The 144,179-nt window shown below is 42.4% G+C and overlaps 1 protein-coding gene across 1 annotated transcript; it reads left to right on the top strand.

The window, feature by feature from the left end:
* Positions 1 to 38,588: 38,588 nt before the first annotated feature.
* On the top strand, positions 38,589 to 96,398 carry LOC124776475. Its single transcript, XM_047251488.1, has 3 exons — positions 38,589 to 38,652; positions 47,019 to 47,181; positions 87,757 to 96,398. Exons 2-3 carry the CDS (start codon positions 47,108 to 47,110, stop codon positions 88,022 to 88,024), a joined length of 342 nt encoding a protein of 113 aa, XP_047107444.1. The 5' UTR covers positions 38,589 to 38,652; positions 47,019 to 47,107; the 3' UTR covers positions 88,025 to 96,398.
* The last annotated feature ends 47,781 nt before the right edge of the window (positions 96,399 to 144,179 follow it).

Here is a 144,179-nt window from a genome sequence, read left to right as displayed (position 1 = left end):
TCATTATCCCTATCACTCTTCTGTAAATCTGCCAAAGCTTGCTCGAGACCGTAGCCACTTGCAAGACGTGTATCACCATCCATGACGAATAAACTATAACACCACGTCTTCCTTCCACAAAACTCAACAGACTGTGAATCTGTTGTAAACATGCACCTGAATGTATTTTCTATTCATTGTTTACAACAATGTACAAATGAATGTCGGTTTAGAAGGTGCATCGATGCCAAGATTTATTTCCGTAAAAAAAACTTATGTATATAACACTGAAAATTACGTATTGCGTACCTGGGGTATTTTCTGACCCCATTGCAAAAATTTCAAATTGTTATACTACAAACTATGATAAAATCATAAATATTTTACCCAGTTACAAAAAAGTCCGTGAATAGCATATGTGGAGGATGAGTTTTGTAGTCAAACGAGCCTTGGGGTCTAAAAAGACACCATACATCACGCGATGGAACGGTATTGCCACCATTCCAGAAACCCAAATGGGTACAAAAATCAGCAGCACAAAACGATTAGGTCCAAAGCCATCAGACCATGATACCTTTGTCTTGTCCAGTGGATCAGACAATGACCAAACATCGACGTCTGCCTGAGGCAAGTGGTGAGTCCCTCAAGTATCCCCCCTTCCACTGTAGTCCCCAACCACGGAAGAACGACAGGGGGAAAGGCAGAGGAAAACTCACTATTATCATGACTTGATTGCTAACGTGGAACCTGAATGGGCTCAGGACACATGTGGAGGAACTACATCTATTAGGTCAGGGTAGACATGTGTGTCTGTCTTCAAGAGACATGTTTTAAATTCTGATGGCCCTGAGCTACGTGGCTACATTCTGCACAAGAACAACGACATTGGAGGAGATAGAGCTAAGCTACTAGAGGCCTACCACTCCTGAATTCTCTCCCTCGCAACCATCCTACATGCTGTTGCTGTATCAATGCATATACATCGCAGATTGACAGTATTTGTCCCTCCCTGTCCCCACATGAAATATTCGATAAAGAGGCTCTCAGTAAATTCTACAGCTCCCCCAACTCTTCCTCTCCTGAGGTGATTTTAACACAAATTGGCTTCAGGACTCTAAAACCACCTGCCCCAGTGGTAGAGCAATTGAGAGCCTTTCGTCCTCGTGTGCATATTTGTTGAACACATGCTTCAGCATTCCAACAGGGTTGTTCATGGCTGTCGATCTCTCGCAATGCTCTCCGGCTCTTTCAGCGGGAAGCGGTCGATGACTTGCACTCAAGTGATCACTTCCTGAATTGTATTCACCTGCCAGATAGAGTGGTGCCCAAAGGAACGGTGTCACCATGGGTGCTTAGTACGACAGACTAGACGCTTTCCAGCCAAGTTGCTGTGTTTGAACACCTTGACAGCTCCCAGGTGTGGGCTGATCATAGGATCAAATGGTGCATCAAGCTTCTGAAGCATCCATACTGGAGTCCTCAAGCCAGCTTAAAAAGCAGCCTGTCTCTTGGTGGTGTGATGAATGCCATTCTGCGATCAGGACTAGGCGAGCAATTTTGCTTATGTCCAAGGACACTGCAGCCTTTTGGGTAGCTAAGGTGAAAGTCGCCTAATTATAGAGACAACAAAAAGAGATTGTGTCAATAATTCCATTTCACTAAGAGTACGGTCGTACGGGAGACATCAGGAGGGTTTCTCAAAGAGGAGGTAGCTGTCCAGTGGCTGGTGTAAAGGAGAAAGAAAGTCTCCAGACCAACCCATATGACACTGACCAGACTATGGCCACTCCCAGGCAGGATTCAGCTTTCCGCCTCTATAGAATCATTGCTGAGAGTCGCAACTGTCCCTTCTCATGTTTGAGCTGGCTTTTGCGTTATCTACAGATCGTGAGATGTCACCGGGTCATGATAGGGTCAATTATAGAATGTTACGGCATCTCACAGGCCGGAGTGAAGAAATCATCCTCGGTTTAATGTCACTTGGGCGCCAGGAAACTTTCCCGACTCGTGGCGAGAGGCAATTTTATCTCTAAGTTTAGAATATGGGAGAACCACACATACCAGAGAAGTGAGCTTAGTGTTGTCCTTACTAGTTTCGCGGGAAAGACTTTGGAGTGAATGGTCAACTGTGGGCCCTTGTCTGGATCATAGAATCCAGCCAGCTCCGTAGTCGCTTTCAGTGTGGGTTCAGGAGATATTTCTCCCCTCCTTTGGTAACCTTGTCCTCCCAGAAATGACTGTACAACAGGTTTTCCTGCACTGGCATCACTTAATGGGTATATTTTTTTCCATCGAGAAACCCTACAATATTACTTGGAGGCATACTATGCATTTTCATGGTTCAAATGGCTCTAAGCACTATGGGACTTAACAGCTGAGGTCATCAGTCCCCTAGAACTTAGAACTACTTAAACCTAACTAATCTAAGGACATCACAAACATCCATGCCCGAGGCAGGATTCGAACCTGCGACCGTTGCTGTCGCGCGGTTCCAGACTGAAGCGCCTAGAACCGCTCGGCCACCCCAGCCGGCGCAGTTTCATGAATCGAGGACATCTTCCCATCTTTATACGGTCCTTCCTCTCACCACACTATTTTAGATAGCGAGTAGGTGACGTCTTCTGTGATCGCTATGAGCAGGAGAACGGCGTCCCTCAAGGTATTGTATTCAGTGTGACTGTCTTTGCCGCAGCTATTAATAGTATAACGTCGTGGTTTTAAACATCCTGTCCAGTGTTTATTGTCTGTTGACGACCTCTTGGTCTCTCATTCGTCTTTGAGCCTTGCAACGAATACTTTTCAGCTGCAACTGATTATTCGACGGCTGGAGGTATGGGAGGAGAAGACGGTTTTTAGTTTTTCCACCGAGAAGTCTGTGTGCGTTCTTTTTAACCGTTCACGTTCTGTTTTACACTTTCCCGAGTTAAGGAAGAGGGACGCTGTTTTTAATTTTAAAGACATTTTGAAGTTTCTGGGCCTAACATTTGACTAAACTTACTTGGTTACTACACCTTCTGGGTCTGAAGAGACGGTTCCTAAAAGCATTCAGTATTTTACAATGTCTTAGCCAAAGCTTATGGGGAGCAGACGGAACTCGTCTTTTTCAGTTTTACAGGAGCTTCATGCGATCTCGGCTTGATCATGGGTGCACGGTGTGTGGGTCTGCACGACCCTCTTACTTATAAATATTGGACGAGTGCAATGTGAAGTAATTCGTCTGGCCTCTGGGGCCTCTAGAGCCAGCTCCATACCGAGCCTTCGCACTGAGGCTAGTGAGCCGCCGCTTCACATCAGGCGAAAACTCCTCAAGCTGCGCCAAGCCTATAAGACACTGTCCACATCATTCACACTTGCGCACCATACTGTTCCTCGGCCAGCAATGGAAGAGCTTTTTAGGCCTATAATCTAGAACGGTGTCGAGGTACTACAGGATTCGCAAAAAGTATTGCTTTTCAGAGGCGGGTGTGGCTGGTTTTCAAGTTTTACACTAAGGTTGGAGCAGATCTTCACCTTGGCTCCCACAGAGGCCAAAAATTATCTTAGAATTAGGCACTGTAAGAAATCTGCACGCCATATTTCATTTGCGTTTCACTCTCTGTATTTTAACGTTTTATGTAGGCATATCAGTTTTACAATTATGTACACTGATTGAAGCCAACAAGGGAACTCACTTATCCAGTCAGTAATGTTGCTCAACGATGTCTTCAGGATTCGTCTTTCCTGTAAACATACTGTATTTATTGCGGAGCTCCACGTGATCCTGAAAATACTGGAACTCGAACAGATGAGTCGAACATTTTCTTGTCTGTTCCGATTCCATTAGTGACCTACAGTCGTCGCAGTACATGTACCCAGCAGAGAAAATGGTCCAGCTAATGCATGGCCAACTGCATTTCCTTAAAATGGGAGTGGGGGGGGTGTATCGTTTTGCTGGGTGTTGTGGCATGTGAGAATTTTGAAAAATGAACAGGCTGACCAAGCTACCAAGGACAGTTGCGGCGAGCAAGACGGGATAATAAGTGCCATTCCCCTGCGGTCTGTCACTTCGGTGGTGAGTCGGAGATCCATGTAGTTGTGGGAGGAGGAGGAATGGCTGGCAGTGCGGGACGAAAAGCTGCAGATGGTGAAGCCAACGATCCAGCCGTGGCATTGCTCATGTCGATCACCTCGACAGGGTGAAGTGACTCTGACCCGCCCCGGATTAGACACTGTCCCGTGATGAATGACTTTTTACTCCAGCGAGAACACCCACCAGTATGTGACAGTTGCAGCGTGCAAATCACTGTACGACAAATTTTAACAGAGTGCATTTTATAATATGATAAGTGGGAAGAAGCAAATTTAGCTGGAGATCTGCTCTCTATTTTGACTGATCATGAGACGATTTTGGTCAAGAGTTTAAAATTCTGTGACGTGTCTGGAGGAACTGAAACCTTTTAGGCGAATCTCTGTTTGGTTTCCGAAGTGGTAGGAGTACAGAATGAGCCATAGCAGAATTCGCAAAATAACAGCTGATGCTCTCTTAAAAGATGAATTGGTCACAGGCAAATTTTTAGATCTTTGTAAGACTTTTGATACTGTTACCATAAGATTCTAGTAAATAAGCGAGAAGCATTAGGAATGTGAGGTGTAGGGTAATGATTGGTTCATATTATACCTAAAGGACAGGGTACAAAGAGCAGAGATAACCCATATCTCAAAAAAGTCTAAATTTTTAGTAAAACACTTACGGTAACCAAAATACATTAGTATACGAGTTCCTGAGGGTAGCATATCAGGGAATATGCTGTTCCTGATGTACATCAATGACTTTCCCTACAGTATTAGGCATGGGGAACAGCAAATGAAACCCGCGAAGTAGTTTACAATTGGTCAAGCTGCAATAAAGTGACATTGAACATAAAGAAAACAGATGCTTTGAATTTCAGATTGAAAAGAGAAAATGACACTGTTAATTTAATTGTAGATGACACCCCTATAGACTGCTGACAATCACAAAATTTCTAGGAATGAATATTGATTCTCAGCTGAAGTTATGTGAACATACAAAGATACTTGTAAACAGAATGTCAGCAGTATTTCATGCCTTTAGATTCCTGTCATCAGGACGTAATAGATTGTGTGTTTCAGTTACATAGTATTCACATGCACACTCAATTGTCTGCTATAGAATTCGTTTCTGGGAAACAAATGCACAATATATAAAAACAGTTTTCAAACAATAATAATAAGAATAACAACTAAAAATGATAGTCGACCTCATTGTAAAGATATGCTCAAAACTCTGGGGATTTTTAGGTACACCATGTGAGTACATTTACCAATCAGTTATACACAACTCTGTTCACAACCGTGGAACAAGAACTACACTGTCTTCCCATTTGCCAAGAAAGAATAAACGCAAACGTTGAAACAGAATTTTCTACCAAGGCGTAAAACTCTATATCAGACTGTCCACGGAGATTACTAAAACGAACTTATTTCAGAAGGCTGTTGATAAGTACTTGCGAAGCAATACATTCTATGTAGCGAAGGTTTACTTAGAAAAGACAAAGTTGCGGATTTGGTAAATAAGTGAAACACACATAAATAACAATAACTATGGTAAAGCATATATTACTTCACGTAACAAGTTCACACACTGTTTTACTTCATTTCTTTTCTGGAAAAAACGTATTCCCAAAGCAATGTAATGCACAGTATTAATTTCTTGTCCTCTTTCTGAACTCAAGAAATCATTCGTTGTTGAGGGATGCTGACTCTGTTTTACGGGCTAGCAAACGGCAAGTTGGGGTACACAAAACAGAAACCAGGGATCATTGCTATAATCCAAAAATCAGTTGATAGTTTGTGTAGTGTTACGTTATGAAAACATGTGTGTAGTGTGTGCAGTGACTGGGATTGAGGAAAGAATGAACAACATAGGACTAGCCTTTTATATTATTAAATTATTTCTTTGTAAAACTGTGTTGTACACTAGGGATACACCGAGTGATGAGGCACTGTTTTAGACTGCCATTGTGTTTGGGAGGGTGGAGGCTCCAGTTTTCATCTGGCCATCCTCATTTAGTTTCTCCGTAGTTTCGCTAAATTAGTTTAGGTAAATGTCGCGATGGTTCCCACGGCCGACTACCTGTCCCATCTTTGTCTAACTAGACCTGTAAGTATGTCAATGCACGTGTATATTAATGTTTTTCTTGTTCTTAAATTGTAATACCAAGACATGTCGAGTATCCTAGTAAAAATACCTACAGGTGATTAACGCTACCACTGGTATTCCTACTACTACTACCACCACCACCACTACTACTACTACTACTACTACTACTACTAATACTACCACTTAGCGCGTGAAAATGACCTCATACAAGTGAACGCGACACTGTATTTTGACTGTGTTGTCATCCACAAGGCAACAATGGAATCCTGAAGAAGATACAAACAGAGGGATTGAAACGTCGACCAGTGGAGAAGTTTGAAGAGGAAAATGACGTAGCCTGACGATTCAGAAGATTTTATCATCAATCAGAACTGCCGTGACAGTCTTCTGGCTTACATAACACCTTCATCCCGTTCACACATCGGATCCAATATCCCGTAGGTGTGTGTTTTCTTTATTAGGCTGTCTGTACCCCAAGAAAGAAGGTATCAACCTGAGCTGCATACCGACAGCCTTTTGAAAATCGCGGGCAGGGCTTCCAGTATCCATGTTAGTTCTTATAGGGCAACTGTTCGGTCTCTGAAAAAAATTATATGTAGTAAAATTCATGTAGCATGAATGTAAAACCATTTAGTGTGAGGGATGCACATTTGTCCTTCGTCTCTTCCGAACAACTGCAACGACAATTAATAATTGCAACAGAAGGCCCGGTGCTCCAGGGAGAGAGGGATATTCTTACGCATAAATGGTGTAGAATCTAATTTGCTTGACCGTTTTCAGTGACCTTCTCTCTAAAGAAAGGTATCTCAAAACTTAGAATCGAGACTCGGTTCAAGCTAATGTACGGGATCACGCGTGGCCTTTCCAAAGGCCGGCCGTGGTAGCCGAGCGGTTCTAGGCGCCTCAGTCCGGAACCGCGCGTCTGCTACGGTTGCAGGTTCGAATCCTGCCTCGGGCATGGATGTGTGTGATGTCCTTAGGTTAGTTAGGCTTAAGTAGTTCTAAGTTCTAGGGGACTGATGACCTCAGATGTTAAGTCCCATAGTGCTCAGAGCCATTTGAACCGTTTGAGCCTTTCCAAAGGGATCATTCTGACCTCGTTACCATCTGACTTCTGTTAAATTTCTGTTCAACGATCACTTATTTCTGTAACATTTTATTTTGTTCAGGCGGAGATCGGAAAGAGAAACTTCAGCTTTTTTAAGTGAAAGAACTGTCGAATGTAGATTTCGTATTTTAGCGCCAATACATCGTGTTCTGTTTCAGTACCAGTACGATCAAACACACCTCGCTGTTTTTCAAGGCATGCATTCATGCAGTGCACACTGTATAGTAGGCTCCTAGTTTGTGCCATGATACTCTTACTTTTTTCTGGGCAGAGCTAGTTATCTCGAATAGAATAATTTTCATATTTTACATGTTGTGCTAACCTGTTTCTCTGTCCTTGTGATCACTAATTATGAATGGATGTGGGTGCTTGAAGTACACATATCCAGTTCCGATCAGCGAGTATGACCAAAGCAGATGTCCACTTCTCGCTTCTCCGACATCTGAATCAAATGGGACTGCAGTAGTTATTTGGTAAGAAAATATCTAAACGAATTTCACATATAGTCACGCGCTACCATGCCGGCTACTTTTGTCTACGTATTTCGTTAAGGAAATCCGAGAGGTGCTTGTGAAGATTACCGTAAACAGTTTCTAATATACAGAGTAAAAGATAACTTTGTAGTCGTAGGCGTAAGTTACAATTCACTTCACGTTTCTGTTTTCATTCATGTAGAAGACACAGTGCTGCAAAATCGGATGATCCTGTTTCAGATTCCCTACACAGTAATTAATTAAGCCGGTCACCACAGGCTTGTAAAACAATATTCGCTAATAAACAATACTCATATTTTTTAAATTCTGAATTAATTTGCCCGATGAAAAGCGAAACTTGTTAGAGGCCATTACCAGAATTGTATGAGAATTTAACTGTCAGTTCTTTCCACAAAGTCTCGGCTAACACACGTAGCGGGCTTTGTCTGTTTGATGAAATCACCGCGGTATCGAACACGGAAACGTTGACCCGAGGCGAAGCATCACTCGTCAACTCCTGAGAAGGCGTCTCCAAAACGGCACGGCTGGGTCTTGCGCGACATTCAGTCTCCGGTCATCATGGACGTCCCAGCACTCTTACGCCATTCACTGCTCCTTCCTAGCATCTAGGAGACACTTTCAGGGCGGGGAACTCTCCAACCGGGCCGTGCGTTTCTTGAAGGAGACTTCGAGTTTATGCGCGAATCATGTCTTCGCTTTATGTGAGCGAATCTGTAAAGTTTGTCCCGGCCTCTCGTGCTGTGGAATTCTCAAACACTTCATCCTACTTCCACTTTGGTGGTTGTTCGTCGTGTCCCGTAGCTGAGGAAGGAAACGGCCGTGGGTAAACAAGGTTAAGCACAATGTGCAAAAAAACGCATTAAGTGTTTCTCCAAGCACGTCCTTTTTTTACGTGGTGCGTATATCGCCGACCTAAAAATACAGTTTAAGTATCCATCACCCCACTATGTTATCAGATCACATCCATCTACGTCTGGAGCAACATCCAAAGACGTCGAATATCAATGTACTGTAATGTAATGTATTGCGAATACATAGAAAGAAGGATCTATTATTGTAAGATTATATGATAGCGGAACAAACACTGGTAGCAGTTACTTCTGTAAAATATCTGGGAGTATGCGTGCGGAACGATTTGAAGTGGAATGATCATATAAAATTAATTGTTGGTAAGGCGGGTACCAGGTTGAGATTCATTGGGAGAGTGCTTAGAAAATGTAGTCCATCAACAAAGGAGGTGGCTTACAAAACACTCGTTCGACCTATACTTGAGTATTGCTCATCAGTGTGGGATCCGTACCAGACCGGGTTGACGGAGGAGATAGAGAAGATCCAAAGAAGAGCGGCGCGTTTCGTCACAGGGTTATTTGGTAACCGTGATAGCGTTACGGAGATGTTTAGCAAACTCAAGTGGCAGACTCTGCAAGAGAGGCGCTCTGCATCGCGGTGTAGCTTGCTCGCCAGGTTTCGAGAGGGTGCGTTTCTGGATGAGGTATCGAATATATTGCTTCCCCCTACTTATACCTCCCGAGGAGATCACGAATGTAAAATTAGAGAGATTAGAGCGCGCACGGAGGCTTTCAGATAGTCGTTCTTCCCGCGAACCATACGCGACTGGAACAGGAAAGGGAGGTAATGACAGTGGCACGTAAAGTGCCCTCCGCCACACACCGTTGGGTGGCTCTGCGGAGTATAAATGTAGATGTAGATGTAGAATGTTTCGATCAGTCTCAGAATTCTTAAAAAAATCGAACTCCCGTTTAGTGAGCGATAATGTGTATTCTTTCCATTATTTTGTGGAGCTGTAGGCGAGATGAAGTTTAGAAAAGTTTTGAAATCACCTTTAAATTTTGTTGGAAGTCGCTAAGTTCTCCCGTTGTCAAACGCTGGGTGAATATACTTTCGGTAATTTGCACGCTGTGATCTACGCTGTCTAAAGACATATTCACGGTTTCTAACTTAAATAATTTTCTGGAATGGTGGTGAACATACTCTCAGTAAACTGCGTGCTGTGACTTACACTGCCTAAAGACATACGTACAGTTTCTAACTTCAATATTTGCATTTTATGTTGAACCTTTAACGCAATATTATGTCTCTTAATGAGTAGATTATAACAGTAATCCGTGAATAATTATGGCATACCGAAAATCAAATTTTCGTTTCCCTGGACACTGTTAGGTACGCATTCCGCATCTGATAGACGAGGTGACAATTTCAGCCGTTTATTAATATAGATACGTTGGCACACGTTTATTGTGTCCAAAATGGATTACTTTGGTGTACGTTTACTGTTACCCTACGGAAGATTAGATAAAATATCTTCCAGGGTGACTTTATGGAGTGGTCCTCTTCGATATTCCATATGCTTAAAACGTTCACTGCGGCTCACACTAGGTTCTCCGATCCGAGTGGCATATACTAGCAGTGGTTCACGCTCTACTCTACGACTTATGCTACCAGCAATACACCAACTTGTGATGTATTACCTATCTGGCAGGCGCAACCAACAACTGTGAATCAAATTTGTATGACATGTCAACGACAGCCTCTCTCTACCCCCTCTCTCGCTCTGAAAAAATGAGTTCAGATAATTTGGGATTAGTGTAAAATTAGTTTTGTGATAACTCGTTGTTTTAAAAGAATGGATTCACGCCACTTTCAAAACGAAGGCTCAGTATGTTGAAACAGTAACCCAGGATGTTTAAATACGACTGCCGTTCCACGGCGAGACACAGGGAGAGTAGCGCCTCCAGATGAACGGAAGCATGAATACGAGAGTCGTCAGACAGCGAGAAACAGAATTCCCAGCGCCAGCGTGAACGTATTAAAGGATTTGAAGCTCAATGTCCGGACATCAGTTTCCTAAAGCAGTGCGAGAAAATTATCAACAAAAATGACAAAAAATGGTCTTTGTAGATCATATTATTTGCGAACGCTGTTAAATACAAAACATTTCCAACTAATTAACATAATCACAATAGCTAAGTGTGAAAAAGAAGTTCGTTAAGTTGTAATGTCTTGTAATTGTAATATCAGTCGTCCGAATATGACTAGTACTAACGACTTTTTTATACTTTTATTTACAAATAGAAATGCTGTTAGAAATTATGAGCCAGAAAACGGTGCCTAATAAAAACAGTGAAAAAAGCAGGAGGGGCCAAGGAAACGGAACGAAACTCCACGAGTTTGGAGGTTATTTGATGTTATTTCAGTTATTACAAAATCGAGTGAAATTTGCAAAGAACTTGGGAGTATGAATCTACTTACCGGTATGATGTTGCAGTTCCTCTGGCCTGGATGTATGCATTGGTTCGGTTGGGAAGGGCGTCATAATGCCGTTGTATCCTCTCGTCAGCCAAGTCTGGCCCACAGCTCTTGTCACGGCTCATTGACGTCCTGGACACTGCCACTGGGACGGTGTTGACGCCTTAGCTAGTCACCCACATGTTCCGTCGGAAACCGATCTGGGAATTTTGCTGTGCACGGGACTACCTCAACATCATCGCAGGGAGTTCATAGACACGAGTGCCATGTTTGTGCGATCATTGTCCTGTCCGTGACGTACCGTTGTGCCCTCACAGTTTCCCTAGTCACAGCCAGCCATGACCCGAAGTCATACCCGATTGATAACCACAGCACGACGTTAGGAGTAACGCCGCGGAGCCTCTACGAAGTATTGGAAGAATGGGACCTCTCCCCAGGTCGGTGCCATACTCGACAAAGATGGTCATCGAGGGTAATGCAGAGCCATTATTTGTCGTTGAACGCAATGGGACGACATTCATCAGCAGTTTGTGCTTCCACACTCCAAATGCAGCCGTCTGTGTCAGCGTCTTAACGGCAGCCTACGAATGGGACGGTAATTCCCTAGTTCGGCTGCTACTGACCCCCACCAATGGTGCGGGATGGCACAGAATGTTGCAGAGAATCACTTGTTGTCGAAGGCAGGCACAGATGTGGTGGTGTTACGATGTGCCTGGTGCACAATTTGATTATCCTTTCTTATGGTTGTTAGACATGGACGACTGAAGCCTTTAGAGCAAGTATGCTTGCTACCATGTTCATATGCAGTCCAACATCGGGCCACTGTCACATCCGAATGCACCACATGTCTGCTGGTGGTGGTGGTGTGTATAGGGCGCTCAATAGCGAGATCATCAGCGCCATTACTCAACTAACTGGATGCAAATGTGGTTTTCTCTTGTGGAAAGGTAGAATGTAAAATGAAATCCACAGCCAGCCTGAGACGTTTAACACACCAACAACAGGACGAGACATCCTCTCCCTCGGATGGTACGGAGCATTAATGGACTTGCTCTGTAATCCCAGGTTTTAACTTTCTTTGACGACTAGTGCCTGTGACACGAGAACAACTGTTTAAAAGAATTCTCATCATCGTGTTTACTTCAACGCAGCAAGTGGGTCACTTTTAATATTTATTGCGGGCTAATTTCTCAACCGATATACTGAGTGTGATATGACCCGCCCGGATAGTCGACTGTGTTAACGCGCTTTTTCCGAGATTCGGGGAGACGTGCCTTTCACGAATCGAATGAGCCACGTGCATAAACTACAAAGACTGGGAGCCGGCCAGCCTATATGTTATTTTTAGGTGGTTTGCCACATCTAACTAGGTTAATTCCGTGCTGGTACCCACGTTCCCACGCAGGGCCACACTGCGCATAGATTTTGAAAACGTTCTCAAACTTCTATATGAGATTTACTCCGGATGCTAATAGGAAATACAAATTACGTCCGAAAGAGGGGGTTAGGGGGGAGATAGTGTCATAAGGAAGGCTGTGGCACTGTACAGAGATCGCATGGCCACATCAAAGTTCGGAATACCATAGGCGCTAGCGAAGGTGCACTGCAATCCTCAACAACGTATGGGAGGCGCTCCCGAAGGCCACGCCTCCTCTCTCAGCATAACAGCACCCTCATGCTGAGGTCAATATAGTGTCTAGCTAGCAAGAGCTCTGCCGCAGTCAGAGACATTAGCTACAGAACTCAACATCGTAGTAGAAGACAAACGATTGTAAAGTTTCAGATTAAATTGTAATCTTATACCGTGAATGTTGAACATGCCATTTCATGAAAAAAGTTTGTTACTTAGTGCATCAAGTGATGCTTTGCTAGTCCATGCCACCTGTAAATTAGCCAGTGCTTCTGGGGCAAAGAATTGTGTCAAAGTTAAGTAAACCTTTTATTCATTTTGTAGTAAGTTAAATAATATTTCATGTATTCCAGTGTCACCGAGCAATCAAAGAACCCACAATTGTGGCCAGAGGAAAGCAGCTTCGCTGTCGCCGACACAGCCAAAACACGCAACGCCGAGGGAAAAGAATAAGAATAAGAAGGAGAAGATACTCGGTGCGATTTGAAATAAAGTAACAGTAGATTACCGAATATGCTTAAGTCTTTCGTTGGCCTGTATAGTAAATAGTTAGTAGCGTTCTGGCAGAATGAGTTAGTGTTTTCAAATGTGTTTGTGCTTTGCCTTTTTTGCCAATAGCGTCCGTTCTCTGAACGTATCTCATTGCTGGCATACAGTGCAAAGAAGTTGACGAGGACGGAAGTAATTCTTTAGAAGTAAAACAGCTTTTCAGTGATGGGTTATAAGCATAAAAAGAATTGTCTCTAGAAACGTCAAGTATTGCTTTCTCATTACAAATACTTCGATGAAAACTGTGACACAACGTTTCGGCCACTTCAAAAGATGTCAGCCCAAAACAATAGAACAAAACTAGATATTCATGTGGACGCATGCAATAATCATTGTGATAAAACGTTCATAGCCCTGAATAAGACCGGCAATATCAGTTGAAGAATTCCCGGATATCTTGCGAAACTTATTTCCGGCGGCATATGGCTAATAAACGACGGCTACCTGATTAGTTCGGCTGGGAACTAATTTTAGCGCCGAATGACGTCAACTGCTACTGTGCTGGAGAGAGCCAATAATAATCTGTCTCTCCTTTTCCAAATGGCGCCACAAGCGATAAACCGACTGACATAAGTTTCCAATTGTGGGTCTTGAGGCTGTGCTAAGCCACGATTCAAGCCATATCCCAGTCCTTTAAAATACGCACCGAAAGCGTAGCAGACAATCTGCTAAGAGTGAAATCAACTGGGCGGTTGCCTGCTTTCGGTAAATATCCCAACGCCTACATTGCTTTCCAATGGAATTCAGCTATTGTTTATAAACTGTTTTATCTTACGCCATTACGAAGGAATTACAGGATAATATCAGTAAAACGTTTATTTAAGCAGGGGCCCCAAATTTTACAGTAAGAGTCAGTGTTGACAATTTCGGTTCTTAAAAATTATCATGAGTCCTATTTTCAGTGGGTCGGTAATTGAAGTTTTTTGAATTTTGTGCATAAAAGTAAAGCTCATAATATGATCAAGAGCACACAAATAATATACGGAAGCACGTTTAGCAGCAAGAAATATAAGTTAATAAATTACACCAGCTTGATCTAAATTTTATGAAATGTATACGGTGTTATCAAACCAATTTGGAACGCTCTTCATATACTTACGTGAACCTATATAGCAAACGTCTTCCTGGGATTTTATGAGGAACGGCATTGCTCATAATGAAAACAAGTTGTTCGCTTTATTCCAGAATCCACAGACAAAAAGTTATTAGGGTTACATCGAGCGGCCTTCACAGCCAATTCACAAGACTGTCGCGGTGGGTTTGCCTTTCAGTGAATCTTAAATCTATTTGCTGTGTTAACTGAGGCGCAGAATGAAAGGAGTTCGTCATACTGAAACAACGTTCGTAGTCTTGAGGTTAAAGGACTGTCTTACAGTAACAGTTGAAACTCAATCTACAGGAAAACTACCTACAGATCCAACTAACCGATTATCGATCATAGGATACTACGCATCTAAAAGTAAGCTATGTTAAAAAAATTCGTTCCTATAATTTTCGTTCTTCATAGTCAGTGATGACTGCATGGCTAACAAGATTTTCCATAAAGAATCACAGTAGTAAAATTATCAGTTATCAGTTACCAGTGACCGTAAGTAAAATTTCAATCATCGAACATCGATCACAGACGTGTTGCACCTGCAGATTATGAAAGGTACACAGACTATATTGATGTAATATTCGCCATTCTTGTGAATACCAACAGGTATCCGAGATCTTAGTATCGCTGTCTTAGGACTACGTTCTACCGAATAAAGAGTGATTCCTGCTTCACTGGCGTCTGCGTGTTCAATGGGAGCGTGTATCTCAATCAGGAACTTCTCGAAAGCCCCCCCCCCCCCCAAAAAAAAAAATTGAATCCAGTTACAATCTTGGGTTGTTTTTAGCAATTAAGTTCAGAAATCAAAGTTTTGTGATTAATGTTTTATGTGCAATATACCCTGCGCTGAAAGCACGACCAACATCAGATGATAACAAAACTGTTGCGAAGACGTCTGCAGTTAACGGCTTTCTCTACTGTTGCCATGTGATATCTCCGCCGACCGGAAGTAGTTGTAAGACGAGTAACGTAGACGGAGTCTTTCACAAATCCCCACAAATATAAAATCACATACCCTGAAATCAGGCGATCTTGGAGGACAATAGGGCAACGCAGAGATCCTACATCCATTATGGCCAATCCATCGTTCAGGCAGCTCATTATTAAGAAGTGTTCTTACAGTTACCAACACAATGGTGCTTCAAAATGATATTTTCCACGCGATCTCGCAATTGCAGGAAGACCTAGACGAAAAAACGGCTGACTTGAATGTAAACTTCTAATTTCGAGTCGTTGGTTAAAATTCACTGCAAGTTTCTATCTTTACTCATGTTGAAGATATAGTCTTGTGAAACCAATGAATTTTTTGAAGCACTCTGTTTCACTTAGCTATACGAAAGTATGCCATTTCTCTACATAACTGCTCTCTTTGCCCTTATGTCTGCAACTAAAATTGTTTTGGCCTCATCATTTTTCTCAAATCATCGTCAAATCAATGTTGGTCGCACGACCGAAATCAGACCCGTGTGTAATATTGCTTAATGAATCATTGTACGTCCTTTTTATTGATATGAGATAATGCTGAAATAAGTAGTCATTACTAATTACAGTTTCTTAAGTACCGTCACAATCTTCGACGAAAAGCAGCTTCTCCCCGTGAATTTAAAGGCATACACAGCAACTCGCAATCCATCAAGATGCAGTTACCGTAGAAAGAGACCGGCTTCGATTATGAAAACCACTCGTGAAAAAAGCCATGAAACTGCACACGTCTCAGTTCAACATAACGGTCTCTTGGCAACGAGACTGGACAGAGACTTTCCCTCCACATTGCCAGAACATGCCCTGCATGAGAAAGAAACCCTCTGCCCACGACTCATCGCGCAGGACATGGACAACGGTTAACAGAATTCTCGCCCCTCATGACAGAAACGCGGACTCTCTTCATGGATGGGGTAAGACTCCATCTGCGAAAATCTATTGTGGAACAGACAGGTAAGCCGTTCGCCACATTGTTACAGAACGTCCCAGCAGACCGTACCGTGGAACTCTCGACGATTTCCTCATGGCAATAAACTATGCAATTGATTGTATTAAAATATTTAAATATCTGTCTGTAAATTAGATGTGTTATTGGTCGTATTTTATTTAATATTGCGCTTAAAAAACCATACGATAAACACATAAGTAAATAAATGTTTTTAGCTAAATATTGCTGTCACACTTGTAAGCGCCTATATGGTAATACGGTTTGTTGCGTTATTCAATCGTACCAAACATTTTCAATCCATCAAGCCAAACTGTTTAGCCTATAATCGTATATACATATTACGAACTTAAAGAAGCGAGATGTGTTCATACGTTTGTTAATACCTACCTGTCATACAACACACTTATTTATTTTTTATTTACATGTCAAGTTCAAATGGTTCAAATGGCTCTGAGCACTATGGGACTCAACTGCTGAGGTCATTAGTCCCCTAGAACTTAGAACCAGTTAAACCTAACTAACCTAAGGACATCACAAACATCCATGCCCGAGGCAGGATTCGAACCTGCGACCGTAGCGGTCTTGCGGTTACAGACTGCAGCGCCTTTAACCGCACGGCCACTTTGGCCGGCATGTCAAGTTTCGTAGGGCCAAATTGAGGAGCAAATCTCCAAGGTCATGGAACGTGTCAGTACATGAACTTACAACATAAAAGTAATAACAGATAAAAATAAATGTTCATGAACCTGAAAGAAAATCAGTCCATAAGTTTAAGCAAACGCTATCAGCAATACAATGAGAATCAGCTTAATTTTTCAAGGAACTCCTTGACAGAATAGAAGGAGTGACCCATGAGGAAACTCTTCAGTTTCAATTTGAAAGCTCGTGGATTACTGCTAAGATTTTTGAATTCGAGTGGCAGCTTATTGAAAATGGATGCAGCAGTATACTGCACACCTTTTTGCACAAGATTTAAGGAAGTCCGATCCAAATGGAGGTTTGATTTCTGCCAAGTATTAACCAAGTGAAAGCTGCTTATTGTTGGAAATAAACTAATATTGGTAACAAGAAACGACAATAAGGAATATACATACTGAGAGGCCAATGTCAAAATACCCAGACTCGTGAACAGAGTTCAACAAGAGGTTCGTGAACTCACACCACTTATTGCCCGAACCGCCCGTTTCTGAGCCAAAAATATCCTTCTAGAATGGGAAGAGTTACCCCAAAACATAATACCATACGACATAAGTGAATGAAAATAAGCAAAGTAGACTAATTTACGTGTCGAAGTATCACTCACTTTCGATACCGTTCGAATAGTGAAAATGGCAGTATTAAGTCTTTGAACAAGATCCTGAACGTGGGCTTTCCACGACAGCTTACTATCTATCTGAACACCTAGGAATTCAATTGTTCAGTTTCACTAATCATATGCCCGTTCTGTGAGATTAAAACGTCAGGTTTTGTTGAATTGTGTGTTAGGAACTGTAAAAACCGAGTCTTACTGTGATTTAACGTTAGTTTATTTTCTACAAGCCATGAACTGAGGTCATGTACTGCACTACTTGAAACCGAGTCAATGTTGCACACAACATCCTTTACTACCAAGCTAGTGTCATCAGCAAACATAAGTATTTTAGAGTTACCCATAATACTAGAGGGCATATCATTTTTATAAATAAGGAACAGGAGCGGTCCCAACACTGATCCCTGGGGCACCCCCCACTTGACAGTACCCCACTCAGATCCCACATCGGAGCCGTTATCAACATTGTGAATAATGACCTTTTGCTGCCTGTTGCTAAAGTAAGAGGTGAACCAATTGTGAGCTACTCCCCTTATTCCGTAATGGTCCAACTTCTGGAGCAATATTGTGAGATCAACACAGTCAAATGCCTTTGTTAAATCAAAAAAATACGCCAAGCGTTCGAATCTTTTCGTTTAGCGCATCCAGTACCTCACAGAGAAAAGAGAATATAGCATTTTCAGTTGTCAAACGACTTTGATAGCAAATCGTGTGATATGAAATGATCCATTAACCTTACATACATAGCCTTTTCGATAACTTTTGCAAACACTGATGGCATAGAAATAGGTCTAAAATTATCTACATTATCCCTTTCTCCCTTTTTATAAAGCGGCTTTACTACTGAGTACCTTAATCGCTCGGGAAACTGACCATTCCTAAAGGAAAAATTACAAATATGGCTAAATACAGGGCTAACATGTGCAGCACAGTACTTAAATATTCTACTAGACACTCCATCATAACCATGAGAGTCCTTAGTCTTCAGTGATTTAATTACTGACTCAATCTCCCTCTTGTCTGTATCACAGAGGAGTATTTCAGACGTCAATCTCGGAAAGGCATTTGCTAAGAAATTTATGATTTCCTGTAGAAACTAAATTTTTATTTAATTCACCAGCAATGTTCAGAAAATGGTTGTTAAATACTGTACATATATCTGATTTATCAGTAACAGAAATATTATTACTGCAAACTTCCTTCACAACTGACCATATGGCTTTAATTTTATCCTGTGAATTAGCTATTCTATTTGCATACCACACACTTTTTGCCTTGCTAATAACATTTTTAAGCACCTTACAATACTGTTTGTAATGGGCTACTGTAGCTTGATTGTGATTACTTCTAACATTTTGATATAATTCCCGCATTGTTCTACATGATATCCTTATCCCACTAGTCAGCCAACCGGGCTGTCCATTACTGCTAGTACCCCGTTTAGAATGTTCTAATGGAAATCAACTCTCAAAGAGCATGAGAAATGTGTTATGGAAAGCATTGTATTGATCATCTATATTATCGGCACTATAAACATCTTGCCACTCTTGTTCCTTGACAAGTTTTGAAAAACTCTCTATTGCTGTTGGATTAATTTTCCTACGTAGTTTGTAATTAAATACGACATTGGTTTGAGTACAAAAACCTTTTAGTGTTAAAATTTGTGCATCATGGTTGAAACACGTATGTAACGCAGCAGCGATGGCGAGGCATTGCAGCGTCTCTGACCAGAGAGTATGCGCTTGACCGCGCGAGAGTTGCGAGCAGTTCGCTAGTTGTCGCTATGCAGAGCAGTACTCTGTCTGTAGTCGTGAAAGTCGGTAGCTCGGTTGAGTTGCGAGCGGTCGGTCAGGAGTAGCAGCCCAGTGCGGGTGTGTGATGTAGGCGGTCGGCAACACTGGTCAAGATGCTGAATGAGGTATACTGTTAATTAATATAATCATTAGATAATGTAAAATTTATTTATTGTAATTAATCTCCAACAAATCCCCCAATAATAATTTTGATTTCAAAAGCATTTTTTCAAAAATTTTATTTTTTATTGAACTAAAGATTTAATTGCACTTCCCATTTCATTCCACTTCTTTTAAAGAAAATTTTCAGTAAAATCACAGAAAAAAGGAATATTATTATTTGCAATGCAGTTCCTCCAAGCCGTGCGCAAAGATAAGAGCAGAAATTTGACATCCAGTTATACTGAGGTAAGAATTTAACTCTGATTGTTTTACACAGGGCCAAAGACCGATATTTCGGTTTAATTGAATTTTCTTATCACTGAATGGACTTTAATTGTTGTGAAGAATTTACATTTGAGTCAGATTGCGAATTTCACATTTTTGTTGCCATTGTCAGTACATTTCATTGTGGGCAGGTTACGCTTAGCGCAATGTCCATTAGGATTTCTAAATAATATTGTCATTTCATTTTAAAATAATTGTGGGCGAGGTTACACTCGGCTCCCATTTGTATTAAGTATTGTCATTTCCTTTTAAATTACGGTGGGGAGGTTACACTTGGCGACCCTGCCAGGATCGTATTTCGTTGAGAGTCTTTTGAACAACAGTCAGATATCTGCTCTTATTTGCTTAGATATAATTAGGATTTGGCGCTACGCTTTTATTAACTTATGACTTTCTTTCTACAGGTCAACGGCAATTCGTTGCTCTGTTGTATTTGTGTGTTGCTTTCGCATTGTGCTTATTTATTTTGTGAAAAATTGTGACTATTGTAAAAATGCCGCGAAAGACTGTGAATAGTGTATCGCGAAGTATTTTGAATGAAATTACCGACTTAAACAGCGTGACCGATAGTAATTGTGACACGCAGTGTAATGATGACAATCCTGCGTTCACTAACAATCAGTGCATTCCAACCACTAATGATGAATTTTATCTTAATGATGAACAAACGAACTCAATTGTCTCTTCTGTTAATTTGACGACAATTGATGACGCGGGACACGCTATTGTAATGAGCGCTCCCCAGCTTAACACACCCGGTTCGGAAAATTCAAGTGATGTACAGACAAATTTTTCTAATGAGAGTGATCAGGATACTCAAAGTAGGACGGATTTATTTAATTCCGAAATAGTGTCTGACAGTGTACATTTGACTGGCAAACCTTTTTCTAAAATGCAGAATGACCAAATGGTCGCACAAAACGTGACAATTGCACATATACCACCACACAGTACTGAGAATGCAACAGCTACTTTTGGGTGGGATCAAGTTATGGCATTTTTACGACAAATGGCTGAAAAACAGGATAATGATTCCAAACACTTAAATGAAAAACTTGACAATAATGACAAAAAACAAGACAAACTTAGTGAACAGGTCAAACAACAGAGTGTAGATAACAAACAAGATAACGAAAAACTCAAACAATACTTAAATGAAAAATTAGACGACAATTCCAGACAACTTAGTGAACAAATTAGAGCCGTTGCCGCGCAGTGTCATGACACTAAGGAACAGTTGCGCGTGGAAATTGAGGCTTGTTCACAAAAAAATAGCGAAGAAATTAAGTCTGTTGCGCAGGAATTAAGGGAAATGCAAACAGCCGCAACAGACACACTCAGAGACGAAATTAGCGGAGTCGCTAAACAATGTTCTGAAAAAGCTACACAATTACGGGACGAGTTTAAAGCAATGACGGTAGAACTTTCGCGCACTATGGACGCAAAGATAGACGCGAAATTCGAACAGCAGAACACTCAGATTAACGAGCGCTTTAATTAGCACATACAGAACAGTGATACGCGTTTCCGCAGATTTATTCAGGATCAAAACAAAGTAAAACGACAAGTCATGGAAACAATCACTGCACAAAGACAAGAGGACAAACGTAAAATATTCGCGAAAGCGAAGACGTATGTAGACAATAATATTACTACAGTGTCCGACAAAATTAATACCATAGAACAATTGAACGCGGAATTACGGGATGAAATTTCTGATCTTAAATCAAAAACAGATACACACACAGTAAATATTCAAACAGTGACAGATAGATTCGAACAATTAGATCTAACACAGGATTGCGATGTTATCAAAGCTGATGTTAAAAAACTGAGCGAAACTACGCGCAAGTTGCAAAAACAGATTAATGCGTCTGATTCTAAAACCGATGATCAGGTTAAAATACTGACTGAAAAATGTGATGAATTGGCCAGTCGTATGGATGTTATCGAAAATACTAATGACAATAAATCAGACGATACTGCACCGGTTTCATTTATCCAAACACCTGAATTTCAAAATTTACAGCAGACAATTAATGAGATCGATTCATCTAACAACACGTTACGTAGGAAGGTGTCAAATTTACAACAAGAAGTAACACAGATGAAAAACATTTCAGTTAATAACATACCACAACAGAAACCGCCACGTTGCGAGCATTTGTCAGAGTCACGCAGCGTGTATAATGTGAGCAATTTACAGCAACTACGCGATTTAAAATCTGAAAAGCCACGCGACTTAAAATCTGAAAAGCTACGCGACTTGAAGTATGAAATGACACAGACGAACAGATTCACTCACAAACCCGAACGTGTTTTCAAATTCAATGACGAGAACGTAGATTACGAGCAATTTTTATTCGCCAGAAAATGTAAAGAATTTAATAATGACAGAACACAGGTACACGCTTTGAGCTGTATACGACAATTTGTTTTTATGCTTTCACCGCTATTGCCTGTAATGCAAAAGCTAGCTTTGAACCAGATGCGACAATTTATTTTTGTATTTACAACAGCATTGCCTATAATGAAGAAACTAGAATTAGCATGCAGACAGCAATTTATTTCTGAATTTGTACCGCCGTTGCCTATAACACAAAAGCTAAAAATTATTTGCAGTGCGTAATTGACCTCAGGGGATTCATTACGCTTTAATGAATATGTGCCGTAGCGAGCATAGGGCCCCGAGCTGGAGTAGTGCTGTTTCATCTTTAGTTTTCTGCACTGCTGCCTTCTCTTCTACTATCCTTTATATCTATCAAAACTGCTCTTTAACTATTGCTCTATCTAGAATTAAGAATCATTGTAATGAAAAACCGATATGACAAATCTTTTACCGAATGTGACAATTTTCAGTAGGCACTCCCGTAATGACAACTACCGCCGTAACTTTAATAACAGATAAAATCGTAATCATCAGTATGTACAAAATTTTCGGCAGTCGCAACCACATTTTTGTAACAATAGATGTTTTTCACCACAATAGCATGAAAGTCAACCGCTTAGCATACCTAACCAACAATGCAGTCTACAAGGTCAACCAAACTTTAATGTTTCGCCGCGTGCACGTATAGTCCCAGCCCCAACAAATAGTAACGCATGGCAGCAAAGAAATAACTACGTACAGACAACACACCATTTCAATTCGTATCGCAATGTGCCGTATAGAAATTACTATCATGTCAGACGTAAAGATAACGAGCACAATTTTCAGCGTACATTTAATAACAGTCGATCTTATTAGCAGCAAGAACATCAGCAACAACACATTATGATGAATGAAACAGACAATAGGTGTCATCCATAGCGTAACACGTCAGTAAGAAATAACAGAGCAGTTCAAATAATCGAAATGCCACAGCATCCTCCCGTAAATAATAACACGTACGATAGATTTTAACCAGATACAGCACAGATTGCATATTACAGTAACGTAAGCAATAATTTTCACACGCAGAATCTTCTTCACGAAAATGTTATTAATTTTGACGACATCCGACACACGTTTGCATTAAGGACAGAATTACGACGTATGTAGACGATATTCTTATTGCAGAAGCTAACTGGTCTGAACACAATCTGATTCTTGAACAACTGTTACAAACTTTTCATGCACAAGGACTTACAGTTAATCTTAGTAAATCGCACTTTGGCAAAACTTCTATAAAATTTCTTGGACACGTAATTTCAGCAGAAGGCATTGCGCCTGATCCGGAAAAACTTCAAGCTCTACGTGACATTACTGTTCCTACGACGAAAAAGCAACTACGCAGTTTTTTGGGCTTAATTAACTTTTTTCGTAAATTTATTCATCACTCTGCATTAGACACGCCTAGATTATGCCAATTAACAGGTAAAAACAGTATTTGGTCTTGGGATAAGCAAGCACATTCTGAATTTGTGAACCTGAAACACGCTTTGTTGAATGCTCCACTTTTATCGCACCCAGATCTTACGAGAAATTTTTCCATTGCCACCGACAGTTCTAACACCGCTTTAGGCGTACACATTTTCCAGGAAATTGAAGAAGATGGTTCTATAGTAATTAAAAACATCGCATTTGCAAGTCGCATTTTGTCATCCGCTGAACGAAATTATTCCGTTACAGAACTGGAAACATTATGTGTTGTATGGGCTTTCACGAGATTTAGGCATTTTCTTTATGGCAGACATACCACCGTTTACACGGACCATAGAGCTATACAATTTTTGCTTTCAGCTAAATTTACTCACGACAGGTTAAGCAGATGGAAACTATATTTACAAGAATTTAATTTTACGATTGTCCACATTCCCGGCACACAAAATGTTATAGCAGACGCACTATCGCGTTCTCTCGGCAACAATCAGCAAGACGTAGCAACCAACTTCTGCAAAACAAATTTCAGTGTCATGTACATTCAGCAAGTTGCATTTGAAAACTTTATTTCATCGTCATTACAGGACATAGCAAAGGAGCAAAATAAAGACAATGTGTGGAAAGAAATTAAACACCTTTGGCAAGATAGAAAAAATGTTACGATTAGAAACCATTACACTGTACGCAATGACATTCTGTTTCGCCGCTCTCATCCTGACAGCAACAATTGGTTATTATGCATTCCTGACGAACTGGTCAACAAATTAATCTGGTACACTCATTTAAGCTACGCACATTACGGAGCACGAAAATGTTTTCTTATACTGAGACAGAACTGTTATTTCACCAACATGGAGAAACGTATACGACGAGTTTTAGCGTCTTGTAAAATTTGCCAGAAAGCTAAATCAGACACCACTTCACATATTCCTCCTTTATATCCCATTATACCTGTTAAATTAAGACATATGGCCGCTGTAGACATTTTTGGTCCGATTCCGAGAACTAACAGAGGTTTTTGCTACATCTTTGTCGCTGTTGAGCTCACTTCAAAATTTGTTACTTTCACTCCGTTACGCAAAGCTACTGCTAAAACTGTTTCGAAAGCATTTGTAAAACATTTTCTATTTCATGTAGGGCATGTGATGAGAGTAATTTCTGACAATGGATCTCAATTTCGTAGTGCCATATGGACACGTATGTTACGAGCTAGAAACATTTCTCCGATCTATATATCCAAGTACCATGCTGCTTCGAACCCCTGTGAAAGATTAATGAAAGAAATTGGTAAACTGTGTAGAATATACTGCCACAAAAGACATATTGATTGGGATACACACATACTCTCATTCCAAGATGTAATTAATTCCGTTCCAAATGAATCCACTATGCTATCTCCGTCTGTTATATTGAAAAACGTTGAACCACCAAACAAAATTAAAGAATTAGTAAACTTCCCTAAATGTCGTCGACTACGACACCATGAAATAATTGACATTGCGCTGAACAACATCAAACGTGCCGCAGAGCGCCGGAGAAGACAGCAAAAACAGGTTTGTACACGCCGCGACTTTCACGTTGGACAGAAGATATTAGTACGTACACACTATTTATCCAGCAAATCAAAAGGTAAGTGCAGTAAATTTGAACTTCTATACGCAGGTCCATATCGGATTCGCAGCATCCCTCACCCCAATGTTGTACACGTCGAAACTTTGAGAACTAGAAAATCGAAAGGCAATCACCATATCTCAAACATTAAACCGTTTATTGAATGAAGACACTTTATGATTCAACACACTATGATGCCATTTACTAATGCAATTGTATTCACCTGATTAATTACTGATGATTATCGTATTTTTTCTTGGCAAGTGCCCGGCAAGGTAAGGTTAGCAGGTCGCTTTTCTTGTCGTTACACATCAGACCGTGCACATTTTCCATATTTTTTGTGTATACGATTGTATTCCAGTTTTGTTTGTATGCACTGTAAAATAGTTAAGATATAACACACCAGTGACTTTGACATATTTTTACCTTATGACATCTCAACATCGTGACTGTTTTACATTTTTGCTGCTGCATCGTATTATTCTGTGTACATTTTTGCATCTGAACACTGTCAATGTCTTTGACATATTACGTTTTCTGTCATGTTATGCTATATGGTTAATTGTGTCACCATAAACCAGTCATTATTTAGTGAGTATATGATTTAAATGCAAGACATTAATCTTTGTTCATGAATTTCAGAAAGAAATGATGCGTGTAAGAGATAAATTCAACAGAAATGGGAATTTCACCTACGGAATAAACGAAAGAAGGTGCAATAACTTTATGAGGAAGAGTAAATGGATCAGGATTGGCAGGCATTAACAAGAATATACAATACTCATCATAGAATAGCAGTCTTAACTAATTTTTTCTTTCAGAATACAAGGTGATTGATGCAGGCTGTCAGACTGAACTACACATCTTAGTTTTAGTGATGAAATATGCTAGAGATAAGGAATAGTTGTATAATGATTAATGAAGTGATTTTTTGCAGATGAAAATGAATACTGATGAATAATGATGAAGGATTATGAATAATGAAGTTTTTCTTTACAGGTGATGATAATAGTGAAGTTATGATGGTATTGATAATGAAGTTTTTTCTTTACAGATGAGGATAATGTTGGAGTTATGTATTTATGCTACGTAGTTATTTAAGTATTTGTTGCAGTTTGTTTTGACAGCAGGTGTTATATTGCATAGTAGGATGCCGGAAAGTTTTGGAAAGGACAGCTATGGAACACATTTTATACACATTTCACTACCTGTTAATTCGAAGTTCACTACTTTTCAGCATAGTGTGCGTTTCTTCTTTCAGGTCAATAATCCATTTTGTATATTTTTCCAGGAGAAGCTTTTCATGATACTTACTAAACCTGTTACCTATTATACCTGTTCTAGTACTTGCATTTTTATTTTTTTACCCATTTGTGTTTATCATTTATAAATGTGATCACATATACTGCCTTGTTACATAACCTTGCTACAGCTGACTCATGACGAATGACGTTACCTATCCTCATTTGCAGCAATAGGTCAAAAGCAAATACTGTTATGCCTCAGCAATTAATTATCGATCCCAATGCAATGCATTGCTAACAAAAAAAAAAAAACATGTATTACCAGTCCCAAGTAGTGATACCAGTTTGAGAAAATTCTGAATAATACTGATTAGCTCTGAATAGTATGTCACTTGAGTAATGACTTCCTAATGAGACAAAAAAAATATATATATATATAAAATAATGCTTTGTCACTAGCTAATAACTGCCACTGTTTATTGTAATGAGACTACTTATAATGCCCACGATTATTAATACTATGACTGTAATTAACTGATTTTTAATAATGACTTTGTAATGATCTGAATACTACTGAATGAGGAACAATGTTTTATTGTAATGAGACTACTTATAATTTCATGATTATTAATGCTATGACTAATTAGCTGATTTTTAATAATGACTTCGTAATGATCTGAATAATACTGAATGATGAACTATGTTTTATTCTATTCAATACTTGCTGGCCACTGAGTGCCAATAATTAATGTCAATCAACGAATTATGTTATTAATTATGCCATTAATTAGCTCTTGTTTTCAATGTTCATACTTTGTTATTGGAAATGAATGTGATTGTTTAATAATGCTTTGTAATTAGGAGAAGACTAATGATTCTTACTATTGGAATGACAAATGATTAATTAACGACAAATGATTAATTACCTGTAATTAGGAAAAGGCTAATGATTATTATTGGAATGACAAATGATTAATTAACTGTAATTAGGAGAAGGTTAATGATTCTTAATTATACTCTGTAACTGGAAAAGAATGTGATTGTTTCATAATGCTTTGTAATCAGGAGAAGGCTAATGATTCTTACTATATTGGAATGACAAATGATTAATTAACCATGCTACATTTTGTAACTAGGAAAAGAAGACTACTGATTCTATGTAAAACAATTAATGAACATTTTTCTGTAATACTACATACTTGGTACAGAAATGTTCAATAACTGGGCTATGAATGCCACAAACTGCTAATTAAGTGTGTAATTGTCAATATTATGTGACTTGATGTCCTTCACCTCATGAGCTAACTACCCTGAATTACTGCAATGTCCATTTGTCCTGTCTATCCTAGTGATCATGGAGCACTATCTTTGGTTTTGCACTAATTCTACGTGGGTGTGCCTTGTAAGAGCGTGGTGTTGACACGACATGCTGTCCACCACCGTGAGCGATGAAGACATTATTATGGTCCCACTGTTTGGTGTACCTAATGTACTGCCAAAATGAAAACATGGAACATTACTACGACAGTTCAGTGTCTTGGCTACACTGATAAATTCTGATGGGAAAAGAACTTTCAAGTTGTGTCACTTGGTGTTGTACTTCTGTGGAAAGATATGGACTTTCAGAACAGTGCTACAACCATGATGCAATCCTTCCCTTTCCTATCCTGATTCTTGTCACATAAAGAAAAAAAAAATTTTTTTTGGTAACATCATTTATGTTCATAGGTTATACATTTTTCGATTTGTTGAACTCCAGTGCGAGTACACTTATGGCACTGGTCGACATGATGTTTGCCATTATGTTTATTTATTGCGAAAATACTAAAGACATTTTTTTTTATTTGTTCTCAAGTACAGTATTAGCACTCTTGTCTTTTATATTGTATATATACATTTTTATTTTTAATGATATGTTCTGAACTACAGTACATGTGCACTTATGTTAGGTGTTAATATGTTTTCTATTGAACTTCAGTGCCTGTACACTTTTCTCATTTTTCAATATGATTTGTACCATTCAATACTTCAATGTGTATGCACTTATGTCATTTGTTACTAATTGTATATACATTTCATCATTTGCTGATATGTTCTCAACTGCAGTGCATGTGCACTCATGTCACTTTTCAACATAATATTTTTTGCCAGTCTGTTCATTTGTTCTGAATATGCTAAAGAATTTTTTCAGTGCCTGTGCACTTTGTTATCTGTCAAATAATTTTTATATACAGTTTTCTGATTTGCTACTATGTTTTGTACTCATATCTTGTCTTTGTCTTATATATTTTGTACTTAGTGCGTGTGCACAACATTTAATTCATGTACTACATCTAAATATTCTGTAAATTGTAGAAGTTTATTAATTAAAGAAAAATTTTGCCGCGATTGGCAAGTCCAAATGACTCACCGTCGCTGCCAAATTTTTGCCCCCCCCAGTGGAGGGTTATGAAACACGTATGTAACGCAGCAGCGATGGCGAGGCATTGCAGCGTCTCTGACCAGAGAGTATGCGCTTGACCGCGCGAGAGTTGCGAGCAGTTCGCTAGTTGTCGCTATGCAGAGCAGTACTCTGTCTGTAGTCGTGAAAGTCGGTAGCTCGGTTGAGTTGCGAGCGGTCTGGTCAGGAGTAGCAGCCCAGTGCGGGTGTGTGATGTAGGCGGTCGGCAACACTGGTCAAGATGCTGAATGAGGTATACTGTTAATTAATATAATCATTAGATAATGTAAAATTTATTTATTGTAATTAATCTCCAACAAATCCCCCAATAATAATTTTGATTTCAAAAGCATTTTTTCAAAAATTTTATTTTTTATTGAACTAAAGATTTAATTGCACTTCCCATTTCATTCCACTTCTTTTAAAGAAAATTTTCAGTAAAATCACAGAAAAAAGGAATATTATTATTTGCAATGCAGTTCCTCCAAGCCGTGCGCAAAGATAAGAGCAGAAATTTGACATCCAGTTATACTGAGGTAAGAATTTAATTCTGATTGTTTTACACAGGGCCAAAGACCGATATTTCGGTTTAATTGAATTTTCTTATCACTGAATGGACTTTAATTGTTGTGAAGAATTTACATTTGAGTCAGATTGCGAATTTCACATTTTTGTTGCCATTGTCAGTACATTTCATTGTGGGCAGGTTACGCTTAGCGCAATGTCCATTAGGATTTCTAAATAATATTGTCATTTCATTTTAAAATAATTGTGGGCGAGGTTACACTCGGCTCCCATTTGTATTAAGTATTGTCATTTCCTTTTAAATTACGGTGGGGAGGTTACATGGTCTGAAAGGCCGTTCACCCCTTTACTAACAGAATGCCCATCTAGTAATGAAGAATGAATAAAAATATTGTCAATGACTGTGCAACTGTTCTCCTGCACCCTAGCTGGAAAAAACACAGTTTGCATCAGATCATATGAATTTAGGAGATCTACCAACATCCCTTTTCTTGCACAATCATGTACAAAATTAATATTGAAGTCACCACATATAACTACTTTCTGGTACTTCCTACAAAGTGAATCAAGAACCCTCTGTAGCTTAAGCAAAAATGCTCTGAAGTCGGAGTCAGGGGACCTATAAACAACAGCAATTAGAAGTTTAGTTTCACTAAATTCAACTAATGCTGCACAACTTTCAAATATCTGTTCAGTGCAGTATCGTGATACGTCTATGGACTCAAATGAAATACTGCTTTTTACGTACAGAGTCACTCCCCCACCCCGGAAGGAACTCCTTGAGAAACAGCCAGCTAATCTGTAGCCTGGTAAAGGAAGCCTCTGAATCATCAAATTATTTAAGTGGTGCTCTGATATACCAATAATTTCAGAGTTAACATCTATTAGCAGGTCACTAACTTTATCTCTAATATCTCTTATATTTTGATGAAATATGCTAATTCCTTCTCTACTTGGAAACATTACATCCTCTGTAGGTGAGCCCTTAGTTAGAGGCACTTTCTTTAAGTAGCTATACCTATCAGCTGACTTCAGTCTAAAAAAAGGTGCAGCTCTAACACCAACTACTACAGGAATTTTTCCATGAGTGATACCACTACCACCACCACCACCACCCACTACACTGTCACCTATAAGCTTAGCCAGCCTCCCCTTCCCATACCTATTGAGGTGCAGGCCATGCCTAGTGAAACCCCATCTACTGATAGTTTAAATAATGTATATAGGGACGATGACCTCAGCAGTTTGGTCCCTTGGGAATTCACACACATTTGAACATTTGATAACCCCACCCACTGAATATTATTCAAACACCTCTTGATCGTTTGTCTGCTGCAATCACTGTCCATACTACAACAGGTCATAGCTGAGAGCGCTAAGTATACTCGTATATTCAGTGGGTGGGGTTACCAAATGTTCAAATGTGTGTGAATTCCCAAGGGACCAAACTGCTGAGGTCATCGTCCCTATACACACTATTTAAACTAACTTATGCTAAGAACAAGACACACAATCATGCCCGAGGGAGGACTTGCATCTCCGGCGGGAGGGGCCGTTCAATCCGTGACATGGCGCCTTAAACCGCGCCGCCACTCCACGCGGCGGTAGTGCTATCGAATAATGTCCCACAAAGTTCATAAATAAGTTCAACTGTAAGTTGATTTTTGCAAAAAAAGATAACAGCAATCAGTCACTGTTAATAATGCCACTCATTTAGGCAAAAAACGCCGTTGCCTGTTTCGAACCGACAGATTCATTTTCAGTCGGCTGTTCTCGTTCAGTCATTGTTTACATTAATTTTCTTCTATTTTTTTCCACCTTGTGGAAAGCTTCACGTTACGGTAGTGCCACACTACATTTCAATTGTCTACGACTTTCTTACATTCGCAGCACCAAATTTGTACCTGACGGTCAAATCTGGAACTTTTTTTTTCAGCGTGAATCGGTTTCGCACTAACATATTAGAATATCTACCAAATTTCGCTGTCATGTGATGATTACAGCCCACGCTGTACCTCGGTGAGTAGCTACTAAACAACCACCTGGTATACAAAGCTGCAGCGTTCTTAATGCGCAGATAAATCGAATTAGTTTCAATTTAAGTAGATGAACAATTCAGTATAGTGGAAACACAACCTGTCTTAGTCAGTATGTCAAATGTAAATTTCAGCAAATGAAAAAGATGTGTGTTTAGATACAGTCATTCCCTGTTCTTACGGACGTTACTTTTATGTTTTCGGACTGAAGAAGAAAAGTGAAAAGGCTTCCCAAGGCTTCCCGACTACTTTCAGTTCATACAGCTCATTTCGCTCGGAGTTTTCGGAATTTTCGTCGTGGCAGTCTGCTGCCGATTGCCGGGGAAAATTCAGCAGCCGACTCGGCGCCTTTGATAGCGGAGGAGGGCTTTGTGTAGGACAGGCCGCGCTGCGCCGCGACGCGCCGTGACAGTCGTAAGCCGCTCAAAGGAAGTCCCTGCCTGCCGCCGCCGCCTTAGGCGCCTCCGCCTCCACTACCAACACGCCTCCCTAATGGAATTTGCTGGCCACTGCTGCCTCTCGCTGCCCCGTCGATACCTGCCACTATTAACATTTCACCCCGTCCCCTACCCGCCATTAAGCGTCACTGGCATTTGGTTTATGACTGGCTGGCCCCAACCATGTTTGGAAATTAAATTGTGGGACTGGGTTCTGTCTGATTATGTAAACAACAATATTTTCTTACTGGAACGGTTTAGCACATTTGTGCCATCAATAGTAGGGCATATTTTATTCAGTCTGGTTAGTAAATCTTTTACGGAATAGTTACCTAAAAACATTAGACCCAAAATATTTTATGACTACTCTAATCCTGAACTAACAGCAGCGTACGGTAGTTAGCTGGAAAGCGAAGCGTTCCTGTTGATTAGAATCCAGATCATTCCCATTTACAAGAAGGGTAGGCAAACATACCGTCAAAACTACAGGTTTATGTCGTGACGTCAGTGTGTTGTAGCCTATCAGAACACGTTTTATTCTCGCGTAGTACACTTCTCGAGACTTAAAATCTCCTCTGTAGATTCAATGTGGAATCTGCAAACAACGAATGTATAGAACCCAGTTTCCCTTTTCGTGTGCGACACTCGGAAGGCAGTGCATACCACCGCCCGTTGACGCATTATTCTTGGAACTCCAGAAAGCCTTCGATACAATTCTGCACTGTCACCTAGTGGATAAATACGTGAGTACGGAATATCAGACGAGATTTGCGGCTTGAGTTCCTAGCAAACAGAGCATTCTTAATGGAGTGGAATCTTTATAGATAAAAGTAACTTGACGGTACCACAACGGAGTGTTATAGTACCGTTACTCTTCACAACATACTACACTGCCTGTTACGATTAGTCGTAGTTCGCTACGCGTTCACAAGGCTGTCCCCTTTTCGTTTTGTCGAAGGAATACAATTTTGAGAATGGGGTTTCCTGCAGTATGGAGATGGGGGTTAATTCTAAAGTCACTGGATAGCATTTTGAAACATATGATTTTCTACCCATTTTGACTTTTCCATTTATAGCGCCATCTGCCGCGAAACGAAAAAAAAAAAATGTTTCAGACAAAACTTGCGTATTTTTTTCTGTAGAATCCGAATCTCTAATAGAAATTAGGGTTCCCATTTAAGATTTCAAACTTTCCACGCTCTCCGCCCTCTCCCCCTCCCCCCCCTCGCCCCCTCCCCCTCTCCACACACACACAGTCGGGGTAGGATGGGAAGTATAGTTTGGTGTTATTGGATGTGTTAGCTCCCCCCCCCCCCCCTCCCTCCGTCGAGACGAATAAATTTTTATCATAAATTGTTTGGATTCGATGAGAAGTTATCGAGATATTTCAACGTCTTCAGATAAACTGAACACCCTTTATATCAGTAAACGTATTTGCACATCTCAAAAGGAAACAGGCAGTGGCCCACTGGACAATAAAAAAATATGTTTCGGTGACACACAGCTGGAATGGAAATTGAGAGATTCATCTAGGATTTGTAAATAAACTTGAATTCTGCGTTCATCTTTACTCGACAAAGAGAATATTAGACCCGGCTGTCCAGGAGCTAACTTGGTCACGTTGTTAGGTACAGCCAGTTTCCATTAGCATATGTTGAAACTCACCACCATTCATCTCTTGGCACTTCTGAGCCCTGATCAGCATCGAAGCTGGACTGCTAGAATTATTGCAGTCTCATCCGAAATGTGCTGTTGCAGTTCTTGAAAGACTATTAGGATTGTTGTGATACACCTTAGACTTGAAGGCTTCCCACACAAAGCAATCGCACACTAACAGATCAAGCTGGGGCCGCGACCAGACTGACCTCTGCTAACTACTCTGTCAGGTTAGAACATAGAGTAAATGTGCTTTAAGGTTCGGCCGGCTGTATGGGCAGCTGCTCCATCTTGTTGGAAGTAGTGTAGGTCTTTTCCTCTCCCACTAATGCTGTCACAAATTCACGACCAATCGTATGCACTCATCTGGGTCACTTTTATTTGCTCCACCCTGTACAAGTTGAAATACGTGCTTCCAGATTGAATATTCACTCTGCGGCGGAGGGTGCGCCGATTTCAAACTTCCTGGCACATGAAAGCTGTTTGTCGGATTAGACTTCGAACCTGGGACCTGACGGAGGTAGGGCTCGAGGCGTGTTTGCACAGCTTAGTTAGTAGAGCACTTGATCAAGAAAGGGAAGGTCCCTGGTTCGAGTCCCTGTCCGGCACATAGTTTTAAAAAGCCAGGAATTTTCAAGGCTGAGGTCCTTTTCTAAATTACGTTTAGGATCGAAGTTTTCATTTAACCTATAAAATTTTCAATGTGCCCTCCACCTTATTCTCAAACTTCCATACGATAGTAAAAGCCGTCCCACATCTTGCTTGTGTTCTGTTACTTTATTTTCTGCAGTTATTGGAAAAGGAGGCACTTATGCAGAGTCCGTCACAAGTCCCCTCCCTCCCCCTCCCCAAAAAAACCTGTAGGAAGTGCACAGCCGTCCTCTAGATGGAAACAATGCCGCACAGCTGCAAATGGACTGCACCCACCGAAACATAGAAAGATAAACGCCTTTAAACAAGTTTCTTGTGGTGGTCATTTTTGCAGCTGCTGTTTATAAACTGCAGCGGTATCAAGAATAACACTTTTTCAAGTTGCGTTTTAATTTTTTATGCATTCATACGCTTTTCGCCAAGCCATCTTTAGCGAGTGTCCTGGAATATTATAGGACGTTTTCGTTGTCACATATTTGTTTTATATTTCAAACAGTTCATAGGAATTTTTCATAATTAAATAGAAAGGTACTTACAGATCAGCGTTCAATTCATTCTTTGAAAACCAAGTAGCCCTCCCTCATGTGGAAAACCGGTCGAAAGCCTCCAATTTTTCTTGTAGTCGCCGGCCGCGGTGGTCTCGTGGTTCTAGGCGCGCAGTCCGGAACCGCGCGACTACTACGGTCGCAGGTTCGAATCCTGCCTCGGGCATGGATGTGTGTGATGTCCTTAGGTTAGTTAGGTTTACGTAGTTCTAAGTTCTAGGGGACTGATGACCACAGCTGTTAAGTCCCATAGTGCTCAGAGCCATTTTTTTTTCTTGTAGTCAATGTGTTTCCGTAACATAACACTTTAACTGCCATTACCTGGGTGTAGTGTGCCATTTGTGTTTGCAAGTGCTGCAAACTTTCACTTGTTTTTTTTTGTTTGACTATTTTTAACATTGTCACCAGAAATGTCGAAAAGTTCTTGATCAGTTTACATCCGATTTTTAGACGATGCTCATATAAACTTTCGGACTGAAACTGGCTTACATCTAACATATTACGGAGATACTTTGTTAGGACTCCTTCTGCAATTTATTTCAAGTTGTTACACAGTACTATTCGAACGCCAAAGCGCGCTTTTCTAAACAGTAATGTACGGTTTTCCTTTTAAAAGTGACTGCGAGAAAGAAAATACTGTGCTGTGAAAATGCAAGGTTTCGTTTGCATTCCAGCAGTCAGTTTTAGCTTAACTATGAGAGCATTTAAACCATTGGACAAATTTTTTCTTCCACATATATTCTTCCTCCTAATATATAATTTTAAACGAAAATTATGTACAAAACGGTGTGTTGTTTTATTTTCTATGTTTAAGAGGAATAACGAATCTTGTATTTATAGCTTATCGACTTATGATTAGAAAACTATCATGGAAACTTTGCAGTCCTAGCCGGTCACAGATTAAAACTATGAGAAAAATTGTCGTTAAAGTTACTATCATCACACATCATGCAGCGTAAGAGGTCTCTCGCCCACCACTTTATACGGGGTGTTCAAAAATTCTCTCCGCAGTGCCGTTTGATTGTCAGCTGCGCGTGCCGTTACGATTGTTCGCCTGCCTGGATTTTTCAACGAAACAATAAACGCACAACGATACTGCAGTGATATTCTATACCCATTCATTGCAGAACTTGTGTTAAGTGAAATATTGAACGGTTATTTTCAACAAGATGGTGCAACCGCGCATACAGCTCGCGTTTCAATGTCAGTGCCTGCTGATGTTTTTGGTGATCGCATGATTTCACAGGGACTTTGGCCTCCTCGATCGCCTGACCTCACACCACCTGACTTTTTCTTCTGGGGTGCAGTGAAAGCAACTGTCTATAAAAACCGTCCAAAATCCAACTGAAAACTGCAATATCCACTTTCAGTGCTTCTGTTACAGAAGGAATGTTACAGCTTTTGTTTGGAAACGTGATTAGACGAGCTGAATTGTGTATTCAACAACAGGGTGATACTTTCACGATTTAATTTGAAAACTTGTAAGTAAAAATGAATATTCAATAAATTAATAACTTGTATTTCACTGAGTTTCATTTCGTTATATTCACTGCGGCATAGAGCACGCGCTGCTAACGATCATACGGCGCTGCGCAGAGCTTTTTTGAACACTCCGTATTAATGATAACAAGCGATTTACCCATTGAGTTTGTCTTCATTTCCCAACTGTGGTTTCAATAAACAAGGCTTAAAGTGAGAGAGAGAGATGGGAAGAGGAGATAGATAGCGAGGGGAAGGGGAGGGGGAATGGACAGAGAGAGGAAGAAGGGGGACATAGAGAGAGAGACGAGGAGAAGATGGGCAGAGAGAGGTGGAGGAGGAGATTAGGACCTATATACAATTTCCGTACATATGTAGCTGTTGCGAAGCATTGCCGGGTTCGCTAGTCTGTTACATAGTCAGTTAGTGTAAACAGTGAGTGGTTGACCATATTCGCTTGGTAGTTTAGTAGTAGCTTCTTTTCTGATGGTTGTTTTGTAAATGTTTCCTCTACAGTTAGCAATGTCTTTCATTGTTTGTTCTATTTTGATATATTTCTCTATTGTAGTAGGCTTTTGATTCATTTCTCTTAAATATTCTCTAGAAGTTGAATACCTTGTACCAGATTCCCATGGTCTGCTATGTTGTTTGCATCGGTTGTCGAATGTTGTGTTGGTTTTTCCTATATACCTTCCGCCACATGTGTTGCATAGTAGTTGTAAACTATTGCAATTTAAAAGTCTTTTATTGGCATGGTATCTCTATGTCGACTTGAGTAATGAATGAACGAACGAGCTAGCTCCACCTGGGAGTCTCCTACAGGCAACTGCATAAACCCGCAAGTTACAACTGGCGCCAGCGTTAATATTTCATTTCAATGCGTAAATTACCATTTACCCCCATCCGTATAAAATGCGCAGTCTTGAGAAAAGGCCTGAGCGTTCTTGAAATGCCTTGTAGTTTCTAGCCAGTTACCCCATTCTTGGGGATACAACTGCTACACAGTGGCGTGATGCGAAAGAAGATACTGGGGACGATGACTGAGCTAAATGAAATAAAATCGTGATAACTTCTGAATTAGGACGTTCAAACTGCAAGTTGGCCGCGATGCACGCTACGAATCAGTATGAAACTTCCTGGCAGATTAAAACTGTGTGCCGGACCGAGACTCGAACTCGGGACCTTTGCCTTTCGCGGGCAAGTGCTCTACCAACTGAGCTACCAAGTACGACTCACGCCCCGTCCTCACAGCTCTACTTCTGCCAGTACCTCGTCTCCTACCTTCCAGACTTTACAGAAGCTCTCCTGCGAAAGGTCCTGAGTTCGAGTCTCGGTCCGGCCCACAGCTTTAATCTGCCAGGAAGTTTCATATCAGCTCACACTCTGCTGCAGAGTGAAAACATCTCTTTCAAGAATTAGCATGATTTGGCTTAGCGACGAAGCCCACTTTCATTTGGATGGGTTCGTCAATAAGCGACATTGGTGCATTTTGGGGACTGAGAATTTGCATTTCGCGATCGAGAGTCTGTTCAGCCTCAATGGGTAAATGTGTTGTGTGCAATGTCCAGTCACGGAATAGCCGATGCGATATCCCTTAACGGCACGGTGACTACCGAACGGTAAATGAAGGGTTTGGAAGATGATTTCCTCCCCATTATCCAAAGTCACTCTGATCTCGACAAGATGTGGTTCCTGCAAGACGCAGCTCGACTCCCATCGAAACAGGAGGGCATGGGCCTCGATTGGCCACCATATGCTCCGGATCTGGACACACGTGACTCCTTTTTGTGGGGCTATATTAAAGACAAAGTGTACAGCAGTAAACTCAAAACCATTGCTGAGCTGAAAACAGCCATTCAGCAGGTCATCGACAGCATCGATGTAATGATGATTCAGCAGGTCATGCAGAATTTCGCTATGCGTCTGCGTCACATCGTCGCCAATGATGGCAGGCATATCGAACATGTCATAACCTGAATACGAATATCTTAAGTGCCGTATACATGTTGAATAATATGCTCGCACGCCGTAGTTTGTAACTAATCTACTTTTTTTTTCATGTAGTTCAGTAATCGTCACCTTGTCGCTGCGCTGTGTCGTTGCTGAGAGGTTGGTGTGCCTGTGTGCAGGGTGGCGCGCCACCTGTCCGGCGTGCCTGACGGCGGCGAGGGCGGCGCGGAGCCGCACCGCGTGCGCCACGGCAAGGCGCGCCACCACCAGCACCAGCACCAGGGCCGCCCCGCCCCCGCCCCCACCCCCGCCGCCCCCGGCGCGCCGACCGCAGCCGCGGCCGCAGCTGCCGCCACCGCCGCCCCGGTCGTCGCCGTCGCCGCTGCCGCCGTCGCGCCCGACGTCGACACCGGTTCTGACGCGGCCACCACCACCGCCTACAGTCACGAGCCGGGTAATGTTGCTTGCCTCTGGCCCAGGCTGCCAACTACACTGTCTGATCAAAACTAACCGGACACCTATTATTGGCCATTAGTGTGTGTCCACCTTTATGACGGCTTGAACTCTGCTGGAGGCACTTTCGGTGAAGTGTAGAGGAATGGCCGTCCATTCTTCTTCAATAGCCGAAACCATGAGGGAGTGACGTTGGACGCTGGGTTTGGAGCGACATCGATGTCGTAACTCACTCTAACGGCGTTCCCTCGGGTACAGTTCGGGTCTCTCGGCAGGAAAGTCCACTTCAGTAATGGTAATGTCCACAAACCATTGCCTCCTAGGTGCTTTATGATAAGCTGCATTGTTGAGATTATACAATCATCGTCTCCCCACTGTTCGTCTACTGTACACAATACTCATTTCTGTAAAATTTGTTCATATTTTTGTGCATCAAACGTTTCCATAAGCACGATGAGAGAACCACACTCCAACCACGAAAAATACCCAATCCCTAATACCACCATACCTCACTTTTAGCACTACACAAGATACAGGAAACGTTCTCCAGGCATTCGCCAAATGGCTCTGAGCACTATGCCACTTACCTCCTGAGGTCATCAGCCGCCTAGAACTTAGAACTAATTAACTAACCTAAGGACATCACACACATCCATGAACGAGGCAGGATTCGAACCGGTGACCGTAGCGGTCGCTCGGTTCCAGACTGTAGCGCCTAGAACCGCACAGCCACTCCGGCCGGCGCATTCGCCAAACTCAAACTCTTACATCCGATTGCTACAATGTAAAGCGATTCCTCACTCCAAATCACGTGTGTCCGGTCAGTCACTGTCCATTGGCGTCGGTCTTTACACCATCTCAAATGCCGCTTAGTTTTGACGACAGAAATGTGTGGCTTATGATCTACCACAAGCCCATTCTTTTTAATTTCCTACGCACGCTAAATACGTTAGCCGGACTGATGGCACTACCCTGGAACTGAGGAGTGACTACTTCCACTGATCTCATGCGCTTCTTACAACCACCCTACGTAATGTTCGACCATAGCTGTCCGCGAGTACATGAGGTCTCTTTGGTCTTGGTTTAGCTGTGTCTGTTCCTCCTCATTCGCGCTTCACAGTCACATCACCCACAGTCCACTTGGGCACCTTTAGACAGGTTGAAATGTCCTTCATGGATTTGTAACTCATGTGACATCCAGTGACTAATCCAAGTTCTAAATCACTGAACCTTTTTATATGCTGATGAGTCCGCCTCTCGTGATATCCGGTGATCATCTCCGCATATGGATATCCGGATACTTTTGATCAGCTAGCGTACTTAACAATGCCTGAATGATTACATTCTGCCACTGTAGCTGTCATTGGAAGGATTAAAACACCCCTTTATTTTGTTTCCCTTACTACAGTCTTTTGACTGTGAAGACTTACATATTTTTGGCCCACTTACAGTCATTTTTATGTATTGTGCTTACGGAGAGTCGAAGAATAAAATCATTTAAATAATACTGTAAACGTATTAATATGGCCGTATTCCAGTACTTCACTTCAGAAGCATGACAAGTGCATCTTGTACTAATAATATGCGGAAATTCACGGAGTTACACTTTATACTTACATGGATATGGTTTCTGTTCTTTCGGACATCTCCGCAAGAACAGACACCATTGATGACTTGCAGCCGTCTACAACGAAATTAGAATTATATTAATACATTCAGCTGCTAACGGGCGTTAATATATATCAATGGGGAAAGGTGAAAATGTGTGCCCCGACCGGGACTCGAACCCGGGATCTCCTGCTTACATGACAGACGCTCTATCCATCTGAGCCACAGAGGGCACAGAGGATAGCGTGACTGCAGGGACTATCTTACGCACGCCTCCCGCGAGACCCACATTCTCACCTTGTATGTCCACACACTGTATTCGTATTGTCCCGCCGCCGCGACCGAACCCAGTTCCCTCTGAGCAGCCATAGCGTACGGATCTGCGTGCCAGCACGTTCACAGGAGCTCAGTCCGTCAGTTCACCTGATGATGGCGACATGTATGATCGCCGAAATATTGTGCCCGTTGGACACTGTAGACCGGCAGTACACCCGTGGATATTTTGATTATCAAATACGCCGGGAGAAACTCAAGAATCACATCATACACCTTCACGGGGAGGAGATGTACCGCAGCATGAAGTAATTTGAAAAGTTGCGCCACCATAGATGTCGTTTGCTAAGTACTTTCGCCTTTCTAAAGAGATGTCGTTCCGAGAATGTTGTTCCAAATTTTACTAACGTTATGCATCATATCGATTCTGCAGCAGCTAAGAGAACCAAGAAACGAGCCAGCCTCGCATTGGTACGTGAGAGAGTGCAATTCACCCGCGGGAGCCTTGAGTTTATCTCACAGGAATTACTCAAACTACATTTGCAACTGGCTAGTAATTTCACTTCCTTTTCCTGGGATTGGATTGATGGTGTCACCTGGGTTGCAGCTGATTCCGCCCATAAGAAGGCAACGGGACGTCTAACAGCTAAGTTCTCACGTCTCCTTGACAAACCATCTCTGCAGGTTCCGTGCGAGACTGTCGTCAATTTGAGTGGCATGGTGTTGAGTGATGATGCGATCTCGGTTTTGCAGAAAGGTCTCAACTTCGCTCCCACCCCCAAGTTCGCTCCGGTCGCAGAAATTGTTAGTGCTGTTGAACAGGTTGCAGCTCGACTTCCGCCTGAATCAGCTGAGGAAATACGTCGTGAAACTTGTCGTGCGTTGACGAAATCCAAGCCGATGAAGTCAAATATCACCAGTAAAGAGATGGCGGATATTCGTGATCTGAGGGAGCGCTCTGAAATTGTTGTCTTACCGGCTGACAAAGGCAATGCTACAGTTGTTGTCTCCCATAAGGACTACACTGACAAGATGCAGAGCCTGCTAAATGACGATTCCTACCGGAAGATCAGCGTTGACCCTACAAAGAAGGTGGAGAAGAGGTCGCTTCCCAAGGACGCAGATTTACCGGAGGGTGACGCTAAGAAATTGTTACCCCAAGGTCCGGTACCGACTAGGCTATATGGACTCCCGAAGGTTCACAAAGAGGGGGTACCGTTACGCCCCATTGTCAGCAACATCAGGGCACCTACATATTTGTTGGCCAAATACCTGACTGGAATATTAAGTCCTTATGGGGATAAATGCCCTCATCACATCCGTAATTCCGTGGATTTTGTTAAACGCCTTGATAGCTTCAGGTTGGATGAGTCAGATATCATGGTGAGTTTTAACGTCGTTTCCTTGTTTACGAGGGTACCCCTGCGAGAGTCACTAGAATTGATTAGTCAGGAGTTTGACGAGAAGAACACTGAACTTTTTAGGCATGTCTTGACTTCCACGTATTTTCTTTTTAATGGAGAATACTACGAACAAACGGAGGGAGTCGCCATGGGTAGCCCACTCTCACCGGTGGTAGCGAATTTGTACATGGAGAACTTCGAGGAGGAAGCCCTGTCGTCATCCGAATGGAAACCTACTTGCTTTTTCCGTTACGTGGACGACACGTTCGTCATCTGGCCACATGGTATGGATAAACTCCTTGACTTCCTTACACATCTAAACTCCATACACCCCAACATCAAATTCACTATGGAGACTGAAACGGAGGGTAAATTACCTTTCCTTGACGTCTTGGTCAAGAGAAGGGCTGACGGCACCCTAGGTCATGGGGTGTATCGGAATACAACGCACACTGATCTGTAATTGCACACAGACAGCTGCCACCACCCTTCACAGAGGAATGGGGTACTTAAAACTCTAGTACATAGGGCGCGCACTATCTCTGACGCAGAGAGTCTAGCCCGGAATTGGAACATCTGAGTACTGTATTTCGAAAAAATGGGTACTCAGAGTGGCAGATTCAACGTGCTGTCCGCCCAACCACTACAGCACAACCTGTGGTAATGGATGAAATCACGAGGGAGGAGGTAGGCACTGCGTTTATTCCACATATAGGCGCACTCTCGGGGAAAATCGCCCGCATTTTGAAGAAACACCGGGTCGGAACTGTGTTTTGTCCTCCGAATAAAACTCGTGCACTGGTGGGGAGCGCCAAAGATGACCTCGGTTTGAGGAAGGCCGGCGTGTACCAGATTCCGTGTCAATGTGGCAAGTCGTATATTGGTCAGACGATGCGTACCGTCGAGGATCGATGCCGTGAACACCAGAGGCACACTCGACTGATGTATCCGAGCAAGTCGGCGGTCGCTGAACATTGTTTGTCGGAAAATCACGCTATGGAGTATGAACGCACGAGGATTCTGGTACAGACGTCGAGATACTGGGACAGCGTTGTTAGAGAGGCCATCGAAATTCGCACCAATGACGACCTCATAAACCGTGACTGTGGCTATAATCTTAGCAAGGCTTGGGAACCAGCGATTGGTTTAATAAAGAGTAAATCGAGCAAACGTATAGTTGTGAGGACCACGGCGGACAGAGCCATCATACCGACGTCATCTCAGACGCCGTCGCAATCTGTTCCCGCGACCGTGGCGCGGGGCGCGGAGCGCGCCGCGGGCGGAGAGTATTTAAATCGGCCGCCGCCGCGACCGAACCCAGTTCCCTCTGAGCATCCATAGCGTACGGATCTCCATGCCGGCACGTTCACAGGAGCTCAGTCCGCCAGTTCATCTGGTGATGGTGACATGTATGATCGCCGAAATATTGTGCCCGTTGGACACTGTAGACCGGCGGTACACGCGTGGGTATTTTGATTAACAATTCTTGTAATCGAGGGCCAATGTTGTGAACAGCACTGTACAGCATATCGGTAGGTATGATGAAATATTACCGGCTAGGAAGGATGCGATTCTGTAACATATCGGCATACCTCGCACCCGTCATGATGACAGTTCGAAAAGCAGCACCATGCATTTCCGAAAAAAAATGGGTCCGATCACAACTGTTGTCGTAAATCCACACCATGCCGTGACTTTCTCGTCATGCAATGGAGTTTACGCAACAACTGTAGGATATTTGGTAGCTCAGATTACATAGTTGTGGGTGTTGACAAATCCTCAGAATGTAAAATGGACTTCGTCGGTCCCAAACAATCGTTATTTTCCCCCAGTTTTTGAAGTGGCCACACCGCAAACGTTCTCCGCGTCACAAAGTCGGTGACCAACAGTTCATAATGACGTTGGATTTAGTACGGATAGCACTGGAGTCTACGCCTTAGTGCTCTCCAAACAGTAATGCATGGAATGCCGAAGCGACTTCGGTATTCACGAGCTCTGACTTGACCACATAGAGATGAACCGCTCAAGTCTCCATTGCTTCCTGAATTGACCGAGCAGCAGGAGTACTCGTGTCTGGTCACCATATATGGGCTCGATCGCCCGCATCTCGTGGTCGTGCGGTAGCGTTCTCGCTTCCCACGCCCGGGTTCCCGGGTTCGATTCCCGGCGGTGTCAGGGATTTTCTCTGCCTCGTGATGGCTGGGTGTTGTGTGCTGCCCTTAGGTTTAAGTAGTTCTAAGTTCTAGGGGACTGATGACCATAGATGTTAAGTTCCATAGTGCTCAGAGCCATTTTTTGGGCTCGATCCTCTAAATAACCCGTAGCTTTGAACATTGTGATCATTTTCTTCACAACAATTGTCACAGGATCTTTACTCGTTTGACTACCCATCTTGTGGCAATAGGATCGTAAGGCTGTAGTTGCGGATACTCCATTCTGATAGCAAAGCTTCACTAACAGTACCTTTTCTGCTGAAGTCAACATGCCACTATTGCTGGCACATCTGACTCCCTCACTCACTACAGTTCATCTTACACACGATTCTTATGCAGCGTCACTGACGTGTTGTTTTCCGGCGCTCTCTCTTGGCCGGTTTGTGCGCTCGTTTTTGGTTTGAATAAAACTTCATTCCATTTCAGGCATGTGTGTCAAGTTTTACCCCTCTATCTACGTTATTCGGTGAATTAGTGCATTTTCAAAAAATAACGGACTTTTGGATCACTCTGCACATGAAACCATTCGAAATAAGGCGCGTGCCCATAGTAGTTTTTGCTTCAAATGATCGTTCCTGTCATACCCCTAGATACTGACCATTTCTCCTGGGACACCGTGTGTATACAGACCGTCTTCGAGAACCGTCAGTTTCAACGCCCCAGAGTATTGCTAAAAGCACGAAACACTCGTTCTTATTTTTAGCGAAACAAACAGCAATGTGGTAAACAATGAAGCGCGAAATAGACTGGTATAGTAATGTGTATTCAAATACAGAGATACATAAACAGGCAGAATACGACACTGCGGTCGGCAACGCCCATAGAAGACAAGTGTCTGGCGCAGTTGTTAGATCAGTTAATGCTGCTACAATGGCAGGTTATCAAGATTTAAGTGAGTTTGATCGTGGTGTTATAGTCAGCGCACGAGCGATGGGACACAGCATCTCCGAGATCGCGATGAAGTGGAGATTTTCCTGTACGACGATTTCACGAGAGTATAGTGAATATCAGGAATCCGGTAAAATATCAAATCTCCGACATCGCTGCGGCCGGAAAGAGATCCTGCACGAACGGGACCAACGACGACCGAAGAGAATCGTTCAACTTGACAGAGGTGGAAACCTTCCGCAAATTGCTGCCGATTTCAGTGCTGGGTCATCAAGTGTCAGCGTGCGATCCATTCAACGAAACATCATCGATATGGACTTATGGACTTTCGGAGCCGAAAGTCCACTCATGTACCATTGATCACTGCCCGACACAAAGCTTTACGCCTCGCCTGGGCCCGTCATACCAACATTGGGTTGTTGGTAACTGGAAACATGTTGCCTGGTCGGACGAGTCTCGTTTCGTATTGTATCGAGCGGATGGACATGTATGGGTACTGAGACAACTGTATGAATCCATGGACCCCACTTGTAATCAGGGGACTGTTCAAGCTGGTAAAGGCTCTGTAATCTACATCTACATTTATACACCGCAAGCCACCCAACGGTGTGTGGCGGAGGACACTTTACATGCCACTGTCATTACCTCCCTTTTCTGTTCCAGTCGCGTATGGTTCGCGGGAAGAACGACTGCCGGAAAGCCCCCGTGCGCGCTTGAATCTCTCTAATTTTACATTCGTGATCTCCTCGGGAGGTATAAGTAGGGGGAATCAATATATTCGATACCTCATCCAGAAACGCACCCTCTCGAAACCTGGACAGCAAGCTACACCGCGATGTAGAGCACCTCTCTTGCAGAGTCTGCCACTTGAGTTTGCTAAACATCTCCGTAACGCTATCACGATTACCAAATAACCCTGTGACGAAACGCGCCGCTCTTCTTTGGATCCTCTCTGTCAACCCGATCTGGTACGGATCCCACACTGATGAGCAATACTCAAGTATAGGTGGAACGAGTGTTTTGTAAGCCACCTCCTTTGTTGATGGACTACATTTTCTAAGGACTCTCCCAATGAATCTCAACCTGGTACCCGCCTTACGAACAATTAATTTCATGGTGTGGGCGAGTGCAGTTGGAGTGATATGGGATCCCTGATAGGTCTAGACACGACTGTGACAGGTGACATGTACGTAAGCATCCTGTCTGGTCACTTGCATACATTCGTGTCCATTGCGCATTTCGACGGATATGGGCAGTTCCAGAAGGTCAATGCGACACTCCACACGTCCAGAATTGCCACAGAGCTGCTCCAGAAACACTCTTCTGAGTTCCGCTGGCCAGCAAACTTCTCAGACATGAATATAATTGAGCATATCTGGGATGGGCAACTGCCTTGCCGCAGTGGCTACACCGGTTCCCGTCAGGTCACCGAAGTTAAGCACTGTCGGGAGTGGCCGGCACTTGAGTTGGTAACCATCCGGGCCGCCACGCGCTGTTGCCATTTTTCGGGGTGCACTCAACACTCGAACGAGTAGTAGCGCTCCGGTCAAAGAAAACCATTATAACGGCCGCGAGAGCGGTGTGCACATGCCCCTCCTATCCGTATCCTTAGCTGAGGTTGACACGGCGGTCGGATGGTCACGATGGGCCACTTGTGGCCTAACGACGGAGTGTGCATATCTGGGACGCCTTGCAACGTGATGTTCAGAAGACATCTCCATCCTCTCGTACTGCTATGGATCTATGGACAGCCCTGCAGGATTCATGGTGTCAATTGCCTCCAGCACTACTTCAGACACCAGTCGAGTTCATGCCACGTCGTTCTATGTGTTCGCGGTGTAGGGGGGCAGTGCGATATTAGGCAGGTGTACCAGTTTCTTTGGCCCTTCAGTGTATATTGTGATATGTTCCGATAGTTGACACAGCCAGAAGCTGCTGCGACGCCAGCAGCTGGACTGAGTGTGTGCGGCGTATGTTGGCAGGCGAGCAGCGCGCCGTGTCGGGGGCGTGCTACGGCGGCAGCGAGGTGCTGCTCGTGGTGGCCGCTACCTGCGCCGTCAACCTCACCTTCATGCTCGCCGTGCTGGCCATCGTCCTCGCCTGCAACAGGCACTCCAAGCCAGACCCCGACTGGAACGCCGCCAGGTGAGGCCCGCTCTACAATCCCCACTGTGACTGGAGATTAAAACCTACATTGTCTGATCAACCGTATTCGGATACCTGTTACTAGAGATTAATGTGGTTGCCTCCCTTCACCTTTACCATGGTTTGAACTTTGCTCGAAACACAAAGAGATGTGTGAATATGTGTCGGGCAATGGCTGTCCTTTCTATCCGTTCTACCTAAATAGATGACACCAGAGGAGGACGCTGGGGTCTGGAGCGAAGTCGACTTTGTAACTCATTCCATAGGTCTTCTGTTGAATTGAGGTCGTAAATCTCGGGGGATCAGTCCATTTCGAGAATGTTACTGTTCACAGACCACTGTCTTACAGATGTTGGTTTATAACAGGGTGCATTGTCACACTGATACAATCATTACCTCCAAATTTTTCCTGCACTGTGCACGGTAGACAATGCTGTGAAATTTATTCGTGCCCTTCCACATGTAGCGTTTCCTTAAGCGCAATCGGGAGGACATACTCTAACCGCGCGATTTTTTTTCTTTATTGTCATTTTACCCCTTACACAAGGTGGGCTGGCACCGGCAACAGTACGCCGCTCTTCAGCCACAGGTTGTACAAGAGAAAACAATGGTGACACAGAATGAACATACCATTACGGGGGACAAAAACCAGTAGACACAGTAACGAAATAACACGAAGTCGCTCACACGCAAAGAAAACCAAAGAAACTGTTAGCTCTGTACAAGAATACTGATGATGGAGATGACACACGTGAACGATGGAGTGTGGGCGGCGAAAAACACTGAAGCACAAATACGACGACATACACACAAAACCGATGGCGATGATCTCCGGCGCGCTAATGTTCACTTAACGTGTGGGAGTCTGGGGACCTGCCAAAAGGGGAAAAAGGTGGGGGAGGAGGGAGAGGGGAGAGAGGAGATGCCAGTGGCAGAGGAGATGGGGGGAGGAAGGAAGGTATGGGGGTAGGGAAAGCCCAGGGGTGGAGGAGGGAGGAAGGAAGGAGGGAGGGAGGCTGCCCTGAGGAAAAAAAACGTGGGAAGTGGAAGAGGAGAATCAAAGTTGATAGGAGGGGTAGATGGAGGGGAGGAGGGCATCATCAGGCAGGAGGAGCTGGCGGAAGCCACCTTGGGAGAGGGTAAGGAGAGTGGAGAGATGGAGAGCAGGTGGAAAGTGCGAATACAGGCGCGGCAGCGGACAGGGGTGGAAGAGGATGGGAGAGACAAGTGGGTGAGGGGGATCTAGTTTACGGGAGGTGTAGAGGATCCGTATCTGTTCGAGGAAAAGGAGGTGTGGTAACGGAATGTCGTAGAGGATCTGCATGGGGGAGGGGACGGCCATAGATGGTGACATAGAAGTCGAGGAGACGGAAGGAAGGGATGGTTTTGCCTACAATGATCGCCTGTAACCGCACGATACACTCCCATACCGTAATACTACTTCTTCCATACTCCTCTGTAAGCAGTACACGTGATGGCAGATAGTCTTCTCCCAGCATTCGCCAAGCCGAAACCCTTCCATCGGATTGTCACAGTATACAGGGTGGTTCATTGATAGTGACTGGGCCAAATATCTCGCGAAATAAGTGTCAAACGAAAAAACTACAAAGAAAGAAACTTGTCTAGCTTGAAGGGGGAAAGCAGATGGCGCTATGGTTGGCCCGCTAGATGGCGCTGTCATAGGTCAAACGGACATGAGCTGCGTTTTTTTTAGATAGGAACCCCCCATTTTTTATTACATATTCGTGTAGTACGTAAAGATATATGAATGTTTTAGTTGGACCACTTTTTACGCTTTGAGATAGATGGCTTAGTGCTATCCGTGCAAAGCCTGGGCGTGTTGTTAATGATTAATAAACATCTCACTGATACCCGTCATCCTGCCACTCAGGTAACGTTAAAAGTTCTACCGCTGCTGTGGCATCATTTGACATAATCTCATTCTCTCTCGCTCATTTTCATTTTGTTGCACATTTCAGCACTTACTGTTTCTGATTTTCTCGTGTTTACCGAGCAGGGACTGCCTGCTCAGTGTCCTGCAAAAGAGAACAGTTTAAAGACAATTTTCCACTCATTTCAAAGATGTCGTATTAACTGATTGGATGTATTTCATTTCGGCGCACATATTCTGATTAAGTCCTTATCGAATTATGAAAAGCTTGCTGTATCATGTTCCGATAAAAGCCACTGATTTCGGGGTCATTCCTCATTTTTCAGTGCAGGACGTTTGCTGTACATGTTGCTGTTACATTGTTATCACGGACAGAAGTCGCAAATATTGAGACCTGGAATGTTTAAATGAAATGTAACCGCCTATCTGAAATTTCGTTCCTTCTAAATCATTGTCACATGGTTTCCATCGATTGTAACGCGTTAAGAGAATACGAAGCGGCTCCGTCCAGTGGAAACCTTGTTTGCGAAGGCACTAACAAACAAAGCCAATATCATTACACAGTCCACCATGACGGTTGTGTGTTAGTATGTAATTATCTTTTACACAATAAGGGCTATTCTGTTCATGTCCTCATAAGCAGAGATTATGTCTTTTGACATGGCTGCTAAGATGGAAATCTGCTTTGTCTAACTTAAACAGGAAGTTAGTTAAAATTTACGAGCACAGCACTTTTCATAACACCCTTTGGCGAAGTTCCAAAGACAATACGTGTGTTTCGAGGATTTAATTCCTTCATCACCTCAAAGTGTGTAATTCAAGTCGAACAGCTTCGTTACTCTCAGGTGTACACAAGATACCTACACAACTAAAACATATTTCTTTTTCTCCCTAAAAACTACGCACCAATGATACTGGGCCTAAACTCTGGTGGTCGGAGGTTCAAATACCCGTTCAGGCACCCTTTTTTTAGCCTCTGTTTTTTCTCTTAACCGCTAACGACAGATACTTGTATAGTTCCTGTGCACATAATGCGGCAAACTTGCTCACTCACTTTTTACCCAACCTTTTATCGAGCTTGTGTTGTGTCTCTAATTCTCAGTGCATCACCACATTGTAGCCTTCGCCCCTACTCCTCCCTCCCCCCTCCCCCCTCCCCGCAACGTGAAGTTGTTGGTTTTTACCCCAGAGTATTTCATTCCAGACAGTAAGTAATATGTGTATGAAGTTCAGTTGAAATCAGTTCACAGGCTTAGCAGGAGGTGTTGAACATATGCATAAGTGACATAAATTGCGCAGATGTGAATCTGATTCTGTGCTGTTTTACATCACACGACTCCTGAGAGGTTGTTAAATTTACCAACCGTATGGGCTGATTTAAGGTCACGAAACACGTTCACAAAATTATTGTCTCACTTTAGTGGTCATTCTTGCGATCTTGTTGAAAAACTGAACAGCACAAATAAGAGAGAAACTGCACTTCATACTTTTTAGCGTATTCCACGTCAACTAATTACGGGAAATAAATACCAACAGGTCGTTTTCGAGCCTTTTTACTTCACCTCTTCTCATCTAGACCCCTGTTCCTGGCGGTATTGAGGAATCTTACTCCCACAGTATTTTTGTAGAAATAATGTCATGTGGCTAACAAAAAGGTTGAATTTGCTCTAGGTGTTCCAGAGCTATGCTTCAGTGTCACCCATTTCTTATCCCCAACCCTATGGAACGTGGGTCGTTCTTCCTTCACAGTGCATCTTTGCCGACTGCAAGTGATATATGTATCAATTTTGGTTGAAATCGATCCAGTAGCTTAGGAGGATAAATGGAACATACATGCATACTTACATACATTTTCGTGAAATAGAGAGATTTTCCACTTGCGTATATATTTTATCTGGCGGCATTAAGACTTTCAGTTTTATATCCAAACAGACATCTTTAATAAGTTAGCATTATAGTATGCGTAGTATGTGAGTAGTAAATGATGTTCATATCCTAATGAATATATAATATTTCTGAGATACCGGTCTAATTAACACAGCTAAGTAAATTGCTCATTGAATGTTTGTCGAATGTGAATAATGACAAATAACAGACATGTAAGGCAGCGATGCAGAAGGAATGAAATCTGGGGAGGAAGATGACTGGAATGGAGAATAGTGAGGAATCGCGAGACGAGGATAGCAGACGAAATAGAAAAAAATAACAGAAATAGATAGAAACAGAAAAGAATGGATAGTCTTCACCTAAAGAGATTTAGGAAACCTACGGGAAACTTAAATCTGGACGGTCAGAAATGGATTTGAACCCCGCTCCACCCGAATGAGAGAACAGACTGTTAGTATGAGTTCAATATGGGTTTGTAATTCTCTCTTCGGGTAACACAGGAAAAAGCGACATTTAGCAGCCTTTCACTAGATCTAGAGGTAATCTAAGAAAAGTAAAAGACTTAACTGGTCAGTACATCACCGACAAACAATTAAATGAATGGATTCCTGATGAATGGCAACTTGATTGAGGCACAGAAAGTACTCCACGGCGGGTGTTTGGATTTTTACCGAGCGTTCGTGAAAGATTTCAACCTTCCATAGGAATATTCATAATACGAGTATTTATGTACAATTAACACAGGCGTGCAACTGGGGTACCTGAACATATTTTATTTAAATGTGATCATTACATTGAGGCCGTGTGCATAAGATCAGGTAGTGTTTGTGGCATAGCCAGTAATGAAGAAATTTGGCGGTTACTTGCTATTCTAGCGAATAATACACTACTGGCAGTTAAAATTGCTACACCACGAAGATGACGTGCTACAGACGCGAAATGTACCCAACAGGAAGAACTTGCTGTGATATGCAAATGATTAGCTTTTCAGAGCATTCACACAAGGTTGGCGCCGGTGGTGACACCTACAACGTGCTGACCATGAGGAAAGTTTACAATCGATTCCTCATACACAAACAGCAGTTGATCGGCGTTGCCTGGTGAAACGTTGTTGTGATGCCTCGTCTAAGGAGGAGAAATGCGTACCATCACGTTTCCGACTTTGATAAAGGTCGGATTGTAGCCTATCGCGATTGCGGTTTATCGTATCGCGACATTGCGTTGGTCGAGATCCAATGACTGTTAGCAGAATATGGAATCGGTGGGTTCAGGAGGGTAATACGGAACGCCGTCCTGGATCCCAACGGCCTCGTATCACTAGCAGTCGAGATGACAGGCATACTATCGGCATGGCTGTAACGAAACGTGCAGCCACGTCTCGATCCCTGAGTCAACAGATGGGGACGTTTGCAAGACAACAGCCATTTGCACGAACAGTTCGACGACGTTTGCAGCAGCATGGACTATCAGCTCGGAGACCATGGCGGCGGTTACCCTTGACGCTGCATGACAGACAGGGGCGCCTGCGATGGTGTGTACTCAACGACGAACCTGAATGCGGGAATGGCAAAACGTCGTTTTTAGGATGAATTCGGGTTCTGTTTACAGCGTCGTGATGGTCGCATCAGTGTTTGGCGACATCGCGGTGAACGCACATTGGAAGCGTGTATTCGTCATCGCCATACTGGCGTATCAACCGGCGTGATGGTATGGGGTGCCATTGCTTACACGTCTCGGTCACCTCATGTTCGCATTGACGACACTTTGAACAGTGGACGTTACATTGCAGATGTGTTACAACCCGTGGCTCTACCCTTCATTCGATCCCTGCGAAACCCTACATTTTAGCAGCATAACGCACGACCGCATGTTGCAGGTCCTGGACGGGCCTTTCTGGATACAGAAAAGTTCGACTGCTGCCCTGGCCAGCACATTCTCCAGATCTCTCACCAATTGAAAACGTCTGGTCAATGGTGGTCGAGCAACTGGCTCGTCCCAATACGCCAATCACTACTTTTGATGAACTGTGGTATCGTGTTGAAGCTGCATGGGCAGCTGTACCTGTACACGCCATCCAAGCCCAGTTTGACTCAATGCCCAGGCGTATCAAGTCCGTTATTACGGCCAGAGGTGGTTGTTCTGGGTACTGATTTCTCAGGATCTATGCACCCAAACTGCGTGAAAATGTAATCACATGTCAGTTCTAGTATAATATACACTCCTGGAAATTGAAATAAGAACACCGTGAATTCATTGTCCCAGGAAGGGGAAACTTTATTGACACATTCCTGGGGTCAGATACATCACATGATCACACTGACAGAACCACAGGCACATAGACACAGGCAACAGAGCATGCACAATGTCGGCACTAGTACAGTGTATATCCACCTTTCGCAGCAATGCAGGCTGCTATTCTCCCATGGAGACGATCGTAGAGATGCTGGATGTAGTCCTGTGGAACGGCTTGCCATGCCATTTCCACCTGGCGCCTCAGTTGGACCAGCGTTCGTGCTGGACGTGCAGACCGCGTGAGACGACGCTTCATCCAGTCCCAAACATGCTCAATGGGGGACAGATCCGGAGATCTTGCTGGCCAGGGTAGTTGACTTACACCTTCTAGAGCACGTTGGGTGGCACGGGATACATGCGGACGTGCATTGTCCTGTTGGAACAGCAAGTTCCCTTGCCGGTCTAAGAATGGTAGAACGATGGGTTCGATGACGGTTTGGATGTACCGTGCACTATTCAGTGTCCCCTCGACGATCACCAGTGGTGTACGGCCAGTGTAGGAGATCGCTCCCCACACCATGATGCCGGGTGTTGGCCCTGTGTGCCTCGGTCGTATGCAGTCCTGATTGTGGCGCTCACCTGCACGGCGCCAAACACGCATACGACCATCATTGGCACCAAGGCAGAAGCGACTCTCATCGCTGAAGACGACACGTCTCCATTCGTCCCTCCATTCACGCCTGTCGCGACACCACTGGAGGCGGGCTGCACGATGTTGGGGCGTGAGCGGAAGGCGGCCTAACGGTGTGCGGGACCGTAGCCCAGCTTTATGGAGACGGTTGCGAATGGTCCTCGCCGATACCCCAGGAGCAACAGTGTCCCTAATTTGCTGGGAAGTGGCGGTGCGGTCCCCTACGGCACTGCGTAGGATCCTACGGTCTTGGCGTGCATCCGTGCGTCGCTGCGGTCCGGTCCCAGGTCGACGGGCACGTGCACCTTCCGCCAACCACTGGCGACAACATCGATGTACTGTGGAGACCTCACGCCCCACGTGTTGAGCAATTCGGCGGTACGTACACCCGGCCTCCCGCATGCCCACTATACGCCCTCGCTCAAAGTCCGTCAACTGCACATACGGTTCACGTCCACGCTGTCGCGGCATGCTACCAGTGTTAAAGACTGCGATGGAGCTCCGTATGCCACGGCAAACTGGCTGACACTGACGGCGGCGGTGCACAAATGCTGCGCAGCTAGCGCCATTCGACGGCCAACACCGCGGTTCCTGGTGTGTCCGCTGTGCCGTGCGTGTGATCATTGCTTGTACAGCCCTCTCGCAGTGTCCGGAGCAAGTATTGTGGGTCTGACACACCGGTGTCACTGTGTTCTTTTTTCCATTTCCAGGAGCGTGTTTGTCCAATGAATACCCGTCTATCATCTGCATTTCTTCTTGTTGTAGCAATTTTAATGGCCAGTAGTGTATATCTAAAGGTAAACTAGATAAATGTCAAAGTATACGATGTCTCGAGCAAGGAAATGAAGTCAGTAGCACTCAAAGCAGTTCATTAGTAATTAGGGTCCTGGAAGTTTTAACTTCCGCACATTGAGAAACATAACTAGGAGTTATGTCAAGATCAAGACGATGCGAGTAGTCGAGATTCTACGGAACGTCAGGGACAAAAGACAATTTGTGTGAGTCCATGGGACCAAGTCGGGCATTCGTTGCCTAGCTCTCCCGTGACGTTGGAGGAGAAATGAAGTGAATTCTGTTGAGTGCGGTGGGGACGCGGCATTGGATGCTACCACAGCGCCGCTCTGAGGTCGTAGAGGCGACAGTGTTGCGCCAGGAAAACTTTCCTGATAAGCCGCTCAGAACGAGGAAAAATATTATTGTCAGAAAGTCTTCCAGAGGACTCGATAATGTGCAGTGGACAGAGTAAACCATTAGTAATCTGATTGAAATAATATAGCATATGGTTATAGTCTGTAGTTGTACTTAGTTCTTCTTGAATCATTGAATATAGATTCTCAGTACATGGCCACCTGTCGTTGCAGGAATACTAGTTCAGTATTCCTATATAAAATGGCGCATCTACTAAACGTAATATAATACTGATATTTAGTTTTAAGGGATTAGAAAGTGTGTGCTTAGGATGAATTATTTTAGCTGTAGAAATTTTATTCAACGCCGAGTAACGATTGTATGAAGACATGCTTTAATATCTCTACAATTACATTTCGTGTTATACGACCTGAAATACGCAACGAGACTACACCTTTAGTTTGCTAGCAGCAATAAATAAATAACATATAGCTATAGTCAAAGACAGCGATTAAGAGCTGAATACTGAAACTCGGAGATAGAGGGGTCATGAACGAACTTTCAAATCAGGTGGCAATAACAAAGAAAGGAAGTGGTACGTCTTACATTCTGTACTGCATAATCTAAAATTTACCTACATTTTTCTGTTGCGAGATGTCATTTGTATAGCAGGCCGTAGCTTTTGATGTGGGTGTTTCACACGTATATTCTACCTACAACTCTTTTCAAAATGGCTCTGAGCACTATGGGACTTAACATCTATGGTCATCAGTCCCCTAGAACTTAGAACTACTTAAACCTAACTAACCTAAGGACATCACACAACACCCAGCCATCACGAGGCAGAGAAAATCCCTGACCCCGCCGGGAATCGAACCCGGGAACCCGGGCGTGGGAAGCGAGAACGCTACCGCACGACCACGAGATGCGGGCTCCTACAACTCTTTGTAAATGTTCATGAAAAAGTAAAAATCAGTATAACGTCGCAGGACCAACCACAATCAAACGACCTAAGTACCTTTCGATAGTATTTTCTAGACAGCTGCAACTCTATGCCAGACAGCTTCAGCGAACAAACATTATTATCTAACTCGTTAAAGCAACTGTTTGGTTTTCAAGCAAACAGGAACTCACGTACTTGCTATTTAGAACAGAGAACATTGAACTAAACAATCAGTTCTACCGAATACGTACTTTATGTAAATCATTGAAACATCGTTGTTTTGTTAGGTCAAAATCCATTTAGGTGTTCAAAAACATTTCATTCAGATTGACACCGGCTTTGAAATCCTACGCACTTATAACGTTGTTTTGCTCCCGGGAGGTTACCGATTGGCCACTCAGTTATTCAAATGGTTCTGAGCACTATGGGACTCAACTGCTGTGGTCATCAGTCCCCTAGAACGTAGAACTATTTAAACCTAACTAACCTAAGGACATCACACACATCCATGCCCGAGGCAGGATTCGAACCTGCGACCGTAGCGGTCTCGCGGTTCCAGACTGTAGCGCCTAGAACCGCACGGCCACTCCGGCCGGCTCAGTTATTCATATAGATATTTGTTTAAGCAGTAATTTCCTATGTCCAGTTGGCACACATGCTCTTCCCCTGTTGCCAAAGGACGTTGACCGTTGCTATAAATACGGTGCTATAAGCTTATTGACAAGCAGAGAGATAACGCCTTGTTTATATGATAATGACTCGCAGGATAACATCAGATATCTCGCCAGTAAACCACCTCATATTAGTGTCTGGTTTGCACGATTTGAGCGTGATGGCTCTTGAGGGTGATCGTTGTCAAACATTGGTCCTAATGTTGATTTGGGCCCGTTATCGTAATGTGTTTGCGAGGAGGGCTACTCTGTCGGCTAGTAGATGTGTAACAGTAGCGGTACAGTGTACCACATAGCTAATGACTAGTAGTTTCCTTAAATATAAATACATCGCATTGCACTTGGCCGACAGTAGCAATGTGGGAGTTCGACATCACAGCACTGCATAAAATCGTGTCACAAAGTAGATGCGCAAGTAAACAGAAACTGAAATAGTCCCGTAACTCGAGGTAATGTGATTGGCAGCCGTTGTTCAAGCACTGCACTGCATAAGAAGCGAAGAAGACATCCGCTATGCGTGGGATTACCCACATTTTAGTGGGAGTGTGGAGAGTGGAGGAATTTTGAGGTCTCCTCTTGTCCTTGCTTTATACTTAAAAGTAGAGGTATTAGCAGAAAACATTGGAAAATACAGCGTCACAGACAAAAAAATCAACAGTGTCTAACGAACAGGCGATTCCCTTAAGCAACCTCATGATAAACTTGTACTTGGCAAAAGATTCCTGCGGAGCGCAACTTAGGAAAAGCTAACGGTCTGAGAAGTGATAGGTGGAAAGTTAGAATGAACAAAGTCTCCAACCATAAAATTCTGTGAAGAAATAGATTTAACATATGAATTTTTATTTACTAAGGCCCAGTGAAATTTAATATAAAGACGAGTAAGACTTCTAGGAGTCGACTATACAAAAGTTAACAACAGCGGCATGTGTGAATGGTATGGCAAGCGTCCCTATGCAATGCCGTAGCATACAACCTTAGATTATTATTAGTGACTCAATGACTCACTGAATCTTTCCAGGTTAGGAATGACGTCGGTACAAGCCACTATTGTACAAGTTTACGCGTCCACGTTACTAGCTAAACAAAGAAACTAGAATGCTATCAAATTTTGATTCAAGAATGAAACACAAGTTTCTGAAAGTGTGTGTCTAGAGGCTAGCATGTATGGAAAAGTATGTAGACCATAGGCAAACCGGAGTAGGAGATACTGGAATCATCAGAATTGTAGAGTTATTAGGGGTTGTTCGACATAAATAAACGCACAAACATTTTAATCAATACGTTCTATTAGGAACAACCCAGGAAAGAAGGCTATGCCTACTTCAGCTAGAAGGAGGTTGTAGTATATGTTCTCAGGAATCAGGATTACTAAAATTAACATTCCAAAAATAAGTGTAGAGTGAACATTTTACGAGCACAAAAAGTTTAAAATACCCTTACCACAGTCCAGAGGTCCTTACGCATTATTTGTGGTAGGTATGAAGAGACTGGAACAGCAGCACAAGACAGATAATGCGAGTAAATAACGTTACACCACTTCGGATACCTGAAACAAAATTTTTATTGAGATGTTACCGATGCAAGTTTTTTCCTCATGCGATTTATGAATAAATGTGTAGTATAAAGAACTGAAATAGTCGAGAAAGCGACCTACATTTTCTGTAGTTCTTGTTCGTCTACTGAAATGTCGATTCAATTGTTAACATTAATGACTGTAAGCATAACGTGCGCGACCGACGAAAATTCTTAAGTGGTGCAGCTATTAACTGACTCATTTACAATGAACCGTTATCGTTGTATCTCTGATACGCAAAGCAGTAGCATAAAAAACTAAAACACAAATATCTTGTAGGTAAGCCAAAACGGTAATGAATTTAGACACGGGCTACAACAGCTAAATTACTTATTTAAAACAGCCCATCAAATCTTGTAACCGACGTGATTACGTTCACGATTATGTTCGTCAATTTAGATTCTCCGTCAAAGAATTACCGAATTGAAGATAAGTTACGCGGAGATTAAACCTGGCGCCTTTTCATACCCTCCTAACAACCCTATCTGAGTCTACTCAGAGAACCAGGGCATAACTCATCTAATAAAATAGATGGGCGAGTGATCTTGCTGAACTTAAAACACAGCTAGTGGATACAATGGTGCACATTTGATTACATAAGATGCTCCACGGTATGAAGAAACAATCGGCGTTGAGTTTATTGCGAAACCTTTGATACAAGCCAGGTTCCACAAAGAGTATACACCCCTTTCCAACCATCCCGGCATTTGCCTAAGAGATTTAGGAAATCGATGGAAAACGCAAATCAGGATGGCCGAACAGAGCAGCTCCTTCCTTCAGAATATGAGGTCAATGTCTTAACAACAGCCCTGCCTTATTCGGTAATTCTCTATTGTACTCGATAATTCTCTACTGTTTTCTGTTTTGTACGTAATTAACGCTGTTTTAAATAAAATCTCCAAGAAATCCTTAATAGAATAAAAGGAAAGATGTCGTCAGAGTCTTCCAGACTGACGCATATGCAAAACAGGGAGTAGGACCCCAGAGTAAATGCGAGTGAAATGGGAGTGCTAGACAGTGAGAGTGAAGTTACCAGTGACTGTGCTACTGGTGCGATCATACCTTCGTAGCATGTGTCCTCACTGTCGACAACATTCACACTTAAAAGTTACCTGACTGACAAAAAAGTTTGTACCATATGTAGCGTAGATGACATTAGTGTAGCTTAGATTTGTATTATCTAATAATAGCAGTAGGTGCGATGCAAGCCGTATCAGATGTTGGGCGGTTCAACAATATTTTTCCACCCGAGTGACCTATCGTTCGCCCCCCTCACCCCTACTGCCTCCTCTCCGTCCTTTTCCCTCGCGTCTGCAGCTCGTGAGGAGGAGGAGGAGGAGGAGGAGGAGGAAACTAGTGTTTAACGTCCCGTCGACAACGAGGTCGTTAGAGACGGAGCACAAGCTCGGATTAGGGAAGGAATGGGAAGGAACTCGGCCGTGCCCTTTCAAAGGAACCATCCCGGCATTGGCCTGAAACGATTTAGGGAAATCACGGAAAACCTAAATCAGGATGGCTGGAGACGGGTTTGAACCGTCGTCCTCCCTAATGCGAGTCCAGTGTGCAAACCACTGCACCATCCCGCTCGGTCCCTGCAGCTCGTGGTCTAGTGGCTAGCGTTGCTACCTCTGGATCACGGGATTGAGGGTTCGATTCTCGGCCGGATTGGGATTTTCTCCGCCCTGGGATTGGGTGTTTGTGTTGTCCTCGTCGTTTGATCATCATTCGGTAAAGTGGCGAGACTGGACTTCGTAAAAACTGGGGATTTTTACGAGCGCTGATAACAGCGCAGTTGCACGTCCTACAAACCAAACATCATCGTTATCTTCCCTCATATACTTTCGCGAGTGTCACTTTTCGCTGCTAATTGTGATACGCACTGTACACAAATGTTGCACTTATGTGCCCCTGGCACTTCTCGCAACTCGGCGCCCCAAGTGGCCACAATTAATTGTGAATCTTCCAGCTGTGACACCTCTGGAGCCCTCTTACTTTGGCACCTCAAATGGCGGCTTATGTCGCTTGGACTTTAAACCAGACCTGTTCGCAGCACCCACTATTGACACAAGATATCGCTCCAGACCCCAGTTGACGGTCGCAGGGTAGCAATAACAAAAAGCGCGGCGGGACCCGCGGAGAGGCCCGCGAACAACAACAACACAGCGGGAGAGGACGGACACGACCAACGAAGGGCAGAACGAATACAACAAGATCGAACAACGGAGTCTCAAGGAAACAAACACTCGTACACAGAACAAGGAAGTAAGCTGTCTAGCGCGAAGCGAGGTGTAAACCGACGTTTTTTTTTTTTTTTTTTGTCATCAGTCTACTGACTGGTTTGATGCGGCCCGCCACGATCATCTCAGAGTAGCACTTGCAACCTACGTCCTCAATTATTTGCTTGACGTATTCCAATCTCTGTCTTCCTCTACAGTTTTTGCCCTCTACAGCTCCCTCTAGTACCATGGAAGTCATTCCCTCATGTCTTAGCAGATGTCCTATCATCCTGTCCCTTCTCCTTATCAGTGTTTTCCACATATTCCGTTCCGATTCTGCGTAGAACCTCCTCATTCCTTACCGTATCAGTGTATCAGTCCACCTAATTTTCAACATTCGTCTATAGCACCACATCTCAAATGCTTCGATTCTCTTCTGTTCCGGTTTTCCCCACAGTCCATGTTTCACTACCGTACAATGCTGTACTCCCGACGTACATCCTCAGAAATTTCTTCCTCAAATTAAGGCCGGTATTTCATATTAGTAGACTTCTCTTGGCCAGAAATGCCGACGTACGCGAGATTAGACTGGCTGGCTGAGGGCGAGGCAGGCGCTTAAGTACGCTATCTGGGACGCCGCTATTGGCCGCTGGGACCACCTGTTCCACTGTTGGGCCCTCACACTAAAAGCGGGCCAGGAGGCGCGCGCTGCCACAGCGTACGGCGCGATGGTGCAGAGACCTCTATGGGTCTTCTACGTCCATGACGTCTGGCGCGGATTCAAATTCCGCGGCTCGCGGTACCAGATCCCTCCCCCCTGAAACTTGCGCGTAGGGCGGAAACGCCCCGGACGTTGTCGAGGCGCGCGGCAGTGGGAAGAGGAACTGTGCGGATCAATCGCAAGTGGCGGGGAGGAAGGGACGCCCGAGGTATCCATGACAGCCGATCCAGAGTCCAGGGCGGAGGAGGGAGCCGCCGATCCACCCGGAGGCGGAGAGGGCTGGCGGCAGGTACGCGGGGAGACGGCTACCGGGGGCTGGGACGGTGACTCGAGGGCCACGTCCTTACCCGAAGGAGGTAGGGAAAGAGGCGGCGGCGCGAGTCCCGTGGCAGCACGAGGGCGGAGGTGATTATGATGGCGCCGCTCCAACCCTTTCGATGTCTGCACTGACGTCACACGCCGCCCATGGGCCGCGACGACCGTGACGGGTGTCCAATCCACCTTGGGGCCGTACGCGCGGGCCCACACGGCCGTGCCAGGGGCATAACACTGCGAGGGCCGGGAGTGGGGGCCGGAGGAGGACGGCATCAGCAAATGGAGTAGGGTCCGCGGCTGCCTCCCATGAAGGGGCTCTGCCGGACTACGTCTGTCAATTGGCGTAGTGCGATAGGTGCTCAAAAACATTGTGAGGGTCGACGTGGTTGGAGATGTGTCGAGTGCCTTAGTCAAATGGTGTTTAAAAGTGTGGACAAGCCTCTCCACTGCGCCATTGGACGAAGGATATGTTTGATACCGTTGGCCTGACAGAAGTTGCGGAAGGAGGATGCTGTGAATTGGGGACCATTATCCGAGACCAACATGTGGGGCAGGCCCTCAATGGCGAGAACCTGGGCCAGGGCCATGGTGGTGGATGCCATTCGGAAAACATATGGGTATTTGTAGTAGGCATCAATGATGAGGAACCACATGGACCCCAAAAACTAACCCGCAAAATCAATATGGATGCGATCCCAGGGCCGGCGAGGCACAGGCCAGGGTGCAAACGACTGGGGGGGGGGGAGGGGGGGGGGAGGGGGGGGCTTGCTTGGTGACGCGCACAGACAGTACACCCACGGACCAGGCACTCAATATCGCCATTGATGCCGAGCCAATACACACGCCGGCGAGCCAAAGCTTTCATACAGGACATATCCCAGTGCCTGCGGTGTAACAAACTGAGCACCCGAAGCCGCAATTCCGGAGGGATGACCACCCGGAAGGACATCATCGACCGCGGAGAGCCTGTGAGACAGGTGGCGCCAGGGGCTGAAATCGGACTGCATCCGACAAGTAACATAGGATGGTCACCCGTGGACCACGTAGTTGAGAATCTGCCGCAAGACAGGGTCGCGGCGGGTAGCCAAAGCAACTTCAGCAGCCATAAGAGGAAGACTGTCCAGCGCATCCCGGCGGGCGCAATCAATGTGAAAGCAGAAGACCTGTTGGTCAAAGGCAGGATCGGGGCCTGCTGGGAGACGTGACAGAGCTTCCGCATTAGCATGGTGGGTGGTGGGCTTATACCGGATGGTGTAAGCGTGATTACGTAAAAGCAATGCCCAGCGCTGAAGACGTTGAGCTGTCCGCTCGGGAAGGTGAGAGTGGGGTCCGAAAAGTGTAACCAAGGGTTTATGGTCCGTCAGGAGGGTGAACTTTGCCTGAAAGAGATAGGTGTGAAATTTTTGGACGGCGAACAGGGTCGCCAGGGCCTCCTTTTCAATCTGGGCGTAGTTCCGTTGTGCTGGGGTCAACGTCTTAGAGGCATAAGCGATGGGCTGTTCGGAGCCATCGGCATCCCAGTGCGCGAGGACGGCCCCAATGCCGTATGCCGACGCATCAGCTGCCACAACCAAGTGGCGGTCCGTAGAGAAGGGAGCAAGACAAGGGGTGGACTTCAGCATCGTCTGTAAACGGAGAAAAGCCTGGTCACAGACAGGAGTGCAAACCAAAGGTACCCCTTTGCGACGCAAGTGATTGTGGGGTTGAGCAACGGAGGCAGCCTGGGGAAGAACTTTAAGTAATAAGTAACCTTGCTCAAAAACATGTGCAGTTCAGATAAGTCCTTGGGACGAGGAAGGGCCTCAATGGCCGCGACATTACGACCCAAAGGGCGAATTCCATCTTTGCTAAGCCAGTGGCCTAAGTATTCCACTTCCGGTTGAAAAAAAAAAAAAACACTTGTCCAGCCGACAGCGTAGACTAGCAGACTGCAGAGTATGAAATAAGGCGCTGAGGTTTTGCAAATGTTCCTGGCAGGAACGCCCGGTGACTAAGATGTTATCCAGGTAATGCACACATGCAGGGATAGGCTGTGTAAGCTGCTCCAGGAATCGCTTGAAAATGGCCGGCGCCGAAGAGACACCAAAGGGAAGGCGCTTGTACGTATACAGTCGTGTGTTGATAACCATGATTTTCTGAGATTCGGCATCCAAGGGCAACTGGTGGTATGCCTCAGCCATGCCGATCTTGGAAAAATACTCTCCCCGGCAAGCTTGGCAAGAAAGTCTTCCTGTCAGGGGATGGGGTAAGTGTCAACGAGGGACTGAGCATTGACTGTAGCGCCGAAGTCCCCACACAGCCGAAGGGACCCATTGGGTTTCCGCATGACCACCAGTGATGTCGCCCATGCACTGTAAGTTACATGTTCCAGCACGCCATCGCCCTCAGCCGATCAAGTTCCTACTTGACCGCTGGCTGTAAGGCCACCGGAAGGGGCCTGGCCTGGAAAAAGCGAGGCTGTGCATCTGGCCGTAGGATGATGTGCGCCTGAAAGCCAGAAGCACATCCGAGATCCGGTGCAAACAACGATGCAAAAGCGGAGCACAGATCGTCCAAGTCCTGAAAGGGAACAGCCATGGAAACGACCTTAACTTCGTCGGAAATTGAAAAGCCAAACAGCTGAAACGGATCCAGGCCAAAAATATTCGAAGCCGACGGATGGTCGACGACAAAGAGAGTAAGGAGCCGTGGAACACGCTTGTACGTCGCGTGGACGACGAACTGCCCATGAAGGGGAATAGAACCGTCTCCGTAGGCGACCAAACGGCGAGAGGGAGGCGACATCGTAGGAGAGCCCAGCCGTGTGTATGTCGCCATATTAATCAGGGAGACAGTGGCCCCAGTGTCGACCTGAAAACTGACATCCTCTGTGAAAATTCGGAGCGTGATGAAAAGCTTCCGCGCTGATGGGTCATCCTGTGCGACGACCAATTGCAGAGCGTGGACGGTATCTTGAGGCCAAGGAGGGGCAGGACTGGATCGAGTCGAGCGACTACGACAAACCGATCGGATGTGGCCCTCCTTGTTACACAGCGTGCACTTCTTCCAGCGGTGGGGACAATCAGCCCGCGAATGGGCAGTAAAGCACTGTGGGCAAGATGGAAGTGGGCCGCGCGACCGGCGACGAGGGGCGACCGAAGGCGCCGACGCAGTAGAGACGGCGAAACACGCGGAGTCCCGACGGCGCTGGCCCCTGTCGGCCGGGCCACGTCGACGTCGCGAGGGCGGAACCTGCCGTGACGCCGCAATCGCTGCCACCTTCGGTCGCGCCATAAGACGCTCGTTAGCCGCTTGAGCGGTTTCTAAAGGAGTGGGCAATGCAGAGAATCTCTTCCAAGGGGGGGGGGGGGGGGGGTTGTCGAGTTTCAACGCCGCATTACGGACCTCAGGGTCGGGAGCCAGCTGAACCACCACATCCTGGATCAGGGAGTCCGCATACGAAGCCTTACACTGCTGATTGGTGCACGTAAAATCGCATTGACGGCTGAGACCCTGCAAGTCCGTGACCCAGGAATGATACGATTGACCAGGCTGTTTATGGTACTGGTGGAACTCCAGCCGAGAGGCGACTACATGGTAGCGTTTGGAATAATAGTTTGTCAGCAAAAGGCAGATCTCCTGGAAAGAGAGAGCCACAGGATCGGACATGGGTGCCAACTTGCGGAGAAGAAAGAACGTGTCCAGAGAGGCCCAAGACAAAAACAACGACCGCTGCAAGGAGTCGTCTGTGACTTCAAAAGCCGTGAAATGTTGTTTCAGCCGATGTAAGTAGGTTTCCCAGTCCTCTTTAGCGTCATTAAAGGGTGGAAACGACGGCCGACGCGGGACAGCATCGGACACCCGAGGACTCTGAAGCTGGTGCGGTAACGCGTCCCGGGCATCGACTTTGTCCGTTAGCAACTGCAGCGACTTTTGTAAGATGTCTAACTGGAGTTGCTGCTGCTGCATGAGCTGCTGGTGTTGCTCCAGCAGACAGGCCAACTTCGCCTCCTTTCCATCTTCGTCGCCAAAATGTTGTAACTGCGACCAGGGCGGTCGCGGGGTAGCAATGACGGAAAGCGCTGCGGGACCCGCGAACAACGACACAACGGGAGAGGACGGACACCACCAACGAAGGACAGAACGAAGACAACAAGATCGAACAACGGAGTCACAAGGAAACCAATACGTCCACTCGTACACAGAAGAATGGTGTAAGCTGTCTAGCTCGAAGCGAGGTGTAAACCGAAGTACGCAGGTTTAGACTGGCTGGCTGAGTTTTTTTTTTTTTTTTTTTTTCCTTTATTGAATTTCAATTCCCCCTGAAGGGGGCGGGCTGGCAGCAGCTTAGGACGCCGCTCTGCAGCCTACAGGTTTTCTGACAAAGAGCAGGAGAATAAATAATAATAAAAAACAGGCGATAAAATCGGGGACTCATTGAGTAACAAGGTGAAAAGAAAATGGGGAAATGAAAACAAACAACAGAGGGATGATGAAGCGAATAAAAATACATACGGAGCAGACAGGGGAAACAATAGACAATTAAAAAAAACACGGCGACAGTCTGGATTCTGTTCGCAAAGTATATAAAACGCACACCCAGCGACAGCATGGTTTCTGTTCGCAACACAACACTGAATAGTCACTAGAACACAGCACGAAAAAGTCGGCAAAGGTGACACCACAGTCGAGAGCAGGTGGGGGGAAACTGAACAGGAGATGGGAAAACAAAAAGGGGGGGAAAGGAGAGTAAAAGCGAAGGGGGGGGGGAACCGGGAAAGGAGCTGATGGAGGATGAGGACCCATAAGAGGGGTGGGGGGCAGACGCGACAGGGAGGGGGGTAGGCAGAGGAGGGGAATACAAAAGGACTGGGGGGGAGAAGGGAGGTAGGGAGAGGTGTAGTGGGGAGGAAACAGGACGGAAGGGAGGGGGAAGAGGGAGCCCAGGGAAAGGACAGAGGAAAGGAGGGGGAGGGAGGATCAGAGTTGATAGGAAGGATAAATGGAGGGAGAGAGGGCATCATCCGGGAGGGGGAGTTGACGGAAGCCACCTTGGGAAAGGAGATGGAGGGTGTAGAGATGGAGGGTAGGGGGGACACAACGGTGAAGACGGGGCAGGGGGCGAGGATGGGAGAGGAGAGGAGCAACCAGGGGGTGAGGGGGTTCAAGACGGCGGGAGGTGTAGAGGATGCGGATATGTTCGAGGAAGAGGAGCAGATGGGGGAAAGGAATGAGATCATAGAGGAGCCGCGTGGGGGACGGGAGGCGGATACGGAAGGCGAGGCGGAGTGCATGACGCTCAAGGATCTGGAGGGACTGATAGAATTTGGGGGGGGGCTGGCTGAGTGGAGGCAGACGCTTAAGTATGCTATCGGGGTCGCCGCTATTGGCCGCTGGGACCACGTGTTCCACTGTGGCGCCCTCACACTAAAAGCGGGCCAGGAGGCGCGCGCCGCCACAGCTTACGGGCGCGATGGTGCAGAGACCTCTAGGGGACTTCGAAGTCCATGACGTCTGGCGCGGATTCAGATTCCGCGGCGCGCGGTATCAGACCAGTCAGATATAGAAAACATAAAATTCATGCCTCCTGAGGACTTTTTTGATGTAATGTAAGCTGCATGAAAGTGATTATATTCATCTATCTAACGTTATTCTCTGAAGTTTAATCCTAACACTATGCACTGGTCTGTAAACTAAATTACCATTATGCCAGATATGTTATCAGGCCGTAGAAACTTAGTGCTACGTGGAGCTGCGCTCTACTATAACCACGGTTCGGTAGTTTTGGTGCAATACGTAAATGGCGTACTAAATGGAGGATTACCAGTACTATCGGTACGGAAAGAAACCTAAATGAGTGTGTAAGAGTGTGGCTGCGAGTTGACGACTTCTCTTTCATTTTTTTGTTTCTTTGTTTGCTTGTTTGTTTTATACATTATTAGAACTGCAAATCCGTTGTAGTAGCGATTCCGCATTTTATATCTTTACAGAATATGAACTGCGTTTTACAAGTAATAAAAAATAGCTGATCGCTTAACTTCTGCGCTTCTGTGCAAGCAAAGCAATTACTTTTGATGCAGGTACAGTTTACGTGCTCAAATATAAAAGCATGTATATTTAGTTGTTGTTGTTTTGTACTCAATAGAGCGTTCTTCGTCATGATCAAAGACAATAGTTTCCTCTTATTATCCATACACATGCGAAAGTTGTTTATGAATAACAGAGACATGTTTTATATACGTTCGACGAAGTATTGAAGTAATGCTCACTATATCTTCGTTTTGAGTTTTCTGTAAAATTTTATCATTTTTGTGGAGGAAATTTAGTTTTCAAGCACGAAAGATTTGTATTCTTTTCTTTATTTTTAGTACAACAGCCGTATGTTTCACTTTACAAATCAACGATTTTCGAAAAAAGTGTGAATTAATCATTGACAGTTCCAATTTGGCTATAAATATTTATTATCCTTAAGTAACAAAATGGTTCAAATGGCTCTGAGCACTATGGGACTTAACTTCTGAGGTCATCAGTCCCATAGAACTCAGAACTACTTAAACCTAACTAACCTAAGGACAGCACGCACATCCATGCCCGAGGCAGGATTCGAACCTGCGACCGTAGCGGTCACGCGGTTCCAGACTGTAGAGTCTAGAACTGCTCGGCCACCCTGGCCAGCCCCTTAAGTAACAGACAGGAGGATAATGATGTAGAAAAAAATGTGCCGTAGGCTACCTGACCTTTCAACACCGTCACTCAGTTGCTAGACGTTCGATGCTTCAGGTTTTTTGGAGAATCAAGGAAGACACTGATCGCATATGTAAAGAAAGCTATAGTTATGAGGTAACGCCCGATAGTTATGATCAAACTATACTATCTCTCCTGTTTCTGAATATAATTTAATTTTTCGTTAATTGCTTGAAAAATAATCTTTAAACTTGACTAAAACAAATATTACTATAATCACTTCTATATGAGATTAATTCTTGAAATGTAAATAATGTTTTTCAGTTATACAACGAGATTTTGTTTTCCAATGGTTCAAATGGCTCTGAGTACTATGGGACTTAACTTCTGAGGTCATCAGTCCCCTACAACTTAGAACTGCTTAAACCTAACTTACCTAGGGACATCACACACATCCATGCCCAAGGCAGGATTCGAACCTGCGACCGTAGCGGTCGCACGGTTCCAGACTGTAGCCGCTAGAACCGCTCGGCCACACCGGCCGGCAGATTTTGTTTTGATGTACAGTATACGTATATTGGAGAGAAGTATAAAGCTTGTCATATAATAGGGAATGCAGGATTGTTACCCTGCTTAAATAAGCTGAAAATACAAGAAAATCTTACGTTACTAAACTGATTTCCTTATGTAAGTGCTTTCAACTGAACAAAAATGTTCGAATTCTCCAAACAAGAACCTATGTTTCTACTCGTATGTAAGTTCAGGCCAAATCGCACCTGGGATGTTTTCAGTCAATGAACTAGGAAAAAAAAACTAATTTGAAAAGTATTCTCGTCCGTAGCAGTGCTGGAAGAGAAACTGTTTAAATTACTTCATTCTATGTTACGCATCTTTCGCGAAGTTCAAATAACTTGAAATGTACCGCTAATGGCAGTGGCTGCAGCTAACCAGCGATGTTCCTTCTGTCGCTGCAAACGGAGCTAAATTCTGAAAAGGGCTGGATAATTTGACGTGGAATGTTACCCATATACATTAAATAATTTCAACTCATAATTTTAATACATATATTAAAATATTTAGAGCTTTTACACACGTTTTGTTCTGCAGAGTTTTTTTCTAATTATACATTCGACCGAACACAGAGACAGCTACTAATAGAGACAGAGCGAGCTTTTTTTTAATAGCGCTGTTAGTAATATGAATAGCATGAAGATCTCAGATGATGGATGGATTTTCTTTCTGCGATTAACATACATCATAATCAATGATTATTATTTTTGAACACAAGTGTGTCTCATATTATAAATGTTACATACGAGAACTGTTCGGAAAGTAAGGTACGATGGGTCGCGAGATGAAAACCACAGTGAAAATAAATTAAACATTTATCGCAACAATTAGTCACACTTTCCAGCAACATCTCTAAATAGTCGCCAGTCGGACTTAGACATTTGTCGTGACGTTGTACAAACTTTCCAGTACCCTGTATTGTGGGTGATCAAACACTTACCATCGAAAAAGCTGCAGGAGCCTCTTCATTGCACCCTGCAGAACGCGGTTTAAAATTGTCTTGAAGAAAGAAACGCATGACATTTATGTTTTGTGGGCTGCATAGCTTCAGGCGAAATCTCTCACCAGATCCACATACCTGGCGGGAGACACTGTTGTTTTAGGCATTTCTACGTGATCACTTTGCGCTCTGAACTGAAAAGAGCGACGTGAAGCTATCGACAGCCACATTAAAGACACTGCCCAACACATCTGTGGAAAGTTCCATCGGATTTCCACAGTGGTTTCGATTTCGCGCCTTATCGGAGCTTACTTTCCAAATACGTCTCGTAATTCACATTACACAGAATATACTGTACATCATACATAATTATTCTTGTTAATGATTTTTACATAAGTTCACACGTCCTTTCATATGCGGACGCTACAACACCTAACATAGAGGTAAAGTGGATACGATCTTAGCTGATCAAAGCTATTAAGAAAACGGTCGTAGCCTTCTCTTACTTACGGTAGTGTACGGTAGCATACGGTATTTTTACGGCTCTAGTCCTACTCGTGCGAAGCCAGGATACATTATTCTCTGATGTTTAATCGTAACTCTACACATCACCACTATGCCAGAGCTGTAGTCCACTGTAGATACTTAGTGCTACTCATGCAAAGCCGAAGTGGGTGGCTAGTATGGAGAGGAAAAACCTACCGGTAAAAACCTATACCGCCGACCGGAGTGGCCGGGCGGTTCTAGACGCTGCAGTCTGGCACCGCGTGACCGCTACGGTCGCAGGTTCGAACCCTGCCTCAGGTATGGATGTGTGTGATGTCCTTAGGTTAGTTAGGTTTAAGTAGTTCTAAGTTCTAGGGGTCTGATGACCTCAGAAGTTAAGTCCCATAGTGCTCAGAGCCATTTGAACCATTTTTTAAAACCTATACCGATATTTTAGTTCTGAATAATCGGTATTTATTTGGTCTCAGCTATAACAGGTGTTTGTTATTTTTTACTAATAATCAGTTAAGGAACGGAAATATCACTTAGCCACAGCAGCAGTGCTATATTTTTTCGTTTTTAAATAAATCTTTTTTTTAGAAAACGAATACCTTTTATTAGCAAAATTTGCATTCTTCTTCTTCCTTTTCTTCCTTAGCGTTTGTGCCGCGTGCTGGAGCGGTCTGCTGTTTTGGCTCCTTGTCGCCACTTCTTGCGATGTTGTGCCTGACCAGAGTGCGAAATGTGTCCTTTCTGGTCTATATGGTAGATTCTCACGGTCTTCACCAGACATCCGTTGTACAGGGTGGTCCATTGATAGTGACCGGGCCAAATATATCACGAAATAAGCATCAAACGAAAAAACTACAAAGAACGAAACTCGTCTAGCTTCAAGGGGAAATCAGATGGCGCTATGGTTGGCCCGCTAGATGGCGCTGCCATAGGTCAAACGGATATCAACTGCGTTTATTTAAATAGAAACCCTGCAGTCCGGAACCGCGGGACTGCTACGGTCGCAGGTTCGAATCCTGCCTCGGGCATGGATGTGTGTGATGTCCTTAGGTTAGTTAGGTTTTAGTAGTTCTAAGTTCTAGGGGACTGATGACCTAAGACGTTAAGTCCCATAGTGCTCAGAGCCAACCAAATAGAAACCCCCATTTTTATAACATATTCGTGTGGTACGTAAAGAAATATGAATATTTTAGTTGGATCACTTTTTCCGCTTTGTGATAGATGGCGCTGTAATAGTCACAAACGTGTAAGTACGTGGTATCACGTAACATTCCGCCAGTGAGGACGGTATTTGCTTCGTGATACATTACCCGTGTTAAAATGGACCGTTTACCAATTGCGGTCGATATCGTGTCGATGTATGACTATTGTGATCAAAATGTCCAACGGGCGTGTGCTACGTATGCTGCTCGGTACCCTGGACGACATCATCCCAGTGCCCGGACCGTTCGCCGGATAGTTACGTTATTTAAGGAAACAGGAATTATTCAGCCACATGTGAAACGTCAACCACTACCTGCAACAAATGATGATGCCCAAGTAGGTGTTTTAGCTGCTGTCGTGGCTAATCCGCACATCAGTAGTAGACAAATTGTGCGAGAATAGGGAATCTCAAAAACGTCGGTGTTGACAATGCTACATCAAAAATCGATTGCACCCGTACCATATTTCTATGCACCAGGAATTGCATGGCGACGACTTTGAACGTCGTGTACAGTTCTGCTACTGGGCACAAGAGATATTACGGGACGATGACAGATTTTTTACACGAGTTCTATTTAGCGGCGAAGCGTCATTCACCAACAGCAGTAACGTAAACCGGCATGATATGCAGTACTGGGCAACGGAAAATCCACGATGGCTGCGACAAGTGGAACATCAGCGACCTTGGCGGCTTAATGTATGGTGAGGCATTATGGGAGGAAGGATAATTGACCCCCATTTTATCGATGGCAATCTAAATGTTGCAATGTATGCTGATTTCCTACGTAATGTTCTACCGATGTTACTACAAGATGTTTCACTGCATGACAGAATGGCGATCTACTTCCAACATGATGGATGTCTGGCACGTAGCTCGCGTGCTGTTGAAGCGGTATTGAATAGCATATTTCATGACAGGTGGATTGGTCGTCGAACCACCATACCATGGCCCGTACGTTCACCGGATCTGACGTCCCCGTATTTCTTTCTGCGGGGAAAGTTGAAGGATATTTGCTATCGTGATCCACCGACGAAGCCTGATAACATGCGTCAGTGCATTGTCAATGCATGCGCGAACATTACGGAAGGCGAACTACTCGCTGTTGAGAGGAATGTCGTTACACGTATTGGCAAATGCATTGAGGTTGACGGATATCATTTTGAGAATTTATTGCATTAATGTGGTATTTGCAGGTAATCACGCTGTAACAGCATGCGTTTTCAGAAATGATAAGTTCACAAAGGCACACGTATCACATTGGAACAACCGAGATAAAATGTCCAAACGTACCTAAGTTCTGTATTTTAATTTAAAAAACCTACCTGTTACCAACTGTTCGTCTAAAATTGTGAGTCATATGTTTTTGACTCTTACCATGCCATCTATCACAAAGCGAAAAAAGTGGTCCAACTAAAACATCCATATTTCTTTACGTACTACACGAATATGTAATAAAAATGGGGGTTCCTATTTTAAAAAAGCAGTTGATATCCGTTTGACCTGTGGCAGCGCCATCTAGCGGGCCAACCATAGCGCCATCTGGTTTCCCCCTTCAAGCTAGACAAGCTTCGTTCTTTGTAGTTTTTTCGTTTGACGCTTATTTCGTGAGATATTCGGCCCGGTCACGATCAGTTGACCACCCTGAATATCTAAATGGAACCAAACCTAATCTGGAAGTATTTTACAAAGTAACGTAGCAATGCTTCATTTGCTTTGAAGGATTGAACATGTCTGCCATTTGTTGAAATAATAAGAGGACGGAAGTTATAGTAATGGGAATAAATTAAAACCTTAACAACAATTAATTCATAGTTTACAATAAAAATAGAAAGTATCTGATCTGCTGCCCTTATCTACACTCCTGGAAATTGAAATAAGAACACCGTGAATTCATTGTCCCAGGAAGGGGAAACTTTATTGACACATTACTGGGGTCAGATACATCACATGATCACACTGACAGAACCACAGGCACGTAGACACAGGCAACAGAGCATGCACAATGTCGGCACTAGTACAGTGTATATCCACCTTTCGCAGCAATGCAGGCTGCTATTCTCCCATGGAGACGATCGTAGAGATGCTGGATGTAGTCCTGTGGAACGGCTTGCCATACCATTTCCACCTGGCGCCTCAGTTGGACCAGCGTTCGTGCTGGACGTGCAGACCGCGTGAGACGACGCTTCATCCAGTCCCAAACATGCTCAATGGGGGACAGATCCGGAGATCTTGCTGGCCAGGGTAGTTGACTTACACCTTCTAGAGCACGTTGGGTGGCACGGGATACATGCGGACGTGCATTGTCCTGTTGGAACAGCAAGTTCCCTTGCCGGTCTAGGAATGGTAGAACGATGGGTTCGATGACGGTTTGGATGTACCGTGCACTATTCAGTGTCCCCTCGACGATCACCAGTGGTGTACGGCCAGTGTAGGAGATCGCTCCCCACACCATGATGCCGGGTGTTGGCCCTGTGTGCCTCGGTCGTATGCAGTCCTGATTGTGGCGCTCACCTGCACGGCGCCAAACACGCATACGACCATCATTGGCACCAAGGCAGAAGCGACTCTCATCGCTGAAGACGACACGTCTCCATTGGTCCCTCCATTCACGCCTGTCGCGACACCACTGGAGGCGGGCTGCACGATGTTGGGGCGTGAGCGGAAGACGGCCTAACGGTGTGCGGGACCGTAGCCCAGCTTCATGGAGACGGTTGCGAATGGTCCTCGCCGATACCCCAGGAACAACAGTGTCCCTAATTTGCTGGGAAGTGGCGGTGCGGTCCCCTACGGCACTGCGTAGGATCCTACGGTCTTGGCGTGCATCCGTGCGTCGCTGCGGTCCGGTCCCAGGTCGACGGGCACGTGCACCTTCCGCCGACCACTGGCGACAACATCGATGTACTGTGGAGACCTCACGCCCCACGTGTTGAGCAATTCGGAGGTACGTCCACCCGGCCTCCCGCATGCCCACTATACGCCCTCGCTCAAAGTCCGTCAACTGCACATACGGTTCACGTCCACGCTGTCGCGGCATGCTACCAGTGTTAAAGACTGCGGCGGAGCTCCGTATGCCACGGCAAACTGGCTGACACTGACGGCGGCGGTGCACAAATGCTGCGCAGCTAGCGCCATTCGACGGCCAACACCGCGATTCCTGGTGTGTCCGCTGTGCCGTGCGTGTGATCATTGCTTGTACAGCCCTCTCGCAGTGTCCGGAGCAAGTATGGTGGGTGTGACACACCGGTGTCAATGTGTTCTTTTTTCCATTTCCAGGAGTGTATATAACATGACTTTGTTTGCTTGTAGCCATCGAAAACGGACAAATGAAGATGGGAAAAGAGGTTTTCAACCTAAGTTTCCATTCTTCAGCACTGACAATTCTTAGTGCTCAGACAGTGTTATGATCCCCGATTACAACATGATCTTTGAGCGAAGGTTCGAAATATTTGGTGTTTATTGTAGTATTCAGCTACTTGACTTTTCGAAAAAAAAAAAGTGAACGATGGACGGACTAAGTTTTCTCTGATCTGCTTATTTAATTTAATACTTTGACCAAATGTATCTTGAAACTGAGAGAGTTAAAATTTTTCAGTCTTCGTTCGACTTCTACGGTTATTACAGGAAATAATAGGAATAAAAACAACGAAAATTGGTTATTTCAGATATCGGTTATTTTGAACGGCTATAACAGTCGAGTTAAAATGGAGTCAAAAGAAAACCGATATAACCGAAAACCGGTTGTTTCAGCGATAACCGCCATCCCTACTGGCTAGTAAATAAGTACACTACTGGCCATTAAAATTGCTGCACCAAGAAGAAATGCAAATGATAAGCGGGTACTCATTGGACAAATATATTATACTAGACCTAACATGTGACTACATTTTCACGCAGTTTGGGTGCATAGATCCTGAGAAATCAGTACCCAGAACAACCACCTCTGGCCATAATAACGGCTTTGATACGCCTGGGCATTGAGTCAAACAGAGCTTGGATGGCGTGTACAGGTACAGCTGCCCATGCAGCTTCAACACGATACCACAATTCATCAAAAGTAGTGACTGGCGTATTGTGACGAGCCAGTTGCTCGGCCACCATTGACCAGACGTTTTCAATTGGTGAGAGATCTGGCGAATATGCTGGCCAGGGCAGCAGTCGAACGTTTTCTGTATTCAGAAAGGCCCGTACAGGATCTGCAAGATGCGGTCGTGCATTATCCTGCTGAAATGTAGGGTTTCGCAGGGATCGAATGAAGGGTAGAGCCACGGGATGTAACACATCTGAAAAGTAACGTCCACTGTTCAAATTGCCGTAAATGCGAACAAGAGGTGACCGAGAAGTGTAACCAATGGCATCCCATACCATCACGCCGGGTGATACGCCAGTATGGCGATGACGAATACACGCTTCCAGTGCGCGTTCACCACGATGGCGCCAAACACTGATGCGACCATCACGTTGCTGCAAACAGAACCTGGATTCATCCGAAAAAATGACGTTTTGCCATTCTTGCACTCAGGTTCGTCGTTGAGTACACCATCGCAGGCGCTCCTGTCTGTGATGCAGCGTCAAGAGTAACCGCAGCCATGGTCTCCAAGCTGATAGTCCATGCTGCTGCAAACGTCGTCGAACTGTTCGTGCAGATGGTTGTTATCTTGTAAAGGTCCGCATTTGTTGACTCAGGGATCGAGACGTAGCTGCACGATCCGTTACAGCCATGCGGATAGGATGCTTGTCATCTCGGCTGCTAGTGATACGAGGCCGTTGGGATCCAGCACGGCGTTCCGTATTACCCTTGAAACGTCCCCTTTGAAAAATTATACATGACTGTGCTTAAACCTGACACACAATATTTTTAGCGCAACGCAATCTGACTTTCAAAAATCCATACAAAAGAATGGCCCTGACTAACATTAACCTATACGTTTCACAAATCACTTACCTCACAAAAATCTTGGTTACTCGAGCTACTGCAATAAAGCGAGCGCCACTACTGCCAGCTAAATAAAAGATTCAAACTACTGAAGGCCCTAACTACTGATAGGCATAGTTAGCAAATGAAAGATTTTAATAGAGAACAAACAATGTATGTACCTTAATAGTCATAATATATATAGCAGTACATGACAAATTTCAAAACTCCGCCATTTCTCTCCCCACATCCACCACTGCTGGCGGCTCACCTCCAACTGCGCAACGCTACGCGCTGTTCACAGCCAGCTGCCTAACACTCCAATGGCGAGTATTACAACAATGCAAAGCAGCCACAGACTGCACACAGCACAGCCAGTGATTTTCATACAGAGGTGGCGTTACCAATAAAAAAACCTAAACAGCCTACTTACATAGCCCCCATGCTACCCACAAAAAATTTTACAAATTGTTTTGGGCAGTGGCCAATAATGATTTGATAAAATTTTTCATAATTACAATAACAAAGATATCAAATGCACACACTTATTGATACAGTGTTGGTCAAAAGCTAAAATTTTCTCACAGTCCATAAAGACCGTCCTGATCATTCATCACAGTAAAATTGCAGTGTTTTTCTCAAAGTCTGAGCAGTAAAAGAAAATGCACACGGATGTAGTGGATTTCCATGCAGTCTTGAAGAAGTAGTGTTGTCCTTCCAACGGAAAGACAGTGCTGACTCTCGACATGCAGACAGGTAATGGGCCACAACAGAGGAAACCCACAGCAGAGTCATTCGACGTTTTGAAGAATATTGGTAGGTAGGTCATCACAGAGCAGACCACAGTAGTCCTGTTAGAGATTACTGTATTGGTGGGCCACCAGAGGTGCAGACCCACTGCAGTCCTTGTAGAAATAATGGTACTGGTGGTCAGCAGAGGTGTAGACCCACTGTAGTCCTTGTAGAAATAATGGTATTGGTGGGTCATCAAAGATGCAGACCCACTGTAGACCATGTAGAGACGGCCAGCAGCCATCTGTTGCGACTGTGCAGGTGCACAATCACCATCGAAGAGTCTTGCGGAGAATATAGCAAGTCCATAAACCACCACTTGTCCACTAACGAAATTTTTGGAATTGTCCTTAGAACCAGCAATGCTGTTATCCAGTCCCTTGCTGAATCATTAACACACATGCAAACACTATCAGTCCCTACTTCTCACATATTGTCCATATACTATGACCAACAGAAACGTGTGCAGTGAAATGTAACTTACAAGTTGCTTAATTTGATGAACTGGTGTCAATTACAATTTTATAACATGAGAATACAATAACAAAGGTACAAAATACATCATTAAAGAACATAACAATACAGATAACATTTGTAGTTCAGGATTAACAAAAGAATCGAGCTAACATATACATCAGTGTTACAGGAATTATGACATAAGTAAATACATGAAAGATCAGAATAACTTTTGAAACATCAACTTTACACATGAGCATTAAAACAAAACAGAATAAATAATGTCTAAGCATATTTACAAGGTAGATAACATATTATTAATGCCAATTATATTTGAGAATAACAGTATTCCTCATCTATGAAACTACACAGAGACAGGAAGAAAACAAATACACAAGGGTACACTAACACATAGTGGGATAACGCAAAAGAAAAGGACAGGGCTTGTTTTCAGTGTAACATTTGGTACTGCAGTCCAACCCGAAACTTCATTCCATAGATCTTTCGTCTTATTTCAACCTTTGCTTCCACCAAAAAAATCCTATCCAAGCATGCTTTCTGTATTTATTTCACATAGTTCTTACCTCATTATTTATTTCCAAGAAAATCCTACCTATACCTGCTTTCTGTACTTTTTTCGTATAACTTCTCAATGCATTTCTTCCAATTCATCGCAACTCATTCTCTTCTATAGTCTACCCCCTCTTAAGCTAACTTAAATCTACTGAGCTCAGATGCTAAACTAAGGGATGAGGCAATGCAGCAGCACAGAACAACACAAACAGCAATGACAAAAAAATGGAAATTTGCAAAGCAAGCTACAGTAAATCTAAATTACCAAGCAATTCAACATTACAACTAATATGAGCCAATGTGTAGCAACAAGAAAAATAAATCAGTAGTAAAACTAGCTTAACAGAGTAATACAAAGTGAAATTTAATAGCACTATGCCTGGCAAACAGCAGCAGAAAATGCTATAGTTTATACCTAAACATGACAAAGCTGAAGCAGAAAAAATAGTACACTAAAGACAACAATGCCTATAAGGGAAACGTCTATTCACATCTTAATGTCTTTGTAATTAAAGTGGTGCACCACAAAAACTAATCCTACAAAAAATTACCAAGTACTTGAAAAGAAAATTATGAATGCAGTTCCTGTGAAGGTAAATGTCTTTTTGTGCTCCCTCATTTTTTGAAAAAATTATTATTTATTCGATCTGTAGACAGAAAATATATTAGTACATCTATAAAATTTTATTTTAACCAACGCTGCAGTGCCGCTAGAAACTAGATATTAAACAAAATGAGCAATCTCTCAACTAGAAAGACAATGGATGTAAAAATGTTTCTCATCATTTCATTAGGCATTTTAGTAAATATCATAAATTAAGAGCTCCACAGTGTAATCATATGGTTTCAAGTTCGAGCGTGTCGTATTTGCGATGCTTTCTACAAAGGAATGTCATTAGTGAGGACAATAGCCTCTTTTCTTTTTTTTTTTTTTTGCACCTAATGACTTTCTTTTGTCAGACGTCTACCTCTCAGCTGGGCGCCCAAAACGCATTACGCCAAGGTCACTTACGTTTCTTGCTGAAATATTTACGATGGCAGTTTCCGCTACAGTGATAGTCTCATATAAAAATATTTCACAGGTCAAGAATTTGGGTTACAAATCTATAGAAACAAAATCCTATTGATATAACAGTGTCCAAAAAATTTTCGTCGGCATTGTAATACATTCACGCATTTACATACATTTCATAACTCTAAAGTATGATTCTTGGTTTCCAACAACCATTTTCACAAACCAGAGTCCCTAACCACTACTCATTATTCCTTACCTTATTCGTCGACACTTCTTCAATATTTCACCATAACATACGTAGCATAGTCAAATAACTCAATAGCATCAGCTTATTGATCATAAACATACCGCAACAGCATAATACACATAGTCATCGTAATAATAACATCATAACACCTCAGTCAACTCTCAAAATCGTCGTAGCTTCCTCCAATAATTTCAAAACCTAAAAAAAATTCTCTGTTCATGTCAAAAGTGTCATCTGCCTCAAACGTACTTTAAAAATCGTGATCCCATACCAAATATATCATTCAAAGCTCTCATAATATTACAATGGGTCCAAAAAAATATGAACAATTCACAAAGTACAGACAAAATACAATTTCGTAAGTGTGAAGTTACCCAACTGTGTAATTGCGTAAAAATGTGTCACAGATGTAGTACAAAAATGTTTGTTTCTCTGTTAAATAGTCAGGTAGCTGTGTAATTCTGTGTTGGAGAAATATGGTACCGATGTGTAAAGTTGTATAAGCAAATACCATATTAGCTAGGGCTCCTTGTGCTTGCCACACACATGGTACACAAAGTAGGCGTGTACCCCCCTCCCCCCCCCTGAGGATAAATGTAATTGTACCCTCAGGTGTTACAAATTACAGCAATGGAATGAAATGTATCATGGAAAACTTTCTTTGTAATACAGAAAATCTTTAGAAATAAATGTTTTAAGTATAAGATTAATCACTCAAATACGTGTACTGTAGCGCTAACCTGTGCGTCTTGTCACAACATAATCTCTGTGGAAGTGTCGTAGTTATCGTCCTCCGAAAGCTAAGTTCTGCAGAAGTCAATGTACTTACCTCATGATAAACAAAAGTGAAATGCTTTGCGTATAGATATCGTAGTTATTATGCTTATTGGCGTGATGAAGAAAGTACTGTACAGTAACGTATTGTTGTGCCACGAAAAAGGCTGTCTCATTGCTGCTATACCACAAAAGTTACTACTAAAACATGTTTTACTTTCCAGAATAAAACAGAAAACTGTAAAGATATAAAACAGAAACACTGCAAAAGCAACATTGTAAATTGTCACTCATTAGTAGCGTCGTGATAAAACCGTGTAGTTGTCACATAAACTAACCACTGTCATCTGGAATCTCACTGAAAGTACTTTAAATCCAGAATGTATTTTCAAGTAAACCAAAATGTTGCATTATAATCTCATTAGCAGTACCAGTATGTGTCCTAAGTATGTAAGCCTGATAGTCGTTAAGTAATCGTGCAACTAACAAGCAAGAATGTACGAATACAACACTGTGTCGTCTGTTCACTATAACAATGCATTCGTAATTTCTGTTTAAAAATGTTTCCCAGGTTCTAGACTGGATATTTAACTTCAAACATTGTTGCATGGTAAAAGTTTCTAAGTCTGACAATGCATACTAGAAATGTGAAGTGAAAAGTTATATGGCAAAGACAAAGTTGTGAAATGTGGTGTAAACCTTTACTCTTCCTAGTACGCAGAGTTTCAACTTCAACGCAATTATCATGTGGTATACGTCGGATTCTGTAAGGTCCATTGTAAACTAGAAAGAATTTGTGACTCAAGTGTTTCTTCTTACGTGACAATGAATGAGCTTTAATGAGAACTTTCTGACCAATATATAATTTCTTTGCATTTGCTTTACCGTGTAGTTTTCTCCTTTTGTCTGCTGCAGATTTTATATTTATAATAGCCAAATCAATTATGTCTTTGTGTCGAAGTTTACGTGTATTCGGGAAAGGTACAAGCTCTCTGATTCTGTTCGGTGGTTCTTCATTCCTCAGTACAAGAGTAGGTGGTAAAGCAGTGGAGTCATGAGGCATTTCATTCAGCACGTTTTGAAATAAGTGTAAATATCTGTCCCAATGCCGATGCTTTGTGTGACAATAAAGTCTGCAAAGCTTATTGATTTCTTTCATAATCCGTTCAGACGGGTTACAATGTGGTGAGTACAATGAAATAGAAACAGGTTTGATTTTATGATTCCGAAGCATGTGTGACCAAACAGCAGATCTGAAAACGCGGTCCGTTATCTGAAATGACTTTACTAACGTGTCCAACTTCACGTAAGAAATTTTTAACAAAGGCGTTGGATACAGACCGTCCAGTGGCTTTACGTAACGGAGTGAAAGAAACAAATTTTGAAGTAAGTTCAACAGCGACTAGAACGTGCGAAAATCCATTAGATGTTCTGACAAGCGGTCCCAAGAGATCAACAGCAGCAAATTCTTTTAATTTAGAAGGAATAATAGGAAACAACGGAGCACGATGTGAGACAGTAGATGGTTTCGCCTTTTGACAAAGTTTGCAAATAGACAAGACTCTTCGAATTCTCTTTTCCATATTGTTAAAATAACAAGTCGTTCGAAGAATATGATAACATTTTCGTGGGCCAAAATGTGCATAGCTGAAATGAATGTACCAAATGAGCTTATTAACAAAATCGTCAGGAATGCAAAGTTCCCATAGCTTGTCATCAACAGTGCAGCGTTTGAACAGTATGTTGTTTCTAACCAGGTAATAATGCCGAATCTGTGTGTGTGTCTTTTCATACCATTTGCTCTTGATGTCTTTCCAAATCGGATCTTTATCTTGTTCATGAGCAATGTCCTTTAAAGATGTGGTGATGAAGTTTTCAAAGGCGACTTTCTGAATGTAAAGAATACTGAAATTTTTCTCGAGGTTGCCTTCTGTGTTACTTTTCTCAAGCCCAGCTGGTGCGCGTGACAGTGCGTCCGCAACAATGTTCTCCTTGCCGGGAACGTAGACTATTGTGAAGTGGAATTCTTGCAGAAACGATGCCCATCGTTTCAACCTGTCATGATTTAATTTTGAAGACATAAGGAATTGTAATGCACAATGATCATTGTATACTTTTACGTGCTTACCAGAAAGAAAGAAACGGAATTTGTTAAATGCCCAAACGATAGCTAAAGCTTCTAATTCAGTAACGGAATAATTTTTTTTCAGATTTTGTTAGCACTCGGCTAGCAAAAGCAATGGTTTTCTGAACGGTAGTGTCATTTTCTATGGCTTCTTGAAATAAATGGGCACCAAGACCGACTTTAGAAGAATCCGTGCGAAGACAGAAATCTTGTGACGGATCTGGATGAGCTAGTATTGGCGCGTTAAGTAGCGATTCTTTCAAAGAATTGAATTCCAACTGTGCTTGTTCGTCCCAGTTCCAAATAGTATTTTTTCCAGTGAGAGAACAAAGTTTTGGTGTAACAAGAATTTGCATATTCAGAAAACGACGGTAAAAATTTACGAGACCTAGAAAACTGCGGACTTGTTTTTTTGTGGATGGAACTGGAATGAAGCTGATTGCTTCTAACTTTTCAGGATCCGGCTGAATGCCTTCAGAAGAAATAATATGTCCCAAAAACTTCACCTTTGTCCTACCGAATTCAGACTTTTCCAAGTTAAATGTAATTCCAGATTCTGCAAAAATACGTAACAAACTGTTGAGGATGCGATTATGTTGTTCCCAAGAAGCTTCTGCTATTAGAATATCGTCCACATATAAGGTGATGTGACGCGAATGAATGCTGCCGAAGAAATGTTCAAACCAAAAGGAAGTTTCCGAAACTGATAACAAACGCCGAAACAAAGGAAAGCTGTGTATTTTCTACATTCTGGATGAAGTTCGATCTGATAAAAGCTGGATCTGAAATCAATGGAAGACAACACTTTTACACCATTAAAATTTTGAAGAAGTTCTTCCAACGTTTGCGGCCTGTCTGTTTCAGGAATAATGATAGTATTGATTTGTCTCGAATCTAAGACAAGTCTGATAGATCCATTTTTCTTCTCAACAACATGTAATGGATTGTTGTATGAGCTTACTGCAGGCTCAATAATGCCGTCATTAAGCATAGATTGTATTTCTGTTCTAACACGGTCCCTATAATGTGCTGGAATTACGTATGGTCTAACACAAAATTTAGTATGCTCACGAACACGAAATTGGTATTGAATTCCCTTGATTGTTCCTGTTTTGTGAGTAAAAACTGTCGAATGTGCTTGTAAAAACTCAAAAAGGTCTTGCCTATCAGTGTCATTACAATTCTCAATTGTTCGAATTTTATTCTGAATTAACTCATTAGTATCAACTATGTCGTCGATATCATCCCTGTCAGTACTTGCAGGGTGATTGTTAGTGTCTAGTTCCGTAGAAAACTCCGAACTGTTGTCTAACAAAAAGTAAAGCCGATTAATTTCTTCGTCATGGTTTGAGAGCCAATCTTCAAATTTCATAGCTATTGACTTACCTTCTTTCTCTAAACTTATTTTAGCATCGTGAAAGTTTAAGATTGCTTTGTATTCATTCAAAAAGTCTACTCCCAATATAATTTCCGTCGACAATAATGGAACAATGAGAAAGTTCATAGAGAAGTTGTGGCTTTGACAAAAGAATTCTAAGTTGGTTTGTTGGCGTACATCTACACTTTTTCCAAAGATTGCACCTTGTAATTTAATCTTACATAACCGAAGTGTGGGGCAATCGTTCGATTTGTTACATTTGCTAAAGGCTGTTTCACTAATTACTGAAATGGGACTGCCAGAGTCAAGTACTGCCGTAAATTTTACGTCATTTACAGTAATGTGAATCACAGGATATGCAATGTTGTTATGTTTTACGTCGTGTTCCTGGAGTAAGATGTCCCTAATGTCTTCCATTTTTACGTAATTGCTAGCTACGGCAGCTGCTTCGTCAGTTTCATACGTACGTTTCGTGGCTGCCAGCGGTATGAGTCATTGCCTATTGTCTCTTTGTTGGCGCACGTCGTTATTGGAATTTGGAGACCTAATTTCTACAAATTCACCTTGTTGAGAGGGCCCTGCTCTGTTTGAATCCCGCCAGTTCTGATGCAATTCAGGTCTGTCGTTACGATCATATCGTCTGTCGTCATGTCGGTAGATTCCATAGTTTCTTTCTTGTCGGTCACGTGGTGGAGAATTTCTCCCTGAATCGTACCTGCGCGCTGGACCGTTGCGTCTAAAGTTATTCTGTCTCCCTTGATAATAATTATTTTGGTTCCCAAATTGTCTGTTTCTCTGATTGTCTCTGTGATAGTCACTACAGCGGATAGGTGATCTTTCCCTGTAATTATTACTACTCTGCCAACGGTTGTCATACGGGTGGTGTCTGTTTTGGTCACGATATGTGTTGTGAGAATAGCCTTGTTGTGTCCAGTTATTATTGCTTTCATCGCGGAATTGTGACAGATGTGACCTGTGATTGTTGTACTCCTGTTTTCGCGTTCCGCGATTGTCAGTGTCCATTTCCAGTTCTTGTAACAGTCCCTGAAAAGCTTCAATGTCGTCTTTGCAACGTCCTGCTAAAATAATATGTCGTAAATGTTCAGGGAATTTGATTAAACAAATGCGGATGAGTTCTGAGGGGCTGTATGGGTTTGACAGGTACTGATTCTTGTGCAATATGTCTTCAAAATATTTCACAAGACTGGAAAATTCAGATTGTTCGAAATGATTCATCATTATGATGCTATGTTTTACTCGGTCTTGTGTAGCTTGAGACCAATATGCTGAGAGGAAGGCATGATAAAATTCTCCTTCACTGTGACAATCGTGAATGACCGATCACATTCTAACAGCTGGTTCATTCTCTAAATAGCCACACATAAATTCTAACCTGTGCTCCAATGACCAGTTGGGAGGAAAACAATGAGAGAATTGATGGAGCCATGCTTGTGGATGAATGTCGTTGGCAGAATTCTTTAACGTTTTGAATTTACGTGTAGTAATGAACAGCTTATAGTCAAAATCATCGTGTCGGCGAGTCGCATATCGGTCATTGTTACGTCGTTTCCATTTCAAAATTCGGTGCACCTTGCCAATTTCTTTCATAATTTCCGAAATGCGCTGTGTTATTATTTTGTGGCTGTTCCGTATTTCTATGTCCCTCTTCCCGTATTGGGGCGCGAGTGTCCTCTGAAATACATAATTCTTGTATTACCTGTGTCAGCTGATCTTGTACTTCGCGAATTTCTCTTTGGTGTTGCGTATTAATTTGATTCTGATTTTGTTTGAATTTCCTAATTTGTTCGCACTCTTCTGTGACATTAAAGACTACCGGTTTTGTGTCATTCAGATTATCATCTACCTTCGTAGTTAATTATTTAGCTGATCCGAAAGTTCAACTAATTTCTCTGATAATGAACTAATTTCCTCCATGTGTCTTTCTGAACCAATTTTTAGAGTATCTACTGTGTCCTTTAAGTTTTCCTGAGTTTTTGCAAGTTGCGTAACCGAATCGGTAGATGCAACTGAGTCAATTTTAGCTTGGAGGGTCTCATGATTTTCATGAACAATAGTTTGCAGTTCTTTTATGGCTGCTTCGTGATTCTGTAATGCATTTTCATGACGCGAAAAAATAGGTTGGAAATGCTCACAAATTTGTGTTTTTACGTCATTACAGACTTCTTGACATTTCGATTCTATTTTATGTAACTCAGTAGTTAAATCTTCACGTGTTTGTTCAAGCGTGGTGTGAAGATTTTGTTCCATTGTGTCTAACTTTTTAAGATTTTGTTCCACTGTGTCTAACTTTTTAAGATTTTGTTCCACTGTGTCTAACTTTTTAAGATTTTGTTCCACTGTGTCTAACTGTTGCTGTGTTTGTCTTTGCTGTTGTTCCATTGTGTCTAACTTTTGAAGCCTTTGTCCCATTTGTCTCTGATTTTGTTCAATTTGTTGCATTAATTGCAATAATAATGTATTAGTGTCTGGAATCTGTTTCTCTATGCTTTTTGGCAGTGCATTTTCACCGGCAACATTCACATTTTGACAAGCAGAAAATGTGTCTTGACTCATTTGAGAAAACGGTGAGGACCCAAAACCTGAATCTACAGTATTTGCGAGATTGTATCCTGTCATTTCGGATTCCTGAGGTGAGCTGTTGCCGACCGATCGATCGATAATGCTTCCCTGTTCACTAATTGTTTCACTGTGTACACCATTATTTGCAACCCGCTCCATTTCACTATGCGCAATTACCAAATTACTACTTTGAACATTAGTTAGTTAATTACTCTGCGGCGCTAACACACTGCTTTCGTCTTCACTGTCATTTCTCAGTTTACTTTGGAGCCTAGTATTACGTTTTTCACATGCCATAATTATCACAATATTTCACACGATAACACAGAAAAGCACAATTTGAAGAGCAAAATAAAATAACAATGCAATGGAAATAATGTCTACTTAATTGCAAGCGCAGCTGCGAAACACTTGGTGCAAATCTACATGCATGCCACAGCTGTTTTACTGTACAACAATGAAAAACTACAACTACAATGGAAATTCTCTCTATAATTATGCACTAGCAATAAACAAAAGCTACACTAATTACACAAACTACAAGAAAAAATTAGAAGATTCCAGTGAGGTATCCTGGCAGGGTCGCCATATGAAACGTCCCCTTTGAAAAATTATACATGACTGTGCTTAAACCTGACACACAATATTTTTAGCACAACACAATCTGACTTTCAAAAATCCATACAAAAGAATGGCCCTGACTAACATTAACCTATACGTTTCACAAATCACTTACCTCACAAAAATCTTGGTTACTCGAGCTACTGCAATAAAGCAAGCGCCACTACTGCCAGCTAAATAAAAGATTCAAACTACTGAAGGCCCTAACTACTGATAGGCATAGTTAGCAAATGAAAGATTTTAATAGAGAACAAACAATGTATGTACCTTAATAGTCATAATATATATAGCAGTACATGACAAATTTCAAAACTCCGCCATTTCTCTCCCCACATCCACCACTGCTGGCGGCTCACCTCCAACTGCGCAACACTATGCGCTGTTCACAGCCAGCTGCCTAACACTACAATGGCGAGTATTACAACAATGCAAAGCAGCCACAGACTGCACACAGCACAGCCAGTGATTTTCATACAGAGGTGGCGTTACCAATAAAAAAACCTAAACAGCCTAATTACACCCTCCTGAACCCACCGATTCCATATTCCGCTAACAGTCATTGGATCTCGACCAACGCGAGCAGCAGTATCGCGATACGATAAACCGCAATTTTGGTAGGCTACAATCCGACCTTTATCAAAGTCGGAAACGTGATGGAACGCATTTCTCCTCCTTTCACAACAACGTTCACCAGGCAACGCCGGTCAACTGCTGTTTGTGTATGAGAAATCGGTTGGAAACTTTCCTCATGTCAGCATGTTGTAGGTGTCACCACCGGCACCAACCTAGTGTGAATGCTCTGAAAAGCATGTTAGAGCATCTTCTTCCTGTCGGTTAAATTTCGCGTCTGTAGCATGTCATCTTCGTGGTGTAGCAATTTTAATGACCAGTAGTGTAAGTAGGTCGACAGAAAGAGCAGGTGGAGGGCGCGCTGTAGTACGGTGTTGCGTGTGTTGCAGGGGCAGCCCGCCGCCGGTGGTGGTGAAGGGCGGCGGCGAGCGCGCGGGCGACCGCAGCTGTTCGTACAGCAGCGTGCAGCAGTACGTGGACTCGCTGCCCGTGGAGCTGGACGCGCCCGGCTCGCTGCTCAGCCTGCACTCGCTGGGCCGCGACCGCGCCGCCTCCGCCGCGCCCTCCGCCCACAGCGGCAGCCCCCGCACCGCCGCCGCCTCCGCCGGGGGGCCCGCCGCCAGCTTCTCCATGGAGGACCTGCTCTTCCTCGACTGAGCTGCTTCTGCCGTCCGCCGCTGCCGCTGCCACTGCTGCTGCCGCCACCGCCGCTCCTCCCTCTCCACTTTGCTTTGCCACCATATTCGCTACCACTGGTTCCCTGTTGTACCATTTTCCGCTCGTGTACGAAGTACTTGTTCCTGTTTACTGCGTCTCCTTTTCTCTTAGTTCACGTAATTTAGCGTGCACGGAAGAAGAATAAATGCTGAAAGCGATTTTTCTTTCGGAAAGCTTACAGAATTTGTTTGCTCGAACAGTAAATATACCTTGAGAATTCTGCTTTGAGCAAAATACAGTATTTGTTTTTCTTTCCATACCTATACACATTTCGGTGGTATTGCACCGTGCTCAGTGAGGAACTCTGTATTTTACTTAAGAGAGCATTTTGTTCACATCCAGATAATTACTCTGCAGTTCACACTTACGTGTTTGGCAGAGGATGCATACAAACACTGACCGAAAAGTACATTCGTCGACTTTACGGTCAACTAATAAGCCTGGAAAAACTAAAGAATCACATACATCGACATGTCTACACCGTTCTATTCCGTTCTGTTTCTTTCGTTACTGTACTGAAGTAGACAAACAGCGACAAGGCAACATTAACAACAGGCCATGTGAAATCGGAATTAAAACTCGAGCCTTTTCCAGTTTATAGCGGAGTTGGTACATCAACCAGTATATCGGTATGAAGAAACAAGCAGTCTTGGTTACAGTGTTGATTTTTTTAATTATTTCCCAATGACGTGTTTCACCTTCATTTAGGCATCTCCAGATTGGCCGATATTTGGCAGCAATGGGTGGGATGCCATGCATAAAATATCCCAGCAGGTAAATGCCCAAGCCTTAAAAACACTGCACGACGTCCTTATAACGGGTTGCGGTGCAGTCTAATGCAAACTGAAAGGCGTCAGGCCTACAGTAAAGCTTTACATCGTAAACATGCCGGAGGTGCAGTTCATATTTTGGTCGCACACATCATACTTTTTTAAAACCAGTTTACATCCAGTGTGATGTGAGCAACCAGAAGATGCTCTACACCGCCGGTGTTTTTATAATGTAAAATTTTACTGTAGACCTTGTCGCATTTTGTTTGCGTTGGAGTAGACCACATGCCTTAATAAGGACACCACGTAGTGTTTTCAAAGCTTGGGGATTTACTTGCTGGGATATTTTATGCGCAGTAGCCCACGTACTCAGCGCTACCAAATGTCAGCCAAGCCGAAGATGAAACCCATCATTGGGAAATAATAAAACATTTAAACACTGCAACCAGGACGGCTTGTTTTTCCATATTAAAAATTGAGGCTTCCAATGTAAACACAATCTTTCTCGTCAGCGGATGACTGTACGCTGGGAGCGCTGTCTTTTTTTTACAGTGGAGCTGAAGTTTGTGACTGGTTTTGTGATGTCGCTTACAGTTCTAACTTCTGTTGGCGGTGACGTAGGCCCGAGGGTGGGATTTCCATGCACAAATACCGAAAATCAGTAATGCGGCGCTAAGCTGCTCCTTCCTCCACCTAATCCGTTTGAGGGGCCGACGTAAGAGACTACCCCTAGCAGCATCTCTCGCAATGAGAGATGGTTTTTGATTGTTCGTACTAATAAATCTGATCTGACGCGGTATAAACAGCGATAAGATTTGACACAAAGATGCCGCCCTGAAAATCTTCGATGCCGTAACAAAATATACCGTTAAGTAAAATGAAGGATGTTGAAATATCATCGAAGGACGCAGGAGCATACTCAGCATATGAGTCTAGGGAGGGGGGGGTGTGGCAGTAACAGTTCGTTTTCGTTTTGTTCTGAACGACAAAATAGTTTTGAAATTGCGTGTCAGATGCCTCTAGCTACACTAACTATTAGTATTCATTAACTTTTTTCTTCGAACATACTGAATTTATCTGCCCATGTTGTTTGGTGGGACAGGATTCGAGTTCGGTTTCAGAAAGCATTTTTGTAGGGTCAGGGAGAAGGGACAGGTGCCCTTCCTGCTCGTCACTGGGTACTTTCTTGTATGGATGAATAGAGAAAATCAAGAAATCATGTTTTGATCAAGGCAGAAATCTCAACAACGAAAAAGTTTTGAGAATGAATCCGATTACTTCGTAGTGTATCTGGAAATGCCCTTTTGGTAGTTACTCTTAAGGACTTCTCTAACAGTGCCCCCCTGCTGCCTGAGGACTGCAAGTAGCATACCACTCACCTGCAGTGTTTGCTGAGCGAGCACCTCGACAACTACAGCGTACGCTTCCTGCTATACATTCGCAATAGTTGCTGCACGACCCCGAAAAAAATTCGACGTTCCCGCGCCTGTCAAGGTGTTTGCCTATCCAGCGGTATTGCCGTCACTACTGCGATTAAAGATGGCTGCCTTTCACTTGACAGATACCACACACCGTCTGTAAGAAGACTGTCGGCGACATGACAGAGTAACTGAATCAATAGAAATCGATGTAAACAGACTGATATGTAATGTTTTGCAGTCGCTACCAACTTCAGCCAGCAAAGAACAGTGTTCACTACATACAGCATCTCAATGAATAAGAGTTTTTCTTTCCCAGTCACACAAATTATTCAGTCAGCAAGACTCTGCGGGCGCTTCTCCTTTCATAGACGTAGGTGGCCTAAACACTGTGTTACCTGCTAACCTAACGCTGGCAACTAGCAAAAAAAAACTAAAACCGGTCGATCTCATTAGCTTTTCATAGATTCGCCTACTCCTATCAGCCACCTCGACGAGAATTTCCGTAGAGTATGCGTATACTAGCTGCACGTACTCCTGTTGACTCCACCCTTATTAGTCGAGAAGTGCCTAACGTGAACGCCGAAGCAGAAACATCATAGATCAGGCACTGAGAACATTGCAGACGTTCATTATGCAGTACCTTGTATCGCAAACATCAGGCGTTAACTTATCAGCGTTTGTTTTTTAATTTCAGTTAAGGACTTAATCTTGTGGACATTTTTCTTGTATTATCAAACTTACTTTATTACTACTTTTGACAGGTCACAGTACAGTGGCAGAGTTAAGTAACTGAAATAACTACTTTTCTGGTACTAGTCACAGTTTATTTTATTTTCACTTCGCATTTCAGAAATTGAATCCTCTCTCATCAGGTCGATTCATGTGAGTTAATACGACATCTTTTTGTTGTGTTTAAATTCAACCGACGATAGGTGTTTGGACATCTGAAGCGCGTAGTGGAAATAAATTGTCACTGGTAACGTAAACCTTTTTCAATCGCTTTTAATAACACCAACGTTAAAGCCTAAAATATATGCATTTAAAAATACAAAGATACGTTTGATAATATTTCTTTATCTTAAGGCCTAAAGCTGGTAACTGACAGGAGCTGGACACACACGTCGGAAGACAGATCACTTAGGCTGTATGGAATGAAACAGCTGTGTCATGAAGATAACTATACATTCTTAGTGTCGTGGTGCAGTGCGGAGCTGCTAAAATTGTCCTAGAAACGAATACAAGAAGGCTCTCTGTAGGCCGACAGTAACAATTACCACCACCACCGACGACGACGACGACGACGACGACGACGATTGTGATCACAATTCCCATCAAAATAGTTATTTCGCGAGGATTTCATATTGACTTCGATATTCTGTGCAAAATCCAGTTATGTAGAGGAAACTAGGTTACGATATGGGAACAAGGAACTAAAGGTAATTCTCCCCTTGTTCTGTATGTATGATAACAAGACAGAGTTTCAGTGTTTGAACAGGATGATTCAAAATTGCAATCTGAATACTGATAGATCAGTTGAGTCGCGGATATGCGCTGTTGTGAACTTGCATGAAGTAGGAGTTACTAACTTTACAGCTCTGAAGAGCTCTCGGAAGCTACCTTATTAATGCATATAGAAAAGTATCTAGGTAGAAGACAGCATTGTTTCGGATATAGCGTGGTCTGTAAATTTTGAAACGTGATGTTTATTTCCTTGGGAAGCTTAAACTGCTCATACAGAAAATACGGGCAGGGTTAACGAGCAGGGCCCATTAGTAAACTGAGAAACATATTATATAAAAGCAGTAATTGCATTAGCTAACTTCTCATCGGTTCTTGGCAGAATATTTTATACGTTCTGAATGAAAAAGAAATGAACGAGAATGGTGTAATATTCTACAATATTTATTATTTTCAAACCGAATTTTGGTGGTTACATCATCGTCAAATACAAGGATAAATATGTGTGTATGTGAAATTTTTATGGCATCAAACATTTTATAACAGTAATGAACTACAGACTATCTCAGTTGGCTCCAAAGATGACAGTTGTTAATTTTTGGTTAAAGCGAGAGGGATGCTTTCAGTAAAAATGGGATGTAAACTATTTAGGTTAGATAAAATATGCGACACATTAAATGCTGAACCATATGATAAATTACAACAATTGCTCTAAGAGGAAAAAGTAAATGAACAATAAATATAGTAAAAGTTAGAGACATGTTCCAACGGGATGACTGAATAGGATAATCTCGTCCTTAAAACCTCCAGTATTACAAACAGGGACAGCATAACATGTGAGATTAAACGTGCAAATGAAGCAACAGCAATTATACAAAGTAAAATATTTTTAACACTGCAAGTGAAACTCTAGCAACTGAAATGAAGGGAAAAAATGAGGAAACTGAGTGGAAGGAGTAAATTAAAAAGTGGTCTGGATGAGATTGTTAGTAGTATCTCCAGTTAAAAGTGTCTAGTAACGGAATTACGTCTGATGATTGGTTCTATGCATGGACAAGATGACATATGGTCGTTAATTTCCATTATTGCAGGTTGTTAATCTTCCTTTCTTTGTCGATTTTATGTAAGACTTCTTGTTATAGCTGGTAACTGTGGCCTTCTCGAAGCACGCAGTCTGTAACAGTAGTCTCTTCCTTCCCTAATTCTCCATTTTCCATGGTGTTCCTTCAAGCGGGTGGATATTGCCCCACCAGACTAACCTCGATACAATTTGCCACGATTATCAATGGTTTTGTATATACCATTCTTTTCCAAAGCCGAAGCGCTCTTTGTACCATTTGGCAAAAAAATGTGTGCACGTAAAATAATGTTCTGTGGTTCCTGGATTTAAGCTTTTCGGCCAGTTGAAGAGAGACTGTTCGTAAATATGGAATGATGCACCATTTAGTAAGGTTTTGAGGTGTTGGGTCAAGTAGATGGTAATGAAGAGAAAACACTTCTTGTTTTTGTTTTTTCTGTATTATGGAGTTTGCTAAGGCAGGAGTGTAGCCATTATTTAATGGTATTGTTTCTTTGTGTAACTCAGTTTGTAAGTTGTCTTCACTCCTAGCGATGGATATTAGGCGATGTATCATTGGATGAAGGGTAGCGTGTTGGTGGATCACTGGGTGTTGAGAATTGACAGGTATATGTCAGTGGTGGTAGTCTTTCTGTAATTTTTGAAAGTATGAACGTGATCACTGATGTCTGTGTACAAGATTATTTGCACCCGATCGTCTCCACACTGTGGGCGTCTATGAAATCACGTGCGGCTGCAGCAAAGTGCATATAGACGAAACTGGAAGGGCTATTACAGGACATATTAAGGGACACGAGTGCCACACGCAGCTGAAATAAAATATGAAATCGGCGGTAGCGGGACACCGCGAGAACTGTGGCCTTGACATTGATAACAATAAAGTACATGTGCTGAATAAGGAAACCAAAAAATATAGAAGAAAAGTCCGAGAAGCAATTGAACTTTCGAGAAACACATGTATCTTCAATAGAGAGGACGGCTACTGTCTTCAGACATCGTGGTTCCCCGCCATCCGGGATGTGAATACGCGGCCGCGCCATGCGAGCAATAGAAACAACGCCCTGGAATCCACCTCTGCAGACAATAATATTTTGGATAAACATTTCCCCTCTCATGCTCTACCGAATGATATGGGCCCACCAACAGCAACAGGAGTTTTAACCAATAACTCTTCTTCAGCATACGGGAAAAATCCTATTTTAACAAGTGACGTTGGCCCTCCAATGGCAGCCACAAAAGTTATACCCAACAGCCTCCTTTCGGCATTAGCACGGGAAAACTTCTCTTACTATCCAATGACGCTGGCCCACCGGCGGTAGCCCAAGGCTTTTACCCAATAATCCCACTTCTCCAGCACAAGCGCGGGGAAACTTCACTTTGTAAGAGGAGATGACCCTGGTCTCTGACAGTGCTGAATGTGCAGGGGACGAAGATTCCAAGAAAGGGTTAGAAACGCCGATTGTTTGAAGAAATATGATGCAGCCTAACAACCCAGAAGATTTTAAGTTCAACGTTATCTTGTTCGTGTATCCCCACGAAACGAGTCACGACATTGTGCACTATGTTGTTCATTTTCCCCTAGAACAATTGTTGTAAATTGTCATTTAGTTCAATATTAAATGTCACATAATTCATCTAACCTTATATTTTAAATCGCGTTTTTAACGAAATAATTGCTCCTGTATTAGTCAAAAACTATCGATTGTCATGCATGAAACCAAATGAGATACAGACACAGAGCAGACAATGAGCTCTGACCTAGTGTGTTCTACAGGAGCCCTTGGTATGGGCAATGTTTCGAGTGCTGGTCATCGGGTTCTCTTGACGCCGTCTTCAAACGCGAGAGTGCAGCGCGTCCGTGGAGCACTGCAGTCAGCAATTACTCGTAGTTGCGAGCGCACCAGCGATCTTCAAACTTTCTTCATATCCGAATGGTACACTTCCGGATCCGGGTCCCTCATACAAATTTAATCTACTAAGCACCTCCCATAACTCCTAGAAGTCTGTGATGTGAAACACCCTGTGTAAGAAACATTACTGGCAGGAATCACACCACTATAAATCCACCAATGATCGCTTCAGATCCAACATAACATTATTAACTGGTGGATCACCAAGCTCTGATATACTAAAAGGAGGAGATAGGAACAGACCTTCTTATGTTGTTGACTGTCGCACCCTCTTTAAAGGTATTCGTTTACATAGCAGATTCGCAGGTACCTTACACGCGGAAAAGAATCTACAAGAATCGCTCAATTTGCTACCTCAGACGCTCGCAGCCAGTCTATGTGGAAAGGTGTACTAACCAAACAGGACGACGTTTGTCCACTCCGTCTTCAAAATTCCCATGTAAGTGACCTTATCTCATGTCTCTCCTTAAACAGCTTGTGATACACGCACGTAGAACTAAGAAAAGAAATATAAATGCAACTATACAGAGGAGAAAGTGACCATCGTCCAGTGGTTACCTGCTGTTAATCTCTCACAGCCACGCGCCCTGATTCGAGAAAACATGTGTGGTGTATGTTCTCTCCATCAACACAAGAGAGAAGAAAAAACGCTTCTTGTTCTCTCTCCGCTGTTTGTGGGACAATTTACAAAAATGAATGGAATTTAGTTGAAGATGTTCACTTGAATCCAAGATTTTGTATATTACTTTTCCTTGAACAGAGACCTAACACCTGGTTTCTGCTTGCATTGAAGTAGTGCGGTGACGTGCTCAGTTTTATTTACACCCCTCTGCTTACCAGTGGAAAGCTTGATTCGCTTTTCTGCTAGAGTCCAATACAAAAGTATGTAAGACCAGGCATTCCGCCTAGGTTGTGTGCTAACATTGTTTCATGTACTGTAATGACATTCGCAGTGCGTTGGCGTAAATAATGTCTAAAGATACGGTAGTTAATTCATTAGTATTTAAAAGCTAATTATACAGGCTGGTTAAGCAACTGGACTGTTTACCAGGAGATGCTGCATATACCTTTTGTACTAGTTTTTACAGTAAACTGAATGAAATATTATTTTCTCAGAAGGACATCTTGTGTTGTGAAGGACAGTGAATCCGTTTCAGAACTGAATAGTTTTGTCTTGCAAATAGAGCTACGGTATCCACAGTTCAATCCAGAGTTAATTAATAATGAGTTCTTCACTGTTTTGAGGCATTGTTTAATGCTGAAATTAATTTTATAGGTCTTAGATGCCTTTGCCCTCTCAATGAAGCCATAATGGAGAAGTTAGTAGAGAGAAGTCGTCACTTGTGGAAATTAGGTGAAAATGATGATAAATTTTTGTATGTAACGACAGAAAGAAGAACCTAGTACTGTTATTTTTATATCCTACGCCCTGTGACTGTGATATTAAATTATAGTAAATAAAATGCTTGTTTTTGTGTACTGTTTATCATGATAATATTGTAACTAAGGAACTAGTCTTATTTTGTTCTTGTTGTGTATAATAAATATGGAAGACTCCTATTTGAGGTCTACATTAACTAGGAGCATGCGTAATATTTTATGTATAGAATGAAGGTACAATAATCTGTTACACATAAACTCCTATGTACTGGGTTGACTGTTATATCTAAACATGATAGCAATAAAATTTTTATCCTATATGTAAACGATAATTATTTATGTTGTACGTCCCTCGCCCTTTCTAGTAGTGCTCTAAAATAGGGAACTAATCTATTACTTTCCAAAGATCTGAGTTAGGAGTCTTTGGAGAAGGAACAATTAACATATTACAGCTCACTTTCCGAGGAAAGAAATCCGAGGGCGCTACCGAGGGTGCTGTTTGGAGATATGTCAAATTTCCGTAAAGCTGCATCAACTCTCAACATAAATCCATCTTCCCCCTCCCCTCTCCCCCCAACCCCTTACCAGTTCCTTCACGAAAAAGAGATAGAAAGAGAGAGTTAGACTTATTATACAGGACGGCTGGAGTCGCGTGTGGGATATGTGGCGGGTATGGAAGAGGTGGATTATGACGGCAACTGAAAGTAATAAAATCGAGGAAAACGTCTTCTGTGGTTGCATTTTCGGGTTACAAAGAGACCCTGTAGGACGGAGATAGTTATTCCATTACGGCAGTCGCATAAGTAACAAGGATCGGTGGCAACAGTTAAAAGATTTTAAAAAGTAACAGCGATATTACTTGGCGAATGCGGAATAATAGGAAGGGGCTGAGGCAGAGGTATATTTTAAAAGAGACACGGGCAGAAGACATACAGCTTAATGCAAACTAAATGGAACAGAGCAGCTGTAGATAGCCTAAGCCAGAAGATGCATTTTCTGAAAGAGGCAGTTGCAGAAGGCATACAGCTTTATGCATACTAGATACAACAGAGCAGCTGTAAGTGGCCTAACCCGTCTGTCCTGGAAGAGATGCAGAGTACAGGAGACAAAGACCTGTAGCAAGTACAAGAGAAAATGCGGGAAACAGTCACGTGCCCCCCGTACCATGGTTCCTGATTGTTTGTTCAAAGAATGATGGGCTACGCAATGTCTTCGAACGGGTACTGTAACGCCCATGGACTTCGATCCAGCAGTTCAACACTGATGTAGCTGCAAGTGTAACTGCTTAAGACGACTGGCTACTGAATGTTAAACGACATAGCAAGACAATAAAAGTTATTAATTTAGAGGGGACGACGCTGAGACTATTGGGGTTGTACGTTACACTGTTCAAGTTCTCCAGAAAGTCAATATAGAGGCTTAGCTATTCACCCTTCACTGCTTGACCGCGCTTTGCCACGGGTTCAATTACCATACACTAAGTTCCCAGTTAAAAATCGTTTAAAATCATGGTCAATGTTATTTGGGAACTAGGTAAAAAACAGAAAATAAACTTATTTGGCAAAATATAAACGTTTATTGTTGAAAAATTTATATTCAAGTAACTTTTGTATTTCTGGGAGTGTTTAAAAAAGATCGCCTTTTGGAGTCGCAAGGAGAATCAAATGAACCTTTTAATGTTATGTGAGCCCCACTGCCCTTTTATTAACTAATTTGTGCCTAATTCTATTCTGAGAAGCTCAGTAATGAATGTAAATACCAAGTGAAGCGCAGCTGGACAGTTTTGTTATGTGCTTGCAAATGCTCCCTGAATCTAATTTTAAAATAATTAATAAATTTCAGCTGTCATATAGACATCTTTCATAAGAAATTTATAGGTTGCCACAGGCGATGTATTTCGCAATATTAATTGTTGACCGTAAATTCACCTTAAAAAAGGGTCGGACCTATACTCTTCATATATTTTCTTTTAATAATTTTACATGGGTAACTGAATTCATCTTTTAATGTATCACAATTGGTTTCTATGATAGTCATCAATTTTAATAAGTCTGCTTTTATCAGATTATGTTTTTGCGTAAATGATGACTACATACACTCCTGGAAATTGAAATAAGAACACCGTGAATTCATTGTCCCAGGAAGGGGAAACTTTATTGACACATTCCTGGGGTCAGATACATCACATGATCACACTGACAGAACCACAGGCACATAGACACAGGCAACAGAGCATGCACAATGTCGGCACTAGTACAGTGTATATCCACCTTTCGCAGCAATGCAGGCTGCTATTCTCCCATGGAGACGATCGTAGAGATGCTGGATGTAGTCCTGTGGAACGGCTTGCCATGCCATTTCCACCTGGCGCCTCAGTTGGACCAGCGTTCGTGCTGGACGCGCAGACCGCGTGAGACGACGCTTCATCCAGTCCCAAACATGCTAAATGGGGGACAGATCCGAAGATCTTGCTGGCCAGGGTAGTTGACTTACACCTTCTAGAGCACGTTGGGTGGCGCGGGATACATGCGGACGTGCATTGTCCTGTTGGAACAGCAAGTTCCCTTGCCGGTCTAGAAATGGTAGAACGATGTGTTCGATGACGGTTTGGATGTACCGTGCACTATTCAGTGTCCCCTCGACGATCACCAGTGGTGTACGGCCAGTGTAGGAGATCGCTCCCCACACCATGATGCCGGGTGTTGGCCCTGTGTGCCTCGGTCGTATGCAGTCCTGATTGTGGCGCTCACCTGCACGGCGCCAAACACGCATACGACCATCATTGGCACCAAGGCAGAAGCGACTGTCATCGCTGAAGACGACACGTCTCTATTCGTCCCTCCATTCACGCCTGTCGCGACACCACTGGAGGCGGGCAGCACGATGTTGGGGCGTGAGCGGAAGACGGCCTAACGGTGTGCGGGACCGTAGCCCAGCTTCATGGAGACGGTTGCGAATGGTCCTCGCCGATACTCCAGGAGCAACAGTGTCCCTAATTTGCTGGGAAGTGGCGGTGCGGTCCCCTACGGCACTGCGTAGGATCCTACGGTCTTGGCGTGCATCCGTGCGTCGCTGCGGTCCGGTCCCAGGTCGACGGGCACGTGCACCTTCCGCCGACCACTGGCGACAACATCGATGTACTGTGGAGACCTCACGCCCCACGTGTTGAGCAATTCGGCGGTACGTCCACCCGGCCTCCCGCATGCCCACTATACGCCCTCGCTCAAAGTCCGTCAACTGCACATACGGTTCACGTCCACGCTGTCGCGGCATGCTACCAGTGTTAAAGACTGCGATGGAGCTCCGTATGCCACGGCAAACTGGCTGACACTGACGGCGGCGGTGCACAAATGCTGCGCAGCTAGCGCCATTCGACGGCCAACACCGCGGTTCCTGGTGTGTCCGCTGTGCCGTGCGTGTGATCATTGCTTGTACAGCCCTCTCGCAGTGTCCGGAGCAAGTATTGTGGGTCTGACACACCGGTGTCAATGTGTTCTTTTTTCCATTTCCAGGAGTGTATAACCAAGCCCATAGTAGCGACATCTAGTGAGGGTATAGGCAAACAGGTTTCTGGGTGCTACTGTACCTCAGTAGCTAGTTGGCAATAATCACTATGAGGACGAAGTGGCCTATTCTACACCATATTTTAAATCTATGTGACGATGCTGTGCTGATTATATTTATATGTTTTGACGATGCCATTATGGCCGTATCACTTTAGGACATGGTGTAAAGAAGGTACGTTATACCACATTTTATCTGTACATTTCCCTGGTGTATGACAGTATATTGTGATACATATTGCTGCTTTATGTTAAAAAAGACACACTGCTCACTAGATGTATATATTTATATATTTTAGATCTGAAGATGGTCATTACAGACTGAAACCGGTCATCGTCTACATAATTCATTTGCGATCAGAGACTGGAATAAAAAAGCATTTATCGACTATACTTTGAAATTTCAGAAGGCTACATTAGAATCACGTAACAATGATGCTACGCATCCCCAAGAAGACAACCAAATGGGGATTCAACAACAACAACCAACCAAAAATAAGACAGAAGACAAGATTAACTGACCAAATGCACTTTAAGAACAAAGCAATAACCATAGCAACGTCTGCAGTCACAGTAATTTCCCTTGAATCTAATTATGACACAAAGCCAAAGTAGTAGAAACTGCACGGGGTCAGGATGTTAATTATAAGGCGCTTACACGAAGATGTCCCACTAACTCTCGTCAATTTATTCCTCCTTGGAATGCGACACTTGAGGATGAGACTCACTATGTTCAAGAAAAACGATGTTCCTGCCAGGGTGTTCGCTTTTTACAGCACTAACGGGCATTTGCGTGTTACGCTCAACACTGTTCCTTTTACTATACTTTGAAGTTTCAGAAGGTGACAGTTCCTAGTGTTTTTCGACCTCTTCACATTAGTCAGAATCACTTAACAATGATATAGGCAGTCAGCAGTGGCAATCTATGCTTACTACAGAAAATATTTCTAAGAACTTCATTTTGTAAGGGGCTTCTGAAGGTGTCACTGCAGTGTTTATGCAACGTAGTGCGACTCAGGGGGTATATAAGCACCTACATGTGCGAGGATTAGAGTGGAATTCGCGCCTTTTCGACATGCGTGTAATAAACGCGGAAACGTGAATTTCGGTGACGTTATTAACAAATGCATCCAAACAGGACTGTTATTCTTTTCTTGGCTGCCGAAGGACAAACACAGGGAGACATCCACTGGAAAATGAAGAATGTGTACGCGGAGCGTGTCTGTCGAAAACCACCACTGTGAAATTGTGCAACAATTTCCGTGCTGGTCGCGGTTCGACACAGAGGACGCCGGTCGATCTAGGAAGCCAGTATTACTCAAGTGGGAGACACTGGACATTCGAGCACCCGCCTTATAGGCCTGATCTTTCCCCATGCAAGAATCAAGCCTTCAGTCACTTAAAAAGGACTTGAACGGTCGATGATTTTTGTCGGACTGGGATATGCAGCAGACAGTTACAGACTTCTTCACGCAGCAGGACACGTTCTGCTAGAGAGTGGTTAACTTCATCCAGGTGAGTCGTTAGGGTGATTGCCTCAGTACTCATAGCGATTTTGCCTGAATGGCATACCGATTCGAGACTGTACGGCATTCGAACGCAAACTTTTTGATTGCTCTTTATACTACTGAAATTATGTGTCGCAATCACCTAACGATGTCTTTGTGCGCTCTTGCTTTGGGTAAGGCACACCTCTAAATTTTAGGTTTTTCAGCTCTTCATCCGTGACTGGGGTATCTACTCAATCGAGGAAATTCAACCGCAGTCACGACACGCAGACAAATTCCGCTACTGTGCTTACGTTCAATCTTGGGATTAGTGGCCACCCAAGAAGCTGCAGTACCGGTATTCGCTATCAAGAACACACCACTTCGAGTCTCGCTTTCCACTCACAGAAACACGCTTATTTCAATGAGAGTCCTGCTCAGTTTCTCGGAAGTGAATGACATTATCCGTAATTACCTCCAACAAGTGGCCTGAACATGAAATCGCGCCCATAGCCACGGGGCTCAAGTCATTTCACATATGAGTAATATAAATGCTACGCATCCCCGAGAAGACAGCCAAATGAGGATTTAACAACAACCAACCAAAAATAAGACAGAAGACAAGATTAACTGATCAAATGCACGTTAAGAACAAAACAATCACCATAGCAACGTCTGCTATCACAGTAATTTCCCTTGAATGTAATAATTACACAAAGTTAACTGAATCTTCCGTCGGTTCTTGGTAGAACAACATTATAATAAATGAAAAGAACCAGTTTGCTTTTGTTCCACAGTATTATTTTTGTATGTTATTCGGTTTTCGGCTTGCAAGGCCATCTTCAGACTTTTACTAAGTATTTTCACCAAAGAAGTTATAATGTTTGTAAACTAAATTGGAAGAGAAGTTACACATGTACATTGAAGCAGAGACATACAGTAAGTGACATCTTTGACAGAGTGGTGGTAATACATTGGAAAAAAAACTGAATAGAAAATAAAAATGGAATAGACAGGAAAAAACTTTAACACAAAATAGGAACAGCATGCTTACATAATCTTCTATTAATAAACAATATCAGACTTTTTACCTTTTGAAAGTGCAGTACCACAACACTCTCAAAGATTGCATTTACTGTATGTTCCCTAAAACTCCTCCATTCCCTGCATTTATTTATTTATTTATGTATTTCTGTTTAACTTATTGATTGCTTAAGTTCCTTACGTATTCTGTAGTTACATTGATAAGTGTTTCTTCTTGTAGTTGGTTTGTGTATCACTCTCCATGTTTTATACCTCGTGAAGTAGCCTTGTCCAGCACTAATTTTATTTTATTAATTTTGTTTATTGGTAGAAACTGTTAAGTAGGCATGCTGTTCCTATTTTGTATTATAGTTTCTTTCCTGTCTACTGCATTTTTATTTTCTGTTCAATTTTTTACTTTTTCAGTGCATTATTGTCACCACTCTGTCAAATATGTTACTTACTGAATGTGTCTGCTTCGATCTACATGTGTAACTTCTCTTCCAAAGTAGTTTACAAACATTATAACTTCTTCGGTGACAATACCCAGTAAATGTCTGAAGATTGCCTTGTAAGCCGAAAATCGGTTAACTTAAAAAAATAATACTGTAGAACAAAAGCAAACTGATGCTTTTCATTTATTATTACACAAAAGTTTTGCTCCATGATACATTCCCTCGTTATGTTGTTAGTAAATTGTTCTTCTTTAAGTCCAGTATTTTCAAATACCATGTAGCATGATAAGTAAAGTGTATGAAATCCAGCGTGCAACACTTTACAGGATCATCGAGGGAACTGAAGATATGCACACGAGGCAAAAATTAACAGTCGAATTTTTAGATAGTCTGCAACACTGTTCGCTAATGAAAGGTTGCGTTTGTAAATTTACAATGACTTACAAAAATAAAAGATATACAGATTGAGATAAGTGAATGAAATGGTGGAAACTGAAGTTTTCAAAAAAATTAGGTCAATAATTTGAGGTATCTATCCTCTAAGAGTTCCATGAACCACACTGAAAACTTACAGAATGATATGAATAAAAAGTTAAAAATATTATGTTATCAGAGAAACTAATTTTATGGAATTGTTACAAGTACGCATTCTGCATCAGTTTCTATAAAAAAGTTATTGAAATATAATCAAAATGGTAGTTAATAAGTTAAAAAAAGCATGAACCAAAGAAATATCTTATGCTTATCCATTACGGATATTTTAGAACCGTGACTGTATATTGAATGTAAATAAGTTATACACAACTGCATCCAGTCGCTTTTTTCAATAATAATGCTTTATTACATGAACCGGTTTTCGAACCTTTTCAGGTTCATCTTCAGATGGTTTCGGGAGGATCCAGGAAGTTACATCATTACTGGTAGTAGCATAATGCTGGGTGCTAGTTTGTGACAGTATAGGCGGCTTTTTTCGTATCTGTCTGCCTCCATTTTGATGTCCAGAACACTTTCACACGAACTATATTAGCTAACACTTTGACAGTGACATTTTACCAGCATCCAGCATGCGCTTCACAACTGTTGCTCACAAGCAATGATAATTGTTTCTTCTTGTAGTTGGTTTGTGTATCACTCTCCATGTTTTATACCTCGCGAAGTAGCCTTGTCCAGCACTAATTTTATTTTGTTAATTTTGTTGCTCACAAGCAACAGTTGTAAAGCGCATGCTGGATGCTGGTAAAGTGTCACTGTCAAAGTGTAAATTAATATAGTTCGTGTGAAAGTGTTCTGGACATCAAAATGGAGGCAGACAGATACGAAAAAAGCCGCCTATACTGTCACAAACTACCACCCAGCATTATGCTACTACCAGTAATGATGTAACTTCACGGATGCTCCCGAAACCATCTGAAGATGAACCTGAAAAGGTTCGAAAACCGGTTCATGTAATAAAGCATTATTATTGAAAAAAGTGACTGGTTGCAGTTGTGTATAACTTATTTACAAAGAAATATGTATTTTTTATTACTTTGTCTTGGTTAACATCTTAATAGTATGGTTCTTTGGGGATTGAATTAGTATTTAACCGTATTTTTTCTATAATGCATGATTTGTTACACTGGGTCGACTTCGTTATAAATTACCAAAACACATTTAATTGGAATGAAAAGTAAATTAATTTTTCAGTATGGACAAAGGATTCATTGAAGTGCAAATACGAGTACCTCTCTTTATTAGGTAGGAAATGTGTGTCCAATTACTTATATTTACTTTTTGTCTTCTCCTGAAAGCATTAGTGCAGAGTTTTGTCCGATAAATTTATTGCTTTAGGTCTGAGTGAAGTTATCAGCATTAGTCTCATAACATACTGGTATCCATCGCCCCTGACTCTGAAGCCTTGATGCAAGCGCTAAACTCGTTCCTCACTGAAATCAGACTTAAGTGTTTAGAGATACAAGTAGTCAATATTCAAAAGATTGTTACTGAGGCTAATCAATCAGCCATCATCTAGAGCTTTTGCAGTGATTTAGCTGCAGCAGAAATGTAGTATGGGGCCGGCTGGTGTAGCCGTGCGGTTCTAGGCGCTTCAGTCTGGAACCGCGTGACCGCTACGGTCGCAGGTTCGAATCCTGCCTCGGGCATGGATGCTTGTGATGTCCATAGGTTAGTTAGGTTTAAGTAGTTCTAAGTTCTAGGGGACTGATGACCGCAGATGTTAAGTCCCATAGTGCTCAGAGCCATTTGAACAATTTTTTTGTAGTATGGGCTCCTTCCGTCCCCTAAGAACTCAGTAAGAACATCCTTCAATTCCCCATTTTACGATCATTTTTGATTCTGAGTTGAAGCCATCTTTTTTCATGTTCATCAAATACGCCATTTTTCCATTCCGGTTCTGAAGGAGGAGGAAACCAACAACGTTTCCGTTGTGCGTGACTCCAGTCGGTGGTTGTAAAAGACTGACTGTTCATGCGCCGGTTGTCGTTGGAGATGAACATCATCAGGCCCTATCTGGCGTCTTCTAAAGATGTCCTCCTCACTGCAAAAGATAACACTCGATTGTGTCATCGCTTATGATATGATGCTGTAACAATGAGATTTGTAGGAATATCGATACCTACTTTCCAGTAAAGGGAACTCAGTTTTTAAGGATGCCTTTTATTACGTGCTATACAATTAACATAGCACAGTTAACGGAAGTACTGCCCAGCATAACACTCATATAAATCAGTATACGACACTTGTGAATGAAGCTGAAGTCGAACACTGCTTACAATTAACATAATTGCTGATATACGCTGCTGCACCAAGCTCTGGTCAGTGCCAAACTGACGATTTATGCAATGAATCACTTTCTTAGCAGTTGGTTCGAGCCATAACCTGCGAGACCACCCAACTGATCATCGCCATCGGACACTCTCCAGCAACTGCCTTAAACCTTTCGGCCAATCAGGGGCCAGGAGATCCCTTGCCAACAAATACGGGTGTTCTTCCCTAAGTTAATAGGCAGCGACTGTGCTGTCTCCAGGTGCGTGGTGACGCCGTATAGCCTCCCCCAACAGTAGGACTTAATATATTGCACTAGGATTGATACTTATTTGCTATAAATATTATAAACCTCTCGCAGAGATGTCAAAAGCATTCTCCATAATTGGGTCCTACTTCGTTAGGAACAACTAACCGTTTAGTTGTGGTAATAGACTTGTCTCGAATCCACGAAGTTCTTGCACATTTTTCAAATCAGTTTATTCTGCATAAATATAGATCCCTTGTCTAACTATCCCAATCGCATAAAAAACAAGGATTCTTAGTGAAAATAATTTGCTGACCAAGAAGCATACACAATACTTCCAAATCGTCAAATACACTGTCTGATTAAAAGATCTGGACACCTCTGTGTCATGCGGAATTGGCCACTAGATGTTACCAGCAGTGGACCAGCCAGTATAAAAGAATTCCATAGTGTTACCACCAGTCCAATTAGCACGATGACTGTAAATTTCTTTATGAGTCATCAGTCTGACTGGTTTGATGCTGCACGCCGCGAATTCCTCTCCAGTGCCAATCTCTTCATCTCAGAGTAGCACTTACAACCTACGTCCTCAATTATTTACTGGATGTACTCCAATTTCTATCTTCCTCTACAGTTTTTGCCTTCTACGGCTCCCTCTAACACCATGGAAGTCATTCCTTGATGTCTTAACATATGTCAAATCGTCCTGTCCCTTCTCCTTGTCACTGTTTTCCACCTAGTCCTTTCTTCTCAGATTCTGCGTAGAACCTTCTCATTCCTTACCTTATCCGTTCATTTAATTTTCAACATTCATCTGTAGCACCACATCTCAAATGCTTCGATTCTCCTCTGTCCCAGTTTTCCCACAGTTCAAAGATTCACTACCATAGAATATTGTGCTCCAAACGTACATTCTCAGGAATTTATTCCTCAAATTAAGGCCCATCCTTGATATTAGTAGACTTCTCTTGACCAGGAATGCCCTTTTTGTCAGTGCTAGTCTGCTTTTGATCTCGTTGTTCCGTCCGTCATTGGTTATATTGCTACCTAAGTAGCAGAATTCCTTAACTTCATCTACTTCGTGACCATCAATCCTGATGTAAAGTTTCTCGCTGTTCTCATTTCTGTTATTTCTCATTACTTTTGTCTTTCTTCGATTGACTCTCAATCCATATTTTGTACACATTAGACTGTTCATTCCATTCAGCATAGCATGTAATTCTTCTTCATTTTCACTCAGGGAAGCAATATCATCAGCGAATCGTATCGTTGATATACTTTGACATTCAATTTTAATTCCACTCATGACCTTTCTTTTATTTCCATCATTTCTTCTTCGATGTACAGATTGAACAGTAGGGGAGAAAGACTACCTCCTTGTCTTACACCCTTTTTAATCCGAGCGCTTCGTTCTTTGTCGTCCACTCTAATTTTTCCCTCCAGGCTCTTATACATATTGTACATTACCCGTCTCTCCCTATAGCTTACCCCTATATTTCTCAGACTTTCGAAAATCTTGCGTCATTTTACATTGTCGAAGACGTTGTCCTGGTCGACAAATCCTAAGAACGTATCTTGATTTTTCTTCAGTCTTGCTTCCATTATCAACCACAAGGTCAGAATTGCCTCTCTGGATCTTTACCTATTGTGAAGTCAAACTGATCCTCAACCAACTTATCCTCAGTTTTCTTTTCCATTCTTCTGCATATTATTCTTGTCAGCAACTTGAGTGCATGAGCTGTTAAGTTGATTGTGCGATAATTCTCGCACTTCTCAGCTCTTGCAGTCTTCGGAATTGTGTGGACAATATTTTACCGAAAGTCAGATGGTATGTCGCCAGAGTCATACATTCTACACATCGTCTGGAATAGTCAATTTGTTGTCACTTCCGCCAATGGTTTTAGAAATTCTGATGGAATGTTACCTATCACTTCTGCCTTATTTGATCTTAGGTCCTCCGAAGCTCCCTTAAATTCTGATTCTTATACTGGATCCTCTATCTTTTCTAAACTGACTCCTGTTTCGTCTTCTAACACATTCGACAAATTTTCTTCTTCATAGAGTCCTTCAGTTTACTCTTTCCACGTAACCGCTCTCTCGTCTGCATTTAACAGTGAAATTCCCGTTGCGCTCTTGATGATACCATCCTTGATTTTGATTTCATCAAAAGTTGTTTTCACTTTCCTGTATGCTGAGTCAGTCCTGCAGCCCATTTCTTTTTCTATTTCTTCACATTTTTCCTGCAACAATTCCTTCTTAGCTTCCCTGCACTTCCTGTTTATTTCTTTCCTCAGCGACTTTTATTTCTGCATTCCTGGATTTCCCTGAACATTTTTGAGCCTTCTTCTTTCATCGATCAGCTGAAGTATTTCTTCTGTCACACTTTGTTTCTTCGCAGTTACCTTCTTTGTATATATATGTTTTGCTTTCTAACTTCTGTGGTTGCGCTTTTTAGAGATGTCTATTCCTCTTCAACTGTACTGTCTGCTGAGCTATTCCCTATTGCTGTATCTGCATCCTTCACTCCCGGAGATCTGAATCGGGGACTATTCTGGAACCTTTCGCCAATCGAGAGATCATCATGTCACTAATGTTCAATTACAGACCACATATCCTGTGTCTTTAATGCAGTAGTTTCCATTGCCTACTGCATCTTCGTACCGTTGATCATTGCTGATTCTTCCGCCTTTAGGGGCAGTTTCCCATCCCTAAGACAAGCGAGCGCCCTGAACCTCCTCCTTCTCTTTCACAAGGCCGTTGGCAGAATGAGGGGTGACTTCTTATGACGGAAGTCTTCGGCCGTCAATGTTAATTATTAATCAAAATTCATGCGGTGGCGGGTTTCGTACCCGGGACCGAGGACGTTCTGATTACTAATCAAAGACGCTACCCCTAGACCAAGGGGAGTTGAAAGCAAAATGGGATATTGTGATCGAGCAACTGATAGTAAGCCACACAATCCTGTAGTGGATACTAAGCGACACTTGATGTTTAAAGAGCACGCCATTGGACAGTGAACGATTTGAAACGCACTTTTCCATGTGGTAGTTTGATGGAAGGGTTAGGATTTGGCGAATAGTTGGGGAGCGTTACCTGCCATCGTGAGTAGCGCCAACGGTGAAGCACGGAGGGGATGATGATGTGGTATGGGTGTGTATTTTATGGTCAGGGTGTGTTCCCCTTACAGTACTTAAGAAAACGCACACTGTGGAGGGATTGTGTACTTCGTGTAGTAGAACAACAGTTCAGAGGCGATGGTAGTTTGTATCAACATGACACTTCACCCTGTCACAAAGCAGCATGTGTGAGGCAATGGTTTATGGACAATAGCATTCCTGAAACGGAATGGTCTGCGCAGAGTATCAGTCTGAGTCCAATGGAACAGTACTGGGATGAACTGGATCGTCGCCTTCGCTGCAGACCCCAGCGTCCAACACCATTAAATTGTTTGGTTTCGACTGTTGAGGAAGAAGGAGCTTCTATTTCTGCACGGATATTCAAACTTGCTGAAAGTGTCCGCAGTAGAACTCAAGCTGTCAAAAGGCGAAGGATAGACACAAAGCGTATTACTGTCCACTCATAGGTGCCCGGATACTATTGATCAGATAGTGAATATTCCAGCCATGGGAAGTCTATTTTATTTAAAACTATGTGAAGGTTTTCGTAACTTATCTATATATGTATAGAACAGTTAACAGGTGCTGATCCGCAGATGTTAGTTTGTTAATAAACAGCCTACAACCTGTAACTTAGAAAGTAGGGATGAAGGGTACACTTGGTATGGAAGGTCAAGGCCTGTGTAATGTCACTCCTTAAACAACAACGACCAAAGTCATTGTTTATTCAAAACAGGTAAGAGACAATCAACGTGGCCATTTTCTTATAAAATATTACAGATATCTTGCTTCTCAAGGAAGACAGCAGATAACAATTACCAACAGACTTAAAGAGATGACCCACATAGATTTCAAATAAATGACAGTCTGAAGCTGATTTAAATAAAAGGCACAAAAATTTTAAAAAATTTACAATATGAAGTTGATTTACGAAAAGCATCAGTTCGTTTAGAAGCACCAAAAACCCAACCAGTACGACACGTAACTATAATTATAATTCACACTCAACAAATTTGAAACCTTTTTTTTTTTTTTAAAAAAGCAATACATGAAATAGGTTATGTTTATCAAACGGGCAGTGACTCCAAGCATCCTTGGGCAAAGGTGACTTAACTTAAATGCCGGAAGCTTTAGATCAGCCATCCAAATAACACCTAAACGGCGGGGCCCAACCCAACCGAAGTGGAACGTGGCGCTGCATCCACACTCCCCCACTCATAGAAACTGGAACAAAAACAGACCCCAGAAGACACGCCAAACACCAACCAAACATCAATCAATATACGTTAAGAAATCGATAAAAAATAAAATACACAATCCAATTACTGATGAGTGAGTGCATTCAATAAGTGCAAAGATATAAGGAAATACATACAAATGACTAGCTTTACAAAATACAAGTTTTACCAATAACAGAATAAGTGTTTGCAGTAGAAGTGGGTCAAGAATTTTTTCTCTTACAGCAACATACCAGGGACGTCGCTTAACGGCAATAAAACCAAAATCACACTCACGCCTTCGTGCTAATCTGCTTCCTAATAGTAATACAACCAGCGGATTTTAAAGGAAGTACTAACTGCTGGTCTCCATACAGTCACACAGACTCTGCCGGCAGCTCTTACTTCGACAGCACGTGCATTAGAACCAACCGACCAAGTACACGCGCTGCAACGCAAATCGTTTGCCAAACATGGCACCAAAACCACTTACACGTTTGATGGAGAGCGTTGTTCGAGATGGTCTCGAGGGATGGATCTCTCTGAGAAAACAGGCCCCAAAGCAACCCGACGAGAAGCGCCCGAAGCTGACATCAGACAGGTCCACCACAAACTCGCGACCGTCTTGCAAGGTAGACCGGCTGCGCCACCGCTGCCCGAGCCCGCGTGTTTTGTTCCGTCGTCCCCTCAAGCACGTCCTAGCGCCTCGTAGCGAGTCCGACGACCTACCCTCCTACCGCAAATACCCGCCGCCAGATCACAACAGGGGCAAAGATCGTAGTACAGCCGGGTAATCGATAGCACTGCCAAAGAGCTGGTGTGCCAGAAAAGCCGCACCAAGTTTCGCAATCTATTTTAGTATAGTTTATAAAATGTCTTAATTATTTCATTTTATATTAAATTCCACATTAATTCAAATAACAGGCCATATCTACGCAGTACTCTAAAGCACATTATTCTTTGAAAGAACGAAAAAATATATGTTCTGTTCTCCTATACAGGGTGTCCCATTTATCTTGACCACCCTAAATAACTGTTTGTCCAGATGAAAATTACAAAATGTTTCATGAAAATGTTCTTTAGCCGTCAGGGGGACATCAATCAGCATGATTGCTTTTGTTGTAGCTTTGCTTTTTACAAAGATATGAACAGCGGTATGACTTTTTTAAATGGCACCCTGCATCTTTTATTCGGTAATTCATTTCCTCTCCGAAAGACCTATTCAAAAATGTATCACCGTGTATCATTCACTGAAACACAACGGTATTAATTACGTAACACCACACTGACTTTGATCCCGGGATCACAAACTCGTCCACTTGCTGGAGTTGTCAGAAAACAAATGAAAACCAAGTAAAAACATAAAACAGAATTGACTTTGACTCTCCTGTACCGTTGCCCAGGAGTAGAACTTTCAAAGGTGCTCACAGTGGTGACCCTGGACACCGATACACTGGTGCACTCGTTGAATGAAAGATTTATTTACTGCTTCCAGTGTTGCCTGCTAAAGACAATTACAATTAGAAGGAGCTGGCAACACATCTGTTATCGAAAATCCCGTAAATTACGGGGAGCTCTGACACCACGATCAATGATATCCCACATATCTTCGATTAGTTTCAGATCTGGCGAGTTGGGGGATCCTCACATAAACTGGAACTCGCCACTGTGTTCCTCGAATCACTCCATCACGTTCCTGGCTTTGTGACGTGGCGCACTATCTTGTTGAAAAATGCTAGTGCGTCTGGAACATGATCGTTATGAAGGGGCATACGTTATCTGTAACCTGTGTACGATACTCCTTGACCGCCATGGTGCCTAGCACGAACTCCACTGGACCCATGGATGCGCACGTGAACATTCTTCAGAGTACAATGGAGCCTCTGTCCCGTAGTATAGGTGTCACGGAGCTGTTCCTCTGGAAGGTGACGGATCGCGCCCCACCATCGGCATGATGAAGAAGGAATCGCCATTCATCTGACCATACAACGCTCTGACACTGTACCAACGTCCAGTGCCGATAATCAATTGCACATTTCAGTCGTAGTTGCTGTTGTAGCGGTGTTAACATTGGCACATGCATAAGTCGTTGACTGCGGCGGCACGTCGTCAGGAGTGTTCGGTGTATTATGTGTTCAGACACACTTGTATTCTGCACTACATTAAAGTCTGATGTTAGTTCCGCCACAGTTCGTCGCTTCTACCGTTTTACCAAACTGTCCAGCCTACGACATTCGACATCTGGGCGAGGGGTTTCCGCCCAACCCTACGATGTCACCTTGGGTTCACCACGTGTGAAGACACCCACCGCAGAACTCTTCGAACACGACATGCCGTGCAGTTTCCTGAATGCTTGGGTCGAGCCTCCGGGTCATCAAAATCTGCCGTCGGTCAAACTCAGATACATCTCTCGCCTTCTACATGGACAGCACTCTCACTGGTAGTAAATGCACCGTGCGTGTGTCTGACTAGTAGTCGTTCCTCACCAGGTGATGCTGTTATAGCCTGGACGGGTTTATATCGATAGTACGTCGGTTGTCATGTTATTCTGGCTGATCAGTGTATGCATGTTTGCAGTTTGCACACGCCAATATTTTCTTGATCCCTTCATTCGCTGAGTGAGGCACACTCAGTTCCGCTTTTCTGTAATATGACGTCATTCTATATTGCCTATGTAGATGCTGTTCGTGAACTGCCACTCGCTGCTGTTTATACACTACTGACCATTAAAATTGCTACACCACGAAGATGACGTGCTACAGACGTGAAATTTTATCGACAGGAAGAAGATGCTGTGATATGCAAATGATTAGCTTTTCAGAGCATTCAAACAAGGTTGGCGCCGGTGACGACACCTACAACGTACTGACATGAGGAAAGTTTGCAACCGATTTCTCATACACAAACAGCAGTTGACCGGCGTTGCCTGGTGAAACGTTGTTGCGATGCCTCGTGTAAGGAGTACCATCACGTTTCCGACTTTGATAAAGGTCGGATTGTAGCCTATAGCGATTGCGGTTTATCGAATCGCGACATTGGTGCTCGCGTTGGTCGAGATCCAATGACTGTTACCAGAATATAGAATCGGTGGGTTCAGGAGGGTAATACGGATAGGCGTCCTGGATCCCAACGGCCTCGTGTCACTAGCAGTCGAGATGATAGGCATCTTATCCGCATGGCTGTAACGGATCGCGCAGCCACGTCTCGATGTTTGAGTCAACAGATGGGGACGTTTGCAAGACAATAACCATCTGCACGAACAGTTCCTCGACGTTTGCAGCAGCATGGACTATCAGCTCGGACACCATGGCTGCGGTTACCCTTGACGCTGCATCACAGACAGACGCTGCATCAACGACGAATGGCAAAACGTCATTTTTTCGGATGAATCCAGGTTCTGTTTACAGCATCTTGATGGTCTCATTCGTGTTTGGCGACATCACGTTGAACGCACATTGGAAGCGTGTATTCGTCATCGCCATACTGGCGTATCACCCGGCGTGATGGTATGGGGTGCCATGGGTTACACGTCTCGGTCACTTCTTGTTCGCATTGACGGCACTTTGAACAGTGGACGTTACTTTTCAGATATTTTACGACCCGTGGCTCTTCCCTATATTTGATGCCTGCGAAACCCTACATTTCAGCAGGATAATGCACAACCGCATGTTGCAGGTCCTGTACGGGCCTTTCTGGATACAGAAAATGTTCGACTGCTGCCGTGGCTAGCACATTCTCCAGATCCCGCACCAATTGAAAACGTCTGGTCAATGGTGGCCGAGCAACTGGCTCGTCACAATACGCCAGTCACTACTCTTGATGAACTGTGGTATCGTGTTGAAGCTGCATGGGCAGCTGTACCTGTACACGCCATCCAAGCTCTGTTTGACTCAATGCCCAGGCGTATCAAGGCCGTTATTACGGCCAGAGGTGGTTGTTCTGGGTACTGATTTCTCAGGATCTATGCACGAACATTGCGTGAAAATGTAATCACAGGTGAGTTCTAGTATAATATATTTGTCCAATGAATACCCGTTTATCATCTGCATTTCTTCTTGGTGTAGCAATTTTAATGGCCAGTAGTGTATATACTGTGCACAACGTACGTGCGTAAAACAATTAAGAGTTTACCAAACACGTAATAGAATTTGGCATAGAGCTTCAGTCTCCCCTACCATCAACGCTCATTGCAGTTCTTACATCGTTACTGCAAAGAAGTGCTTGCTTCATTTTGACTGAATTAACGAAGGAAGTGAAGGGAAATGTGTCAGAGGGAGGAAAGCACTTCATCCGACGTCTGTTGAAGATGTGACCCACAGCACTGTAGGAGTGGTCGAGCGGTGGTGTGCCAATATGCAATGCACGGGGTATTTCTCGAACGCTGGACATGCTTGTGACCAATGTGCATAAAATCCTAAGAAACATCCTGCATTGATATCCATACAAAACATATGTTCAGGAGCTGCTTGCTGCCTACTTGCCAGCAAGACAAACGTTCGCTCTGGAATTTCTTGCTCATATGGAAGTGGATGGCCATAGAATACTTTGTGGACCAATGAAGCCCATTTCCCTTTCAAGGACATGTCAATTCGCATAACTGTAGAAGGTGGGCAACGGAAAATCCGCGATGACATCAACCAGTACGACTTCATTTTGCAGAGGTGACATAATTGTGTGGTGCAGGTTGACGCCATTATTTATCTTAGGAATGTATTTTTCGAGGAAATGAGTCCTGCGGGTCCTTTTACCTGCACCATCACTGGTAAACTCTATGAGAGTCTTTTGTGTGCCAACATCATTCCAATCCTTCAACAGCGTGGATGCGTGGTTAGGATTATTTTTATGGAAGATGGCGCGGCTCCGAACATTGCATAGCCAATGAAGTGGCTGTTCCAGAGGCACTTCGGAAATGTTAAACTTATCAGCTGTTATTTCCCTACAGCCTGCCCGTCCAGATCATCGGATTTCAATCTGTATGACTTCTAACAGTGGGGTTATACAATAGATGTTGTGTTCAGTGTACTAAAGCATCTGAACTGAAGGCACGCATTGCGAATCGCATTCTGAACGTGACCCCTGAGACACTCCGATCTGTTGTGGAGCAAGCTATTTCACGATTTCGATGGTTGATAACGATGGACGGCATACTAAACATCTTGCACCAGTCTTATGACAATTAGAAAGATATGTCATTTTGTTTTTTATGCGGTATTGGCCCCAGGACAATTAAAAACCGATGTCATTTTGGTGTTTATGCAGTTTGTGATCCCAGGACAATTAAAAACCGATGTCATTTTGCTGTTTATGCAGTTTGTGATCCCAGGACAATTAAAAACCGATGTCATTTTGGTTTTACGCTGTTTTTGACCTCGGTACAGTTAAAAACCGATTGTTCCCGTTCGATTTGGTACGACTTTATCATGGAGGGTAGGCTTATATAACTATCAGTGCTACAACTGTTGACCGCTAAACTTGTGCAGACATGCACATTGAACAGTATGGTTGATATAATGAGCAACTATAACGACAGCCATCGTATTGCGATTCATCTGTCATTTGTAGCCAATCCCATTTATGATAAGGCTCCTACAGCGTCGTCTATTGGTAAAATTTACGTAATTTTCTTTTGTTCCATGACGTTTTTTCCTGCGTCAGTAATATGCTGTTCAAATTTGACGTCATTCTGGGGTGTGGTTCTCTTTCTACAGCATTTGATACTGGAACTTTAGTATTGGGCAGCTTCTATATTTATATGGGAGATGTGAATAATTCACTTCGCTGAAAATCTTATTACTTGTCGTGGAATAGACCGAGCAACTGTGCCCTCCTAAAAATGACGTAGCTAATTTACTTTTCTATTCATCCCCAATCTGAGTTTGAACTTCGTAGTGAGCTTGTCATAAACAAAACATTACACACTAATCTTCCTTCCTTTTTTCTTGAACTGTCCACATCTGTTGATGTATACTTTTCAGAAGTTTCAGTAGTTCTTGATATGTGTGGCACTGGCCACTAAAAAATTTTCTACAGAAACTGCATAAGCCCCTCATGCTCTGTGTTGATTTCAAATTCTGAATCTCTTGGATCTGATTTGATTCCACAAGAATATAAATGTATCCTAAAGACTTCGTTTATTTGGGAAATTCAAATTTATGTCAGTTATTTTTAGTTCCTGGTTCCCAAAATATTTGAAACACCTTGTCCAATATTAGTATATGTTATCATGTTGCAGCTACGATTAACATATTGTACACATATAGCTTCGTACAGCAGTTTTTTTCGCGATGTTTTATGTAAATCATACATGACAGAGAAAATAAATATGCAGGAGAAAAGGTATGAGCATGTGATGGTAACGCTGAAACGGATCAGCCAGATTCGTTTCATGAACCACATACTTATAATGTGTCTAATGTTTTCATTGTGCTGATTACATGATGCACATTATTCTGTGAAGTCCATAAGCAGCCTCTGCAGAATGGATGATCCAATCTGTTGATTTATTTCAGTTGTTTAAGTCCTTCCCATGTAGTTCAAATGTTTGCCCAGACAACAAGAGTTCATGCTATTAGTGAGTAACCTAAAAATTCACCTGTGTGCCCGTATTGTTCCTAGCTGTTTAGTAATTATTGAAGTTATCTTAAGTCCATTCATTCCATCTTCGCAACTACGAGGACATGCGTGTTTTTTTTTTCCAACAAATACGTTTCGTTTTATGGAAGTAAAACATTATCACTTGTCTGTAATGACATTTATATACATTTTGGCTTGCTTTTTAGATAAAAAACAGTTCTACAAAAGACGCTGATTTTTAATTGTGATATTTTATGCCTGTTTTCTGCAAAGAAACATGGAATTAGGCCAGAATTAACAGTACCAAACGAAGAATTACATGCAAGCAGACGGCATTTTCTGACGGGAACGAAAACCAGACAAAATATTTCGTAAGTGGAATTAATGTTCTTTGGAACGGTCTGTTTTTCAATCTAGAAAGTAAGCCAAATTATAAGTATCTTTCATTACAGCCACTGATTATGTTTCATTTCAATAAAACAAAACATGTTTGATGTCAAAAACCCGCATTTTCTTGTAGTTCCAAAGTTGGAATTATAATATCTTCTGCTTATCAGCTTAATCTCTTGGTAGAGTGTAGCAAAGAATGGAAAAGGAGTAGGCAGTGTCATAGATAAAAGCTAGGCCCAGATGTCACTGGGGTGCTAAATTCAATATCAATTTAGTCAATGAACCACCGCGTCCAACACAATTGCTTTTGTCCGTTGGATGCCCACTTCTTTTTGATTCGATATCGTTCAGTTAAAGCCGCTATGTATGGCATATAGCATGAAATTCTGCACCCCATTAACTGAAGCAGACCGTGGAATTAAACGTTCCCCATTCCCTCACCATTTGATTGTGAATGGATTAGATGATCCTTATCTCATGATCTCTAACTTCGATGTGCCAACCGCGAGACCGATCTCTTCACAATAGAATCAATGTTTCCTCTGAATCCCAACTTAAGATCTGTTAAGGCATCCTGTATTTATTAAAGTTACAAATTGTCGTCGACTATCAGATTGGGTGGCCCTCGTGGTTCCTTGAATATTCTGCATTATAGATATGTCCAAGTGCTTGACGGTGGCAGCGCGATGACTGATCTAAATAAAGAGTCACCATTCATGATAAAATCATCTTCTTGCCTCTTTGAGCCAGATTTTTATACCATGCATTCCTATTCCCATTCTCTCTCACATGCCTACTTGGATGCATGAGTAGAGGCGGAAAGTAAATATACATAAAAAGGAGAGCAACGCTCATATTAAGGAATGTGCAATAAAGTAAACTATAGGTAACTTCCATAAAGACACCTTCCTCTACGTGCTTCCTTAGATCTGAGTTATCCATTGCGTGAAATTCTTATTTAACTTGCCTGTTGGGCCATATTTAAATATATAAACCATTTTGTACTGTAAGCTTGGTAGGCAAGGCGCATAGAATTTACCAGTACATGAAACACGACACACTACCCTTTGTATTGGGCCCCTGCTCACGATAATTATCCACAGAAGTAAAATCAGATCCAACACCCACCTTTCGTTTGGTGACCTAGCGTAGCAATATTAATCAAACAACCCCTTTCGGCATTTTTCATCATGTAAAACAACCACACTGTTGTGGCTGTTAGTTCAAAAATGGTTCAAATGGCTCTGAGCACTATGGGACTTAACATCTGAGGTCATCAGTCCCCTAGAACTTAGAACTACTTAAACCTAACTAACCTAAGGGCATCACACACATCCATGCCAGAGGCAGGATTCGAACCTGCGACCGTAGCGGTCGCGCGGTTCCAGACTGCAGCGCCTAGAACCACTCGGCCACTCCGGCCGGCGTGGCTGTTAGTGTCCAAAAACTGAAATTCAAGTCAAATGAAGTGAGAAACTGCATTTCTTTGAATATTGGTAATAATCTGTTTTCATTAGCTTGGCCATACCAGGTTATTATTATCAGTTGATTGCGGAAGTAACAGTAGCGAATCACCTGCTATGATTCCTCTTACGGAGGACATGTAATGAAACGTGATAGCTACCGTATGATTTTTCAATCGCATTATCCTCCACTCACTTGGAATTTCTGCTTCTCCTGATGAGTAGTTCTATAATAGCTCAAAAGAGCACATTATTGACGCAGAGAGGAAACGTCATGGGACAAAACACTAATAATAATAATAATAATAATAATAACAACAACAACAACATCGAAAATTTTACAAGTAGATGGCACTGTAAGTGCCTTACCGTAAATGGGGTCAACTACAAATGACCGATGAATCGTAATACGATGACTGTGGTTAGAGGTGCCAATTACACCACCTGTACTGTTCAGTGTGCATGGCTGCACAAGTTGTGTCAATTTTAGTTAGACAAGCCATCCACCACGACGAGGTCGTACTACATCCGATGGGAAAAATCGGTTTTTAACTGCCCTGCGGCCAAAAACCGCATAAAAACAAAAATGACGTCTGTTTTTAATTGTCTGGGGTACAAAACAGTACAAAAACCAAAATTATATCAGCTTTTAATTTGTCTGGGATATAAACCGGAATGAAAACCAAATTGACATTTGTTTTAATTGTCCTGCAGACAAAAGCCTCTTAAAAAGCAGAATGACATCCGTTTCTAACTGTCGTAAAACTGGCGCAAGACGTTTAACATGCTATCCACCGTTATCTGCCACAAGTCGAAATCGAGAAACAGCACGCTCCACAACAGATCAGGGTGTCTCGGGGTTTACGCTCAGAATGCGATTCGCAATGCGTGCCTTCAGCTCATCAGCTTTTTTAATTGGAGCACTGACCATAAGATCTTCCACATAAGCCCGCAGTTAGAAGTCACACAGATTAAAATCAGATAATCTGGACGGACAGGCTGTAGGGAAATAACAGCTGATAAGTTTAACATTTCCCACATGCCGCTGCAGTAGCCACTCCACTGACTGTGCAATGTGAGGCGCAGCGCCATCTTCCATAAGAATGATCCTACCCACACGTACACACTGTTGGAAGGCTGGAATGATGCTGGTGCGCAAAAGACTTTCGTAGCGTTCACCAGTGATGGTAGAGGTAACACAAAACTCATTTCCTCGAAAAATACGTCCCTAAGATAAACGAAAGCGTCAACCCTCACCACGCATTCAACTCACCTCCGTGCGGATTTTCCGTTGCCCACATTCTACTATTATGCGATTGACATGTCCTTGGAAATGGGCTTCGTCTGTCCACAGAATGTTCCATGGTCATATATAGTCCACTTCCACAGGAGCAAGAAATTCCAGTGGACGTTTGTCTTGCTGGCAGATCAATGGGAAGCAACTCCTGAACGGGGATGATTTTGTATGGATAGCAATATTGGATGTTTCTTAGGATTTTATGCACCGTGCTCACAGGCATGTCCAACGTTTGTGCAATTCCCCATGCACTGCATGTTTGCACACAACCCCTCGGCCACTCCTACAGTGCTGTGGCCACATCTTCGACAGACGTCGTATGGACTGTCTTCCTTCCTCTGCCACGTTTTACTTCAAAAGAACTTCTTTTGCCGAATTATCAAATCATTTTTTCCAGACCCTTAGGAGACATCGACCAGCGCCTTTCATTCATACCTTTGACTGTTTGGAACTTCTGTAGGGCTACTAGCGAACAGTTACGGTTCTGGTAAAAGAGCTTTATCAGCAATGCGTGATCCATCATGCAGACAGTTATGTTAAGCGTCTCGGACGTAAATTGGGGAACAGCCGTGTGCCGCGCATCTGGTGGTGTGCATATTCTGATGCTTACAGCGCCATCTGTTTATCAGATATTCCTTGAAATTTTTTGTTTTATGGCGTTTCCCCCTGCGTCAATAATATTCTGTTAAAATTTGATGTTGTTCTAAACAGTGATTCTACACTACTGGCCATTAAAATTGCTACACCAAGAAGAAATGCAGATGATAAACGGGTATTCATTGGACAAATATATTATACTAGAACTCACCTGTGATTACATTTTCACGCAATGTTCGTGCATAGATCCTGAGAAATCAGTACCCAGAACAACACCCTCTGGCCGTAATAACGGCCTTGATACGCCTGGGCATTGAGTCAAACAGAGCTTGGATGGCGTGTACAGGAACAGCTGCCCATGCAGCTTCAACACGATACCACAGTTCATCAAGAGTAGTGACTGGCGTATTGTGACGAGCCAGTTGCTCGCCCACCATTGACCAGACGTTTTCAGTTGGTAAGAGATCTGGAGAATGTGCTGGCCAGGGCAGCAGTCGAACATTTTCTGTATCCAGAAAGGCCCGTAAAGAACCTGCAACATGCGGTCGTGCATTATCCTGCTGAAATGTAGGGTTTCGCAGGGATCGAATGAAGGGTAGAGCCACGGGTCGTAAGACATCTGAAATGTAACGTCCACTGTTCAGAGTACCGTCAATGCGAACAAGAGGTGACCGAGACGTGTAACCAATGGCACCCCATACCATCGCGCCGTATGATACGCCAGAATGGCGATAACGAATACACGCTTCCAATGTGCGTTCACCGCGATGTCGCCAAACACAGATGCAACCATCATGATGCTGTAAACAGAACTTGGATTCATCCGAAAAAATGACTTTTTGCCATACGTGCACCCAGGTTCGTCGTTGAGTACACCATCGCTGGCGCTCCTGTCTGTGATGCAGCGCCAAGGGTAACCGCAGCCGTGGTCTCCCAGCTGATAGTCCAATCTGTTGGCAAACGTCGTCGAACTGTTCGAGCAGATGGTTATTGTCTTGCAAACGTCCCCATCTTTTCACTCAGGGTTCGAGACGTGGCTGCACGATCCGTTACAGCCATGCGGGATAAGATGCCTGTCATCTCGACTGCTAGTGATACGAGGCTGTTGGGATCCAGCACGGCGTTCCGTATTACTCTCCTGAACCCACCGATTCCATATTCTGCTAACAGTCATTGGATCTCGACCAACGCGAGCAGCAATGTCGCGATTAGATAAACCGCAATCGCGATAAGCTACAATCCAACCTTTATCAAAGTCGGAAACGTGATGGTACACAGTTCTCCTCCTTACACGAGGCATCACAACAACGTTCCGCCAGGCAACGCCGGTCAACTGCTGTTTGTGTATGAGAAATCGGTTGCAAACTTTCCTCATGTCAGCACGTTGTAGGTGTCGCTACCGGCGCCAACCTTGTGTGAATGCTCTGAAAAGCTAATCATTTGCATATTACAGCATCTGCTTCCTGTCGGTTAAATTTCGCGCCTGTAGCACGTCATCTTCGCGGTGTAGTAATTTTAATGGCCAGTATAGTATTTCTACATTGTTTTGAAACTGGAACTTTAATCATGGATACGCTGTAGATAATCAAGATTCTACACTTTTCATCTTTACAGCTATGTGCCTCCAATGCCTGACTCATCTTATTTTTCTTTGATTTTGTAATGGTACTACTATCTCACTCACATTGGGGTTACAGCCTTCATTCATCTGAATACCATCAGAGATACAGGTGCTAGTACTCTTCGTCCCTTTAACATCTTTAAATATCTACACAACTCAACCTCGTGTTTCCTCTCACTAATTCTTCTACATTCCGAGCCACACTTGACCATAAATCTCCTTCCGTCAGAACCTACCTTCACGTATCTTTCAGTTACTAAATCTGCTCCACAGCTTAAAATGCAAAATTCCTATACTTGATCAATACTGATAGTTTAAATCATGATTTTCCTCTTGAAAATTCAACAATGCTTCACCCAAAGCGGTTTGTTGTTATAACTCTCAGTACTGGTGACATGGTTACTATTTCTGTCTGATAATAACCCACGCATCATACAAATACAGCACTCATTTCACTACCGCTATTAACCTAAACATCGATCTCCAGATCATTTGCCTAAGTTTCAGTAACTGGTATAAATATTTGTATCATAGCTATTATGTTCTCTCAAAATAGATGATTTGTTATATTATTGCTATCTTCATGAATAGTTTTTGTTATATGTTTGACCCTCCACCTCGGTTTACCGGTTACTAATTATAACTTATTAAAATTTTCATTTATTTTCTTAATTCTCTTCCCAGTCCAGTGACCTCTGTCACTGATCCCACCAATGATCTCTTTTATAATTTTTCCAGCAGCCTAGACCTGCTTACAGATCTTCATTATCACATTCTGGTTTTGCTTCACTGTAAAGAACATTTGTGAACGGCTCAACGTTTATGATAATTGCCTTCATCGTCACACTGTTATCTGAAACTTTGATTTTTCCTATTCTGTGACATTGCTTTCTAGTCATCAGTGTTCTTCTTCTATCCTTTCGATTTAATTGAGCGTCATATACCTGTATGTACAAATCGTCTATGTTACTATGCAGTGATAAGTAACTTTTCTCTGGGAACAAGTTAGAGTCATTATTATAAGATGTCAACTAATTAGTTGTTTCATGTCGGTACCAGTGACATGTGTCGCTTTGGATCGGAGGAGATTTTCTTTGGTTTCTGGTGGCTACCGGAAGTGGTGAAGACCGCCAGTCTTGCTTACGAGATTAATGCGGAGCTCACCATCTGCAGCATCGTCGATAGAACCGACTTTGGTCCTCTGGTGCAGAGCTGAATGGAGGGTCTGAATCAGAGTCTCAGGCGGTTCTGTGTCCGTTTAGGCTGCAGATTCCTTGACTTGTGCCATCGAGTGGTGGGTTCCCGGGTTCCGCTTAATAGGTCAGGAGTCCACTAACACAGGAAGCGGCTACGCTGGTAGCGGGGGCTGTGTGGAAGGGACTGGGTGTTTTTTTAGGTTATAGGGTCTCAGGGAACCACCGAAAGGGCATCCGTCTAAAAAGGGGCAGGTAAAACACAGTAAGTTAGTTGTAGAAACGATCGGTATTATAGTTGTAAGTTATTATAGCTATGTCGGGAGAGAACCAGAGCTCCAGGCCCTAATAGAAAGCACTGAAGCTCAAATAGTTATAGGTACAGAAAGCTGGCTAAAGCCGGAAATAAGTTCAGCCGAAATTTTTTCAAACGATCTGACAGTGTTGAGAAAGGATAGATTAAATACAGTTGGTGGTGGAGTATATATAGCTGTCAGAAGCAGTTTTCTGCCTTGTAGTGAAATTGAAGTAGATAGTTCCTGCGAAATAGTATGGGTAGAGGCTATACCTGAACAGTTCACAGAAAGCTTGAGTATAATTTCAAATAGGTACCCCACTCATACAATTATAGTCGGTGGTGAGTTCAATCTACCCTCGATATACTGGAAAAATTATACGTTTAAAGCCGGTGGCAGGCCTAAAACGTCACCCGAAATTGTACTGAATGCTTTCTCAGAAAATTATTTTGAACAATTAATTCATGAACCCACTCGAAGCGTAAGTGGTTGCGAAAGCATACTTCACCTCTTAGCAATAAAAAATCCTGGTAAAATAGTGAGTATCATGGCAAATACAGAGATTAGCGACCACAAGGCAGATGCTACTACGCCTACAAGCATAAAAAAACGCAAAGTATATCTATTTAAAAAAACTGATAAAAATGCTCTTATGTCTTTTTAAGAGACAGTCTTCACTGTGGAATGATTTCAAAGAGATAGTATCGACAACAAGTGAGAGATATACAGCACATAAATTAATAAGTGATGGTACTGATCACCCATGGTACACAAAGCGGGTCAGATAGCTGTTGCAGAAGCAGCGAAAAAAGCACGCCAAATTTAAAAGAACGCAAAATCCCCAAGACTGGCAGAGTTTTGCAGAAGTTCGAAATATAGCGCGTACTTCAGTGCGAGATGCTTTTAATGATTTTCACAACGAAACTCTGTCTCGAAATCTGGCAGAAAACCTAAAGAGATTCTGGTCATACATAAAGCACACCAGTGGCAAGACGCAATCAATACCTTCACTGCGCGATAACAACGGTGAAGTCACTGATGACAGTGGCACTAAAGCAGAGTTATTAAACACGGTTTTTCGAAACTCTCGTCAAAGAAGACGAAGTAAATATTCCTGAATTCCAATGAAGAACAACTGCCAAGATGAGAAACATAGAAGTAGATATCCTCGGTGTCGCAAAGCAGCTTAAATCACCTAATAAAGGCAAGGCTTCCGGTCCAGATTGTATACCAGCGAGGTTCCTCTCAGAGTATGCTGATACAATAGCTCCATATTTAGCAATTACATACAATCGCTCGCTCACAGAATGATCCATACCTAAAGACTAGAAAATTGCTCAAGTCACACCAGTATCCAGAAGTGCAAGTAGGAGTAATCCGCTGAATTACAGGCCCATATCACTAACGTCGATTTGCAGTAAGGTTTTGGAACATATAGTGTACTCGAACATTATGAAGTACCTTGAAGAAAACAAATTATTGACGCATAGTCAGCAGGGGTTCAGAAAATATCGTTCTTGCGAAACACAAGTAGCTGTTGGCACTCATGAAGTAATGAGTGCTATCGACAGGGGATGTCAAATTGATTCCATATTTTTAGATTTCCAGAAGGCTTTCGACACCGTTCCTCATAAGCGTCTGCTAACCAAACTGCATGCCTATGGAATATCGCCTCAGTTGTGCGACTGGATTCGTGATTTCCTGTCAGAAAAGTCACAGTTCGTAGTAATAGACGGAGAGTCGTACTAATAGACAGAAGTAATATCCGGCGTTCGCCAAGGAAGTGTTACAGGCCCTCTATTGTTCCTGATCTACATTAACGAAGTAGGAGACAACCTCAGTAGCCGTCTTAGTTTGTTTGCAGATGATGCTGTCATTTACCGTCTTGTAAAGTCATCACATGACAAAAAAGAATTGCAAAATGATTTATATAAGATATCTGTATTGTGCGAAAAGTGGCAGTTGACCCTGAATAAAGAAAAGTGTGAAGTTATTCACATGAGTACTGAAAGAAATCCAATAAATTTATACTACGCAATAAGCCACACAAATGTGAAGGCTGTAGATTCAACTAAATACTTAGGGATTACAATTACAAAGACCCTAAACTGGAACGATCACATAGATAATGTTGTGAGTAGAGCAAACCAAAGACTGCGATTCATAGGCAGAATACGTAGAAGGTGCAATAGGTCCACTAAAGAGACAGCTTACACCACGCTTGTCCGCCCTATTCTGGAGTACTGCTATACGATGGGGGATCCGCATCAGGTGGGACTGACAGGTGACATCGAAAAGTGTCAAGAAGGGCAGCTCGTTTTGTATTATCCCGAAATAGGGGAGACAGTGCCACAGCCATGATACATGAACTGAAGTGGCAGTCATTAAAACAAACGCGTTTTTTGTTGCGGCGGGATCTTCTCACGAAATTTTAATCACCAATTTTCTCCTCCGATTGCGAAAACATTCTGTTGGCACCCACCTACTCAGGGAGAAGTGATCATCACGATAAAATAAGAGAAATCAGGGCCCGCACATAAAAATTTAAGTGCTCGTTTCTCTCACGCTCCGTTCGAGAGTGGAAGGGTCGAGTCAGCTTGAAGGTGGTTCAGTGGAACCTCTGCCAGGCACTTTATTGTGAATAGCAAAGTAATCACGTAGATGTAAATGTAGTCTTATGATAAGGTTCTTCAGAGACTGCTACGAGTAACAAAATTTGGTGACTTAGATAAACTATTTAACGAGGCAACATTTTTCGAGGTATAAATCTTGTCTTCAGGCTGCATTGGCGATGTCACAAAAGAATACATAGAAATTGTTCTGTACAGTCTTGCCATGAACTGTGGTCATCCTGCAGAGGGAGAGAAGGAAAACTAATATGAAGGAATATTCATTTAGTTTGTTGGCCTGCTGTTTACATAAAAAATTAAATAATCACTCACTTTGTTAATATGAAATGGCTGTCTTCTTTTGCTGTTTTCAATGCCTCCATTGCTGTAACTTCTTAGATCAAATTAGCTATAAACAGCACACCAGAGAAAGTGAAAACAACCCATCCACATTTTTTCAGTATCTAGAAACAGAAAAATTGTGACGTCTCCTGGCAAGACATTTACAAAATCGCTAGAATATATAAAAAAATAATAAAAATAAACATTTATATATATTATTAATATTTCGTTACCGTATGAATGGTTGTAGATTATGTATAAAAGAAAATAACAATTTTTCATTTTTATGTTTGTGCAATATTTATGTATTTATATTTAACAAATAACGTCTGTGGTCGGCGAGTGTATCTATCGAAGCAGACAATGATAATTAGAAATTTCCTATAAAAAGTGGAGGTTAAAACATTACTGTCTCTGTCTTCTTGTAGCCATTAAAGTTGTAAGAGCCTGTAATGCTCTCTTGGATGCTTAGGTAGCCTTCGTTTGTCCTTTGATCGAGAAAGACGCCATTGAAGGCTGATATTTGTAAAAGGCGTGTACTTTCAATTTATGTTGATTTTTTGAATATAGAAATTGTTAAAATTATTATCTGTACTAATTTATTGCTAGCGTGACCAAGATTTCATTCCTCATTCTCAGCCGTTTTCAGCATATTAGGAATTTTTCATGACGCAGAGCCGTGCAGCGATCGCGGGAGCCGCTGCCGCGGCAGGTTCAAATTAAATTAAATGAAAGCACTTTTCCCGCAATATAGCGGGCAGGTAACGGTACATTAAAATTATCTCTATCAGCTTCCTGCAGACTTCAGAAGTAAATTGTGGATTTTGTTATGTGTTTTTCAGGTGGACATGGGCAGCTGCTATTATGTCATAAGTTACGTAAATAATTCATGGGTGATAAAATTTTACCTGTTTGTGATCAAAGACTGCTGTGAAAAACCTGTTCTGGCTAATAACATAATAATCAAATTTCGTTTTTTTTTATTTTTATTTTCATGCTCTCATGTTAGTCGTGGCAGTTAATTGTGTTCATATGTTTAAAAAAATCCACTGCAGCTTTTACGTTTAGTGAACGTAACATACTCTAACTTCCGTACAGGTAATAAGAGTAATTTTCTGTGCATTCAAGAGATGAAAGTAGCGAAGGGCATTTTTTATTCCACAATTCCAGTAATGATACCATGTTCCTTATCTAACAAGCCAGATCAGTGTCGTATGAAAATAGCCTGCAAATTAAAGATTGTACGTCCACAGCAGGAAATCTTTCAGTGCAGTGCGTATCCCCACATAATAGGTCAAAGTGCATGAAGTTAAAATATTTTCAACCGCAGAAACTAATAGTGAGAATCGTATTTTATCTGTAATGCTCGCAACAATAGGCAATATAAAATTAATTATGATATTATGCCATAGAAACTGAATATAAAGTAAAAAGGGTGTGCGGTGGGGATTACGCGACAAAACACAACGCAAAACCTACAAACGATCACTAGAAATCCTCCATATTATGCAGAAGGGAGCATTCTTGAACGTCCTTTAGGAAATGGAGATATATCCACACGTGTACAGCTAACCTACAAATTTACTGAATGAACAAATCTACATAAAACACAAAAGTACATAGAAAACTTCATTCACATCATAAATCAAGGAAACGGGTAAAGTAATAAATCAGAGACGATAAATAACGCACATCCAACACGAAAGTACAAAACAGAAATATAATACCAACGTAAATCATAGAAAATAACAGAATTATTACGAAAAAATTAAATATGTAAAGTAAAAATCTCAAATAAAATTAAACAAACTCTAGGCAAAAACATAATTAGAACCAAACATACAAAAATAATAAAAAAAAACAGCTGAAATTCACATATCACTTATTTATAATGGTAGCTATGTAAGCATGTAATATAGATGATCCACTGTCACCCAAGCTGTCAGAAAAGTAGCATATATGAAAACCAACTAAAATCCGATATACATCTCCAGCGTACACCTAGGGAATGTGGTGATTCTATAACAGACAGGACATGACAACAACGATGTTATATGTAAGGTAAAAATACCTAACGATTTATTATAGCTTTCAGATCATAGTTACAGACCATTATACTAAGACCATCGCTTACTTATGTGTTTACAGAGCACCTGATGATGAAAATATGCCGAAATAGGCTCATCGTGAACGACATAAACTATAAACGATTAACATAGCATTGTATCTGGCTATTATTCATAATAATCATGTCTTTGAAAGACATATATTGCATTGCGGGCCCCAAGGAACAAAATTTCTTGGATCTTGTGAGCCACTCTAGATAAAGTCACAATGGACACTTAAAACACAGAACAATGAACTCTACTGTGATGCGGAAGCAAGATGATGGTCAAAGAAACTTCTTTCGATTTAACTGTCGATGTGTTGACCGTTGTGTTAGAAGTCACTTGCAGTACCTTCTGCACATCTTGTTGTGGCATTTCTGATGTTGGTCGACGACTTATATTACAATTAGACAGGCTGTTACAATTTGATGTGCAAAATGGCATTACAAAAATTATTTTAAAGCATTAGAAGGAGCCGGCCGCGGTGGTCTCGCGGTTCTAGGCGCGCAGTCCGGAACCGCGCGACTGCTACGGTCGCAGGTTCGAATCCTGCCTCGGGCATGGATGTGTGTGATGTCCTTAGGTTAGTTGGGTTTAAATAGTTCTAAGTTCTAGGGGACTGATGACCACAGCTGTTAAGTCCCATAGTACTCAGAGCCATTTGAACCATTAGAAGGATACCACTACTGGAACCCAAATTCATGTGTATCGTTAATTGTTACGTATTTTGTGTTTTGACGATATTTAATGAAATTGGCGAAGAACTGTGAGCTCTTGAAATCTGTAATTTCTTTTAGGATCTGATTTTTCGACTTTTAGCAAAGGATGGCTGTTTCCGTTTCTTCCAAGATGTCTGTTTTCCAGATCTTATTTAAAGTATACAGTACTTTAAGGTAGTTGTCAAAACTATGTCCTCTTTGGTCTATATGCTTTGCTGTAGCTGACTTGTTAACTTTATCGAGTATGAAACATTATATATCTCCTTTAAGACAGATTTTAACATTTCTGCTCTGACAAATTGAAATTGCGCAGTTGTGCGAGACCCTGCAAGTCAGCAACCCATGCTGTGTGAGACCATCCCAGTTATTTATAACAATTATTAAACTTCTTGTTGCTCTTGTTGCTTCTCTGTTGTTTCTGGTGCTGTTGCTCTTACTGCTGCTGCAGTGATAACTTTTGTTGCCAAATTCAGAATCCTTTGGATGTACAGTACCAGGATATGAAATTAAAAACCCTAACATTTAGGATAAACCAAAAAATAACAAGAACATTACAGTCACAGTGTTCATGAAACATCAAAGGCACTAACACTTAAACACTAAATAACAACAAAAACATTTCTGCACACAGTATGACAGTTACGAAATTAATACTGATAACAATCAGTCAGTCCACAATAAAATATTCAAGTTGAAGTTATGAACCACGATTTTGTTGCTGTATATAACAAACTGGTGGTGGGCTTTCATCGTGTACCAGCATACAAAGGAGAGGGAACACATTACTATTTCACTGCTTAGGGAGTAATTTTGCTACAGGCCTCTTAATTGGTCTATTGGCAGTCATCACCATCATTACTCGCATATGTTCATTAGGACTGGGAAACAGCTGCTCGACGACGCCCAACACCCACAACATGTAAGGTCAGTTATCCTCCTTAACCAGCACATGGTCACCAATGTGGGGCTGCCATGTTCCTTCCAATGTTCATTTACTGCATTGCTGCAGCTGACGCAGTTACTCAGAGGACCACCTCATCCAAAAGGATTGAGACAATTGAAAGAAAAACAGCCCTCGGTCACTATTTTTAACAAATTAACCTGGTTTCAACACTGCTAGGGGTGTCTTCTTCAGAATTTAAAACGAAGAATGGTCTATATTCTATAACATGGTCACAGAATTATGACTAAAAAACGTATGATAGGGTATAAGTACGGAATCATCGTAAAAGACTGACAGTACTTACATGTCATTTATAAAATAATAAATATGCCAAAAGGGCATTAGTCACAAAGATATTTAAGATAAAGAAAACTGTGATGGCGAACCACTAAGGGCTGCTCGTTACTTGCGTGGTGCAGGTTGCACATTATTTTCTTCTCTAGTGGTTGGCCCACCAGTACATACTGCTGGTGGCGTGTGGCCTACAGATTGGAGTGCAGCATTTTAATTGATTATAGTTTCTTAAAGCATAGAGATTTATTTACCAACTGAGATGTTATCTTTTAGATCAAGAGACGAACGTGGTATGAATTTTAAGGTCTTTTGAAACGTATGATCTGCTTCTAAGGCTTCTTCTTCGTTTGGAAACACGATTTTTTTCTGCTACTGTCCAGCTTTGCCCAACGCGGGTCATATCCCCGTCTGGTGATCGCACTTTACGCTTTAAGCCGTTTCCCTAAAACGCGTCAGGCGAATGCTAGAATGATTTCTTAAGCAAACAACATCCAAAACCTTCCTTCTATTCTATAAGAATGAGATAGCAAATATTCTATAAAGACGTTGCATTCTAGCCTTCTCTCTTTCTTCTTGAGTCTTTTACCCAGATTATTTACCAACAAGACAACTTGTAGCCATGTGCTATCGATAACATTCAGATTTTCTTCGTTAATCATAAAGTGACCGTGTATGGGACCAGCTCATACTCCATCTGGCCTACAGAAATTCTAAATCTCTTGATAGTTGTTTATAAAATATTCCAGTAACCTTGACGTACAATCTCTATCAATTGTAGCTTCACAAAAGTATTATTTTCTGATCAAATAATATTTAGTATTTCTCTGAGTCTTGAATAATTTATGTATGTACATTTCTACCATATGTGACTCAATTTTCATTCTTTTCTTTTGATTCCTCTACTGTGTGAGATAATCTGTGTCCTTCACAACGACGCCATTAACTCTAATACCTGTGAGACGACGATTGTTTATAGCAAACGTGGCATCAAGAAAGTTTCTGCGACTTACCTCAAGTCCATACAGTGTATCTGCAGGCGAATAAGCAACTCTCAAAATGAGCTCAGGGAAAGCATTACAATAGCTACACTGTCATCTGAAGGCCTTGTTTCTGGAGGCAAAAGAAAGAAGTTTGGAGCGATTGTAACCTGTGGGGAGGTTTGCTTAGAACGGTGCTTACGAGGCGCCGCACGGGAGAGTGCCTAGCTGTGGCACTGTCTACGCGCCATTAGCGGGATTGGGGGTCGGACGCGGACGTGACGTCACGCTGCACTTCCTGCGATGAGCGCGCCGCGGCCCTGTCAACGCTTGTTGCCGGTCGCGGGACGCCGGGCACAAAGCTCGGAAGCGCTGCCTTTGTGGCACGAGGTGCCTCGTCATGAAATTCATTGTCCTGGATCTCTAACCACACTTTGTGTCTCTGCAGTTCCCTCTCGCCATCCCTCCATCGTTATTTCTCATCCTATGTCCTTTCCTCCTCTAAATCAGAATACCCTCTGAAAATTTCAGTATTTTTGTGATACATCTTTTGGAAAGAAAAGGAAGTTCAGAATGGTGTTTAACAAGCACTGCCGTGATCTTGATGTGTTCCCCGAAGTTTCTTTTTACAATAAAAATGAAAATAGTGGAGATGGGGAAATGTATACCAATTGTAGTGAAATGAATACCTGCATATTCTCCACCATTTCGCCACTTTCAGGCATTTTGGGGTAGCCTATCGGGTCTTCGAATGAGCAGAAATGTTTCACATACTGTTTTTGCAGTAAAATTTTAGCTTTAGGAAAATTATCTATAGCTGAGAGCCACCCCACTGCATACCCAAATGGTGCAACGTGTAGCACGGTTTCTGCCGTGGTGAGGATTAGGAATATTTATTGTTAATGGGGAGTCTGTTAGGAACCTGATTTCCACACTCAGTGAATCAATGCACTATATACGGGATGACTGGGAGTTGTGTGATGTCCTTCGGTTAGTTAGGTTTAAGTAGTTCTAAGTTCTAGGGGACTGATGACCATAGATGTTAAGTCCCATAGTGCTCAGAGCCAATGCCCTATATAACAATTTCGTCGCTGGTATCATCACATGCTACATGCGAGCTGGCTTTGCTCGCACATTTTAGCTGGAGAATATTACAGATATTTTTAGGAAACCAACTCCTATGACACTTCAAATAATCTTTAGTAATTGTGGTAGGTAGCGACAGTATGAACTTCATTTTAATGTCTAAAATAATTTCTGAAATCTAAAAAGTCCCCAAAAAGGCAGAATTTGTGACATCTCTGACAATAACTTTGCCATAGGCCAATCTGTTTTGGGTAAAAGTCAGTGAAGAGCTTGAACCCAATACTGCATTATTAAATAAAAAAGAACATTTTACTTAAAAAGCTAAAATTTACGTAATATTTTCAGTTTCAGACAGCCACTATTATTTCATTTGTTCGATTCCATTATTTTTATTCATTTTATTTGCTTTTTAGAATTTATTAGTTTGAGCTTTTGTTTAAATTGATATTGGAGCTGGGATTAGAAGGGAGATTTTACTGCATCGTATGAGATGAAGATGACTGGCTACCGTTTTATTCAACTGATCAGAGAAGAGCTCTTTTGAATACTTTGGTATTGGTAAGTGATTTCACACATTCATCTTGGGGAGTCTCTGGCCAGTCCATCTGATGCAAGATTATATAGTCTAGAGCTCTAAACATTTTTATCAAGATAGTGTTGAATTCGTTTTTATGGAGGTTAATTCGTTAATCTGAAAAGTTTCTCTGATCTGAGACACATTAGGATTAGGTGAAATTTCCACCAAAAGTGTCTTGTGATAAACCAATGGATATTTCTTGATTCTCTGTGACATCTTAGCCGATATTCCTTTCATTTTTACTAAGACGAAATAATCTGGCTTGAATAGGGTGGGCTTTGCTCTTCTATCACGACGTTTCTTCCACCCCTTCGCCTTCTTTTGCATTCTTTCCTTTTTTCTCGATCTCTTCTCAGGTCAACCCTGGGCCCAAGGGGAAATTCACTTCTTTGACAGTGAAGTTAGTTGGCTTTCTGCCGCATATCAATGCATAGAGAGCAAATCACATAGCCTCATCCCAAACGCTATTGATTATCTCTCCAAACCACATAATAAAATTGCCCCAGGTAGTTTTTTCTGCAACGGGAAGTCCAGCACAACCCATTCAGTTCTTTCATAATTCATACACTAGGATTGCCTTGCAGAAAATAAGGAGAAATGTTAATATGTTTAATGCTGTGTTTGCTAACATTTCTTGAACTTTCTCAGCTTTGATCTTTGGTCTTTTATCTAAAAGAGGTTCCCCTCTTTGATCAAAATGATACTTTTCTAGCACATTTTCTATTGCTCTGTCTGTGGGATAAAGCCTCACACATTTTGAGAGGACATCCAACACAACAAAATATAGGTAGCTTACATCCACCTCTAGATACATGGTATAGATATGTTAGACATTTCAGGATTTAAGCTAGCTTCCTACTTCTGCAGAGTGGATATGGATGGAGAAGGAGTTGCCACATTTATTAAAAGCTGCCATAAATTCAAGAACATTGGCATTAATAAATTCTGTTTAGAGCAGCATCTAGAAGCATGTGCATCAGAAGTAGAGTTTCATAACAGATCCTATATAATATTAACTACTTACCGAGCACCTGCAGGAAATTATAATCTATTCATAAATCATCTAGAAGCTTTTTTGGGTTATTTAACATGAAGAAACAAAGAAATTTTGATTGCTGGTGACTTTAATACAGATTTTCTAATGCAATCTTCCAGTAAACATTTACTGCAATTAGTAATGTTGTCTTTCAATCGAACTCACACTGTAAACTTTCCAACTAGGGTTACTAAAACCTCAAGGACAGCCATTGATAACATTTTTATAGACGAATGAAAGGAACAAACTCATGTAATAAAACCTGTAATAAATGGACTATCAGATCATGACATGCAGCTCCTTGCTTTAGATGTAAATTCTAATCCGATTATGAAGACTGCTCAACCTGAGTACAGGAGAGTAGTCAATCAACCAAAAATTGAGTGTTTTAGAAAACTGCTCAAAGATATAAACTGGAAAGATGTTTATAGTGCTCATGACATGAATGAAAAATATAACACATTCATGAACAATGTCAGTACCATGTTTGAAAACTGTTTTCCTCTAAAAGTTACTCAAATTAAACAGAAGTCTATAATAAAACCATGGATTACACAATACGAAAAGGAAAATGTATCTGTCGACCAAGAATAGCTCCAATGCTAATGATTTATCTAAATACGAGGAATACTGTAAAATATTAAAAAAGTAATTCAAACATCTAAACAAATGCACTACGAGAAGAAGATAGCAATGTCAGGGAACAAAATAAAAACAATATGGAATGCAGTGAAAGAGGAGACTGGTAGAACCAGAAAGGAACAGGAGCAAATAACATTAAGGGTAGATGACACATTAATAACTGATGGGCATAGTGTGACAAATCTATTTAACAAGTACTTTATATCCATTACTGATAGAATGGGTTTGTCAGGATCAGTAAATAATGCCCTTGAATATCTGAAACTAGCCATTACAAATAGCTTCAGGTACATGAATATGTCAAAATCAAAATTGTTCAAATTGCTCTGAGCACTATGGGACCCAACATCTTAGGTCATCAGTCCCCTAGACTTAGAACTGCTTAAACCTAAGGACATCACACACATCCATGCCCAAGGCAGGATTCGAACCTGTGACCATAGCAGCAGTGCGGTTCCGGACTGGAGCGCCCAGAACTGCTCGACCACTGTGGCCGGCACATGAATATGTCACTCACTTCACCAAAAGAAATAACTTACATAATAAAATCTTTAAAAACAAAGCATTCTAGTGGTTATGATTAAATATCAACAAAGTTAATTAAGGCATGTTTTTGTGAGTTTAGTACAATTCTAAGTTACTTGTGTAACCAGTCAATTATAACTGGGACATTTCCTGACTGGCTAAAACAGGCAGATGTTAAGCCTTTTTTCAAGAAAGGGGATAAAGAGATAACATCAAACCACAGACCGATTTCACTTTTGCCAGCATTCTCAAAATTTCAGAAAAAGTAATGTACATGCAGCTTCTCAACCATCTGACCACAAATAACATATTATCAAGAACACAGTTTGGATTTCTGAAGGGTTCTGATATCGAGAAAGCTATTTACACCTACAGTGAAAATGTACTTAATTCATTAAATAACAAATTACAAGCAGCTGGTATTTTCTGTGATTTGTCAAAGGCATTTGATTGTGTGAACCACAACATCCTTTTAAAAAAATTTGAATTCTATGGTGTCACTGGCAGAGCTGCAAAATGGTTCAAGTCATACCTCGCTAACAGGAAACAAAGGGTGTCAGTGCAAGGAACTAGTGAATTAAGTCATCAGTCATCAAAATGGGAAGAAATTACATGTGGTGTCCCACGAGGATCCATCTTAGGGCCATTGCTTTTTCTTGTGAACATTAATGATCTCTCATCAGTTACACTGCCAGAAGCAGAGTTTCTTTTGTTTACAGATGACACAAGTATTGCAATAAATAGTATGTTGAGTGTAGTTCTAGAAAGATCTGCTAATGATATTTTAATGGATATTTAAAGCCAACTCACTGACATTAAACTTCGAAAAGACCCACCATATGCAATTCAGAACCTGTAAGAGGTTTCCACCCAGCGTATGTATAAAGTATGAAGAAGAGCAGATAGAAGAGGTTGACAGTCTTAAATTCCTGGTATTGCAACTTGATAATAAATTCAGTTGGGAGGAGCACACCACAGAACTGCAGAAATGCCTTAACAAATCTGTACTTGCAATTCGAGGATACATATTCGGCATAAAAATGAAAAAGCTTGCATACCTTGCCTACTTTCCTTCCATAATGTCATATGGTATAATATTTTGGGGTAACTCTTCAAGTCACACAAAAAGTTTTCAGAGTCCAAAAGCGTGTAATATGTATTATTTGTGGAGTAAATTCGTGGACGTCCTGTAGAAACCTCTTCAAAGAACTGGGTATACTAACTACTGCCTCTCAGTATATTTACTCCATAATGAAATTTGTCCTAAATAATATATCTCTTTTTCCAACAAACAGCTCAGTTCATACATACAATACCAGAAACAAAAGTGATCTGCACAAGGACTTAAAAGCACTTACTTTAGTTCAAAAAGGGGTCCACTAATCAGGAACACTCACCTTCAATAATTTGCCAGCAAACATAAAAAATTTACAGTAGTTACAAATAAAGATCAGTTTAAAAGGAGCCTGAAAGACTTACTAGTGGCCAACTCCTTCTACTCCATTGGCGAATTTTTTAAATAGAAACAAACGATGTATTGTATATACTCATACTATTAGTATTGTTATTTCAGCTTCAAAAAAAAAAAAAAAAATCTGACATGTTTCACATCCACGAGGATCTCCTCAGCACGGATCTATGGAACGAAAAACTAATCTAATCTAATGTAATCTAATCTAGTGGTCCAAAGAGTTCTACTGCTATTAGCTGTCTGGGTTTCAACACTTCCATACTTTGTCTTAAACCCTGAAAAGCATTGAAGCAGCCCTTACCTTTTGGCATTGATCACATGCTATGACATGGTTCTGTATTCACTTCCACATCTCACCCATTTCGGAACATTATTGCATCGATTACGAAAAAGCGTACCCCACACGACGTCTGTCTGAAAATGAAATCAGTGGAATGGCGGCTGGCTGAGCCACAGGAGTGAACCATCGGGAAGCTACCCACCTGTTTGACGTGGGGAGTCAGTCCTGTTTTCGACTTGGCTGGCACCAAAATTCTCCGCTCTACCTTGACAGCACAAATTCTGATGTTGTGCTGCTGCTGGTGGCACGGAAGATTAGGTTGGCTCGTAAGTAACCAAAATATGTCTGACAAAACCAGACTATATTCCTCAAGCCCTGTGTTCTCCAACTAAATTTATGTACATAATGCTTATATTTTAAATCAAAGCGAAACGTGATTCACATTAGGGATTCAAGGAGCCATTATGGGAGCCACAATTCTGAGTAGCTGTCTTTTCATTGTACTCTCTAGGAGCTAGTAACACCAATGGGAGACAAAATAACAGGCAAGCATTACACTCACATATTAAATGATGCTTTTACTAAAATATGCTGCCACAAAGGACTTTATACACGAAACGCCAGCACATTTGGGAAAGAGCTCGGCACCATTCACCAAAAGATTCTTCATACTATTACTTTTTTCCACTCATTTGCGACTGTACAGCATCTTCGATTGTACACGACGCTAAGAGAGGCACTCAATAAGTAATGCTTGCCGAATATTTACGGAGACGTGGCAGTTAAGAAAAGCGAGGCGTCTGTCACCATCTGAAGGTTGCAGAGACCTATCCGATCTCCTGTGTGCCGGCTTGCAACACACAGTTGACTCCTGCAGTGTCGGAACGTACGGACACTCTCATTCGAGGTGATTGCCGGCTCACAAACAAACACCTCGATGCACAACTGGACGTCTGTATTGGTAGTGATGACACCGTTGTCCACCAATTGGGGCACTCAGAGGTGTGTGCCCACTGGGTTGATCGCCGCCCAACGGAAGACCATAAAGAGCAACGAAGGACCATCTGTGCGGAACTGCTTGCGCGTTGGGAGGCTGATCGTGCCAATTTTTTGTAGAACGTCGTCACAGGCGATGAAACGTGGGTTCATCACTTCGAACCGGAAACAAAATGACAATCCATTGAGTGGCGGCACACAACCTTTCCTCCGATAAAAACGTTCAAAGTCACACACGCAGTCGGTAAAGTGAAGGCGACGGGCTTCTGCGAATCTGAAGGGGTTATTCTGTTTGATATCCTCTCTCATGGTGCAACTCTGAAGTATATTGCGCTACCCTCAGGAAATTTCAGAAACGATTTCAGCGTGTTCGTCGCCACAAAAATGCAAACGAACTGCTCCTTCTCTGTGACGAACACATGACTGTTCAACCGAGAGTCGCTCACGTATCTTCACTGGACTGTTCTTCATCCGTCCTAGAGCCTGGATCTCGCATCTTCCGACATCCATCTGTCTCTCCCAACGAAGGATGCCTTCTGCGGGAACCAGTAGGTGGACAATGAGGAGGTTATTTATGCAACGGGACGTTTCATCCGTCGTCGACCAGAACGGTGGTCAAGGTGGACATCCCGGCCCTTCTATTAAGGTGGCACAAGGGCGATCGCATTGAACAGAACTTATGTTGAAAAATAAGATTTTGTATCAAAAAGGGTAGGAAGTAATATGGTGTGTTGGAATCATGAATAAAACCAACATGCTTTCAGAAGATAATGTTTTGCTTTACTTACTGAACACCACTCGTACATGGTTTACTTTGCAACATGAGACAAACTACAGCTGCAACTTATCGCGCCAGTAAGGGCGGACCGCCTCCATTGATATGGTCTGCTCTTAGCTAAAGCCTGGCACGATCCGGCTCAAGCCTAAAGGAATGCTACTTGTATGTGTAAACTTTTCTCGCCTATGACGTCATACATGTCTTGTTGCAGAACATTCGTAATTTAACTGTGATGAACACTTATACTCACTCGGAGCATCTCTTGCTACAATTTTAGGGTGTATCTTTGACTCCAAACTGTATTATTGCTGTTGTATAATTTTGTTTTTCTCATCCTGCAGGGACAGAAACGAGTGCACTCTACGGTTGCCAATAAATGTCTTGTCCCCCACTGCGCCTTACCTTTTAAGTTTCGCCTGATGTATACCTATGCCAACTTTCTAGAACAGAGGTCACCAAACATTTTCCAAAGCAAACTTTTTCCACAATGGGTCGGATAACTGACGAAGTGAAGAGTGTGGGCCGCATCGTCATCCACAACAATACTTGCAAACCAGAACGAAAGCTCTGGGAAAAAGACGAAAACTAAGTTCAACATACCTTGTAAAAACAAGGACAACCAACACGTTCACTTGCTAAAAAATGTTGTCAAAGAAGGCGACGTTAGCAAAAAAATCCATCAGACCCAGTGTGCACGTATGCGAATCTCATAAACTAAGCAGCAAAACACGTTAATGAGAGTTGTGAAACTGACGTTTGGGTTTCAAGATATCAATAATGTTTGGTTTGGTATTGCTGCATTTTGATCAAGAGAATTGCTTCCAAATCTTCGCGAGTGAATCTTGTTCAATGTGCTGACTTAACATACTGTATTATTGAAAATGTTTACACACAGATACAACTTGTTCAAGCTACTGATGCCTCACCACGGGCAAATTTCTTCAGTTTCGGAAACTCGACATGAAGTAAGCAGCGCTAAAATTCAACAAGTTTCCCTTCTCTACGCTTCTCTTTCCACATTTCATTGCCTTTGAAACTCAGAGAGTACTGTAATTCAACTGGCGCAGCATCAAAGTTATAATCAAACGGTTTCTGGAACAGAAAAACTCTCCAAAAATGCTTCTTCAAGGCACGAATAATTTTTTCGGAAAATCAAGAGTTACTTCATGTATTGTGGCACAAAACTCTCTGAAACTGTGAAAATGAGAAGAGTTTTTCTCTTCCTGTTGCGATACAAAGAATAACAGATTACTCCGAAATCCTTTGATGATTCTGTAAAAATCACAGAGAAGGTTATTCCTTTACCCAAGATGATTCGCGTTGGTTGTACTGTCGACCAAAAATGACAACTTTGACAGCTGCGGATTAGTTCTATCTTTTTCAGTGACAACAACATGTGTTTTGTTCCCGGAGTTTGTAGACACGAAACAGGACTTTACCGCAGCTGAGCCATATCCCTGCTGTATGATCAGGCAAATCACAGAATTCGGAACCAGTTTCTTCAAGCAACGCGTGGATCCAACGGTGACTGAGTGCGTGTCCCCTACTGAAGTTCACAGCAGCAAACACTGCTTTAAATACACAAGAAATATCTACGTCTTTCCCATAGAGTCTTGGTGAGATATGATGCGGTGTATAAATAGAGTGCCCGGAATTTGCACATCTTGCAACTGAGTTCTGATCGTTGAATATAGTAAATGTAAGGCACATAGCAGCCAGGAGGTCTCCGAGCATTTGAATATGTAATATTTAAACTGAAACATTTAAATTTAAACTGTATCACAACGTCTCGTGTTCCAGTCATTTTCTGAAAATAATTCGGATCCGTCCCGCGGGCCGTAGTTTGGTGACCTCTCTTCCAGAACGTTCCAGACGACTGTTTTGCCTTCTCTGAGACACGGCTTCCATCCGCCTTTAGGAGCCTGGCGTCTCCTGCGAACGTTATGCGTCACCTTGAATGACAATTCTACCTCACATCTTCCTGAATTCTGGTTCTCTGCTTGTTTAAAAACTACATAGTACTCAAAACAGCCACTGTGTTTAGACCCTTAATGCATCAATAATTCAAAATTATATCGCATATTTTACCATCTATTATACAATATGTATTGCTCTTCCTGAAACTAATTGCGTAAGATTGCGTTGGGAAATGAAGATAGACAGGAAAATATCATATCACTGCCACATCTCATGTTGACACGTGCAGTGCAGCTACCTCTTCGTACCTTTTCTCGGCTGTAGAACATTATAGGTCGCTTCAGGGCAGGCCGCACTTTCGAATTGCTCAAGAGGGAAGATAAGTTCAATATTAGCACAACGACGGGTGAGCTACAGCGCCACAGTGTGTTTTCAGTGTGGTTCGTCAATTGACGAAGGCTGTAAGACAATCGCTGAGTGGTCCAGTTCGGGCGTTCACCACCTCTTGAGTAACACAACATGTTCCGGCGAAAGTGTCAAGAACGTTGAGAAAAATCCTTCTGTGTATTATAGATAAGCAGCAGTGTGAAAATGTGGTGGCAATTTAACTCATCATTACCGAAATCAGCAGGGCGCCATTGGCATAGCAGACTACTCCAGAATAAAACCTCTATCCTCTGAGGGAAAGTCTGTTACTTGTTTGATCAAAAACGTACGCTAACTCCTTTGTCACACGACAGCGTATACATGCATACGTGTGTATGTGTGTATGTTTCCAAGTGGAAAGCAAAGGCATTTATCGGTAAAAAGAGCCTGTAAACCCAAAGCGCAGTACGACCGTGGCAAAACCCAAAAGCACAATACTAAAACCAGAACACTTATGCAAAGAAAATAAGTATTCAGTTAGTACAGCTATGGCCCACATACCCTCACATGCATTTACTTGAATGCTTTAGTGAAAGAAAAACAAACAAATGATTTGTCATGATAAATGTCATTTGGGATATCGTCTCGATAAACTTAAACACTGAAATTTCAACGAATCACTGTCGTTGATGTATTATATTTTAGTTACATTCTTTCTACACTCAGGATTTCATTTTAAGAGTACAGGGCTCAGCACTGCGTATTTTGAGTCACTTAGTCAATGCAAATATTTGCTATGCGTTACAGAACACCAACCAGATAATGAAAAGTAACTCCGCCGAAAGAAGATGGCAACAGCATTGCTGCAGCTTTGGGGGGAGAGACTATGACAGCTGTGCCACTTCTGCAGAGGTTAATTTAAGCAGTCATTCTTTCCGCGCTCCATACACGAGTGGAATATGAAATATTACTGTATCTCACTGCTACCTATCAGAACCCCTCGGAGAGCATTAAATATAAACACCAGTCCTAATTGCCCAATTGTAAAGTGACCTGTTTCCAAATTACATACAAAAATAACCACTATTTCAGTATACATACAATTCGAAAATGATGCTTTGCTGATTAACATTGTTCTTATGTGAAAAACAAAATATAGATGTGAAATTAATACTGTAACTAATCGAACGAAATGTAGCACATGGTCAGGATGTACCAGTAAACCTATCAGTATAAAATTACTACAGCAAATTAAATAGAACATATAAATAAAGCATGTTAATTGAATCTCCGATATATGTTAACACTAAAATTCAGGCACTAGTTGATTTGTTATAAACAAATTTAGATATGTAATTGTTACCTGTAACATAATTAGTCAGAAAGTGTTATATTAAGTCGTAACTAAGTTGAAAATAGGTTCACCTTGTTCAGCACTGAGACTGTAAATTTTTAGCAATGTGTATCTCATATTCGGTTTAACTTTTAATTGCGATTTTACATAAAATTGTAATTTTCATTGTAGGTAATTGTTAACAAAAGTACAAATAGAGGTCATGCAGGCGCCTTGGAGCACTCGTTTTTTGGCTAGGGTTGCGAGCAAATGTATTGTAGGCTCACTCGTTTGTTGATTGTTGTGAACTCTGTGTCGTTTGATGTCAATTTTGGGTACATGTGATGTGACCGGTACAGTTCACCAGGCTCGGACACCAGAGTCCTGGAAATATATTGGTTTTAAAACTGCACTGTACTTTGGAATTTATTTGGGAGTCTTCCGCAATCCTTTTCATAGGCTGCACAGCGACGAGACGAATCCAGGAATTTTACAACACCCAGAGAACTAAACAACTCTCACTGTTGGTAGAATTGACGTGAAAACCACAGCACATCGACTGGGCATTTCACTCAAAAGTCAAAATATTTGCAACGCGGAGGTGGGAAAATACAAACATCTCAATGTGGTGGAGGAGCTGGGATCAAGTGGAAGACTGTGCAGAGGACGACTCGCAAGAATTCCATGTACAAGAGGCAGGAACCATAATCTTGTACGTTGCGCTCTGCGCCACGGACGTCGCCAGGAGCAAAAGTGAAATTCTGGAATGACATCGCTAATGAATCAGATAAGTACCCATTTTAATTGCTTTTATGTCAGTTGCAGACAGTGTTCTACAATTTTCTGTTCTTGTTTCATTGTGTGCGTGTGACAATTTCACCTGATAGGCAGGAAAGTGTTTTGTCTAGTGTCTAGCCACTTTGATCAAAATGAGCGAAACTCAGTTAAATCAAGTAGGCATGACCACGTGGTCAGGCCGTGAATTCCATGCTTCAACTCCAAATGTACACTTAAACGGTGAAGCAAATTCCGCGAGCAGTAGTTGTTCGCCTTTTCATGGTTTTTCGGGAGCAAATCAGCAACCGAATTTAATTGATGAGATATCTCAATTGTTGAGTAATAAACTAGAACAATTGGTAACTCAAAATAACCAATTAGGGAGCACATTAAAGGGGTCACAGAAAAGCTGGACCAAAATTTAAAATCATTGAGAGTAGAAATCAATGCAACTAATAACAAAGTACAAATTGTTGCATGTGACATAGAAAGGATAGAAACCAAAGTTGACTGTTTGGAGGCTTTCACAATCTCCGAATTTAAAGAAGCAAACAAAAGCATTGAATTAGTTAACGAACGTGTCGAAAACACGGAAGTAGCCGTTTTAAATGAATAAGTGATCCGAAAAGACGAGTTAAAAATGTTGCAGGAACTCATTGTTTCAGAAAAAAATGGTAGGGGAAATATTGAAATTAAATTCTGAAGTAGTTTCTGATAAGATATCTCGTATTGACGAGAAAGTAGAAAGTGTAACAACAGAACTGCAAACAGTCAGCTCTGAAGATTCAAATCTGCAAAATAATATAATGCCCAATTTTGATTCAAACCAGATGTTTGTGCATAATTGTAACAATGTTATTTTAAAATGTTACCCAGGTGACGCGAAATTGCATCCAGTTGACTTCGTGCATCAGTGCAAAGACAGTTTCCAACCTAACATGCCAGAGTCTGCTAAAGTTAAATTTGCGAAACGTTTTTTGGATGGTGAAGCCCTTACATGG

This window comes from Schistocerca piceifrons, chromosome 2, assembly GCF_021461385.2.
Source record: "Schistocerca piceifrons isolate TAMUIC-IGC-003096 chromosome 2, iqSchPice1.1, whole genome shotgun sequence".
Taxonomy (NCBI): domain Eukaryota; kingdom Metazoa; phylum Arthropoda; class Insecta; order Orthoptera; family Acrididae; genus Schistocerca; species Schistocerca piceifrons.
This window is presented reverse-complemented; position numbering and strand designations above follow the sequence as displayed.

Bases quoted from the DNA above. Each gene is read 5' to 3' on its own strand.
- LOC124776475 (XM_047251488.1), top strand. From the start codon at position 47,108: ATGCTCGCCGTGCTGGCCATCGTCCTCGCCTGCAACAGGCACTCCAAG. The intron at 47,182-87,756 runs GTGAGGCCCGCT...CGTGTGTTGCAG, and splicing joins CCCGACTGGAACGCCGCCAG to GGGCAGCCCGCCGCCGGTGG.